Source organism: Gordionus sp. m RMFG-2023, chromosome 4 (assembly GCF_954871325.1).
Source record: "Gordionus sp. m RMFG-2023 chromosome 4, tfGorSpeb1-WG-v2, whole genome shotgun sequence".
In the NCBI taxonomy this organism is placed as follows: Eukaryota; Metazoa; Nematomorpha; class Gordioida; order Chordodea; family Parachordodidae; genus Gordionus; species Gordionus sp. m RMFG-2023.
In genome coordinates this window covers 32,331,040-32,474,232 of record NC_088778.1, presented here as the reverse complement: position 1 = coordinate 32,474,232, position 143,193 = coordinate 32,331,040, and the positions used below count along the sequence as shown (strand labels likewise).

The window sequence follows — 143,193 nt, the reverse complement described above, 5'->3', positions numbered from 1 at the left end:
CTTTTGCAAAAAAATTGCTTCTATTGGATAGTAAATCTTAAAAACAAATGTTAAATATTTATGAATATTAGTTTGCTCATAATTTTTATGATTATAATAAGTGCTATAAAAGTTATATTAATAATTTAAAGTTCCTTTTTTTAAGTTACTGTCCGAAAAATGTAACTTCCTTACCTTACTCGTTACTTTCTAAAAAAATGAAACGCGGTTTATCTCCTTTTTCAAAAAAATTGCTTCTATCGTTATTTATTTAAAATGCCATTGCGATATTATATTATTTCGTTATCAAAAATGTATATAAAAAATTTATGATTAATTATAATCAATTTTTTGGGCCATTTTTATTGTTTTACAAAAAATTTGGTCAGATAAACGGGGAATGTTTAACATTTAACACATCTGTTTTTCTTTGTGGTAATGATACGTTCAAACTGATGACGAGTTATATTTATTCAAATTTATTTTTTATTGTGGTAAATTAATTAATAAAATTAATTTTCCTAGAGGATAAAACGTTTAAAATCCCTAAACACTACTCATTAGAATTGCTAATCAAGCTTCAATTTTGCTGCAAAAGTCAATTCCTTTATCAATTAAATTTTATCTTTTTTTTTAATTTTTCATTATTTTCTATTGAAAATTTAGGTGTTTGTCAAGAGGTGATTATGTCATTTACTAACATTTAATTTAGAGACAGCAAATAATTATAGACAATTCTGTAGCAAATATGATATACATAGAATAAGATTTTTTGCGAAGATAAAAACCAGTGAAATAATTTATTACAATACGATGTGACACCCTTGGACTGTTCGCAAGAAGAATAATATATTCTTTGCATAAGACTTAAAAAAAAATATTTAATTATTCATGTAATTTATTTTATCTAGAGAAAGCTGTCGTTATTTTTGTTTAGCCGTAAGAAAACCAATTCCAATTTGTTATTTGTAATATCTCTATATGTTTTTGATGATAATTTCACCGTATCAACTGGATAAAGTCCAGATAACAGGAAAGGTGAATTGGTATCATCTTTAAAATAGGAGGAATGAGAACGAAATATAAAAATGTTGTTTACCTATTTTTGAGCTTTCATAATAGAAGTTTTAGTTCGAAAACAATTGTAATTCCCGTACAACTTGAATGCAATCCGTGAGTCCCTAACTGAATATTTCTGAGTTCGGACAGGCTTAAAATTATTCTTTTAAATATTAGGTCACCATTATTTATATAACTTCTTCTCACTTCTACACATCGATCTATCATGTTTTCATAACTCCCGCTGAACAGAATCACATATAAAAAAACAATATCCTAATATATACGATTTTAATTTGAGTGATGTGAAGTATAGATGGTATGAAGTCGTAATTATTTTAAAAAGGAACTATTGAATATCCCCTAGAATTTTGAGGTAGCATCAAGTAGAGACTGCAGTATTCAATCTATTGTTAAAGGTTATATCACTAAATATTATTAACATGTTTGTTACAGCGATATGTAAAGATAATTTTGCCTTCTATTTAAAAATATATATCGGGAAATTCTCTATAAGTAAAGGAATGCTAATTTTTGGTGACATGAACCGAAGTTTAATGGAAATGGGAAAATTTTTTTTTTTTAAACTAAGGCTTAAAAAAACTTGAGCAATTACACTCTTAAAGAATTTGGCATAGTTGAATTCCTCAAAATGCTTCATATTTTAACAAACTTCCCAACCAAAATAAACCCAAATTTGTAATATATTATATATAGTAGAACATAAATTTGGGTAATTGACAGATATGAACGTTTTTCAATTACATTTTCGAGAAGATATTACATTACCACTAATTGTCTTCTTTTTAAATCAGGTGATTGGAGTTGTATTTAAAACGGTAATAAATATTTAGATGATCATATGAAATATTGGTTTTTGGATATAGTACATATGAAAGAATTTATATATATTTTCCTAGATTAATATTAATTTGATTAATGAGAATCATTTAGAATACTACACAAATTGGAAGAAAACAGGAAACATTTTAAATATGTTTTTTTAGCTCTAGGTGATTGGTAAATCTAATTGTAAGAATTCATGAGAATAATTTCAATAAAAAGAGAAAATCCTTATATCATTTAAAAAAAAATAAATTCGTATCAAATTTAACCGCTAGTTACTTCCGTTGCCAATATTTTGAGGCCTGATCGGCTTACTTTACCTGAGATCTTGGGAATCACATGTATCGGAATTTTACCTTGTATCGCAATTTTTGCCCCATCCAATAATAATTACGATTCACTAGGTAACTCCGAGAAAAGAAAGTTACAAAAATTATTCACACCTATCTATTTACAATATAATCTTGGCATCAACAATCTGTTCACCCGGAAGAGAGGCGAATTTCCTTATCAAAGCCAATCAGTAAAAAGAGCCCCTAAATCAACAATTTCGGGGACATTTTAATCAAACAAAATAATTAGCCTATATTTTTGAACTATTTAAAGGATTCCTGAGTCAACAGCTTGGTGAAGGATGACTATTATTAGTTTTTTTTTATAATCATTATTATTTTTATATAAATGAATGTAATATACGTTTAATCGCATCGTTAAAATTATCTTATGCTAAATCAAATTAAGATTTTCATGAAAGGTTATAGCCTAAGAAATCTTGAAATTTGGTTAGATGTCCAAACCTTGGTGCCATCTATGGGGAAAAATCTTTAGGGTTACGTCATACTTTTCTGGAATAAAATTATTGAGTTTGCCGTTTTTAAAATAATCGGTTCAAAACGTCGAGCCATTTAACAACACTAGGAAACACGAAATAGGAAGACATTTTTAGTGGATACCCTCTTATTGTTCTTATCCGGGGTTAGCAAGGTTTTGTGTGCTTTCCTTACTATAAGAAGAAATTGAGCATTACTGAACCAACTCGTAAAAAAATGAATAAACTATGCTTCTTTCTTTCTATTTTCAAAAAAAAAATATTCTCCTAATGTAAAAATATTTGTATTTGAATTTTTTAATTAAATTATTTTTAAAAATAAAAATAGTATTAAAAATTAAAAGTCAATATTTTAACGTCGAAGAGTATCATTAGCGGAAAGAAAAAAATAAAATATATATTATATATATGTATATAGTATATAAGGGATTTTAAAAATAAACTAATTTGAACAATCTCATTCATGTCAATAAATTTAATTTGCTTCCTTTGTAAATTCAGTAATTTTAGTATGATTTTCTAAAAATAAAATATTTAAAAAACACTTTACTATTAAAAAAGTAAGGGCAATATTTGCTATAAGCAAATAATTTTCCAGGCTTCTTTTCTTCTCTCTTGGAAAAAAAAAAATTAATTTTTTTAAATTATATTATTATATTTTTTGTCTTATTCTTTTTTAAAAAAATGAAGATGATTCTTGTTTTAATGATTTGTTGTATAACTCTGGTTGAATCCATTTTTTTCAATTTAACTCCAAGTCCTATAGGTAATTAATAAATAAATATATATATTAATCATTTTAACCTAAAACGATGAGTTTTTGTCCCGTCTGTCGACATTTGCGCTGCCTGCAATAAGCAAGTTGATTCATTTTCTAGGCATGGTTTCTCTTTGCCTTAAAATCCAGTGGCCGTTTTTTTTGCGGCATGACAATCTATATAGGTCGATATCGGCAAATCTTTGATTTAGGCCTGATTCCCCAATAGTTAAGAGCCTTTAGGTCTCATAAATGAGGATGGTTAGTTACTTCCGTTGCCAATATTTTGAGGCCTGATCGGCTTACTTTAACTACCTGAGATCTTGGGAATCACATGTATCGGAATTTTACCTTGTATCAAATTTTTGCCCCATCCAATAATAATTACGATTCATTAGGTATCTCCGAGAAAAGAAAGTTACAAAAATTATTCACACCTATCCATTTACAATATATTCATCACAATCTTGTCATCAACAAACTGTTCTACGTTTGCCAATCACTTCCAAAAATCTTAACCTTATTTCCTATGTAGTTCGTAGGCCTTCTCCCGAAAATTTTTACGTTCCTTACCAGGATCGAACTTGGTATCTTCTGTTTCCAAGCATACATCATAACCCACTAGGCCACCGGCGAAAGTTCTTCGAATATCCAAATTGTCAAAATAGTTTTTTATCTTCTTTATCGTAGAAAATTGTGGCACAGGAACACACATTCTTAAGAATGAGAAGAAGACAGTGATTGCTAATGAAAGCCCGATTTTTAAAAAAACGGCGGGATAAAAGATTTTAACACAAATAAATATTATTGAATTTAACAATAAGATTCCCATACCTTTTCTGTCATCTGAGTCTCCAGACTAATCTTAATCAAATAAATTATTAGAAATCACGACAACTTTTTTTAGGCTTTTTAACAATACTATCTCAGTTTATCTCAAAATCTAAGGAATTATCTAATAACCTCATCAGATTTAATAGTAAATCACGTGTTTATCAATTATGTTAAATTGTAGAAGAGGAAAGCATAAAAATATTCTTCTAGAATTAAAAATACCTAGGGAAAATATTTTTTATTTCTAAGTTTCGAAATATATATAAATTTTTTTAAAAAAAGTTCAATGGAAGAAAGATCCTTTTCAGGATTCCGAAGATATTAGTAACGAAGAGTATCCTATGCTAGATTCGATTGGTGTGCAGTCTTTAGTGAGAGGTGCCAATGCGATAGCTGATGAGTGGCCTTGGATCGTTATATATATTTGTATCATAAAGATAATCTACTAAAAAAATTTTAGCAAATTCCCATTCATAAATTTTGTTCGCAAATAATATAATATAATATTTATATTTATATATATATTTTTTTAATAAAAAGGCTTATATACAGGTTGAAAGTTGTACTAAAACCGTTAAATGTGGAGGAACAATCATCAAGTCTAGATATATTCTCACTAGCGCCCATTGCGTTAAAGACAGGTATATAGTCAATGAAATTAATTAATACCTAGACCGACGATGCGATTCATAATAATGCAATTGGAAGCGTCGCTGAATGCAAATCAGCTGACCCTCCCCCCATTTTGATAAACCCATATAGTAATTATTCTCATGTTTTAAAAAAATTAGTATTAAATTGATAACGTGCTTCCTTATTATCTCGATGATCAGGCAATTCATTAATAAAGTTAGCAATTGGACTCTCCTTTAAAATTTTTTAATAATGATATGGGTAATCAAAATGGCGTCACCAGCTGTTTTTCGTTGATGTAATGTCCGGAGTGAACCGTAACGAACCGTTAAACCATTAAAAACCGTTATAAATATCAGAACCGTAACCGTAATCGAAGCGATATAATTGTTTTTTGAAGGAGTAAAAAGAACTTTTATAAAAAAAAGGTTAAACCGGTTCAGTTTTTATATTTTAGGAATCAAAAAAATTTGAATATCCAGAATTAGTTTCTGTAGATAGGGACTTTTCGGAGCTGAAATTTGTGTTATCGTCACAATAAAACAAATACGAATTCATTTATATTAGAAAATATCAGAGTTGTTAAAGGATCTTGATACAAGTATCTAGATCCTGTATCTAGATATAAAAATGTGATATCTGTATCTGTATCTAGATAGATTTTTGATTAAAATATCGATATCTAGATATTATTTTAGACGACGTATCTGTATCTAGATCCATTTAAAAAGTATCTTTTAACAACTCTGTAAAATATATTACTTGTATAATATATTTATAATAAAAATAAATTAGACTATGGTGTTTCTTCGATTAAAAAAAAAATTTCTAACCGTAATGAACCATCATGAACCTTTATAATTAGCTGAACCGACCCGAACCTTTGTAAATTTTTTCTTAAGAACCGTAACCGAACTGAACCGTAACCGAACTGAACCGTAACCGAGCTGAACCGTAACCGAACTGAACCGTAACCGAACTGAACCGTAACCGAACTGAACCGTAACCGAACAGAACCGTTATGAATAACGGTTCGGGTCCCTGCTTTTAATGAATGTATCGTCAATCTAGGTATTATTATGTGTCATTGTATACAGTATAATAATATTCATTTTACCTCGTGTACAAATCTAATCTACTTTTGGTTTTTTATATAATGTGCTTGTGTAAAGATGGATCTTTAAGGGGTGGCCTAAATTAAGATTTTATTCTAAGAACAAAAAAACAAACAAAATATCACGTGGTATTCCGGTGACATATAATAATACCTAGATTGAAGATGCATTCGTAATCATGCACTTGAAAGCGTCGTTGAAGAATGCAAATCAGCTGGACCCGCCATTTTGGTAACCCATATGTTAAAAATTACTATATTTTCTAAAAAAAAAATTTTTAAATTATAACAATAAATATATATTATCCTAATTTTCTGATTCCAGATTGATGCTATTCGAAAATTACGTTATTTTTTTAAAAAGAACGGGTAACCAAAATGGCGTTTCCAGCTGTTTTTAACTGTTGTACACTTTTTAACGAATGGCATCGTCAGTTTAGGTATTATAATTTGTCATTTGGAATATTCTCATCCCGAAACATGATGAGTTTTAATAATTTTTGATCATTAAATTTTTTTTATTTATAAAATAAAACACATATTTAATTCGTATCTGTATCTGGATACTATTTCAGAGTTAGTTATCTGTATCTGTTTTAGATTACTTTTTTAAAAATAGATTTTGATATACATTTTATTTAACGACTTCCTGTACGAACCAGGCCCGGCCCGAACTAATATTTTTTAAGAAAATTCGGGCCGGATCGGGTTGGGCCTTAGAAAATTTTTAAAAAATATATCTAAATTTATCAATTTTATGTCTAAATTTTTTTTTATGTAAAATAAAAAAAATGCGATTTTATTTATAGAAAAGTAGACGCCAAATAACATGTATCGTTTAATTTTGAGTTATTATAAAATTCGGGCCGGACCGGTTTAAAAAATTAGGCCCGATGCAGATCACTAATGCAAAATTCATTTTATTTAATATGGGCAGGCATATAATTTAAATTAAATATATATTTAAAAAAAAAATATATATAAAATATTAAGTAAGACTAATATACTAAAGTAATATATATATATATATATCAGAGTTGTTAAAGGATCTAGATACAAGTATCTAGATCCTGTATCTAGATATAAAAATGTGGTATCTGTGTCTGTATCTAAATAGATTTTTGATTAAAATATCGGTATCTAGATATTATTTTAGACGATGTATCTGTAGCTAGATCCATTTAAAAAGTATCTTTTAACAACCCTGATATATATATGTCGTATGGGGTTTCGGAATCTCTCAATTTTAAATCATTTACTATTGGCGATTTTTGGATTTTAAACATCTGATTTTGAAGGAATTGTATTCTAGCATGTGTAGAGTATTTACCCCTATAAATTTCAGCCAATTTCAGCGATAGACATTTTTCGTATTTTTTAATTTATACGAAAAATGCATATAAAAATTACTATAAATTAGAAGTAGTCCTAAAGTTCGTGGCATAATTGTTTGAAATTTACAGTTTGGGCACTCTAACCATGCTAGAATGCATTTCCGGTTAAATCGAACTATAAAATTTTTTAAATCGCTCTCGGTAAAGGATTTAAAATCAAGAGATTCCGAATCCCCACGGATTCCGAATCCCGATACGACATATGTATCTCTCTCTCTCTTCTCTTCTCTTCTCTTCTCTTCTCTTCTCTTCTCTTCTCTTCTCTTCTCTTCTCTTCTCTTCTCTTCTCTTCTCTCTCTCTTCTCTTCTCTTCTCTAAAACTGATATACAATATTTAAAACTTATCTATAAAATATTAATATTTAATATAAAATAAAAATATAAAAATATTCATAAAATATTAATATTTAATATAAAATAAAAATATAAAAATATTAATCATTTTTATTTAATCTTCTTTCCATTACCATATTCATTGCTTAACTATTCCTTGAATAAAACGTCATGTAGAAGGAATTTCAAATACAGGTTTTTAAAGATAGAAATAATTTCTTCCTATATACATACATTTGAGGTTATGAAAAAAAAAGACATTTAAGACACAAAGATGGCTGCTGCAATTTCAATACGAAAATATTTTGATATGTGTGAAGGAGTTAATTTTATTTTTATTTATATTCTGGCGCGTTTATCAAAAATCGAGTTTTACGCGCCATTTAACTCCTAACTATTATATCCATCATTCTGATATATATTTTTTTTTAATTCTAATTTATAAATTTTTATTTCGATATGCCATCCTAAAGATCATTTCTAGCATCCTTGTGCAGTGAATTTGGATTTAAAAAAAAACAAATCCATCATCCATTTCCTGTTATGACAAATTTCATAACGGATAATTTGTAATGCCTTAACAAAATAATTAAATATCGGACTAAATCGCCCACCGAATTAGGATGCTACGTAGAAAGTTGACCAATTAAGAGATTGTTGGAAACTCTAAGCTAGCTTTCCATGATAGTTTTAGACCTAGAGGTGCCTGTATAAATAATATACATCCACGCGGTCATACATCATGGTATTGCGAAGTTAAATCCCGAAGAAGAAACAAGGAGGTGTTAATGAAAAATCGTACAACGCGTACCACTGATGTCTATAAAAATATGAATTTGAAAACCACCAATGAGAGCCGTCCAATTTAAATTAAATTTTTTTGTTTTGTTTTACCGTGTTGCATCACATTTTATTTGGGCAAAAATTTTGGTCCTATACTGTTTCCCCTAAATTAAAACAGGTTTTATACCGTAACTTAAAATTAAGTTACACCCAAACAAACGGTAATAATTTTCTTTCAAATAATAGCCAACCTATCAACGTTAAAGTCGTCACTGGTATTAACGACATCGGAGAATCAGACCGTGGGCATCATTCAACTGTCATAAAAATTATTCGGCACACGGGTTACAAAGCTAGTATGGGTGAAAAATCCGATGACGACCTCGCCCTGCTGAAACTCACCGATAAGCTACCTATGAGTGATGGAAGGATTCGAGCATTGCCTACGGCTACTTTCTCTTTTCGAATCGACCAAACCATCGGGCAGACTTGCAAAGTGGCCTGATGGGGTCTGACATCTTGTAATGAAGTGATTAAATTAATTTTTCGAATCCATTTTTTGTTTGTTGTCTCTACGAATTTAAAATGTCCACCGAAAAACTTAAATAAGTGAAATCTTTTAGCTTTTATAGACAGGTCAGTGTTTTAAACAGCTGTTATAAAAGGACCATTAATGTTGATTAGTGAAAAGATAGGCTGAGCTTATTTTTTTTCTTATAAAAGGTAAATATTGGTGCCGATCCGATACCGATACAAATATCGGTCCGATACCGATACAAATATCGGTGCGGCCTTAACATTTAGGATTCATAAAACAATATTTTAAAAAAAGTGTCTTGAATCTTTGTGGAATAAAGACCTTCCTGGAGAAATCCTAACGTGACTATTCAGAATCTCTCAATTTTTTAAATCCTCTAGGAAAAAAACGATTTCTTAAATAAACGCGAAGGGGGAAGGGGGCGGGGATAGGGGTAGAAAAAATTTGCCTCTTATATCTTTGATTGGGTATAAGCTCCCATAGGGGGGTGGGGTAGATACTAAAATATATTTGGGTGTTAGGGTCAAGGGATAAAATCTTGGACATGTTATCTCATAATTTTACACCAAAAATCCCTATATAAATTAAAAGAGTATAAGTTGAAATGACATCAGCAACTGCATTGTTTAAATTTAAAAAAAAATTATTGCAGCTGATCTCAACCATTCATTCTTCATCAAGCTTTACCATTCCACCTTTAGAAAAAAGTGGATTGCTCTATGTTTCTCAAAATTCTCTGTTATATTGGTGTAGCTCAGTGTTTCGTGGTTTTCAACTAATTATTAATATTTCTTTCCCCATTTATTTACTGTATTAAAAAAAAAAAATTTTTTTTATAAAATATTTACTCATCAATTGTTCTAACATACCCTGTTCCCATTTTTTCAAATGCACCCAACAATTTCTTTGGTGGCTCTCAGCTCAACATTTGGGAGTTCATATCAATATAACACCTCCTTTTCTAGCTCAGATAGAATAGTAGATTTGATTTTATTAAGAAAAATTCATAACCCATCGTGTAACTCTGACTTTCTAATTTGATCTGCGATTAACTATTAAGCCAGTTTTTTTAAGGGCTCTGACATGGTTATTACTTGACCTTTTGGGACAGAGTGTTGATAATCCCTTTGCCTGTTAATATTCGAATAAATAATTACCATAAAGATTAATACATTTCGTAATTATTCCGTCGATTGACTGTTTATATTTGATATTATTCATGTATTTAATTTATTTTGTGTCCAGTTGTCAATGAAAACTCCAGAACCAACATATTACAAGAATTGGAATTGAAGTACATGTCATCCCAAGATTGTAATAAGCACTCCTACGCCAAATCAAAAGGAATAAAATTAAGTCCCAATCAATTCTGCTCCATGCAAACGAGTCCGATAAAAGGAACCAATAGAGTTTAAAATTAAATGATCGTTACTAAATTACCATTTTTGTAATCTTTTGTTTTTCACCCTTTCCCCGTGGATACAATTGTAAATTTAATTATTTTTTTTAAAAAAAAACGAACAATCATTTTTTTAAAGGGGGATTCAGGAGGTCCGTATATGTGCAAAAAAGATAATGAGTGGAGATTGGTGGGTGTAATCAAAATGGGCGACACTGGGGTGAGCTATTTTATGGACGTGAGAAGATACGAAAAATGGATACGGAAAAATACCTAAGATGTATATCAATTATACATTATTTTCCTTCTAAATTTTTTTTAATTGGTTAATTTTATCAAATAATTTTATATTATATTTATTTATTTTTTCTCACAATTATTTTGGTTCGTGAAAAGAAAATCAGTTTTTTGGGGCATGCGCTCCAAATTCATTTATTTTAAATGCGCACAAAAAAAATACCAATCAGCTGATTGCACCATTTTGATTTTATGTTTTGAAAGTGAAGACAATTCAAAAGTTTTGCATTTATAAATGGTCACTACACTTAATTCTACTGATTAAAATTTTTGTTATAAATACCTCTTTCCCCCTTATTATATTTCATTTTGTTTCTTTCTTTCTTTCTTTCTTTCTTTCTTTCTTTCTTTCTTTCTTTCTTTCTTTCTTTCTTTCTTTCTTTCTTCTTCTTTCTTTCTTTCTTTCTTTCTTTCTTTCTTTCTTTTCTTTCTTTCTTTCTTTCTTTCTTTCTTTCTTTCTTTCTTTCTTTCTTTCTTTCTTTCTTTCTTTCTTTCTTTCTTTCTTTCTTTCTTTCTTTCTTTCTTTCTTTCTTTCTTTCTTTCTTTCTTTCTTTCTTTCTTTCTTTCTTTCTTTCTTTCTTTCTTTCTTTCTTTCTTTCTTTCTTTCTTTCTTTCTTTCTTTCTTTCTTTCTTTCTTTCTTTCTTTCTTTCTTTCTTTCTTTCTTTCTTTCTTTCTTTCTTTCTTTCTTTCTTTCTTTCTCTTTCTTTCTTTCTTTCTTTCTTTAGCCTTATTTTGTTATATTTACAACTTTGAATCATTTTTTGGAGCGAGTTTTTATAAAAATTTAAATTTTTACCGGGAAATGTATTCTACCATGTTTGAAATTCCTATCATGTGACTTGTAGACAATCTTGCTGTAAACCTTTAATCATTATTTTTGAGCGCGTTTTTACCGGAAATATATTTTAACATGTTTGGAATTCCTATCATGTGACTCGTAAGACAATCTTGCAGTAAACCTTTTGTGTCATTAATAATTTTATATCAAAAAAATGTATATGGTGAAAATTTAATAAATAAATTATATTTAAAGTTATAAAAGTTCTTGAGAAAAATTGTCTGAAATTCGTTAGAGTTAGCTTATTCCAAACATGACTGCATTTCCGGCTAAATCAGGGCTCAAAAAATAATGACTTAAAGTTGAAAAAAATGACACGCCAGAAAAAAAAACACATCGACGCTAAAAATATGTTAACATAAAATATTTTGGGGGGGTAGATACTTTTTTTTCAACCGATATACACCTCACATTATTTTAGCCATTTTCTTATGTAAAAAACTTGTTTATACTTTATTACTTTTTGGATATTTGGATATGAATTTATTGTGATCAAAAAAAATTATTATTTGCTTTTAGTTTAAAAATGAATATGAATATATCTTAACCGTCGCGTGGCAAGTTATCACTTGTAAATTTCGTCTCGGAAGGCTTAGATTTTTTTTTTATAATAATTTTATTTTTAAAAATAATATAAACTTTGTATACATTTAGATTTTGACTATACAAAGTTTATAAAAAAAAATATTTTGAATTTTAGATACTTTTTAAAAAAAAATAACAAGATACAAGTGTAATCTAGAGATTTATTCTAAGTATCTATTCCCTGTATCCTGATACAATTTTCTAAAAATTTACCACCATCCCCCCTTCCCCTGAAGCTATGTTTATATAATTATTGAGATAAAAATAACCCAATTGCAAAATAGCCCACCCATACTTTAAAATTTTTGATTAAATATCAAAGAAATACATAATTATTCAAGGTCCAATGGGGTTTTAGTGGAGATATATGAAATGATTTGTTTTGCTACAAAAAGTCATAATATTAAATATAAGAATTATTTGTAATTTCACAAAAAGATAATTTATCACGCCAGTTTGTTAATGGACAATATAACCTAAAATAATTTGTATTTTTAATATTAGAACTTATTTAAAAGATCTGGCTGAGATGAGTGGTAAATCAAGATTTTAATCCCATATATTGTAAAATGTATTTATCCGAAAAAAATAAATAAAAACATATGATACAAATCTGTCAAAAAAAACAATTAACCATTTCATTACAAATATTAAATAGAAATAATTAATAAAATGGCGCCTTCACAAATTTTTTTATACATTATTCAGATAAACAACGTTGTCATCACCTATTAATTTGAAAGCGTTCAACCAATATCTCCTTCACCTTCCTTGGGAGTGTAATATAAGGAATTGAAAAATATTTAAAATGGAAATTAAAAATACGACTCATCCCACCAAAAATCATTTACTGACAGCTTCAATCAATTCTCGCCTAATTTTATTCTAACCATAGAGGCTTAATGACATATAATAATAATACAACAGACTGACGATCCAATCATAATGATGCATGTGAAAGCGTCTTTGAACGCGAATCAGCTGGACCCGCCATTTTGTTAACCCATATAGTTGATACTTACTTAATCATCTTGATCGCGCGATTCTTTAATAAAGTTTGCGTTAGACGTAGGAATAAAATGGCCTCTCGATTAAAATTTTTTTAAATAATGATGATACGGGTAACCACGGTGTCACCAGCTGTTTTACATCTGATGTATGCTTTTAATAAATGTATCGTCAGTCTAGGTATTATTATATGTCATAGGAGCTTAGCATACTCATATATACTATAAAGTTTTAAGATACGTCCAAAAAAAAACCTCCCTTATTTCGTTACTATCTAAAAAAGGGAATGCGACGATCTTTCTTTTTAAAAAAAAGTTACTTATTTTCTTTACCTATTAAAAATGTAATTATCCGAAATGTATATTAGAAATTTATGATTTAATTTTAATCCATTTTTTGGGGCAATTTTTTATCGTTTTACAAAATTTTGGTCAGATAAGCAGAATGTTTAACATTTAATACAGCTGTTTTTTTTTGTGGTGATGATAACGTTCCAACTGATGCCTAGTTCAAATTTATCTTAATCGTGGTAATTTAACGAATAAAATTTATCCTCGATGGCAAAACGTTTAAAATCCCTAAGCAACAAAGTTACTCAATTTTGCTGTAAAGGCCACTCCTTTCAAATTAAATTTTATTTTATTTTTCATTTTTCATTTTATCAAGAGGTGAAGTATGTCTATCGCTAACATTTAAGTTAGAGACTGCAAATAATTGTATACAGTGACAAGCATTCTCTAGTAGCAAATATGATATAGAATAAGATTTTACGCCCTAAATCAAAAACCATATTATAATTAAACAAATTTATTACAATACGATGCGACACCCATGAACTTGAAGCATAAAATATTCTGACTCAAAAAATATTTCATTATAATTAAGGACTTAGTTATTTTTGTGCAGCTATAAGATAAAACCAAATTCATTTTTGTATATTTAATAAATATTTTACAATAGGTTGTTGATGATAAATTCACCGTATTAGCTGGATAAAGTCCAGATAAGAGGAATTGATATAATTTTTAAAGTAGGATTTAAGATATTTGGCACGTCTAAACAAAGTGTTAGTCACACCTCGTAAATATATAAAATGGGTGGCTCTATTTTCACATAATCCGTGCAAATGATTTCTAAATTTATTTAAAATTTTTTTTTTTTTAAAATGCTCCCTTTGAATGAGAATTTGTTTCTATAAAGAATGGTAAAAATTCTAATAGGTGTTTGAATTGAATGAGAACGAAATATAAAAATGTTTTTCAGTTCGAAAACAATGGCAATCCTGTATAACTTGAATGCAATCCACGAGGCCCTAACTGATCAATCCTGAGTTCGGACAGGCTGAAAATTATTCTTTTAAATATTAGGTCACCGTAATTTATATAGCTTCGGGTGCTTTTCATTTCTACACACATTGATCTAGCATGTGTTCAGAACTCCCGCTGAACAGTTTTATATAAAAAAAACAATGTCCTAACCTATACGATTTTTAATTTGGGTGAGCTGCATAATAGATAGTGGGGACTCGTAGTTATTTTTAAGAAGGAACTATTGAATACCACCAAGAAATTCGAGGCAGCATCAAATAGATTCTGTAGTATTCAATCTATTGTTAAAGTTATATCACTAAAACATGTTTGTTCCAGCGATACGTAAAGATAATTTTGCCACTTTATTTAAAAAATATATATATACCTATATCGGAAAATTCTCTAAAAAAGTGAAGGACCACTAATTTCTGGTAACATGAACCCTTCATAATAAAATGGAGATAGGAAAATATTATTTTTTTAAAACTAAGGCTTAAAGAAATCTTGAGTAATTTACTCTTAAAGGATTTGGCAAAGTCTATAATTCCTAACAAAATGCTTATATTTTAAAAAAACTATTCCATCAAAAAAAAATCAAATTTGTAATTTATTATATGCAGTAGAACATAAAATTAGGATTTAATTTTACATCTTATTTTCGTAGAGGAATATAATCTGATTAACGAGAATCATCTGGAATATACAAAAAATTGGAAGAAAACAGCAATATCTTAAACATGTTTTTTTTTAGCTCTGGGTGATTGGAAAATCTAATTGCTTGAATTCCTTGATAAAAATAATTTCAATTAAAAGAGGCAATCCTTACGTCCAAAATATTCCATTTTTTTTTAAAAAAATTCAAATTTAACCGCGAGATACTTCCGTTGACAATTATTTTAAACTGCCTGTGATATTGGGGGATCACATGTATTGGAATTTTAGGTTGTAACTTACGATTCTGTAGATATCGCCTAGAAAAAAAAGTTAACAAAAAATTTTTCACACCAATCTCCCCCCCCCCCAAAAAAATAAACAATATATTCACCCCAATCTTAGTAGCAAAAAAAAAACTGTTGATTCAGAAGATGGGAAATCCCTCATGAGAGGCCTACCTAAATTGAACAATTTCGAGGACCATCTTGATCACACAAAAAAAATAAAATATTTAACCTTATAATTTTGAACTATATTTAAAGGATTCCTTGGCCATCAACTTTGGTGAAGGATGACTTTTAATTTTTTATACAAATAAATATTGTCAGTAAACGGCAAGTTTTGAACCGATTTGAAAATGACGGTTAAATCAACATTTCTTCCAGAATAATCATTTACGCGAGCCTGAAGATTGTGTTTGCCAGGAGGAATGAAGGGTTTGAACAACTATTAGCGAAAACTCTCGAGACTTGGAGCTATATTTTTCTGGCTAAAATATTGAGTTGGCTCAAAAACGAGTCGCAACAACACTACAAATAGATATCGCATCGTAAAATTAGCTTAGAAAATCGAATTAAGATTTGATATAAAGGTTCAAAAAGGTTTTAAAAACAAAGATTGGGAAGGGATTATTCCTATTCCGGTAAACAAAGGTTTTGTCGGGCTTCCTTGCGAAGAGGAAACGGGTATTACGAAACCGAGTTGTAAAAATGAATGAATTATGCTTCTTCTTTTTTTTTTTCTAAAAATATTCTATATAAGATAATTGTACTTGCTTTTAATATCATTCATTCATTCATTGCCACGCCAGATATTGCGCGAAGTGTAATTTTATCACCCGCCAAGAGTTGTATCGTGCACCATGTATATTCACTAATATATAGGTTCTGATGTTTAGGGATTGAATGGTTAATAGATTTAGCTCAATCAAATAGCCACAGAGGGAACTATTCCCGAGGACTGGTGAAGAAGTACAATTATCCCAGTATACGAGGGAAAAGGTGATCCTTTAGATTACGAGTCTTACAGAGCTATTAAATTCTTGGAACATGCAATGAAAGTATTTGAGATGGTGTTGGAGAAGCGGATAATGGAACAAATTAAAATTGATAAAATGCAGGTTGGTGTTACATCGGGGAAAGACAGGACAGATGCAATTTTTGTGGTGAGATAAATAAAGGAGAAGTATCTTGCGATGGAAAAGAAGCTGTATTATGCGTTTGTTGATTTGGAGAAAGCATTTGACAGGGTGCCGCGCGAGGTTACTAGATGGGTCGTGATAAAATCAGGTGTAGAGGAATGGTTGGTTATCGCAGTGATGGCAATGTATGTGGGGGCACAAACACCAGTACGGACGTATTATGGTGATAGTGAAAGCTTTGAGGTGAAGGTAGGACTTCATCAAGGATCTTTGCTGAGTCCATTATTATTTATATTAGTAATGGATGTGGTGGCTAAAGAAATGCGTGAAGGACTTCCCTGGGAGCTATTATATGCAGATGACCTTGTATTAATGGCAAACAGTGAGGAAGAATTGAAAGTTAAAAAAGTAAATGGAAGATGACTTTGGAAGCAAAGGGCCTGAAAATGAATGCCAAAGACAAACGTGATGAGTGTTGGGGAAAATCTAAATGGAGGAATCAGGTAAGTGGCCTTATGGTGCATGTGGGAAAGGAGTTGCTGGAAATTCAATCCATTGCACCAAATGCCAGAAATGGGTACATAGTAGATGTAGCGGGAAAAAAGGAAGTTTGATATTAGCAAGAATGACCTTTATTTGTAGAACATGCATGAAAGGGATATATAATGATGATAACGTAGAAATGGTGGTCTGGATATTGGCAATGAGTTAACCCTAGTGGATAAGTTTTATTTGGGTGATATGCTAAACGCAGATGGTGGTGTAGATTCTGCCGTTATTGCAAGGGTCAGACAAGCTTGAAAGAAGTTCAGACAGAGAGATGTAGTCTATTCTTACAAATAAAAAAGTCTGTCTGTAGTTAAAGGGGAAAGTTTACGTATGCTGTGTGAGGATTTGTTTAGTTTATGGTGGCGAAATATGGGCAATTAAAGCTACTCACGAAGCCTATTTAGAAAGAATAGAGATGAGGATGATTAGATGGATGTGTGGAGTATCTCTGAGAGAGAGAAAAACTAGCAAGGAATTGCGAGCAAGATTGGGTATATAAATGATTGGAGTGGTAATGCGACGAAATAGGCTAAGATGGTTTGGGCATGTGGAACATATGAGAAAAGTAAAGAGATGCACCTTGATGGAAGTAGGAAGATCAAGACCTAGGGGAAGGCCCAAGTTGACGTGGACAAATGTGATAGCGGCGGATATGAGAATCGTAAATCTTACAAATATTGATGCTCAGGACCATCAAAAATGGAAAAGAAAAATCAGATGGAAAACTGGCCTACCCGAATAAACCTGGTATCGTCATATAACGGAGAAGTAGATATAGATCCTATGCATGATGTATACCCATTTTATTATAGTGGACGGTATACTACTATGTGGTAGCTAGCATAGTGAAGAAGAGAGGTTTAAGAAAGAGGTGATCTATTACTTCCGTTACCGGCAAGGATAGTGTTTAAATTGTAAAACAATATTAATTATAATGCACTTGACGCTTAAGGTTAGATTATTTAAGAGAATAAAATGAGTCTTATGTTAGGTAAATATATCCTTGGAGAAGATAACGCTATGTCTATATAGCGTATCCTATTCCAGATTATTTAAAAATATCATATAAAAATTTAAAGTCAATATTTTAATTATCGAGCACATTTAGGGGATCTTAAAAATAAACTAATTTTAATATCATTCTTGTCAATAAATCAATTTACTCCCTTGTAAATTCCGTTTGATCATCTAATTTTAGCCTGATTTTCTGAAAATAAAATATTTTAAAAAAGACCCTTTACCGTAAATAATTAGGGGAAATATTTACTTAAAATATTGACCTGTTTTAAATAAATTCACATTTTTTTTAACTCCTTGCTAAAAAAAAATTATTTTTTTTGTCCGTATCCCGTATTCTTTAAAAATGAAGATGATTCTTGTTTTAATAATTTGCTGTATAATCCTGGTTGAATCTAGTTTCAATTTCACTCCAAGTTCTATAAGTAACTATATATATATATATATATTAGAATCATTTTAACTTGTATATATTAAATTTAAATCCGTAAAAATTTATTTTTTTTAAAAAAAAAATGTTACTTCTTATTACTTCCGGTTTATAAAATTAGAGCTTTGTAAAAAAAAAAATTAGCAAAGAGAGACATGCTTAAGATGAGAAGAAGACAGTGTTGCCAATGTTGTTAAAAAGCCCCATTTGGGGTCTCCAGCCATAGCATTATTTTGGCCACTAATCTTACTCCAATAATTATTAGAAAGTGGCGACTTTTTTTGAGCTTTTTAACAATATTTTGTCGGTTTGCTTCCAAAATCTAACATATCCTCAGATTTATTAGAAAATCATGTTTAATGCCCCTAAGATTTTTTGCCCGCAGGTGGAACAGATGTTTGAACATCTATCAACGAAATCTCTAGGCTATAATATTGAGTTAGCCATTCTTAAAAATCGGTTCAAATCGGGCCGTTTAACAACGCTAGTTTAAATCAGGGTTGTGCATTTGACCGGTCAAATATGTTTCGGTCAATTGACCGACATTTGACCGGTCAAATATGTTTCGGTTCAAATATGGTCAAATACGGTCAAATGTGGTCAAATTCAAATATATGTTTTTTTTCAAGTTATTTATTAATTTTATTTTTAAAATAATAGTAAAATTAAATCTATAATTAATTTTTTTAAATTCATTGTCATTCAATAACTAACGTGTAGCTATCTGTAGTAGAGTCTTGTTCTGATTCATATTCAATATCATCATATTCTTTAATATTTTTTAATCAATTTTCCTGATGTCTTAGATCTTCAATCGATTTCCATTTTCATAAGAATATTAACCCTATTCGACCTATTTCTTTCTAAAGATAGAAGTAGAACTAGGAATTGTTAGTCTATTAATGGGCAGGGTGGACAAAGTTTAATCTAATAACTAGAGGTCGAAATTGATTGTTTCTGGAAATTACTACTCTTGAATTATATCACATACTTGTGAGTTCTCCCCTTAATATTGTGGACACAAAAAATAAGCAAACATTGTGATCACATGTATTTACATCTTTTTTCCCTTTTTTAATCATATTTTTAATTTATTTTTCCTTTAAATTTTTTAGAGTATTTGACAGGTCAAATACTCGTCCGGTCAATTGACCGGTCAATTGACTGGTCAATTGACTGAATTTGACTGGTCAATTGACCGACTTGCTAACCCTGGTATAAATATGAGAAGAGGGCAAGAAATAAAAAAATTTTTCTAGCTATAAAAAAAACCTAGGAAAATATTATTTTTCTAAATTTCGAAATATTTATATTTTTTTTTAAAAAAAAAACAAGTTGAAAGGAAAAGAGAACGTATGCAAGATTCCGAATATATTAGTAATGGACAGTATCCTATGCTGGATGACATAGTGTGCTCCCTTTAGTGAGAGGTGACGATGCGATAGCTAATGAGTGGCCTTGGATGGTTATATATATTTGTATTATAAAGATTTTCTATAAAAAAAATTAGCAAATTCTCATTCATTAATATTTTGTTCACAAACTAGGAATTTTTGTTATATAAGAAAGAAAAGAAAAGAAAAGAAAAAAAAGAAAGAAAGAAATTAAAGGAAGGAAAGAAAGAAAGAAATAAAGAAAGAAAGAAAGAAAGAAAGAAAGAAAGAAAGAAAGAAAGAAAGAAAGAAAGAAAGAAAGAAAGAAAGAAAGAAAGAAAGAAAGAAAGAAAGAAAGAAAGAAAGAAAGAAAGAAAGAAAGAAAGAAAGAAAGAAAGAAAGAAAGAAAGAAAGAAAGAAAGAAAGAAAGAAAGAAAGAAAGAAAGAAAGAAAGAAAGAAAGAAAGAAAGAAGGATTAAATATTTAACGATTAATTGTGACAGTGAAGTTTAATTTTATTTTTTGCAGCAGATTGAATCAGTGACTTAATTCATTCTTATGTATATTAATATCAAAATAAAATATTAGGTATATTACTTTTATATAAAGTGTAAAGTAAATATAATATAGTAAGTTATAATTATAATATAATAATAATAATATTTACATATTTTTTTTAAAAAATAAAAATAAAAGGCGTATATAGAGGTCATAAGTTGTACTGAAACCGTTAAATGTGGAGGAACAATCATAAAGTCGAAATATATTCTCACTAGCGCCCATTGTGTTAAAAACAGGTATTTAGAGTATAATAGTAATATTTATTATAACCTTATGTACAAATATAATTTACTTTTAGTTTTTTTAGAATAATGTGTTAAAGATGGAATCTTATTAGGGTGGCCTAAATTATGATTATATTCTAAAAATAAGAAAAAAATACAAATATCACGGGTTATCTAATGACATACGATATTACGTAGACCTGGCGATGCATTCTAAATAACGCATTTCAAAGCGTCGTTGAATGCAAATCAGCTGGAGCCGCCATTTTGGTAATCCATATAGCAATTATTCTCATGTTAAAAACTACTTTATATTTTCTAATTTTTTTTTTTAAAATTTAAAACAATAAATATATCATGTCCTAATTTTGTGATGCAGATTGACGTTATTTAAAAAATGTGCTATTTTAAAAAGAATGGATAACCAAAATGGCGTCCCCAGCTGTTTTTCATTGATGTACGCTTTTAACGAATGCATCGTCCAGTCTAGGTGTTATCATATGTCATTGGGGTTATAGTATATTCTCATTCCCAAAGGATAATAAGTTTTAATATTATGATCATTAATTTTTTTTATTTATAAATTAAAACATATATTTAAAAAGAATTCGTTTCTGTATCTGGATACTATTATAGAGTTACCTGTAACTGTTTTAGATACACTTTAAAATGCATTTTGATATACTTTTATTTAACGCTTTTTTATATATAATAAAAGTAAAAATATTTGAAATGCAAAATATTTTATTTAAATATTATGGGAATATAATTTAAATAAATACATATTAAAAATAAATTAAGACTAATATAAAAATAATATTTATATATATAAAAAAATTTTAAAATTTATATCTTTAAAATCTTTTGATTTCCATATTTCTAATCCCTTTCATGTTAACTATTCCTTGACTAAACTTCTAGGAAGGTATTTTAAATACAGGGTTTAAAGGATACAAATAATTTCTTCCGATACGTATACATTTGAGATTATGAAATAAAGGACATTTTGACACAAAGATGGCTGTTACATTTTCAATATGAAAATATTTTAGGAGTTAATTTTATTTTTATATTCTGGCGCGTTTATCAAGAATAGCACTTTACGAGTCATTTTATAAATAATTGTAATTAAAAAATATTTTTTTTGAAATTTTTCTAATAAATATATATTTTTTATTTAACTATTATATCTATCATACTGATATATATATTTTCTTTTAATTCTAATTTATAATTTTATGATGATATGCCATCTTAAAAGATCATTCCTTGAATTCCTATGCAGTGAATTTGGATTAAAAAACAAATCCTTCATTCCGATTATAACGATTTCATAAGGGAATTGTTTATTAATATTCTTTCATTCGATACTAATTTGTAACGACTAACAAAATAAAATAATATCGGACCATAACGCCCAGGCGGTTTTTAATCCCTCCATTCGCTATTTAGAAAGATGGGTAACAATTAAAAGATTATTGGAAACTCTAAGATTGGGTTCCATGATAATTATGATCTTAGAGACGCATCAGAATAAATCATAGTATTTCCAAGTTAAATCCCAGAAGAACAAGAATTATGCATATTGTACTATAACATAAATCAATAAAAAAAATTTTTAAATAAATACCGTTTTGCTTTACATTAATTTTATGAGGGAACATATAGGGTTGGGGCAAAAAAAAAACTGTACTTAAATTTTTTTTATATATAATTGTAAGTTTTTTAACTTCAAACGGTTAATAATTTTTTATATTAGCGAACCGATCAACATTAAAGTTGTAACTGGAATTAACGATATCAGCGCATTAAACCGTGGGCATATTTCAACTGTCAAAAAAATTATTCGGCACAAGGGTTACAAAGCTAGTATGGGTGAAAAATCCGATAACGACCTCGCGCTGCTGAAACTCACCAACGAGCTGCCTATAAGTGTCGGTAAGATTCAAGAGTTGCCTATGGCTTCTGGCTCTTTTAGAATCGACGAAACGATTGGGGAGACTTGTAAAGTGGCCGGCTGGGGTCTCACATCTTGTAATGATTATGAAAATACATAATATATTTTGTATACAATAAAATTACTCTTCAGAACCTTTTTCTTTTCTCTGAATTTAACTAATCCACCAAAAAACTAGTAATAATCTAAGTCTTTTAAGCTTTTATAAACAGATCAGTGCTTTATAAACAGCTGCTATAAAGGACAATCAAGTTTTTAATCAGTTAATGAAATTGTATATAATATTTATATGCCTATCGGGTTGATTGTGGCAAACAAAAAAAAATGATGGTGGTTTTTGGTCAGTGGCGTAGCTACGGGGGTGGTTTTCGGGTTCGGACCCCTCCCAGAGCAAATTTTTTTTTTAGATTATACGTTCAAAAGACTTAAAAGTGACTTTGTATCAAATAAATACCATTAATATTTATATTTTTCTGGTTTTGATGTTTGTGAAAGGATATTATATTACTATTGAATTTATTCTGGGCAGTATTATTATAAAGTCATTGAGAATAATCTACTAAATTATAATAACATTATTCATGCATTTAAAAATATTTATATATATTGTCGAAGATGTGGTTATGATTTTTAAGATAAACCCGGCCGAAGGCCCGTTAAAGGGGGTCCTGGGGGCGAAGCCCCCAGGATTATATATGTAGGGACCCCCTCTAAGGAAAATTCCTAACTACGCCACTGTTTTTTGGTTATGAATATTATGAACACTTGTGTAAATGCTTTCAAGATTTGTCTATGGTTATTGTGTCATTAATGAAAATTTGTACAAATCCAAAATTTTTAGTTTAAAAGTTTGAATGTCAATCTAAACTTAGATAAAATGTCATTAAAAAAAAAAAAAGGCTCACTGCTGATGAACTCAATAGTTTTAAAATTAAAATTATTTTTTTTTCTGTTACATAAAACCTTAAATCCAAAGTAAGAAAAATTAGCATATTGATACCAATTTTTCTATCAACTTTTAACGAGTAAATTAATGTATAATGGCCTGGCTCGAGTATATTTCAAATTAAAATATCGGGCTGGGCTTATGGCCGGGCCTGCAGGTCTTTGATATATATATATATATCAATATCCAGAGTTGTTAAATGATAATGTATCTAGATACAAGATACCATCATCGTCTGGAAAAGTATCTAGATAGAGATACAATTTTTATCCTATTTGTATAAAGGGTTCAACGGCCCCTCCCGTGTATTCGGGCTGGGCTTATGGCCGGGCCTGCAGGTCTTTGATATATATATATATACCAATATCCAGAGTTGTTAAATGATAATGAATCTAGATACAAGATACCATCATCGTCTGGAAAAGTATCTAGATAGAGATACAATTTTTATCCTATTTGTATAAAGGGTTCAACGGCCCCTCCCGTGTATTCGGGCTGAGCTTATGGCCGGGCCTGCAGGTCTTTGATATATATATATATATACCAATATCCAGAGTTGTTAAATAATAATGAATCTAGATACAAGATACAAGATACCATAACATCGTCTGGAAAAGTATCTAGATAGAGATACAATTTTTATCCTATTTGTATAAAGGGTTCAACGGCCCCTCCCGTGTATTCGGGCTGGCCTTATGGCCGGGCCTGCATGTCTTTGATATATATATATATACCAATATCCAGAGTTGTTAAATGATAATAAATCTAGATACAAGATACCATAACATCGTCTGGAAAAGTATCTAGATATAGATACAATTTTTTATCCTATTTATATAAAGGGTTTACCGTTGTTCTCGAAAAGAAAATTCTTATTATGAGTGCACCAAATACGTGAGCAACATTTTTTATATTTTGGTCTCACACATTTCGAACACCATAAAAAAAAAAGAATTAAAAATGTCGATACCTCCTATTTTTTATCGTTCTTTCGAGAAAATTCTCGTATCTTGTTGAGTCTTTCTGGAATAAAGACTTCCAGGAAATGCTAGCGTGATCATTCGGAATCCCTCAATTTTAAAATCCTCTAGGGAAAACGATTTTCTAAATAAACGCGGAATGGGGGGGCGGGGGTGGTATAAGAAATTTGCTTCTTATATTGATTGAGTAGGCTCCCATGGGGGTAGATACTAAAATATGGATAAAATCTTAGACATGATATCCCATATTTTTTTCTCTTGAATGTAGACGCTGTAACCTTCCCCAACATAAATTCTGCTCACAATTCGCCAATAAATTTTGCGTATTTTTTTTTTATATTTGCACTAAAAATCGAATACATAAATTAAAAGAATATAGTTGAAATGAGATTAGCAAATTGTATTTGTTTTTAAATTTAAAAAGAATGTTGTAGCTAATTTCAACCATTCATTCCACATCGAGCTTGTATCATTCCATCTTTATAAAAAAGTGGATAGCTCTATGTTTCTCAAAATTCTGTAGTATATTGTGGAGCTCAGTGTTTCGTGGTTTTTACTAATATTAATATTTCTTTCCCCATTTTACCTCGAAATATTAGAAAAATTTTACTTTTTATAAAAATAATTGCTCATCAATTGTTCTTTCTAACATACCCTGTTTCCATTTTTAAAAATGCATTAGCGATTTCCTTAGTGCTCTCAGCTCAACTTTTTGGGAGTTCATATCAATATTAATACCTTTCTAGCTAAAAAAAATTCATAACCAGTCCTGTATTCTGACTTTTCTAATTAAAATAACCAAAGCTGTCTCTAGCCAGACATAGGAAGCAGCGTATACATGGTAGAAAATTTGATGGAGGTGATCCCCACCCCCTAAAAAATTTACCCCCTACCCTCCTAAGAAATATTCCTTGGCCTTCGGCCGATATATTTGCCACACCACGATGCTATAGTGATATTGATAAAAAGAATCTAATAATAAGCTACCATTTATAATCTCATAAAAATTTTTTTATTTAGATCGTTTCAAAGCCTATTTAGGCTAAAAAAAAACAAATAAATCTCTAATTCTTGCCAATAATCAATAAGCAATTGAAATAGCTGTTTAGACGACTCCATTCGGATAGATCTTAAAAAATCTTATTTTTAATAATAATATTATTTAGAGTATTTTGCTAAAATTTTGAATGATTTATTATATTCTCACTGAATTTTATTGTTAAAATTAATCATATTATGTTTAACTCGATACTTAGAAAATTTTTAAAAAAAATAACCCCCAAAAATAAATGCCTACCCCCTCAAAAAAATATCTACCCCAAAAAATCTATACCCCTGCCCTCCTAAAATGCCAATATAGTTTGGAGGCATTTGTCTCCTACCCATTATGCCCCCAATCCAGGAAGCCTGGTCACCAATTTACGGCCTTCATCCCTGTTTCTGATATTCATGATGCCTCTATCAACAGTACTAACTCCGAATTCACTGATCGAGAGATTTATGTATAGTTCAAGTGATTGACATTTTTTTTTAAATGACATGGTTAACACTAGACTAAATCTCTTAGGATAGAGGCTCAGCTCAGATCATTTTCCCAATTATTTCGTTTATAACTGTTTTATTTGATATATAAATCGTGTCCAGTTGTCAGTGAAAACACCAGACCTGACATATTACAAGAATTGAAATTGAAGTACATGTCATCCGACGATTGTAATAAGAACTATTACGCCATATCGAGGGGAATAACATTAACTCCCAATCAATTCTGCTCCATGCAAACGAGTCCGTTGATAAAAGGAACCAACAGAGTTTAAAATAAAAATTATAAATAAATCTTTACTTAATTAAACTTTTCTTTTTTTCTTTTCTTTCTTTCTTTCTTTCTTTCTTTCTTTCTTTCTTTCTTTCTTTCTTTCTTTCTTTACCATTTTTATATTCATATTTTTTTTCACCCTTTCCCCTGTGGATATTATTATTTCGTTTACTTATAAACCGAGTAATGTAATTTAATTATTAAAAAAACGAACAATTATTTTAAAGGGTGACTCAGGTGGTCCTTATATGTGCCGAAAAGATAATAAGTGGAAATTAGTGGGTGTAATCAAAATGGGCGATACCGGGGTAAGCTATTTTATGGACGTGCGAAAATACATGAATTGGATATGGAGAATAACTCTCTAAGAAAATATCAATTTTACATTATTTTCCTCTTACATTTCTCTTTCTTAAAAATTATTAAAATATGTTAATTGGTCAATTTTGTCAAATAATTTATAAATAATTTTATTTGTTTTGGATCGCGAAAAGAAAATCAGTTGATTGAGCTATTTTTGATTTCCCAATAATTGCCAATAAATTTATCCTAAAAATTTTATGAAAATTTTTTATGTTTTGATTAAAAAAAAATATTCAAAAGATTTTCATTTTTATACAGGGCGCTACACTTAATTATATTGATTAAAATTTTTAATATCAATATCTCTTTCCCCTAATTATCAATTAATTTTGTTATTGTATGTGTTCGCGTCAATGTTATTCTGGGCAATCCGTTATTTTCAAAACTTTAATTCATTATTTTTGAGCGCGTTTTTACCGGAAATATATTCTACCATGTTTGGAATATCTATACTATGACTAGTAGCTTGCTATAAATCTTTTGAGTCACTTATAATTTTATATTAAAAAAATATATGGAAAAATTTTAATGATAATTTATATTTTTTAAGTTATAAGTTCATGTGAAAAATTGTCCGAAATTCATAGGGTCAGCTATTCCAAACATGACGGCATACATTTCTGGTAAAATCAGAGCTCAAAAAATAATGACTTAAAGTTGAACTCGACGCTAACATAAAATATAAACATTTTTGGGTGTAGGTGTTTATTTATTTTTAACCGATACATGATTGGTAGTAATATAATATATCTTACCTCACATTATTTTATTGATTTACTAAATGTATTAGAATTATAACATTTTAAGCTTATTTATACTTTTTAATTTTCGGATTATATATTTTTGCCCTTACGTATACTTTGGATATAAATTGATTATTATCAAAAAATTATTATTTACTTTTAGTTAAATAAATATATCTTAACCAAGTATTTTGTATAGATACTACTTTTAAAAAAAATGATAAGATACAAGTATAATCATCTTATATCTTATTGAATTTTTTTTCCGAAGTATCTAGTATCCAGATACAATTTTCTGAGAATATGCCTACTGAAGCGACGTTTATATATATTTATTAAGAATAACCCAATCGCTAATTAATTTATCATCCATTCTTAAAAATTAATTAATAATAATAAAAAAATGATTGAAACTTATTTAATTATCACGAATAACATATTGTTGCTTAAAAGCCCACCGTACTTCAAAATTTTTGATTAAATAGAAATACATAATTATTCAAAGTCCAATGGGATTTTAATGTGTAAGCCAGAAAACTAGGCTCTGTTTTGCTACGAAAGGGCATAATGCTAAATTTATTAATTTTTCTATAATTCATAAAACGATAATTTATCACGCCTGTTTGTTAATAGACGTATATAACCTAAAATAATTTGTATTTTTAGTTGTTGGAACTAATTTAAAGTATCTGGCTGAAGATAGCATGGATGAGTGGTTAAATCAAGGTTTTTATCCCATATATTGTAAAATGTATTTGTCCGAAAAAAAATAAATATAAATTATGTATCTGTCAAAAAAAACAACAATTGACCATTTATTACATACAAATGTTAAATAGAAATAATTAATATATGTGCGCCTTCACAATAAATTTTATACATTATTTGGATAAACAACGATGTCATCACCTATTATTTTGAAAGCGTTCAACCAATTCTCCTTATCCTTCCTTGGAATATAATATAAATAAAGGAATTAAAAATAGTTAAATGGAAGTTAAAAATATTTAAAATGGAATTTACAAACAATTTAAGTAGATATATAAAAAATTTTTATGCATTTTCTTTACCTGTTTAAACATTCTATGATGAGTTGATAAAATTTATTTTCGTAATTTTTGAGCATAATTATTACGAAGATATTGATGGTGGGATCCATTTTGAGATTACCATTGTGACATATGTCTTTTATATTGATGTAATGCTTTTCACAATAATCGTGAACTTCGATATGATCACTTTAAAAAATTTGTTTTTATCAAATTGATATTTTTCAAACATAATAATTACCTCTTACGTTTGGTAATTAACATTAAATCGTTGAACAAAATGACGTGAAGTCGAATTTTCTTGACATTTTTGTTATTTAGATTGCGAACGTCACTTAACATATGTTCCGGGAACGAGAGGCACGTCAAGTCTCCCTGTTTTATGACGTATCTATTTTTGGAAACTACCTGAATTTCCTTTAGATGTATAAATATATTAAATTTACATAATATTTTAATTATTATACTTGAAAAAAAGAAGAAAAAAATTTAAAAACTAAATATGAAAACTTTTATTTTGAACGTTAAATTTTGGGACAAGTTTATCATGGTTTCTATGCGCTCCATATGTTTGGCACCGGATTTACATCTCGATAAAATCTTTTGATAGGATAAGAAATAAAAAAAATATAGAAAACAAACGAAAGACTGGAAATGATTAGATTTTTATATATACTTTTTTAACAGTTTCTTTTGAATATCTACCTACCTATTCACTTATAATGTACATACATAAGTGATTAGTGTTGTTAAACGGTTCACTTTGAGCCAATTTTTAAAAACGGTTAACTCAATACTATAGCCAAGAAAGATATTGTCTGAACCCGCCAGATTTCGATAATATATGTCTAGGATCTTTGTTCCTTCTATAAGCAAAATTCTTCAGGACTTGCGTAATATTTTTCTTGGGTGAAGATATTGAGTCAGCCATTTTTCGGCACAAAACGAGTCTTTTAACAACACTAAATTTAAGCATGAATTTTTGTACCTCTTTAACATTTAAAAAGTAAATTTATTCCCATAAAATATATATATTTTAGCGTCAATATGTTTTTCCAGCAATCTGTTATATTTTTTCGACTTTAAACCATTTTTTTGAGCGTGTTTTTTTAAAATTTCCATCATGTTTAGGAAGGCCTAACCCTATGAATTTAGTACAATGTTTCAATGAAATTTAAATTTTAAAACTTAATTTAATTTATATTAGATTTTAATAATGTATATTTTAATTTAAATTATAAATGATTCAAAGGTTACCGCAAAATTGTTTCATAGAGTTAGGTATTCCATACGTGGATGGAATATACATTTCCGGTATAAAACAGTTTTTTTTTAAATTTTTTAAAACGCGATTTTGAAAATAACGTATTGCTGCGTAAAAAACTCATTGACGCTAACCAGGTATCTAGATTCTTATCTAGATATAAAAATGTTGTATTTGTATATATATATATAGATTTTTGATTAAAATATCGATACCTAAATATTATTTTAGACGATGTATCTGTATCTAGATCCATTTAAAAAGTATCTTTTAACAACTCTGATATATATGTATATATATTATAAAAGACCAAAGGTGAAGATCAAATTGTTTCAAATGAATAAGGTTAAGATAACAACTCAATTAAAGGGATGTTCATTCTGAAAGAGGTTTTTTCAATTCGATGAAGTATATTCAAAATTAAAGGAGTATCTCTTTCTGAAGTAAATTGTAAAATTAAAAATTAAGGTTTAATTATTGAGTAAGAGAGAGGTGGGCAGAATTTATTAACGGGTGTCTTTTTAAATAAAAATCGAATCATTTTCGTCAATAATCCTATCAAATCTGACAGATCACGTGATTATAAATAGCTAGATTGAAATTTTTAATAAATCAGCTGTTGTTAACAGCCAATTTTCCTCGAGTCGGACCATAATCAAGTATTCTAGTTACGGTAAAATTATACATTCGCGTTTCAAAAAAAAACGCCCTCTCAATAATTTAAAGTTCCGAATAAAAACGCTTTCTTAAAACTCTCGATTACGGGCGGAAAAATTTAACGTACATTATAAATAAAACGTAACGCGATTTGAGCGGATAGATGTTCCTCGGTGTCGGGTTCCCTCATATCCGCAATCGATTTAATCAACGTAGGTAAATGCGATATTTTTTGAATAGGTAATGTTAGAAAAGTATACATCGAGACACCCTGACAAATGGCATCGTTTTCCAATTCCTTGAGGATCTTGGTGAATCGGGAATTATTTTTCCTAGATATTTAATGCAATTTTAAATCCAAAAAAATTTGTTAGCGAATTAAATATTGAGGGCCAAATATTTTAGTTTCGTAAATGATAATAATAATATAATATTAAATACTAGTTTGCAGAGTTGTTAAAGGATCTAGTATCTAGAAGATATAAAAATGTGGTATCTGTATCTGTATCTAGATAGATTTTTGATTAAAATATCGGTATCTAGATATTATTTTAGACGATGTATCTGTATCTAGATCCATTTAAAAAGTATCTTTTAACAACTCTGCTAGTTTGGCATCTACCAACGAGAGTTATGAAGATATCATTTTATTCAAAGTTCATGGGTATAAAATATTTTTTACTAACTTTAGAAAATTGAGAACTTTATATTGGTGAGTTTGGTTTGAGCAATATTTAATGTAAGCTTCGAAGCCAGATTCGCCATTTTGGCAGTGCTGGATGATTAAATCGCAGATATCGTCAACTATCGGTCCTTGTTGTAACCATCGTTCGGTCAATGCGCGGACGAAACTGAAAGATTAAAATTAATATAAAACTTTTAATAATTGTTTCTCATCCCCGAATTAATGGTGATCGCGAATCGCGACACGTAGTTAATTGACGTTAACGGTGTTATTCGGGGTCAACGATGCTGACGCTAAACCAAAAACTCTTTTGAATCCTCCAAAAAAAATGTTTTATTTATTTTATATATATTATCAAATTGTTCCGAAATTTTAGAAGAAGTATTCTACTTGTATTTGGCAAAATGAGATATTTAAATATTTTAAAAAAAAACACTCAATGAATTTATTTCACTATCGCTATTTGACAACTTTCCCGCGTTTTCCTTCGCATTTTATCGATAACGCCAAAAATGTCTTCCGGTTTGTCAAGACTGCAACAGAAATTTTTTTTTCACCTTAAAAGAGGGGAGGGGAGGGGGGGGGTGGAAGGGAACAATTCGACGTTATTAAGAAGAAGGAAAGAAATTAAATATCTTGATCATATTTTTCTCATATTTCTAATAATACTAAGTTCGACATTTGTTAAAATGGAATTCGTGATTAAGCCGGCCAAACATATAAATCAGGTGATTATTAATAAATGGCCGTAAATTATTTTATACCTAACAAGGAAAATATATTTATTTTTTTCATCGGCACTCGTTTTGAGTTGAGGTTAAGATTTTTTTTGAGCTAGAAACATGTGGTTAGACTAAGCTCTGAATTTCCTGCATTTTGAGCCCAAAATACTGACTCTAGTTTATGCATCACAGACCTGATATTTGTAATTATGTAATAAAATTCAATCTTATAACCACCTGGATTTTATATCTTATATATTTCATATTATAAATTAACAAGTGAGGGAATAGGGAATGAATAATAATTATTATGACTTTTCACTGGATCCTCTGATAGCTTTGATGTTGGAAAAAAGGTAATGTTTATCTTGAATACTCAATGCTGGATGTTCTCCATTTGTATCAAAATCAAGGCAATTACAAAAATGTTCCACTAAGATATTCAATTTTTTCAAATACGACTTCTCCGACACCAATAGTTCGTAGAATACCTATGTTGTTATAATATAATTTATTAACGTGATCATTGGAACAATCATTATTTACTTCTTGTAATCTTATTTTTTGGTGAGGCATTTTAGGCAATAAATGCCTATCATAAACCTAAATATAAAAAAAATAAAGACGTAACGTATGATTAGATTATACAGATAGATATATGCTTCAAAAAATAAATAATTTATCATTTGATATAATAATTACCTGATGTAATTTGGGCCAGTAGATATTATTACTATGATCATATTTATCTTCCAATAATCTCCCGTCAATCATATTAGATCTGCAGATGTCACTTTTATGTTTTTTAGTTATTTGTTGATTTTTATTTATAGTTGACATATGGATAGAAGAAAGATATGCGGGATGTATATATGGCGCCCTTCCTGTTCCGTAAATAGGGTAATCTATATCATTCGCGTTAATTATTCTATTAGGATCATCGCCAGTCAGTGATACATCGAATACGGATAGACGCCTGTTATCCTTGTTACTTTGTCTGAGAGTTAGAAACTTTTTGATGCCTTTCTTGTTCATTTTATTCTGGGCAACCTTAAGGGATTCTTGGTAGACTCGACGGGCCTTTATACTGGAGGCTAGTTCCGACAGTTTATCCTGGATAGACATTTGGTCAATCTCCTTATTTTTATGATAATTGGAGGCGAGCGCGTAATACTTTATTTCGTCGTCTTTGTCGACATTGTCTCCCGAAACGTCCCAATATGGAGATAGGGAGTAACCTTTATCGCCCCTGATAATTTCGTTGAGTACCGAACCGAACGATGTATTTAGTATATTATTTGTAGGAGTCGATAATTTAGAAAACCCGATATTGATGTCGTGAACACTCAAACTTCGGTTCTTGCTAGAAAGCGATTGGCTCACTTGGGAATTACGAAGTGACAAACTTTCGTACTAAATACAAAAAAAAAATTAAATAAAGGTATACATATATTTTATTTTTAAACTTCTGAGATAGTGGAAGAAAACGCATTTCTAGCATCCATCCCATTCATGTAGGAGTCCAATTGTGATACATTTTTATAATTCGCGTTCTCTTGTTTATCCTTCGTATATCTTCGAACCTTTGTTCTAACCCTTGGCGCTACTTCGTACTGTGATTCTTTAGAATTTTCTGCCGAGGTGCTAAAAGAAGCGTTATCATGCGGCAGACCAGAATTATTTCCAGAGGAGTTCTTCTTGTCCTTGAGCAGGGTACAAATTTCTGTCATCGTATTTCCTGGATTGCAACTATTCGCGTTTCTATTTGCGTGGTATCTTTTATGTTCGCAGATTCTCCCATTATTTTGCAAGGAGTTCGAATTGGAAGAAGAATTTGTGTCCGACAATTCGGATATGGCGGAATCCTTTTCCACATCTTTTTGGCGAGAATCGGGTGAAGAGGAACTCGTAGATTTGTCATTTAAGATGAAGGGATTAGCGGAATATCGATCTTTCTCGCCTAACATCGAGACTCGGTTAAATTGATTCTCAGGTTCTCTATAATCATCATTACGCATATCATTCCTGTTGACTAGAATTCCCACGTTATCGTGATTGGGAGGATCTGTAGGAAGGATCACACTGTTAGGACGCTCATAATTTTTTTGGCGCTTTTCGACGGAATCGTTGAGACTATTTGGCTCATAATATTGTTGCATTTTTTGGGCCCGTCTAGTGCAGTCCTTCTCCTTCGCTACCGTAAAATCGTCTTCCTTTTTAAACCTATCGCTTTTATCGCCGCTTTCGAAGTTGGAACCATCGTTTCTAAAAATTATATTTACAAAAAAAAGAGAATTAGCAGCATCAAGACCAGTAGTTATTATTTTTTTTTAAAAAAATTAAATTAACGCACTCCATTTTGCGATCAAAATAATGGTCCGAATTGAATTGCAAAATGGCAAATATTTAAATTAGATGATACGTGTAATAATACGGAAATTCATCTATATGAACTAGAGGTAGGCGTGGGCCCTAACTTTTTATTCGCGGCCCGCTCACCCACGGTGGCGATAAAAAAAATTTTTACGCCATTTCGCGTATACTACTTAATTTAACCCGACCCGCCTCTCGCGTAGGACAATTTTTTGAATTACGCCAGTCACGCCCGAAAATTCGAGGTGTTTTTGAAATTTTGCTTTTAATTTTTATTTTTAAAAAAAACGAAGAATTGTCCGCGTTGTATTTATTTCGATTACGTACGCCTTTCCTCTAATAGGCGACTGGCTATAGAAAATAACCTGTCGCTAGAAGCAGAACTTGCCGGGGCTGATTGATGGAAAGCCTCGGTCGGCAAGAGCGTCAATCCGATGGTTGTGGGTTCGAATCCCAGCAATGATCATGTTTTTTTTTCTCAATCAACTTGGTGATTCCGTCCTTGGGGGGATGATATATAGGAGGCCGGCCTTTACCACGTGATTTCGTTATAATATATGTTAAATAATAAGGGTCTTGTTTTAATAAATTTTGGTCGGTATTTAGCAAATTTGGTTAGTATATAGAAAATTGCTATACGCTGACTTGGTAGTGATTATCATTAACCTGAATCTTTTAAGTTCGTCTGCATACCTGTAATCGATAGCTGTTGATGCTTCATCAAAATCATCTAGAAATTCTCAAAAAATTTTATTTAGAATTCCCGGAATTTTATGTGCGCAGTGCAAAAATAAGGAAAGTTATAAATGATAGTTGGCATTGACCTTATGGATACCATCTAATTTTTATATCATTTCGCATTTTTGAGGTTGTTATATATATATATATATATATATATATCTTTTTCGTCTATTAAAATTTTGAGACTCTCGAAATTCGGATGTAGTGTAGTGGCTGCATAATAAATCTTTCCTTTAAAGAAATATTGTACTGTATATTTAGGTTTTTTTTTATTATTATTGCATCGCCTTCAGAAAGGTTGACAATATTAAATTAATTTTGGTTTTCCATAGATAGATCTTCATTTATCGTGGAACTAGAATCTGCGCTCAGATTAACCCGAGCATTCCTAGAATAATATTTAAATTAAATTTATTTAATGCCAAATTTTTCCAATTGGCTAAATAGAGAGTTAGTTGTGAGATTTATTATTTTTCATTCAATCGAAATTTTTATGAGACGAATGAAACTGCGGAAGTTATTTATTTGTTTTCAAAAAATTAATAACATTACTTTAAAAATAAACTAAATTAAATTAGAAAATATATATTATATATTTATAATTATTGGCCAAAAATTTATGTTCACGCCCAATCACGTGCGGCAAAAATTTATGTTCACGCCCAATCACGTGCGGCAAAAATTTTGGAAAGGCTCGTTACGCCCAATCAGGCCTAATAATTTTAAATTTATTCGTACTCACGCCGTGATCCGTCGTGACCCATTGCATCACGCGTAATTTTCACGGCGCCCACCTCTAATAATGAACCATGTGTTTTCAAATAATAAATTTTTGAAATCAAAATTTGATAGAGTAATAACAAAAATAAAGAGAATGTATTCATACGTTGTCGGATTGGCCAATGGCGAAGATTGATAATAAGACACGTGATCTTTTAAAAAATTATTAATATATATTATCTTAAAAAAAAAACATTTAATATCAGCTTGATTCCATTAACTTAAGTTAAATTTTATGAATCCAAAAAAAAAAAACTTTAATTTTATCTTATATTCTTAATTTTGAGGGCGTATATTTTTTAATGTATATGGCAGCGCGGACTCTAAGGGGAAATGAGTCGCAGTATACCCTTGAAAGGTTTCTAGAATCTCCTATCGAAGCAATAAATTCTGATTATTTACGTGATTCCCTAGAAAAAATTTCTAAATCAAACCTATCCCATTAAAGATAAATTTTCGACTATATACAACTTCTTAATGAAATTTATGGCATAATTTTCTAGATTTTTTTGAAATAGTGAGATCTCTCTTTTCAAATTTAAAAGGTTAAGCGGCGCCATTATTGGCTATTGTCGGGTTGGCATTTAAGGGACAGTATAAAAAAAATAGTTCGATCTTTGAATTTGTAAAGACTAATATATAAATATAAGCTGTTATAACTATGATTTCAGGGTGACAAAATTGATTATTAAGAGTTTTATTAAATTTTAGTCTTTAGTTTCATCCGTGTGTATCAAGTCCGCCTGATTAGCTGGTGAACATCTGCGATTTAATCAACAAACGCTTCCAAAATGGCGAATCTGGCTTCGAGGCCTACATTAAATATTGCTCAAACCAAACTCACCCAATATAAAGCTCTAAATTTTTGTAAAGTTAGTTGCCCATAAACACTCGTTGGTAAGATGCCTAAAAACTGGTTTTCTAATATTTATTAATATTACCAATTATGTAATATGAAGGAAAACAAATTTAAAATGGCGTTGTCTGTCACCTGTTTTGGCGACATTTTCGTAGTTGTCGATGGGAACCGTCATGGAGAGCAGGATCATTTAGACGTTGATAATTTTCGATTATATAATCGCGGAACTGTTCATAATTTTCGTAATACGGGGGAGACATAAACAGCTGATATTTGGGTTGACCGGTCATCGTGTATTCGTCATTTTTGGTGGTACTATCGATAAAATTAAAACTACCACGCACTGGAGATATGATGCTAGGAGTTTCCGGTTTGGCGAGATTCTTAAGATGGAGAGATTTCAATTGGGTCGAATCGGGCAGCGCCGGCTTAGCGTCATCATCTAAACAATTAGCGCTTTGGGCTCGGCTCAACTTACTATACCCGTTTATTTTACTTCGGGCTATCATATCGAGATTCAGGGAATTCGGCGTGAAAAAATGGGTGTTGATATCGCATATTGAATTCGACACGTTATCGCGAACAACTTTATTCGGGTTTTTTCGGTAACGATGGGCGAAGGTGCAATGAGTCACGTGGTTATATTCTTTATTGTGACCAATCATATTATTGTTTATATTAGAAATCGATGAGTGATGCCGCAGAGGCTTGAAATTGAACTTGTCTTCGAAATTATCGAAGGAATGGTGATTGGTTTGAAGGGTTAAATTATCCATCTTTTTAGCGGATTTCTTAGCTATGAAAGCCTCGAAAAATGATTTGGATTTAATCTTGGTGTCACGGGTGTTGTTATGTGCTACATTATTTTTCGAATCGTTTAAACATATGTAATCGGAATATATGGAAGACTGCGCCATTCGCGTGTCGTAGATGCCTTCATGTGGAATGATGGATGGGGTGTTTAATAAATTTCTAGCGTTGTCGGTTGAATCAGGAATTTTGAAGGACTCCATTTTAGTTCCTGGAGTCATCATCGAGCCAGAATTTTTTATGTCGCTTTCTTGGGAGGGTGTCTTAGCATTAGAAGAAAAATTTGTTACCTTGTTCTCGAACAAGGCTATCAATTCTTGGTTCAGGTATTTTCTTTTGGAACCTAAGTCATTTTGTGTTTCACATTTTTACGAATAAGGCATTAATTGACAATATTTGACTATAATTGACAATAAACAATATTTGACAATTGACATAATTATATTTTTAAAGAAAAATTCCCTGCGAAAAAAAATTTTGAAAAATAATTACTTTTGATATTGATAGATTCCGGGTTTTCGTGCATATCGCCATTATTCATCCTTCCTGGATTTTTGGATCTCAAAGTCAGGGACGAGAAGAAATTGCTCAAATTGCTTTTATCGCTCTTGAGTCTAACGGAGTAGTTAGAAGGGTTTTGAGAATGGGCAAATGTTGCCCTGCCCGGGCTTTCAGATTTCGTCGTATTTTTACCGCCGTTCTTTGTTTGGAGAGAATCATCGTTCTCGCGTTCGAGCTCTAAACCATTGATCACCCTATCAGAATGATCATCCACCTTCCCACCGATTGTATCGATATTTGTAACTCGAGCTTCAAATTTCGCGGTATTTCTTACGCGTTTCTTATTCGGTCGTTGATTTTGGTTGAAGGGGGCCTCATCGTGGCCTTCGTTCCTATCTTCTTCCTCCTCCCAATCGGTTTGCCAGCTGGCATCCGTATCAGAATTATGATTAGATGACTTTAAAAAAAATATATATACACATATATATATATTAGGGAAAAGATTTTATTTTGAAAATCAAAAAAAAATGTGTTTACATTAATTATTAACTATGAAAATTGAATAAGGTGTCCTATATATCATCATAGGACTTTTAGGTTTTATAAATTATGTAGTAATAAAAAAAAAATAATACTTATGAAGCTCAAATGTAAACCTAAATAATAAATCCCTCTCTTTGTGTAATTAAAATTTTATATAATAAAAAATTATTTTTAGACAATGATTATAATATGTTCCATAAATCTATTATAATATTTATAATATTCAAGCATATTAGTTACATTTTAAAAGACATCTCTATAAGCTAAAAAAAAATTGAAAAAAAAACTTCTATATATTTTTAACATTACGTTGAAGTTAGATTGAAAACTAGATTTTAAATAAATGCTTATATCAAATATATATAATAAAAAAATTCCAATTTGTGGAAGAACCCTAAATATTTAGATTATTGTTTTAATGAGTTGACCTGGAACTACCACGTTTTATATAATATATAAATTTTTGATAAATAAGACTCAATATTAGTTCGAATATATTAAAATTGTTTATTTTAGTTATAATTTAATCTCTTTTTTTTAAAAAAGCATTTATTCAAATACATAATCTTTCTTTCTTTCTTACTTTAATCAAAAGCTATTTTAATTACTATTTTATTTGATACCCACATGTCAAATTTTAATTTTTTAATCCCCGAAAAGAAAGAAAGAAAGAAAGAAAGAAAGAAAGCTTTCTAAGAACATTTAAAATTTTTCCTGGTTCATAGTTAAATAAAACTTAGTATAAATAAATGTATACCTTTTCGTTAAGTTGAATATCGTTAGAATATAATGAGTCTTTGGACGCATTATTTTTGTCGACGTTTTTACGGTCGATAAAATTTCCGTTATCCTCTATGCCGAAATTTACTTTAATCTCGTGAGTGCTCATACTTTTACGGTTGGGAACGTGATGGCGTAGAGGAAATATTAGAGTCTGCCCTGCAACATTCCTGTTGTGATATAAAGGATTATTTATATACAAATGATTTTTTTTCTCTAATGACACTTTGTTTTTCTAGACAGTTCGATCCCGTGATTTACTTGATAACGGGCGACATTTGCTCACATTATTGAATTTATTTCATTTTAAAATATTCGTTTCCCTAGAATTGGCGCTGAAGACTCTCGAAATGAGTCTTAACATAAGCGCCATTTTTTTTTAAAATGAGGGTTAGAAGAATTTGTAGAGGAGTCAGGGAATCATATTTAAGGTTTTGATTCCCTTATATCTTCGACATTCAATTTAAACGTTATCATTAAATAAATAATTGATAATGAATAATAAATTTCCCATAGTTCGCCCCAAAAAAAAATATCGCTATTCACGGATGCCTAAGTAAGAAAATATAGATTAAAGATGAATATGGATATTATTTAATATTTATAAATACCCAAATGAGTGTTGTTAAACAGCTGTAACTCAGTATTTTATCCAGAATAATATTAGGGCAAGCTTGAAGATTTCGCTCGTAGAAAGAATAAAAGTTTAGACATATATTATCAAAATCTTCTTTAGGCTTGAGCAATATTTTTCTGGCTAAAATACTGAGTTAGCCGTTGAAAAATCGGCTCAAAACGAGCCGTTTAACAGCACTACCAAAATGAATTATTTTAAATGACTTAAATATTTTTCGATGTTAACCATTTTATATATATATATATATATATTTTTTTTTGGATAATATGGATATATAGTATATACTCCCAACGGCACCCTTCTATATTTTAGTGCGCGGAATTTGAACGTTTCAACACAGCGTTTCATAAAACGCGAATATAAAAAACGTAAACGCAGCTATGTTTAAATTTGAACCTTTAATTTATATATATTTTTTTTAAAAAAAATATAAAATGGTCTAAATTTAAAACAAAATAAAAAAAATGCTGTCCAATTTTAAACGAATGTATGCATTTAAGATGCATTATTTGTAGTTTTGCTAAACGGCTAACTCGATATTTTAGCCAGAAAAATATTGTCTAAGCCTCAAGATTTGTCTAGACATTTGTTTCTTCTATGAGCAAAATCTTCAGGCTTGGGTAATAATTTTCTGGAGAAGTATTCAAACAGCCGTTTTTAAAAAATCGCCTCAAACGAGCCGTTTAACAACACTAATTATTAGCGTTTTGAAACGCTGCGTTGAAAGGTTCTGTGGCGAACTATAAGGAAAGAGACAGTTTTTATTTCTAACTACACAAAATTTAGGAGAAGCTTTCGAAGAAACAATATGGCTGCCCCCTACTCTAAGATAGCTTAATTTTGGTTGCGATAAAAAAATAGAATTTTAAAATATGGTAGAATATCGCGATAGCGAATGTCGCCACGAATTAAGTTTCATCTAATGATATATAATAATACGACTGACGTTGCATTAGTAATAATGCATTTGAAGCGTCGTTGAATGCAAATCAGCTGGACCCGTCATTGTAATCCATATGGTAATCTCAGGTTACAAAACTATCATTAAATTCACTTGCTTCCTTGTTATCTCGATGATCAGACAATTCTTTAATAATAAAGTTTGCGTTCAGACATAGGAATTCTCTCGGTTAAGATTTTCAAATAATGATTTGGGCAAACAAAATGGCGTCACCAGCTGTTTTTCATTGATGTGCATTTTTAATGAATGCATCGTCAGTCAAGGTATTATTATTATGTCATTGGTTTTATAACGATAAAATGGCGGTATTCAGGTCTAATATGCATTGTATATTATTTTTTTATGTCAGATCATTTGTCACCAACCACAACAATTTAATAACGAATGAGGTCAAGGACCTTTTCACCATTCATTCATTTATAATGAATATATGTATAATAATGTTATTTCTACTTATTTTATTTTAAAATGCTTATAAAAAAAACAACCGGTATAAATTATAAAAAACCAAAAAAACTTTTGTTTTAATTGTCAATTATTATTTATCGATATTTGAAATCATGCATAATATGTTTCGTAATACAATCAATTTTATGCGCACAAAACGAACAAAAGAACTTTCCTTATAATAAAGAAAATTCAAAAAAAATTATTATTTTTTTCCACGTAATTTTCACTTAATGAGAGGGAACGCTCTGATACTTTTTCTCTCCTCTTTTCCATTCCATCAACAAAAACCTTTTTTTTTCCTTTCAATGACTGTTATATTCTTTGGATAATTATTATATTATATTAACTAACACAATTAATTTATTATTATAATTATAATGCTTTGCAAATTGTATTTTTTTGAAAGTTGGTAAGTTGTTAATTTGATTTTTTTTTAATATTATATATTTTTAATTTTAAATTTTCTTTTTATTTAAAAAGCCGAATTGAAATTGCAAGGAATAATATCTCTATCTTCCTCTAGTTAAAAAAAAAATAAAATTATAGCGTGAATTTGTTCGAACTTTTCCGTCACCTTTTCAAAGGCGTGTAAAATAAAAAGATTTATAGTTGCTAAAGGGATTCCTTTAACCTCCCCTCCCCCTTTTTTATTGGTTAGAAACGAAAACATTTATAAGTATAATGTAGTTTATCATTCAGCGCATGCCCGTGAATACTTATTATTATAATTGAAAAAAAAAATAAATAAAAATTATAAATAACTGATTAATTATCACGGAGGAAAATTGGTATTTGTTGGTTTTAAATCGGCAAAAGGTATAAAAGAAATTAACCGAAACGAATACTCCTTTATGTCAATTGACATGTGACAATCGTAAATTAAGTTATATATTATAATATTTCTGTTTTTTTTTAACTTATGATTATCTTACATATTGATGGATTTATTGATGCCGTCTCCTATGTATTCAATAAAACTTTTGATTCGGGTAGTGTCCTTGGGTAAGAGGGCCGAAAATCGTTTTCCGAATTTATTGTCCCATATGGAATTACTCATAGTTGTAGTACTGTCAGATTTTTGTTGCTCGTCTTGTTGGTTAGGAGAAGCATTCTTGATTCTCAGGATGTTATCTAGAATAAATAGAGTAATTGAATATTTCGCCATCACATGTTCCTGATAGTGTTGTTAAACGGCTCTTTTTTGAGCCCATTTTTAAAAACGTCTGACTCAATATTTCATCCAGAAAAATATTACGCAAACCTGAAGATTTTGCTCATAGAAAGAAACAAAGGTTTATAGTGCGCACAAATTGAGCGTTTACGTTTAGCTGTAATTTTTAAATAAAAGAAAACGTAACGCGTCCTTCGTTTAAATTTGAGGTTATCTTTTTATTCATATCCGTCTATTCAAAATTTTAAATAAGTTCTAAAAAAAGGATTTGTCTTTGAAAATTATATTATCGTCTGCGTTCTTATTTCTTTAATTTCTAAATATTCCTTTTTTTGAGGGTAATAAGTAAGTTATTTATATTACATTTTATATAATATTACAAAACAAAGATTAGAAAAAGTATTGAAAAAGCAAACTTGTTTGCGTTTTTTTTTGATAACGCCAAACGGTAATTTTACCAATTTACACGAGACCATTTGAAAGGCATTATTGGCACTCGCAACGCAGCGTTTGAAAGGCTCAATTTGTTCACACTATTAGACACGAGGTGCCATTGGTACGGCCGGTCGCGGTTTTTTCTTTCAAAAATTTTTTCCGGCCGGCCCGGGTTTTTGAAAAAAAATTTTAAGGCCCTGACCGGATATCTTTTTTAAAAAATATTTTCAGGCTCGGTCCGGGTAAATTTAAAAAAAATTAAAATACGGCCCGGCCCGGTATCATTTTCGGTTACCAGTTTTTCGTGAAGATAAAAAAAAAAATTTCTAAAGATCCTATCTTGTTTCATCAAATTTTTTTCGATAAGGATTAGTGTTTTTTTAACGGACTCGACATTTTAAAAAACCGTTAACCCGATATCTTATACCAAAAAAAAATATTACGACGCGATCTTGGAGATTTTGCTGAGAGGGGGGGGGGGGGCTGAATGATTTGTACAACTATTATGGAAATATGGGAATTGGCTATAAATAGAGACCTTTAACAACACTGATAAGAAATGAGACTCGTGCTGAAAGTTAGCGATAACAAAATAAACAATTTTTTTGTGGAAGAAGATGGGATGACAATAGAAACTAGGAAATGTAATACCACAGTTCTGCCTACTATTTTTTTTTAAGATATTTTTTTTTTAGCAGAGTATAGCTGGAAAATCCATTAGCGTCTTCTACATGTCATTTAACCATATTAGAACCGAAGTTACCATATAATCGATAAAATACATGTGGCGTTTCCAATCCTCCAATTTTTGAATGTTCCATCTTAATAAGAAGGCAATATATGATTATATCCTAATCTATTATATCATTAGTAAAGTCAACGTAGTAAAAAAGGGAGATTATCAGGCTGAGCCTATTTAAACATGTATATATAATATATATTTTATGATGAAAATAAAAATTGATGTTTTTGCTAAAATTCTTTAATAATTATGTGAAAAAGTGGCCATAAATATTATAAATTAAAGTATTTAGCGTTAACCGTAAGAAGCAATAAAAATATAATAAACCTGACAATATTTCGATAAGGATAATATTATTTATTTAATATACATCCGTTTTTTTTAGAGGAAGGTTAATAAAAATATTATTTGAAAGATATTTTTTTTAAAAAAAGGTTAAAATTTCAAATTTCGAAGAAAAAAAAATTGTGAAATTTTATTCCAAATACACTAATTTTTGATAAATTTCTCAAACCTTGATAGCCAGGGCAAAAGAACCGTTAAAATCACAACAGTTATAGCGGTAATGGGAGGACGGGGCATGCTGGCCACGCCAATGTTATCAGGGGGATAAAATACAAATTAAATGTTTAACCTTCACTTCACCTTATTTATTGAATGGATTTCTTTTCTTTCTTTCGAAAATATTCTGTTGTTTTTCTTTTTATAAAGTAAAATGGACGTCGGCGTAGCCCGCCGACACTAAAAAATTTTCTAGAAAAAGCTTACGATTCAAGCAAATTTATTTCATTTTCCTACAAAAAAAAAATTACTAATGGCCGAGCCGGACATTTTGTATAATTTATTGATACGAATTATGTATCTGCTCAGAGTAGCAATGATATATAATAATATTTAGACTTAAGCGTCGTTTGAATGCAAATCAGCTGGATCCGCCATTTTAGTAACTGATATAGTACTTATTCTCGTGTTTATAAACTACTATATAATTTGAAATTTTTTTTAAAATTAAAACAACAAATATATTATTATCCTTAAGATCCAGATTGATGTTATTTGAAAATATGTTATTATTTCAAAAAAGAATGGGCAACCAAAATGGCGTCCCCAGCTGTTTTCCATAGGTGTACACTTTTAATGCATGCATCGTCAATCATGTCATTCCAAAAGTGGAAATAAAAATGGTTTGATCGCATAAATACGATTTTGGTGACATACTTGACAGACATAACATAATGTTTAAACAAACTTTCGTTATTTTTGGAAAATCTAAAATCCCGCTTTTCGCGGGGTTTCAAATACACACAATATGATCTATTTAAATAATATTAATTAAATATTAGTTCCACACTATATAAGAGACCAGCTGGCCCCGGACCAAAATTCCGTAAATTTGAAGAAAAGATAGAAAACATTATTAATTAACTAAATATAATTTAAATGTAAGGGAAACCCGGGGCACCTTGAGTACAGGGTCCCATTATAAAGACTAAAAAAATTTAAGCCTAATATAAATAATTACGTATTACATGATTGGCCGGAAAAAAGATTTAAATTTTAGGGAAATTTTAAAATCCTCTCTCTTAATCCGACAATTTTCCCAGTATCTTATATGAATTAATTTGTTTATTCTGAATGATCTTTATAGAGATTTATGGGCCAGGTGGTTGGTCATGGGATATTTGGCCCAACTAATTATTGCATTTTTTTTAATTTTTATTAAAATCAAATAAATTATCGATGTTGTTTATCATTTCCAATATAATATGCCTATAAATATCATAACATTATCAAAAAAAAATAAAAAATAAAAATTAATTTTATATTTAGACCTCTATTTTATGGGTAGACCAATTATCACATATAGGTAGTTTTTGAGCCGATTTTTTTAAAACGGCTAACTCAATACTTCATCCATAAAAATATTTAAGGCAAGCCTTTTCTTTCTTTTTTTCTTTCAAGAGAAGAGAGAGAAGAGAAGAGAAGAGAAGAGAAGAGGAAGAGAAGAGAAGAGAAGAGAAGAGAAGAGAAGAGAAGAGAAGAGAAGAGAAGAGAAGAGAAGAGAAGAGAAGAGAAGAGAAGAGAAGAGAAGAGAAGAGAAAGAGAAGAGAAGAGAAGAGAAGAGAAGAGAAGAGAAGAGAAGAGAAGAGAAGAGAAGAGAAAGAAAGAAAGAAAGAAAGAAAGAAAGAAAGAAAGAAAGAAAGAAAGAAAGAAAGAAAGAAAGAAAGAAAGAAAGAAAGAAAGAAAGAAAGAAAGAAAGAAAGAAAGAAAGAAAGAAAGAAAGAAAGAAAGAAAGAAAGAAAGAAAGAAAGAAAGAAAGAAAGAAAGAAAGAAAGAAAGAAAGAAAGAAAGAAAGAAAGAAAGAAAGAAAGTAAGAAAGAAAGAAAGAAAGAAAGAAAGAAAGAAAAGAAGGAACAAAGGTCTAGACATATATCATCGAAATCTCGAGGCTTAGGCAATGATTTTTCTGGCTTAAATATCGAGTTAGCCGCCGTTTAACAACACTATTTGAAGCCCTATGCTCTGTTAAAACAAAATCACCTTTAATTGAACATGAGCTAATGGTAGTGAGCATCGAATTTAAATGGTTAAAATTACTTTAATCATTAGTGCAATATAATTATTTATTTATTTTTTTAACTTTCACGTAAAATCTCTTGAGATTCAATACAGTAAATTGGACTTCTAATAAAGTTGATTAACGACAAAGAATTAATTAATTTTAAAATTTAATTTTTTTTTAAGAAACCATAAATGCTGCCAATTTTATATTTTTGAAAGGAATTAAAATACTAAAAATTTCTGGGGTAAATTTGAGCCTTATAAATACGATTATAAAAGGTACACAAAAATATGGGATAATAAATATTAGGAAAAAGGATAGAGGGTGTATATTTTATTACCTAAAACTAATTATTCAATTCGATTCAATTTTATTTGACTCATACCTTACGAATAGTAATAACGGTTATTCGAATTAGAATACCAATAAGGAAAAAATGTTATCTGTCGAAATAATGATCTATTCGATTATTCGAAATTGTTTGTATAATTACAAATTATTCGTAAATGCTTAAAAATGTTTATAAATTATTTGAAATTATTCTTATGGAGGGGGAGACCAGGGGTGGTAGAGACACTTGACGTTCAAACCTGAATAAATTCAATAATATTAGAATTATGACTGAATAAATTCCTTGTATAGGCTATATGAAATATTTTTTATATATATTCTATGAAAAACTATACCTTTTTTAGAAAATTTAATCTGAAAATAACATTCTAATTTGTTATGGATTTTTACTTTAAAACTTTACACTTGAAAAATTTACTAATTTTATTTTAGATCTTTTATTCATGGATTATTATGCATATTACAAAAAGTTTTAATAAGAAACTAAAAACTACACAGTAAAAACAAGATCTTTAAACCAATAATAGTATCGATAAAGATTTTATACGATTTCAGAATTAATAAAAAAAATATTGATTATTAAAAATAAACCTTTATTGGTAATCGGAGATCCAATCATTTCCTGAAACTTTTGAGGAGAAGATGTGAAATCACCCCACGAATCGAGTGAAGTAATCAGGTATTTTTCTCGGCCTTCACTGTCGCATTCGTAATCGGTATATCCTGCATTTTGATCTGGATTTGTCTCCTCAACATTAACTACCCGCCGATGGGGGTTGGAATTTTTTTCTGGGAAATGGGGAAATACTACCATTTCGTTCTTGCAGTCACCGGATTTGAAATGAGCCGGGCTGGTTTTATTCATCGCGCTTGCAGCACTGCGCAACTCGCGAGCCCGTATGGGGGAGATGGCGTGAGAGTCCTTACATAAAACTATGAAATCGTCATCGTGGTTGTTTCCGTTGTCCTTGTCATCGGGTTTGCCGTAGTTGAACACGCTTTGGCCTAGCGTTTTTTTCACGAATTGAGATAGGTTAGAATAATTTTGGCTAATTCTTCTAGACTTCAGCTCTGGTATTGGGCAATCTTTAGTGGAAACGTTATAACTATTTGTTATATCTCTTAATGTTAAGCTTCCCAAGGTATTATCACTTTCTGGAGGGTCTTTATTATTTCGAGTTTTACCGTTTTCAGCTCTAGAATTATTTTCTGGCATATGGCTGGGAGCGTGAGAGAGATGTTTGGAAGGCGGCCAATTTTCGTAAATGGGAATTTTTTTTAGCGTATCAAGGGTTGAATCATCTGGTCTTTCCAAAGTTTCAATAATATTTTCGGTGGATTGCATCGTCTATTTTTTAGAAATCTAGTTATAAATTTTGAGAAAAACAACGTGATATCTCGCTTTGAATTCGAGAGCTAAATTTTTGTGTTTATTTGCATATCATCTGATGAAAAAGGAAGAAAAGGGAGGGATTGGAAAGAGGAGAAGTTTGTTCCCCTTTTCTATGCCTCGTTTAAGTCCAATGGTTTATTATCAAAATTTAATGTAATTAATGTGATAATTTTAAATATTAGATTAAAATTAAATATAAAAATTATTATTTATACAAAATTTTACGATTTTTAAAATGCAAAATAATAAAAAAAATAAATATTATGTATAAAAAATCTTTTTCATGACAATATTTATATTTACTTCAAATTAATATTATATTATTTTTAAAAAAAATTAAAAATTTTTTTATATTTTATAAAAAAAAAATGCATTTTAAAGTTCTCATTTGTCATTCGAGTGCTATACGACATTTTTTTTACCTGAAAAATATTTTATTTATTATATTTTTAATTATTTTTTAAAAATTATAAAAAAGAACTTTTAATTTATTTTTCCCTTCCCTTTTCTTAGTGCTAATTTGCTGATAAATTATTATTTTTTTTATGTGTGTTCATGAAAATTTACGTAGGAAAATAAATGATATCATTAGTTTATTTATAATAATATAAATATAAAAAAATAGAAACAAAAACGTCAAAAAAAAACAGAGTTCCAACTAAGTGTTGGTTAAACGGCGCGTTTTGAGCCGATTTTTAATAACGATTAACTCAATATTTTATCCAGAAAAATATTACGTATGTCTGAAGATTCTGTTCATAGAAGGAACAAAGTTCTAAGACATATATTATCGAAATCTCGAGACTTAGGCAATATTTTTCTGGCGAAAATATTGAGTCAGCCGTTTTTAAAACGAGCCGTTATACTAGTTCCAACAAGTATGGTGGAGTCGAAATCGTAGAGACAAATTATGATTATACTAAAAAAATTAGGAAATCATAATCGTCGGTATAGAATTGGAGTGCACAAGCTCGACATTTTCAAAATTATTGAAGTTAGAAAGTGGATAAGAACTTTATTATTTATTCCAAATATATATATATATATATAAATAAAAATTAGATTTAAAAAATATATTTAATTTTTGCCAAAGTTATCTAAGCTATGTCAAAAATTGAACTTATAAGCTTTTCCTATATTTTAATTTTATAACTTTCATGTTTGATTTTTTCTCATTTTAAAAACATTTGCGCAAGTGGAACACTCCAATTCCAGGCCGACATAGATGTTAAATAACTTATAAAATATAACGAGAACTATATTGGTCAACTCATCAAGCAATAAAGAAAGAAACTTTAAAGATGGTAAAAATTTTGATCAATGGATTATCCCGTTAACCGCCTCTTAAAAATATTATATTAGCATGAAAAACCCGTGGGGTTACATCGCAAGCGTTTTTCTTATTTGCGATGAAAAGTATTATTTTATGATATTAAGAACCAATCGTATCATTGGATTGATAGTCTTCATCATTAGACAAATAAAACTAAATAGGGGTTGGGCTTAGGGGTCTACAAATAACAAAATTTTTAGATCCGTTCAGGTGACCGGCCATCTTTTTAATTTTTTTTGTCGGTCCGGTACTAAACTAGCCTGGTACCGGGGTGGGCTTTACAGACCTCTACTATGAGCGCTATTTAGGGTTAAGTAAAAGTCGCGCTTTTTAATAATCTACCGACGATCCTGGGGTAAGATGGCGAGCGTTTCGGAGTAAAAGTAAAAGTATCAAATTTAACTCAAAAAAATTTTATCTTTACAAGACACGCATAAAATAGATAACTGTTAGCATAAATAAGTCCTTTTAGAATAATTAGTATATTTATATCTAATTTTTGGGATATTTACTGAGTGATAATATTAACTTTCAGGTAGTGTTGTTAAACGGCTCGTTTTGTGCCGGTTTTTAAGAACGGCTAACTCAATACTTTATCCATAAAAATATTATGCAAGCCTTAAAATTTTGCTCTTTGAATGATAAAAAGGTTTGAACATCTATTAAAGTAAGCCCAAGGCTTGGACAATAATTTTTCTGCTTAAAATATTGAGTTAGCCGTTTTTAAAAATCGGTTAATACAAGCCGTTTAACAACACCACTTTCAGCCCCCCCCCCAAAAAAAAAATATATTTTTACCCCTTCTCTAAAAAAATTTGTTTTATTTTAGCCTAGTAAAACCATTCCCCTACCCTGCTTCCGCTTCTAATTCCTCCTACTCCTATTTCTCATTCACTCATATTATAATCAATGACAATATTACATCGTAACCCTCCCCCCACCCCTAATGGAGGCTGTTATCATGATTAGATATTGAGTCAGCTCGAGACTTATCAGCTGTTCGATGATTTATTTTTTTCCTACATATATTAAATTAAATTTGATTAACCTCAATAATTGTCTGAAATTGGCCAATGTGGTTACTCCACAAATGCTGGAAAAAAATTTTCTCGAATCCCATTGGTTCAAATTCAAATTTAAAAAATCTATCTCGATGAATTATTTGCAATCGAGGAATTCCGAATCCCATATCCCTGCACGATACATATACATAATTTCGTTTTTCTATAATTATTTTAACTTTAAAAAAAAAAAACGTTTATAATTAAAACATTTGGTCTCTAAATTTTTAGTATAGGATATTATAGCATGAACCAATTGAGCCTTCGCGTTTTTTCTTTATTCAAAGCGCAAACAATGCGTTTCAAATGGTATCGTTTCAAAATATATGACGTTTAGTCGATTTGCTTAAAAAGACCCGTATACATACATATAACGAAATCACGTGGCCGAGTCTGATCTACCATATATCAACCCCCCCCCCTTCCATCCCTCCTCCTCCTCAAGGAATTAAAAACAACATAGTTGACTTTAGAAAGAAAAAAAATGATGCCTGCTTGATTCGTAACATGTACCATCTTGGACTTGGCACAGTACTAAAAAAAAAATTTTTTTTTAGAAGGATTAAAATTACAACGACATCTAATATTTTATTGAAACGGATAAATAATTCAATAACGTTCAAAGCTTATACATCATTTGCACTTACAAATATTTATGAAGACGCGAACGTGTTTTAACGCTCAATTAAGTCGCACTATTATTTGATCACGTCAAATCATATTTCAAAATTTTTTTTAAATAATTCCTTGGATGATTCATTTTTTGTCATTTAAAATATGACACGTGATCAAAAGGGGGAAACCAAATTTTAACTTTAAAGGTAATGACTAAATAGGAATCATATTCAGAACAACCAGGTGATCGTAGCCATTTTATCTCTAATTTTTTTTTTTTAGCATTGGTCGTAGATAAAAAAAAAGAAGTCATAACAAAAATAAAGATCAATTTATATACAAAATTTAGGAAAAATCTACTAATTTGTTTCAATATTTAGGCCACATCCCAATAGATTAAATTAAATATTATAATGGTCACAATTAATTTTTCTTTTAAAAAAAAATAATAAAATAATATACTCATTAAATAACAATTTTTTTTTTATTATATAACATAATAAATAATATATCCTATATTAAAATAAAATGTGATAAATTTTGAATAAAAATAAGAAATTTTTATAATACACACTCGCATTAAAAGGACATTTGTAAAAAAAAAATTATAAATTTAAATATGTTTTTCTCTATATAAAAAAATAAAATAAAAAAAACTAGAAATTTTTGTGAAAAATTTTTGTGCCTCTAAACGGTTTTTGCTTTTAAAGGTCGTAATACGCTTGTATTACTTTTTAATAATTAATAATAAATTAAATAATATTAAAAAAAATTTAAAAATCAAATATTGATGAAGTATTTTTTTATTAACTTGATGTGTTATTAAATTATATTAAATGAACTTGGAAAGGATATTACACCTATAATGTTATATATTGTCGTATTGGGATTATGAAATTCTTTGGGGTTCTTGGATCTCTGAATTATAAAATCATTTTACTAAAGGGCCATTTATAAATTTTGAAGATCTGAATCTTACGGGAATAGTATTTCGGCATGTATATAGAGTATACTCAAACTGTAAATTTCAACCAATTTTGCAATGAACTTTTAGAAACTACTCCTAATTTATATTAATTTTTTATATGAATTTTACATAAAAATTAAAAATAATACCAAAATGTCTCTGGGTGAATTTGACTGAAAATTTATAGGGTAAATACTCTTACATATGCTAGAATACATTTTCGGTTAAATAATATTTTAAAAAAAAATTTTTTTAAAGTGCACTCTGGTTAAAGGATTTAAAATCAAGAGATTCCGAATCCTCGCGGATTCCATATCCGGGTAAAATTGGATTTTTAATCCCAGAGAAACTAAATGAATATATATACTTGTAACTTCAAAAAAAAATGTAATCAACATTTTTTTTTTGTATTAAAAGGAAAGAGTTTATTAGGTTATAATTTCATAATTTAAAATTTTTTAAACAATAAATATTTTTTTTTTCATAACATCAAGATGTTAAAATGTATATTTTTTTGTTAACAAAAAAAAACTAAATTTATCAATTGAAAATAATTGTTATGTCTTTAAATAAATCTAAAATTCAATAATAATAATACTAATCAGTTGTCCTAATCCAGAAAGGTAGAAGAGGAATTAAAGATTTAGGTTTAGTGTCGGTGTTTTTCACTCATTTTTTTTCATATACAAATCATAAAAGTGTCGTTAAACGACTCTCTATTTTTCCTCTCAGAAAATTGATGCCAAATTCTCAAGATTTTGTGCTAACAGATGTTCAAAATTTTTGTGCCATCTGTGAGCAAAATCTTCAGGTAGCACGTAATATTTTTTTGGGGATAAAATATTGAGTTGCTCAAATCGAGCCGTTAAAAACAAATACTAGTAAATCATAGTTTGGGACAGATTAAATCATGTTTATTAATCGCACAATAAAATACTCAAATAAGTGGAATAAACGCATTAACAAAAATTTTAAAAAAGTTTGAAGCTTAAATATCGTAATATTCCCTAAAATATAGTTATTTTTTAGTTGGGCTTAAAACTGGGTTTTTTTTGTTAAATTTTTCTTTGGATTTAGTCATCGTGCAATCAAAGTTGAAGGTACGGAGAATTGATCTAAAAGAGGGATCGTGAAGAATATAAAGAAATGTATATTGCTCTCAATGATTTATAAATGCAACAAGAAATGCCAAGATTTACTCCTGTAGACTCAAAGAATCCAATAGGGGATATTATTTTCATTGAAGACTTCCATCACATCGACTTACATACTTTATAAAGGGAAAAGGATGATGGGCACAAGTCTCGTCAAAATTGTAGAACCTGAAAAGTGTTCAAAAAAATACAAATCTTACTTCTTGAGATTTCTAAAATACTTTGTAAACAGCTTTGGGAAGTTTGCTACAAAATAAAAAAAATTTAGAAATTTATTTTTAATTTTTTATAAACAATCTAAATTGCATATTTAAGATTTATAAAAAAAAGAATTGCTTGAGCCGAGTTTGATTGACATTAAGTCAGCATATTAATGAAATCTCAAAAATAGACTAGACAGAAATTTAAAAAAAATATATATATTAAACGCCTTTATATAAAAGTTAAAATAAAATCACTAATTGCTTTGTCCTATTTCTGGGAGTTTATTTTCATAGACGATTTCCATTACATTGACTTAAATACTTTATGAGAAGGAAGGGTGATGGGCACAAGTCTCGTCAAAATTCTAGGACCCTGAAAAGTGTTTGAAAATACGTATCTTAATTTTTGAGATTTCTAACATTTTTACCAAACAGTCTTAGGAATTTCGTAAAACAAAAATAAAAATTTAGATATTTATTTTTCTAAACAATCTAGATTACATATTTAACTGAGTGAAGTTTGATTGACATGTATTAATGAAATCTCAAAAATTGACTAGACTAAAATTAAAGAATATTTATATATTAAACGTTTTTGTATAAAAGTTAAAATAAAATAAAATAAAATCACTAATTGCTTTGTCCTATTTCTAAAAATATTTTAATTATCATTTTTTAATAAAAGAAAGGGAAAACATTTTTTTCTTTCTTTCTTTCTTTGAATATTTTTTTTAAAACCCCAAATTTTATTTCTAAAATTAAAAATAAACCTCAGCTATAGCCTTCACCTATTTATTAAATTTTAAGGTTCAGACTAGTTCTGCCCAATCCGACTTCCCACCAACCTTTCGATTGTACTCATGTGAGCAGCCCATATGGTGTTAAACGTTGAACAGTCTTTGAACAATGCGTTAGAGCTTGAACAACCATAAAAGTCACTGTAACCCCCCAACACCAGTTTACTCCAATCCTAAATCCCCCTCTTTATCATCATTAAAAATCATAATAACTTTGTCCATATTGATGGGTGTCATCGATGGACTGTCTTCATGTAACTTTTTATTGCTAGGCAACTACCCAAGTATATCTTCGTTGACCACATTGAATTTAATCTTTATAACTGATAGCTCAATATTTTATTTGGGTACTTACCCAGAGGCATCTACTGACCACATCGAGTCAATAATCTGAATAGAGGGTGTAACTATGATTGCTAATCCATAGTCCCAATTCATCTTCATATTTTTAATTTGTCATTTATGGTGATTATGCCTGCTTGCCACCATAATCCCTAATTAACCCGGTTTTTATTAATATCAATTTTCATATAAATTCTTTATTCCCTACAATATCCAAAAATTTAATATTTATTTTCCAATAATTTTCCTATGACCAATAACCCTAATTGCCATAAAAATTTTATCTTCCAGTAACCTCAATTTCTTTAAACCTTCAATACTCCGGTTTGATCTGTAGGACCCCAGACATGCTAGAATGGTTATTATTAATAAGTCTTTCCTGGAATCTTTGGTCGCTTCATTAAATATATCTTGGGTATATTTTAAATTTCATTTGTTATATTTGAATAGTTTTTGCGATACAAGCTTGTGACTGATTAGGGTCTGCGAGACCCCACCAAAGTATATTCATAATTTAAATTTTTTTATTTATTTTACTTATTAATATATATCATTACATTATAAGGTTTATCAAAACGAAATTTTATTATTGTATTTTTAATGAAATATAGGTAAAGAACAAATTGGGAATAGTATCCACTCAAGAAGAAAGTGTAGATGTGTCCTATAAATATGGATAAGAAAACTATGCGATTTAATAGAGAAAATTGAATTAAGTGAAAATCTTAATCATTTATATAAATATACTCACCATTAATGCGATTTTTTTCGAATTTGTAAAAAGAAAAAAAAATTATTTTCAGAGGATAAAATGCTTTATGTGATATAAATGCTTTTATTTTCAAAATTATAATATTTCAATGTCCTATTTATTTTTTATGTTTAAATGCATTGGGGTAAATTTTGTTTTATATAACGTATAGAATGATCAAAATTATGAATTATTATGATAAATAAATTATTTTTTAATTTAATTTTAGTAAGCTTTTTTTCGAAAATCTTGGGACAAGTTATAATTATAAGTCATCGTCATCATATTTAATCTAACCCTAATAAATTAAAATAATTTAATATTTTACAAAGTTTAATGTTAGTTCTATCTTATTTCCAAATAATAACTTAAATTAATGAATATAAATATTGATATACTTGAAATGGGGGACTATTAGATCCTGTGTTTAGCAAAAATTTTTGCATAAATTTTGAGCAAAAAATCTTTGAAGATCAAAAAAAATTGAAGATCTATTCGTAAAAAAATCTTAACATCATTTGATCTTAAACAAATTTGAGGATTTTTAAATTTTGAACAAATGTTAACCCCTTATTAGATCTCAACAGAGCACTAACGTCATTTTTTCACTGGACTATTGAAGAGTTAAATAAAAGTTGATAACATAACCATTTCTTCCGAGGTGACATTTTTAACTAATTTCCACAAATCATCATTTATAAGTTCCCTCAATTTCATAATTGTTTCAATAAATTAAATATCATAAATTTTCAATAAATACCAATATCATTATTAAATTATAAACAAAATATATCCAATTTCCAAATATTCATAACATAAAATTCATAACAAATTAAATAAACCTTAGGAAATTATTTTCATATTTTAATAACTATTAAATATCAATAATCATAATTTAAAATTTATCATATTTTTCAAATTAATATTCATTTGCTAATTTTTCATTAAGAGATATCAATCTCCTAAAATTAATTTCCAGATGTACTAAATTAATATTATTCCAAATATATGCAAGTTTAATAATTATGTTGTGAATGTACTTCATTTTTTTGAAATTTAATTAAAATTAGTTAAGATTACATCAGAGTTACCCTTCATTTGTTTTCATTAAATCATCAAAAAATTCATTATTGATTTATACCTAAATTCATCAATAGCAATGTTCAATCATCTTCCCATTAAAATATCATTATCCATTTACCAAATGAAACATATACTATTTGGTTAATTTATTTATTTATTATCATCAAATATAAATTTAGTATTTTTGTAACATCATTTTAATCGATAATAAAACACACAAATATGCAATAAGAATCATTGATAATCAATTCATTTCCATTTATTGAACTGAAATGGATATATTATTGTTGTAGTTTCCATATATTTTATTTAATAGGCTATTTATTTTAACAGATGTATTAATTTTAAAATAGTAGATTGATTAAAAAGAAATTTTTAAGATCGATTTATTATTTTGTAAACCTTTTATATTTGAATATATTTTAAAAAGAATAAAAAAAATAATAGTTAATTACTTAAACAATATTCCTCTGACAACGCTCCTAAATTTAGATTTTAGATTAAAATTTCCTTGTTAAAAAGAATTTAAGAAATTAGGTCAATGTTTAATCATTAGCATAAAAACACTCATTCATTATTATAAAAATGGAACTTTGAAAAAAAAAACACGCATTATGGCCATTGAAATTGAATCAGCAGAGTAATTTAATAACCTTTATATTATAACATGTTTTATAACTTGTCTATAATAGTGTCATAAGATTGTTGCAGCAATATTTAAAGGAAAATAATTTATTAAGATCTTTAGCTACTTTACAGGAAGAAACAGGCATATCTTTAAATACAGTTGATAGTATTGAGAGCTTTGTTTCCGATATTAATAATGGTCATTGGGACACCGTTTTAATTAATATTAAACCTTTAAAGTTACCCGATAAAAAATTAATTGATCTATATGAGCAGGTAAATTATTTAAATTCATTGAATATAAACATTTCTTATGATTATTATTGTATTTTAAATATAATAATATTTTTAGTAAATGTTGATTATCCACTTGTTTTCTGGTTGATATCTTGCATTATATGCTAAACTTTTAGAAGATTTTTGCTTACAAATCATAGCTCTGCAATAAATGGCCCATTAAATATTTTTACACAAATTGCTCAGCCTAGCCCATTTTTTTGTTTTTCTGGCCTATTAAAATTTTATGAACCCATTAAATTTTTTTGGAAATATTTTTAATGTGTCTAATCAATGGCTATCTATTTATGTAACACGTTTTAATAAATCATTTATGTTTTAATATCTTTATTTGTAATTGGATCTTATAGATAAAAATAACTTATTTTTATGAATTTACTATCTTATTTAGAGATTTAGTATTATAGTTTGTCTTCTTTTAAAACCCAGAAATAATCATATTGCAATTTATTTTCCACAATATTAATTCCAAAAATTTGAGGTCTATATCTTAATTTTTTAAAAAATCGGAGATTTATTTTACAGGGCACAATTTTTAAGTATGAATTGTCAAAGTTGGCCATAATTTTTATGTATTAAATGTAAGCTGGCTCATTAAAATTTTTTTTGCCTAGCCAAGCCCAACCTATTAAAAAAAATATTTTAAGGTTAGACTATAGGGATTTATGTTGATTAAGTGTTACAAATTTCTAAAAGTCCATAGACTTTATGAGGGTGGCAATGATTGTTTTGTATTTCTGGCTTTTAGAGCACCATTTACTTACAACTCTATATGCTAAGTGCTGTCCATTATGTTGAAGATACTTCTCCCTAGTATTTTTTGTGTAGTTAATTGCCAGCCAATAGCAGAATTGGAACTTCCATGGGATAGTAGACTCCCTTGATATAAATCTTCTTCACCAAGAAGCACCAAAATGAGCCCCGGTCCCACTTCTACCTACTTCAAACTTCCAAAATATTTTTGAGAAAATCTCACAAATGAAAAGTAATCCAGAAAAGGGATTGAGCCCCCAACATAATTACTGTGTCTGGTATATTATATGGTTACCTTTATTTTTTTCACAAGATTGGGCGTTGAAATTTTTCCCATGAGGAACCTTTTATAATTGGTCATAATATAATATTGTTTGTTATGTAGAGATTTTGTAATAATGATATAATGCTATATTAGAATAAAATAAAGATGGATACCGATAGCCAGAGTATGCTGGTTGGAAGTGTCTATGGCAGGGCTTCAAACCGGAACTAACCGTTATAATTTTTTGAACCGTAACCGAACCGAAAGAGCAAACCGAACTGTTATTTTTGACCCGGTTTTATAACGGTTTTTAAAACATAATTAATATCTTAAAATGATTAATATTTAAAATTTTAATTTTCCTTGGGGACTATTTAAATTAGCGATTTTAAATTAAAATTTTTTTTTCAATTAAACCGGCATGATCTTCATAGTAATCAATACAAAGCTTATTTGTTTTTACTTTATTTACTCAATTTAATAGGATATTAGGCAAATTACTAGTTAATTAGGTAAGAAATAATCTTAGATTAAATTAAATATAGGAAATATAAAAATATAGATTAAAAAAGATTTTTCTTAAAAAAAATCAAATTTATAAACACAGGAATGAACCGAAAAGAACCGTTATAAATTCTAAACCGAACCGCTATAATTAACGGTTCGAAGCCCTGGTCCACGGGGTTTAGGCCTTGCCCCTAAATACTTAGTCTGGCGAAAAATGAAAGGTAACTGTATTCATTACAACACATAAATATTATATAGTAATTATGTTCGGACTCAATCCATTTTTTGGGTTGCTTTTCATGTGCGAGGTTTTCCTTGTCTTTCCACAAAAATACGTTGTTTTTTTTAAAGTTTTTTAATTACTACTAAAATTCTTATATAAACTATAATCTTATAATCTACCACACCATTTTTCTTAAATTGTGTTTATTTAATAAAAAAAAAATCTGACAAAAAACTGTTTTTTATGTTTGAAAAACAGTTTTTTAAAAAAAATAAATTTATCCATATCAAACAAAAAAAAGGAATTAGATATTTTATGATGTATTTATGTTTTCTCTTTAGATCGTATTAGAATTGATAGAGCTGAGAGAGTTGGGCGCGGCCCGTTCTCTTTTGAGGCAAACTGACCCCATGATTATGCTGAAGCAGCAGTATCCCGATCGGTACATCCACTTGGAAAATATATTGGCCCGGTCTTACTTTGATCCGAGAGAGGTATAGAAATACTTTACTTAAACTAGATAACCAATTTTTTGGTAGATTTGTTAAATATCATAATTGAGGAGAAAGTGGAAGAAACGGGGAAGGTGAGAAGAGTGCCTAAATTTTGATGGTTAGTGCAGGAATAGGCAGTAATTTCTAGGAGTTTGAATCTATTTTGAAAAAATTGGCGATTGGATATTTTATGTGTCGATACTTGGAAATAGATACTCCTGGTGGAGTAAAAGGGATAACCGTAATTTACTTGGAAAAAAAAGAATTTCTTGGAATCACGAGAATTTTTTTATATTATTATAATTGGGGCAGTGCCGATCCACATATTTTTCACCGATCCGATTGGTTCTAAACCTATACGATATTTGTATCGATTATTTATCAACCCCTCCCTCCCCCTTGAATTAAATGTAATTATAAAAATTTGAAAGCGTCATTGAATTCAAATCAGCTGGACCCCTCCATTTTGGTACATATATTAATTACTAGTTGATAACCTGCCAAGAATGATCGGGAATAAAAAAAAATCTTGAACTATGAAATATTTTTTTAAAATACATTTTTTTAAATATAAAATAAATGACAAATTTTAGTGATTATTTATTCATTTTATTAAATTTAGCGTAAATTATACGAAATTGTAATCAAAAATGTAGGTTAGATATTGATAAATTGGTATTTATATGTCATTTCAAGAATTCGAATATTGTTGTTGAGATAAAATTTTTATACCGGCATATTTTGGGGTGGTAATATGAGATAAATGTTTATTTTTCAATTGGCTAAATATAATTAAATATATTTGTTAAATCTAAATTGTAATATGTACTTAGGATTAGTGAGGGAGATACTATTTGCAGAGCTCCCATATTGTGGTTGAGATAAAAAAAAATACTGCCATATTTTGGGGTGGTAAATAATTTAAATTTATTTGTTAAATCTAAATTGTAATATAAAAATAATTTTATAAAAATTAATAAATTTTACCTTGATTGAATATAAATACTTACACTAAAATTAATATGAGATAAATGTTTACATTTCAATTGACAAAATATAATTTAATTTGCTATTTTAAATTTAATAATATTCATTCTTACCATAATTTGAGGTGAGGTTAGTATTCTCTTTAATATAACACAATAAGATCTTAATTATATAAATTAATTGAAAAATAAATGTTTAATAGCAGAATAATAACATACAGAAGAAATATTATATTACAAAATTTTAATATAGAAGGTGGCTGAGTGGAACAACGTTTGCCTTTAAAACGTTAAATCATAGGTTCGAATCCCGTGATGTACAAAAAATTTTCTTTAAATTTAACGTTAGAGATATATAGTCTCCATCGATTTATTTAATATTAAGATGATAGGAAAGTTGATAGAAAAATAAAAGTTAACATTAAGTTGATAGGAAAAATAAAAATTAACATTAAGATTATACGAAAACGTTCATTTCTTGATTACGGTGATTATATACATAGATTCTCATGTTAAAAACTACTATTAAATAGAAATCTCGATGATTAGGCAATTCTTTAATAAAGTTTGCGTTCAGACATAGGAATAAATTGGCTTCTCGTTTAAAATTTTGAATAATGATATGGGTAGACTAAAATGGCGTTCCCAGCTGTTTTTCATTAATGCACACTTTTAATGAATGCATCGTCAGTCTAAGTATTATTATATGTGTCATTGATATATAGATATATAAGGTAAATTCCATATCAAATCAATAAAAAAAAGCGATCCCGATCCGCCCAGAATTTTTTTTTTAAATTTTACCCTCCACCGTTTATCCGCTAAGATCCGGGAGTTTATAGCGGGGGCAAAATGGTACATATTTTGGCAAAATGCACTTCATTTATTTTCAAAATATCTTGAGAAATAATTAATGTTGGAGCAATAAATTGAATTATAATTATAAAGCTTAATTAATAGTTCCTTAATATGACATATATATATATTATCAAGAATGGCTGATATTGTCAGCTGACTTTCGGGGCTTATCTTCTTTTCTTTTTTTAAAATAATTTGAGTTATTTTTTTCTAATATTTTTCCTTCATTTGTTAATTAACTCTTCATACGAAGTTTTGATTGGATCGTTTTAAATTGTTTACCAATATTTGGTCGTATTTAATGGATTTTTTTTTCAATATTCCTCCCCGCCAAATTAGGCCTCGGCGGTTAAACGCGGTTAGCAAAACTATCTTTATCATTCTTAAAAAAAATTTCTATAACTCGGATGCCATGATTCCTTCGATATTTTTTTGGGGAAAACGCCAAATGTCGGTACCGATCTGATAATTAATATCGGCAGTAAAAAATGTGGGCTCGGGTCGGGTTCGGTCAAAAAAGTTTTTTTAAATTCGGGCTCGGGCTGCGAAAAAATTACCTTGCGCCTCTAATCGGCACAGCCCTAAATTCGATTTATTTCACAATGGCTTTTTGATTAAGTAATCCGTAGTTAATAGTTTATGTTATTAAAAACAAAAATAATAAACAGGCATATTTGGAAGGTTCTAGTAAGGAGAAGAGGAGAACCTTAATCGCCAAAGCTCTGAGTGGAGAGATAACGGTTGTGCCCCCTTCCAGACTCTTAGCGTTGCTGGGACAGTCCCTGAAATGGCAGCAGTCTCAGGGACTTCTACCTCATGGTTAGCATTATTCATTATATTAATTATCATTAAATAATGACCCTTTTTCTGTATTAGTCCTTCAAATTTATCTTTCTCAATACTTTTTTTTTCTAGGAACTTCGATAGATCTCTTCAGGGGTAAATCTAACACCTCTCACTTGGCCCGCAACAAATCCTCTAAAAAGGCTAAACAACAAAAATCCTCGAAAAACTTGCAAGATGGTGCCTCCGACGAAGAGCAAGATAGACGTGCCCGCGGGAAAGCTGACGATTACAATGGGGATGGCACTGACCCCGATGAGAGTGAAGGTGACGAAGACGATAATGACGACGTGGATGGCAAAGGAGTGGAGAAGTACACAATAATTAACAATATATAAAAGAAATGTGATTCATTATGTTGGCAAGAACCTTGACCTAAAGCGTTGAGTAGCATTTATTTTTTGAACAGAGATTTGCCGATAAGGTTTTTAAGCTAGGGATGGAAAAGAAGTTTTTTTTTCGGGAGCTAAAAAACAACAATCTAAAAGAAATAAAAAGTTGTTTTGTTTTTTTTTTGTAAAAAAAATTTAATATGAAAAATATGAAATATTTTGTCACAATTAGTTTTTTTTTGGTGGGAGGGGGGGGGGTAGGAAATAGAGAAATATAAAATTATACTAAGTACACACCACTCCCCACCCCACACTACAGCCACTTATTTTGTTTGTTTATATTATTTTTTTTATAGATTTTTAAAAAAAATTATTTCGAGAAGGTTCTCATTTTATGTAAGTGTGGTCGAATGACTGGATTTAGCCGATTATGATAAACTGGAAATTTTTGCGCCAAAAAGTCAAGCTCGGAGATTATCTCCAAGACTTGCGTAGTATTTTTTTGGCTAAAATTTTGGGTTAATTATAAATCGAGCCGTGTAACATCATTACTCTTGATTACTCTCTAGGATATTGAATTAGAATCAAATTTACAAAACCAATAATGAACCACTTCTTCATTCCTATCCCGGGAAGATCATTATCAATCCCACCTTAATATCATTTATTTTTTCGTATTTTCTAATCTTTCTATAATCTCGCAGTTTAATTAAAAAAAAATTCTTTACTATTTTAAAATTTTTGAAAAAAGGGAAGAAAAATATCCCAACGTGTGTTACCGGAAAATAAAATTCGGTTCGAAATCGAAAGTGCTCTCCTGCAAATTTTCTCCCGACGCCAGGTATCTAGTCACCGGCAGTCAGGATTGGATCATCGAAGTGTGGGACCCAATCAGCGGAAAACTCAAGAAGGAATTGAGATACCAATCAGAGGTTAGTTTGGGGGGGGGGATTTTTTTTAAAACTGGAACAAAATCTGTGAAATAAGTAAAGTTAAATCCTGAAATTCCCGTTTCCCAACCTTGTAGGATTTTCCATTCTAAGCGTATCTTTTTTCCATTTACTAATATTAGGGCGTATCTCTCACCCTTTAGGGTTAGGTCTTAGTTCTTCTATCTCTTTTTAAAAATTTAAAATATTGCTACTCCAATGATAGTCCAAATAAAATTATATGAAAACTAACATATCAAATATAAAATAAAATAAAAACCTTATTCTATTAAAACCGAGGTGGGACTACAATTTTCCAAAAAACATGAATAATTATATTTTAAAATAGTAATATGTAGATTTTGTTTTAAAAAATAATATTCTTTAGGTTCTGATGTAAGGGCTCTAATCTTGTCGCCTATATTTTTTAAAAATTTTAAAGTTCCACTTGACATATGTCCAAGTGAAGAGATAACGATTGGTATAAAAATATAATTTGTTAATGTTGAATATTTAATTGTTTCTGCCATGTCAACCGGATTAGAATTTAAATATTTTGGAAAAGAAGATTCGTATGTTGAAGTCCCAAATTAAGGATTTCCCTAAAGACCAAGGCACGAAAGTTAAGCCAGCCATCATCTAATGATAAAAAGAACAAATAAATATTCAAAATTAACAAATTATACTCTTTAAATATTTAGGACAATTTTATGATGATGGAAGAGGCCGTGTTAGCCCTAGGATTCAGCAAAGATTCCGAACTTCTGGCTTCCGGTTCCGCCGACGGAGAAATCAAAGTTTTTAAAAATTAAAAAAAATATATATATTGTAGAAAAAAAAATCGATTTAAGGATTTTTAATTGGTTACTTTATTTTGAAGCGAAATGTTCGATAATGTAATTTATTAGAGATTTGGTCTGAAAAAGTTGGTTTGGGAAATATTGTTCGAGGAATGGGTTGTGCGAATTATATTAGACCCGTTTTTCGTACGCTTCCCTTAGAATTACTGAAACTAGAGTGACCAGAGAGTGCTCCCCTAAGTGTTTCCTTTGCATAATGTTAGCTACCTTGACCTTTTTTTTTTCTAGCCTAGTATTCGATAAATTTTTTGATTTAAATGAATAAAATAAAGGTTTGGAAGATTGTTAACGGAACGTGTTTCAAAAGCTTCGAAAGGGCTCACAGTAAGGGCATCACGTGCCTAAATTTTTCGCGCGATCACACCCAGATACTATCGGCTTCTAATGATCACCATATCAAGTTATTTTGGAGATTTGTTATTGACTCTTTTTTGTTGTTGTTCACACTTTCAAAAGTATTACTTTTTTCTTTATGCTCATATAAAATATTTGTAAGGATGTATGGCCTGAAATCAGGCAAGTGCCTTAAAGTGTTTCGCGGTCACACCTCTTACGTAAATAGCGCCATTTTCTCTGCCGATGGACATTACGTTATAAGCGCGTCGTCGGATGGTAGCGTCAAAATTTGGAGTTCCAAATCGGCCGGTAATTAAAAAGAATGATTAACTCGTCTTTTTTTTTAATGAATAGATTGGAAGATTTTTCTCGTGGATGTAACCTTTACACAATTTTTGATTTAACTTAATTAACGGTTTTTTTTATAAAAAACATCCTTTTCTTTCATTCATTCATTCTTTCTTATCAATATATCTCTATTGGTTATTCTCATATCCTTTGAATTATAATTATTATTATAACGGCGATATTTGAAAAATTCGTAACGATATGGTCTATATTATCCGTTATTCAGCCGTGATTATTTATCGAGACCTGCAGGCCCGTCTCGGTTACACGTACCGCGCCGTATTTTAATTTTTTTAAATACCCGGGCCAGGCCGGGCCGTATATTTTAAATCGCGCCATTATTAGCTAATTAAAATTAAAAATAAATATATATTTTTTAAAAAAAATGCATGCAATTGGTTCTTCTGCAGGTCCCTGATTGTTATTTCTATCAAAAATTTGATATCTGGCAACATAATCAATATTCTTTGTGAAAAATACTTTAGTTGTATAAGTAAGGTCTGGGATACCATTTCTGTCTATGATTTATGTAGAAATTTCGTGTGGTAGTTCTTCCATAATTGTTATATTCTTGTTGTGGTTGGCTATCATCATATTAAACTTTTTAATTGTCCTTTGCTCCATCTATCTACCTTGTATTGGTTGCTAACTTATACTACAATAAAGTTATTGTAGAAAAGTTAAATGAAAGTATATTTCCAAGATTATCTTTCATCTAAGAGTTACCATGATTAAAATCAAATTGTTTTAAAATCAATTTTTAAAAAAAATAATATTATGCCTCACATTTTACTATATTTTACATGTAATTTTATTTATTATTAAAAATTAAAGGACATATAAAGCAATCCAATGAGTTTGCCTTTCATTTAATTTAAATAATTAATTGAATATATATATAATTAATTTAATTAAAATAATCATGCATCATTAATATTATTGTTATATACACGTAATGTATTAAATTAGGCATAAATGGGCAGATATTAGATGTATCATGATTAAAAGAGTAATAATCAATTTAATATCATTAATTCCGCATGAAAACAAATATATGTAACTGTTATTAAAATAACGTTGCCAGAATAGATTTTTTTCTCCAGCACGTATTTTTTTTTTCTAAAAATAAATTAAGAATTTTACCAGCCCTATTTACCTAGAGGAATTATAAAATATATATTTAGATTTCATTTTACAATAATTATCTTATTATATTTACATAAAGTTTAAATTTATTCTTTTTTTCTTTCTTTCTTTCTTTCTTTCTTTCTTTCTTTCTTTCTTTCTTTCTTTCTTTCTTTCTTTCTTTCTTTCTTTCTTTCTTTCTTTCTTTCTTTCTTTCTTTCTTTCTTTCTTTCTTTCTTTCTTTCTTTCTTTCTTTCTTTCTTTCTTTCTTTCTTTCTTTCTTTCTTTCTTTCTTTCTTTCTTTCTTTCTTTCTTTCCTTCCTTCCTTCCTTCAAATTTATTCTTTTTTTGAGATTTTAAAAATAAATTTCAATCTATCTAAAATTTAGGTGGATTGGCACGTTTTTAAATTTTAGAGAGACATGTATCTGAAAAAAACTTCCCAATATACCAAAAAGGAAGGGGAGGGGTGATTTAAAAAAACGTTATATTTAACCAATGACATATAATAATACCAAGACTGACGATGCGTTCATTAAAAGTGTTCATCAATGAAAACAGCTGGGGATGCCATTTTGATTACCAATATCATTATTTAAAAATTCTTAATGAGAGGCCAATTTATTCCTACATCTGACTCTAACTTTATTAAAGAATTGCCCGATCAACGAGATAATAAAGGAAGCACAAGTTATCAATTTAATAGTAGTTTTTAACACGGGAAAAATTACTATATGGGTTACCAAAATGGCGAGTCCAGCTGATTTGCATTCAACGACGCTCTCCAGATGCATTATTATGAATGCACCGCCAGTCTAATTGAATACGGTCAAACTTATCGAGGATCTAAATTGACTCGAATAATGATATTCATTGTTTTACTCTAATTATTTGGACTCGAAGTTTATAGCAACCGCATCCTTTAAGGGGCGGAGAGGTCGATTCGACTAAAAATTAACAATAAACCATTTACAAGGGATAAAACTATAAAATATATAATGCAGATTGCGTAAACACCTTCAAAACTTTCGGAACGGTTAACGAAGTTACGGTGAATTCCGTTCATTTGTTTCCCAAAAATCTCGAACATTTTATCGTTTCCAATAGATCCAATACATTGACTATTCTCAACATGCAAGGCCAGGTAATGAATTTAAAATACGATATTATATATGTCGTATGGGGATTCGGAATCTCTCAATTATAAATCATTTACTAAGGGGCGATTTTTGGATTTTTAAAATTCTGATATTACAGTAATTGTATTTCAGCATGTATTAGATTACCCAAACTGTAAATTTCAAACAATTTTGCCATGAACTTTAGAACTCCTTCTAATTTATATTAATTTTTATAAGGATTTTTCGTATAAAATTGAAAAATACTAAAATGTTTATGGCTGAAATTTACGAGGGGTAAATACTATACACGAGCTAGAATACAATTCCTGGATTTTTAAATCCAAAAATCGTCCTGTGTGAATGATTTAAAATTGAGAGATTCCGAATCCCCATACGACATATATAATATTGTGATTGATTAATAGTTTTAATTTATTGAAAAATGTTGCTTCAAAAAAATGAATTATTTCAGATAGTTAAAACGTACACTAGCGGTAAGCGTAGTGAAGACGGAGGCGATTTCGCGTGTTGCTGCATTTCCCCCAAAGGTACTTGGATCTATTGCGTGGCTGAGGATAATATTCTCTACTCCTTCTCAACCAACACGGGAAAATTGGAAAGAACGCTTAACGTACCTTTAATTTAAAAATTTTTTTTGGATATTTTTAAGCATATTTTATAAATGAAATTTTCTAATAATTTCTTGATCCTCACCTTAAACACTGACTTTCTTTCTCAACGTAAGTAATGTTAAATTTTTCCCTTTATACAACTGCAGGAAAATCTACGTTTTTTATTATTATTATAATCTGATTAAAAAATAATAATGAAATTTTATGAAACTCATCTTATGTCTCTAACGGACTAAAATGCTTAGTATAAATGGTCAAAAATATTTTTTAATTTTTCCAACGCAAATCTAGAATTTATAGGGTAGGGTATAGCGATGGTGGCATCAGTAAAAATATAGATCTGGTTCCACTCCAATAAATCCCTTCATATAATTCTCTTTTTGGCCTGATTTAAATATCAAAATTTTAATACAAATTTTTTTAAAAGAAAGAGGGAAATATTTCATATTCATATCATGTTTTGTAATAAATAAGAATTAAATAGATAAAAAAATCATTTAAATTATCAAAAGTTATCAGGCCTGCATCTAAAAAAATACCATTGGTCACTGGTACTATGGCAATAGTCATGATAATTTAAATGAATAATTATCTATTTTATTCCATTTATTCAATGACATATAATAATACCTAGACTGACGATTCATTCATTAAAAGTGTACATCAATTCAAATCAGCTAGAGACGCCATCTTGGTTACTGTAATAAATATTAAAATTTTAAACGAGAGCCTAATTTTATATTATATCTGATGCAAACTTTATTAAAGAATTGCCTGATCATCGAGATAATAAGAAATTAAGTTATCAATTTAATATTAGTTTTTAACATGAAAATAATTATTATAAAGGTTACCAAAATGACGGGTCCAGCTGATTTGCTTTTAACGACGCTTAAAAATGCATTTTAATGAATGAATCGTCAGTCTAGGTATTATTATATGTCATTGCATTTATTACAAAATATGAGATAAAAATGAAATACTTTCCTGTCTTATTTTTTAAATTCATATTATAATTTTGATATTCCAATTAGATGAAAAAGGGTATTAAATGAAAAATATACAACATTAAAATCCGGACTTACAAGCCAGGCCTATATCTTATTAATGTTACCGCTGGCCCCCTGTGGGACTTTGATTTATGAAGAAAATATTTTTATAATCATCCGAAATTGTAAATCAGTTTATTATTATTATTATTTTTTTTATACAAAACGTGATTTTTGATTTCTATTTTTTTAATGGAATTTGAATCTTTCTAACAACTTCTAATTCAATACAAATAAATGAAAACTGTTTGTTCAGATACCTGCAAGCCCGGCCTTATTTCAATCGCTATTAATTAGCTATTAAAATCAAAAATAAATTATATTTTAAAACATCCGGATTATGGTGAATTGAATTTATGGGGATTCATAATCTCACGATTTTAAATCATTTACCGAGAAAGATGTTTTTTTTAAATTCGAAAACTTTGATTTGACCTTAAAAGTATTTCGCGCGCATTGTGAAACCGGAAATGTATATCAGGTGATTATTTTTTTTTAAGAAATAGGAGATGTGTTTATGACAATTTTGCCTATCAACTTTTGAACTCCTCTAGCTTATTATTTGAATTACAAAAAAAGTAAATATGCAAAATTTAAAAAGTTTTATGATGTAATTTGTAAAATTGATGCCTGTCTGATCATATCAAATTTTTCTAACTTTAAAAAATCGTTCTCAATAAATTATTTAATGTGATAAGATATTTTGAATACGACACATAATGGTAAGTTAAGCTAGTAGTTTTTTAATAATATTAAAAGCAGTTTAGAGAGGGGAGGGGTGTGTATAAATTTATCTAGTTTTGAACGCCTTACACCCTTTTATTGTATCCTTTTTTTTCGCAGGTTCACGAGAAAGACATTATTGGTATGGCCCATCACCCTTATCAAAATATCATAGCTACCTTTAGCGACGACGGAATCCTAAAATTATGGAAACCCTAAATTCCTATTGTTGCGCGTGTTATATTTTATTATTAGAGATTTTTAAATTTTATTTAGCAGTTTTTGTCTTTGTAAAATTATGTATCTTGATACAATTATAAATATTATATTTTTATACGATAATACATACCTATTCCTTTCTATATAATGTATCATCTTCTTTAAATAAATAAATGAATATTTTAAAAAAAAAAATAATTTCTGCTTATTTATTTTTGTATCCGTTAACTCAATGTATTTGCAACTGTTAACTCAATGTATTTGCAAGCTAGGGGTAAATTTTCAAAAAATAAAAAGTATTCTTATATTAATTACAAATACGCTTCAGAAAATAAGTATCTGAATAATACGTTTTAAAAAATAATGTAGCTTAAATATTAATACTTAAATACCTACAAAAATTTTTTTTTAAAAAAAATTATTTAAATAGAAATATTTAGATGAAGATATTTTGTAAAACGATTTTTTTCCTATCGTCCCACGTTTTTCGAAATTATGTTTATGCGTTTTGACGTCTTGCCAAAAGGTGAATAATTATAATGACTTTCTTGGTGAAGATTCTTAAACATTTTTAAAAACAAGCATTACAATACAAACCTCTCAATGTGTATGATTAATCTTAGATTATTTACCAGATCAAAGACTACATTAATTACACGGAATATACATGTCCTAACAAACCAAGCAATGGAGGATTATTTATTATTATCATCATCTAATATTATATACCTCTTGAGTTTCCATTTGTTATTTTAATTTATCTTATTTACAAAATATTATTTGTTTTAAAAATAATTTGCAGGTATTTACATTTAATAATATCGCACAAGATTTAGTCCATAAAAAAGTTCTCGTCATAACAATTTTCAGCTCAGGTAGAATACAATATGATACAAATACGTATTTTCAATTAGTATTTTTACAAATATATCATTAAGATGATGTAGTTTAAGCAATTATCTCCAATTCCAAGTAAAATGCATGATATATATTATTTTCATTTTATCAGTTATTCTACAATCCCCATTCCTCTTTATATTGCTGAATACTGGTTCCTCATGACACATTAATTTAAAAATATTATAGAGTTGTTAAAGATAATTGAACAATACTGGATTCGCTATTAATTATAGAAAATTGTCTGAACAGACCATTTTTAAAAAAAATAAGGATCGTGATACTATTAATTATCGATTCTTCTTAAAATATTATTTTTGTATCTCTTAATTGATCATATTTATATCGCTGAGTTATAATGCATTTTTTTTACATGGTATAATTGTTTAAAAATGTCGTGCTAATAAGTCAATCTATGTAGCAATTATCGATCAAGAAATTTAAGACATATTGTTTCAGTGAGCTTCAATTTAAAATGCTTATAAAAGCATAATCAAAAAATTATTCTAAAAATGAGATAGATAAAATTATGGAGATTTATAAGAAGTATTAAGCTAGGCCTTTTGCATTGAGGTTTTAAATAAATGAGCGAATAAAAAGATCTGGGATCGAATACTACTTTATAGAGGATCATTATAAAGCTATAGGCCAATCGAAAATGGGGATTATTAAAGAGCTCGTCTTTTTAGACGATGTTCAATGAGGAATGTTTAAGAATTTCAAATATTAGCAGGAGATCATCAAGGCGTACAAGTGCGAATACTCAATTAACTCGTGATGGTGTAAGATTTTACCATGCGAAGAGCTATATTATGTAGGCCCATGACTCCTATTGGATCATTTATGAACGGAAAAAAATGAAATGCGCATGCCCATACTTTACGTGTTTGAACAATATTTCGTAACACAAAGCACATTCTGATCTTCCTTTTTTTTAAAACTCTCCACAAAAATTATTTTCAAAAAATCATAATCTTCTGTTAATTTTTTTTTTCTTTCAATTTATCATTTCGAATAAGTTTTCAAAATAAAAAACTCAATTGATTTATATTGGATAAAAATTATTTTTTTGTAAAATTTGTTAGATATTTTTTAAAAAAAGAAAATATATTACATTACAAATTGCCAGTGGTATTATTAAATTTTATTTTCTTTGTTTATAATTTTAATGGATTTATTTCCATATATATAAAAAAGAAATTTAGTTGAAGTTTAAATTTTCAGTAAAATTCTAAGATCTAATTTATTTTTGAAAATAAATAAAATTGATATTATTTTTATTAAATTTTTCGCTCAAAAAAACACTTTCAAAAAATTTCGTCTGTTTGAATAAACTTAATATTAACATTCAAATTATAAAGCATTGAAAATGCTGTCAACCAAAATTCTAAGTTTACTCATTGCCATATGTTCGTACGAATGTGCCACCTACAATATAATTACTATCAAACCAAAAACTGAACGTAAATAAACATATATATATATTTTTTTTTTAAAAACATAAAACATTATAAGAATCGTGAAATGAAATAAAATATCATTTAATTTCAAGCTCCGAAAATTGACATCAATCCGTATAAGAACCTTGTCAGTGCAAGAAATGCACCAATCGACGTTGTTGCCCTGATTGAATTGGCCTACCGTACCCCCGTACAATTTGAGTGCGCTCTGTCAATCACCTTCGTAACTCAAAATCATTTTTATAATTCAATCAAAAAATTATTTTTCCTAAATAGGGGTCACTCTTTCAACTCGTCAAGAATAACCCTCTAGGTCCTGATGGAGCTAACGTAGGAATCGTGACTTACAACAAATTTGCCAACGTTCATTTACCGCTGGGGTCAGCAACCGCCTTTTCCGGTGTGCTAGTCTACCCTACACCCGTTTTCAACGGGGGATCATCAAGTTATTTTATATTTTTTATCGCCATTTTTTATCGCCATTTTTTTTTAAAAATGAAAAGAATATTTGAATGTTGACACTGCCTTGTCGCTCGCTTATTCGATGTTGAATTCTAGCAGACCTAATGCCATTAAACAAATATGGGTATATATATCCGAGACGTCAACCGGACGTCCGGAGATAACGGCCAAATTCATGAAATCTTATGGTATGTTTTCTATTTTTTTCCTGTTTTTTTTTGTTTAGCCCTATAATAAAAGAAAAATGTATGTATTCTCATCATATATATATACTGAACTGTCAAGAACCCTGGTACAAAATTGCAATTTTTCTAAAATACATTTCTTAAATTTATATGATATTTTCAAATTCTAGGTGTTAAAATAGATGTCTTCGGTTTAGGCCCCAAGGTGAGTTCTGAACAATTAAACGCTATCGCGTCGTCTTCCATGAATGTCTTCACATTTCCCGATTACTGTTCCGCATCGAATTCTCTCATCGATTTCGTGAATAAGAAATTTTTGTGATTGAGCATGGATTTTTACTTTTCAAAAAAATATTTTATACTATTTTGCCAGAGTAAAATAAGTTGTTGTTCTCTGTAAAAAATAATATCATTCTCATTATTTATAATAAATTCAAATACCATAGCAAAATTTATATTATTATTTGATTCTTTTCCTCTATGTTCCAATAAATTTTCTTCTGAAAATAAAACGTTATAATTTATACTAGAAAATCTATATATATATATATATATATATATATCTTACGTTTTTCTTTTCAAAATAATGCATCACAGATTTAACCGAGAAAAACTTGACAAGGTCTGTTTAGTTATTGGTCCTGAAAAGGGCCTTTGGGTAATTGAGGAAGAAGAAGGGAGATTGAAGAATATTACGGAGGAGTCGTGTATTAAAGTCTCTTATGTGTATCCTCTCATTTTCTCTTCTTTTCCCCGTAGGAGATCGCCTCCTTTTGCTGCGCTTATGGCCGTCTGAATGTGGTTGTTCCCCGTGAAACACGTTCGTTCTCCTGAAAGGGGGCTGGAATAATTTTAATGTCCTCCGTTATAGCTGGCTTTGGCAGTTTGTCAATTCCAATGGATTGCGAGAGCTAGAGCTCTAACCCGTTCCGTAATATTTGCGTCGCTTAACCATGTCGGCTTTCTCGTGCATCCGTTTTACGATTTTGCTTGTCTGTCCTTCTCGTTGGTGAGGTACCTAGGTTCCCTTAGGTCATCATTAGGCCTTTCCATAAGTTAATAAGCTTTTGTATTTTTTCCGCGAGCGTTAAAGGAGCTTGTATAAACCCTGGGTGAGGTGGAGATAACTGAAATCGGGTGTGTGAAATCGATACCATACTGATATGGTCATTCAGAATACTATTCTCGTTATCGAAGCTTGAATATATCTGTTAACTTATCTGTAGCCCTGGGACTGATAAACCATGCGATATACACTGAACGTAGAGGACTTATCCGTCTTTCGTTGTCTAATCGACTCGTAGGGCTCTAATCGCTGTCATCACCGATCAGGTTGGCCCGTTTGGTTTTTCATATTTATCCCGCTAGAGGGGTCCTCCCTCGAGATATAAGGAGTAAGCAAATTGTCGAGGGGAGCCATTGGTTGGTTTCCTTCAACATGGTTGACTCTACTCCGATGATTGGCGTCTTTTTTAGTAAAATCTTACTTCTTAATAAATAAAATATAATATGATAAAAAGTATGATTATTTTTAAATTAAATCTTATTTATGCTAGCGAATAAATTTTTCGCCTCCTTTTACATAATATTAGCTATAAAACTCCAAATATTTATTATCAAGTTCATCTCATTTCAGGGTTCTTCTCTTGTTCTTCAACCTTTTAATTCTTTCCTCCAGATATATCAACTCTCTTTGTCTTCCTTAATATTTATTCCTCCGAGTTATAAAGTGATAAACAAACTTTCAACTAAATAAGGTGGTTTGAAACTTCTCTCTTTTGGCATCTGTTTTCCTTTCATCCCTCAAATGCCAGGAGATCTTTATTGAGCTTGTAAAAGGATGCCTGCTTATGGAGTAGAAATATTATTTTTTTTTATCTCTTTCACAAAATTTGTTAACTCTCTTCTGGCTAATTTTAAGAAATTAGTAAGTAAAAATCCTATATTTGAAAACTTGGGATTTAAATGACTAGAAGGTATTCCATGTTTGTCTGTTTCTTTGATGAAAAGAGGGGGTTAACAATAGAGCAAAATGGGGTGTAAAATAGGTAGATTCTAAAATTAGATATGATCTTAGTTTGTTCGCTCGCATTCTAAAGAGCGGCTTAGTCCTCATAGACTCAGTTAAAATACTATCTTCAGCTGTAAAAATGGCAGGGAAATGACAACATCTCCGGGCAACTAATATCGGTTTTAAAAGTTTATCTGGTATAGGGTGATCACGTTTTCCGAGATACGAAAGCTACCTAAAGAGGTTACGCAAAATAAACGTTACAAAATTCTTATACGTACAATGAAAAAAAAAAGATTGGCGTGGTACAATTCAAAGCACCCAGTGGGCTTCCTTATCCACTTACCACCAACAGAAACCAGGTGGAACTACAACTCGTGAAAAATAAACATATGACGACAACAACCTGACACTATATGGGAGAAACCGATTAGATAGTGACTATAAAGGGTTGCAACATGGAATATTTTCTTGCATAATAGTGGAAGCATTAAACAAAAGGAAGCGTGCACAAGAGACAAGATGATAAAAAGGTAAAGAATGATTGGCGATAGGGTTTCAAAATCAAGTTCTACGGGCAGGAATGTGCATTGGTATCCTTGTTACGGAGAAATTAGTCAACAAAATATTGGATGTGAAAAAGATTGAAAAATAGGATATTAATACATTTTGTTGGTAATAGAATATTTTAATAAGGATCTGATCGTATGCATCTCACGTCGGCAGAAATTTCGAAGAGAAAGATAATATTTTGGAATAGATTGTTAAGATATGACCATCAGGCGTGTCTATGCGGGGAATGAAAATTAAATTATCTCCGTTTTTCTAATAAAAAAAAGATATTTTTTTAAAGCAAAAGAAATTACCGGAGTTGAATAAGCGAAACAAATTTTTTTTTCAATTTAATTAAAAAATAAGCTTTTTATTATCTTAAAATTTTAAATTAATATTTTATCATGAAATTTCACTTACAAATTTAAGTATTTCAAAATAAAATCCTTTGATTTTTATATATATTTATTTGATTCAAAAAAAATTTTTTTTATTTTAAGTTAAATGAATTTTAAATCGAAATTCTAACTAAATAATTACTATCGGCAGTAAAATGTGTAATTAAATTTGAGACAGTTAAACAATGCTAAATTTTATTTTAAATGGCAAAATCAACTTTTAAATATAATTACATAATATATAATACTCGATAATTGAATATATAGTATAAGAAAATTTATAATATTTGCGCAAATTTAACATTAAATTTAAAGTTACTATTTTATAATTTAACATTAAATTTAAAGTTACTATTTTATAATTTAACCATAAATTTAAAGTTACAATTATATAATTTAACATTAAATTTAAAGTTACTATTTTATCATTTAACATTAAATTTAAAGTTACTATTTTATAATTTAACATTAAATTTAAAGTTACTATTTTATCATTTAACATTAAATTTAAAGTTACTATTTTATAATTTAACCATAAATTTAAAGTTACTATTTTATAATTTAACCATAAATTTAAAGTTAATATTTTATAATTTAACTTTAAATTTAAAGTTTTTATTTTATAATTTAACATTAAATTTAAAGTTACTATTTTATAATTTAACCATAAATTTAAAGTTACTATTTTATAATTTAACCATAAATTTAAGAGTTACTATTTTATAATTTAACATTAAATTTAAAGTTACTATTTTATAATTTAACCATAAATTTAAAGTTAATATTTTATAATTTAACTTTAAATTTAAAGTTTTTATTTTATAATTTAACATTAAATTTAAAGTTACTATTTTATAATTTAACCATAAATTTAAAGTTACTATTTTATAATTTAACCATAAATTTAAGAGTTACTATTTTATAATTTAACATTAAATTTATAGTTACTATTTTATAATTTAACTTAAATTTAAAGTTTTTATTTTATAATTTAACATTAAATTTAAAGTTACTATTTTATAATTTAACCATAAATTTAAAGTTACTATTTTATAATTTAACCATAAATTTAAGAGTTACTATTTTATAATTTAACTTTAAATTTAAAGTTTTTATTTTATAATTTAACATTAAATTTAAAGTTACTATTTTATAATTTAACTTTAAATTTAAAGTTTTTATTTTATAATTTAACTTTAAATTTAAAGTTTTTATTTTATAATTTAACATTAAATTTAAAGTTACTATTTTATAATTTAACCATAAATTTAAAGTTACTATTTTATAATTTAACCATAAATTTAAGAGTTACTATTTTATAATTTAACATTAAATTTAAAGTTACTATTTTATAATTTAACCATAAATTTAAAGTTACTATTTTATAATTTAACCATAAATTTAAGAGTTACTATTTTATAATTTAACCATAAATTTAAAGTTACTATTTTATAATTTAACCATAAATTTAAAGTTAATATTTTATAATTTAACTTTAAATTTAAAGTTTTTATTTTATAATTTAACATTAAATTTAAAGTTACTATTTTATAATTTAACCATAAATTTAAAGTTACTATTTTATAATTTAACCATAAATTTAAGAGTTACTATTTTATAATTTAACATTAAATTTAAAGTTTCTATTTTATAATTTAACTTAAATTTAAAGTTACTATTTTATAATTTAACATTAAATTTAAAGTTACTATTTTATAATTTAACATTAAATTTAAAGTTACTATTTTATAATTTAAAAGAGGAAATGGAATATTTAAGAGACAAAAAAGTCATAATCCAGAATTCCTTGTCTAGGGAGAAGTGAAACTTTTGAAAAATTTTTTTTTTTAAAATCATATATTTCGCGTTATCTTTTTAGGTCGCTTTAAAAAAAAACGTTACCATTTTCTTTTGTCAAATTTATTTATTTTAGGATATTTTTTTATATTTGTTTTATTACAAAAATGTATGGATTGTAAATGACAAATTCTATTCATAATTTTTTTTTAGGAGACTGAATAGGGGGGGGGGGGGGTGATTGAAGGAATGTTGGGGAGAAATTTTACTCTCCCTCACTGGGTAACACCAATTTCCAGAAGTGAGATATATTTTTTAAAACTACGTCGCGTTACTAATAAATTCGGCATATTTTTTTTACCGATTAGTAAGTAAGTAATTACTATAATAAAATTTACTATGAGTTTTGGTTAATAATTCTACTTAATTTTATAACAATAAAAATCTGAAAAGAAAGAAAGAAAGAAAGTCGTTTTTGAGCAGCTATTTTTTTAAATACGCTTTAATAGTAGTGGGGAAAAGATACGCGTTTAAGAATAATGTTTTTCTATGACATAATTTTTTAATTATTTTGAGTATAACTATCAAAATATAATTATCAAATTTATTCTGTTCTGGAATTTAAATGTTTTACCTAAATTGCATAGCCAAAATTAAATGATATTTAAATGGGAAATTTTTATTTTTTATTTGTAACTACCTAGTTGTCTAATAGTATTTATTTCGTATTAGCCCCTTCTTTAACATGGAAGAAGAACTGAAAAATTGCAAATTTATCGCTCTAGTATTTAATTTCGATACTTAACAAAACTCTTTTTGGGTTTGGTTTGTTATTGGTGCACAAATCATATTAATGAAAGAGGGGTGACGTAATATATACCTCAAACTTCTCCAACGAGGAGTGATAACCCCCATAAGATATACCCCTATGTTATTTTGGTGCACCTTCCTCCTTGTTTACAGGGGGTTACTGTGTTGACTTATACAGGAGGGATGCTCATTATATTTTTTGTACTCATGCGTTTTGTTCTCCAACCCCAATAACTAAGGTAGGAGTATATTTTATGGGGGATCACTCCTTAGCTGTAGTAGTTTTAGGTGTATGTAAATGACTAGAAATATAGAATGCAGCTCGTTGGACCTACGCCTATATTTAAGAGACAACACAATTTTACTCATTAACCAATATCTCGCTTAGACCATCTATGCCAAATTCTTTTTATTTGAAACATATATCCGAACGGTTTTTCCCTTAACGAGATTCGCTAATTTATTATTCTTAGAAATAAATTTAACATTTATTTTATCGATCTCATAAAATAAATAATAAAAGGTCTAGAAAGGGACCGGGTATTTTTGCTCGTTTTTTATAAACATGTTAATTTTTTGGAAGAAAGAAAGAAAGAAAGAAAGAAAGAAAGAAAGAAAGAAAGAAAGAAAGAAAGGGTTTAAAGTCCAATCTTTCGCGAATACATAACAAGGAATAGCGTTTCCTGTAAACACTATTGGCTTTATTTAGGATTACGTTAAAAAGTTATTTCTTTTTATTATATATACCAACGATCTTGGATAAGATGGCAACCCCTCTTGGGTACCCTTTTTTGTCAATTAATAGTTTAAACTCATCCAAGGCCCCCCTCCCCCCATCTTCCATAAAAATAAATTATGGAAATATTATGATCAAATATTGTTTAGCAAAATACTTCCTATCCCCCTATCACAGTTCCTTATTCCCATTCCCTTCCTATTGTATCTCAAAGACTTTCTTATCCACCCCCCCTCTCCGGTATTGTGAACTGCCCATTATCATTTTTGGACAGTGTCAGGCATAAACTAATCATCTGTTTCCGTGATTAACATCCGTGCTCTGGTTGTTATTAGGAATAACGTTATCCACAATCAATTCGACCTTGGATCAATTATTACATAATAATCGGGTAAGAATATAAAGGTTTAGTGGATATTGTGGGATCATCGTCCTGGGAAATTCTTGTTTAATAGATTTTTTAACCCCTTATTGCATAGCCTTAGGGGGTAATTAGATCAAATGCCAATAACAAATTTTTTAGACAAAAGGAAGCCCTCAATTAAATTTGTATTTATAGGCTAGACATTCGAGAACTATAACCTATAAATACAATATAAAGTTTTGAAGAAACATTTTAGCCCAAAAATCGATATAAATCTATGAACAGCTGATGGGTCGATAGCTGACACCATCTAATACGATAGTAGTGAATCCAAAATTTTTCTGTAGGGTTGGAGAATGGAGGGTGGTCTGACGCATAATAATATTATATGATAGGATTGAAGGATGGTTTTGCCTAGGCGAATTTTGACAATTTTGATTTATTTTTTCGCTTAAAATTATTTTTTTTCTAAATGGTTCCGGGGTCAAATAGAAATAATTAAATTATCTTAGGGCCCATATATATCCAAGTATTTTTATAAGTATTCTGCTATAGGAAATTTGAGTATGAAGACCGACGTTAATAATATATGTAGTTTTACACGAAAAATAACACTTTTTTGAAACGCCATTACGTTTTTATTTAGAACAAAAAACAAACAAAAAAAGATACAAATTATATAAAATATTATGTAAAAAATAGGTTTTAAACACAAACGAAAAATTTCTCATTGACGAAATTAACGAGAGAAGCTTTGGAGGAGCAATATTCTTGAGAAAATATAATATGCTTGGGAGAAGATGCGATAGCATTTATTTGATCGTAACTCACTCTCGGACCTACAGCGAAGACTTCTATCTCAATACCTAGGAATTTTATAGAAAAAGAAAAACAAATGTTGCAAGAATGAAATTTGAATTTTTAAGTTCATTGTATACATACCATTATATTTTATTGATTTCGCAGTTGCCTCCGGATATCCTATGGATGTCTCTGATATATAAACCCATATTTGCCTAATAGAGTATGGCCTGCTAGAATTTTTTAACATTGAATATGCGAGTGACAGGGCCTTGTCGACATTCAAATCCTCTAATAATGATAATAGTAAAGTTATTACCATTTAATTCTTATATCTGATAATTCTGCTTTAAAATATTATGTATATTACTTGTTTTATCATTGAAAATAGCCTTGGGGTTAACAAATATATTCGTAAGAGATGTCGATGCATCCAGTGCTATTTGAACGTTAGCATTTTTGTTATATGTCACGATTCCTACTCTAGCTCCATCAGGACCTAGAGGGTTTTTTTCGATAAGTTGATACAGGGAACCCTATTAAAGAAAATATTACTTTTTCATCAATTTAAAATAAATGTATCGGTTACGAAAGAGATTTGTATCGCGCATTCAAAATCAGCTGGTGAACGGTATTCCAATTCCACCAGAGCCACTACATCGATTGGTTGGGTTCTAGCACTAACGAGATCTTTGTACAGATTAATGTCAATCTCAGGGACTTTGTGATATCAAAAAATGAAAAATAAACAAAATATATTTAAAGAAAGTTTTACATTTTGGTTTTACGGTGGTATATACTGGTTTGGTGTAATAGTTATAATCTCTTGAATCATAGATTGAATACAGACATATCACAATGAGAACACTGAGAATTCTAGACATATTTATTTTGCTGAAATTGATGTTAAATTTAGTCTTTCAAACTAAAAAGAAAAAGAGTTAACAATGACAGGAGTTTAAACTAGCAAATTTTTTATTTAATATAAAATAAACTTTAACTTTAAATAATAATTATAAAAAATTTGTTTTTATATTCAAAAGTTTTTTTTATCTTCCTTTTTATATCTTAAAATAAGATCTATCCTATTTTACGTGTAATTTTTTTTTTTTTAAAATATGATTTTATACTTATATAAATAAATTTAAATCTAAATTTAACAAAACAGATATATAAATAACTATAGGCTGTTTAATGTATTTAAAAAGTAAAACCATGCTTAAATTGTTATAATTTTTTTTAATTCGCAAATCATTTAAAAAATTTGTTGTTAATTTAACTCGATAATTTAAAATTACATGAATTTGGCAATTGGATCTAGCAAATAAAATAGTTTTCTTTAAATTATTAAATTGCTTATTTATTTAAGAAAAAAAATAGTATTCTTTGTCCGATACACTGGCAGATCGAGGATTTTTATAAAGAGAGAAAGGAACAACCATAAAGTTTTACCAGATTTTTTTTTAAAACTTTTGGCACGATTGCATTCTTTTAATTATATAATTTTGGTTTTTAATTTTTATTTTTTCTCACTTTTAATCATCATTTTTTTTAAAAAAAAATTTATTAATTTTATGCTCATTTTTTTAAAAAAATAATTCAATAGATTTCACAAACTACGTTTTCGTAAAATTAGGTTTAATTGCATTTAAATTTCCACCCATAGAGGTTGGATGTCAGGAAGGGAATCCATTGTAAAAACCTTTATACAAAATTTCCTAATGAATAAATCAGGGGGAAAACTGGCCAACCTAGGTAAAAAAGATGAAGTATACTTTCCATGAGGATTGGTAATAAAAAACACACACAAAAAAAACAATATTTAGAAGGTTATATTTCATATGATGCAACAAAATATAAAAAAACACCCTTTATAATGGAAATATTTGGAAATGATCCTATCTTTTTCTTGCAATAATTATTATTGTCCTAACATTATATTCTTTATAAAAAAACATGTTTTTTTTAAATATCTTTAGTTAATCAATTTATAAAAATTATTTTTAAAATAAATACGCCACCTTGCGGAACAAATATTATAGATTTAACATTTCTTTCTTTTCCCATTAAAAAGCTGGGTAAAATGCAATTTCATGATGTGTTCCCAAAAAGGAATCATGATTATATCCAAAAATTTTTATTTATTTGACGAATATATAAAATTTATTTGGCTACTTTGGGTAAAATGCCGAATTTGATTGCTAAGATTTTTTAAAAACTTAAACTTTAATGGAGCTAAATGGCGGAAGTTAGTATTGGAATAAGAAATTTGTTAAGATTTTTGGTATCACGTCAATTCGGCGCGGAAAATTTGGCGCACGACAATTCGGCGCAGAAAACTCGGCGCTGCGTCAATTCGGCGCTTCGTCAATTCAGCGCGGCGACAACTCGGCGCAACGTCAATTCAGCGCGACGACAACTCGGCGCAACGTCAATTCGGCGCGGCGACAACTCGGCGCAACGTCAATTCTGCGCATCGTCAATTCTGCGCCTCGTCAATTCAGCGCGGCGACAACTCGGCGCGTATCTAATACAGTTGCAATTTATTATAAATTTATTAGCATAAAAAAAAGGATGATTAAATAGAAATGATTTTGAATGTTGGTCATATTAATTATTTCTTCGTATTTTTTTTTACAAAAATCTCAATTTTATTTACTAAATGTGTAATTTCAATAAAATAATTAACAACCGATATTTATACCGATTTCCTTGCTGGACCAATTTACCACATTATAAGGTAGGGGAGACTGGGGTTAGTCGGACCGATTTTTATAAAATTGGCTATAGCTCCTGGTTTTTTAGATAATATAAAAAAATATATGATTAGATACCTCATAATTGACGTGTATGGTTTAGCAAGCCCTGCTAACTTAAATTTCTGGATATAATAAATACTCATAAAACTTTCCCAAATTATAAAAACTTCATCAATATTTTATTTCTTAAATTCTTGATAATTATTTCTTTCCGAAGATTTTTTTTTGGCGATTTTTTTTCCTATTTTGTTAATTTTCTAAAAATAATTTAATATTTTATATGGATCAAAAATTAGGGGATTATTTTCCCGGGAATTTTTTTCCATGGGATTTTTTTTACGGGGATTAATCTTCCGGTGATTTTTTTTCCGTCCTAGATTCAAAATTATGTTAAATCTTAATTCCCCTTTTTCCCTCCTCTTTTTAGACAACAAAAATATATAAATATATATTTTATTTTCGGATTCAAAATTATGTTAAATCTTAATTCCCCTTGTTCCCGCCTATTTTTAGAAACAAAAATAAATTAATATATATTTTATTTTCGGATTTATTCCTTTTTATCAAATTTTATGTAATATATATAATCAAATTTTATCAATAGACCCTAAATATTTAATTCAACTTAAATATAGTTTCAAATTAATTTTTAATCTTTCCATTCTCCTTGTATCATTATTTACTCTTCTTCTTTCCATGATTTAATCTCCTCTAATTTTCCAATATATCAATCTTCCTATAATTTTACTAATGATATTTTCCTATAATTATTAATATCTCCATCCTATATTATATATAAACTATATATTTATAAAACTAGTTTTTCATTAAAAGATATATTCATCCAAATTAATTGTTAAATTTATTTCATACTAATTTATACATACCATAATTTGACCTATTATGCCTTCATATTTCTCTCTTTCCTCTTACCTCTTCCATCAATCATTACTTCTTCTATTGTTGTGCCGCACATCCCAGCGTCTCAACCTGTTGAACCTGTTAGTGCTTGATTCACTTTTTTTATTCGAATTCGAGTTCGTTATTTCAATGATTATGATAACCGGCACCATTAACAGATATTATCAATATATAATAATCATATTAAAATTATAATACACCTTTTATTAACTCCTCAAATATATATTCAAATATAATATTCAAAATATATCTCGTGTGATTATAATAATAAAAAAAATTGTTAGAATGAAAAAAATATTATTCAAAATATATCGAATCATCATCATATCATTTTAAATCGCATGATAAATATATATATCAAGCACGTTTGTCATAGACCTGCCCAAAGTGAGCGAACGTGAATTACATGGAGGCCCACCCTCTATATAATTATGCCGACTTTTTTTTTAAGGATATCAACAAACCGTATAACTCAGTAGTTTTATCATAAAAGAGTGATATTACGCCCTATCAGGTTTTAGTATTATTTAGTTATGAGTAATATAAGAGAGAAGACAAGAAGAAAAGAGAAGAAAAAGAAGGCTATTTCTTTCAAATACAAAATAGTTATTATTTAATTATTTAGAGTTTCCGTTTAGCTATAAAAATTTTTTTTTTAAATCCACTAGTAATTTTAAATATTTAGAAATTTTCCTATTATGAGAAATTTCTAGTTCAATTTTATTTAAGTTTAATTATTTATAATTAATATTTAAATGACCTTAATATACCTTATTACTTTATAACTGACTAAAATTTGGTCACATTACACCTTGTAATTGTCTAATGTCGTCAAAGAAAATGCCTAAAAAACAATACATCGAGTATCAGATATGGTAGATCTTGATAGCACTGATCCAGTACCCTGATACCCATTTTTAAATTGGTGATAACAATAATGTTAAGCAAATGAAAACAATAAAATTAAATGTTTATAGGTCCTTTATAAAAATATGGTGGTCAAAATAAATGTCAATTCCGTTAAAGATCCGACTTTTCAATATTCTGGTACTCGCTTCTTTACATTATGGTATCGAAACATGGAACGATACAAAATTGTATAATAAAAAGATGCAAACATTCATTAACAAATGTCTTAGAAATATTACTAGAACCTTCATCCCTCAAAATACAACAAACTATGTTATATGGGCCAGATTCGACACACACCCACTATATAGAATGATAAAATACAGGAAAATCTACCTAGTAGTACATATTTTCAACCTAATATATCAAGCACTCGTTAAAATTCTCAGGAGGAGTCAGCCCTCAAATCATTCCTTACTTATAAAAAATAATTGATTCGGCAGAAAAACCAGATTATTAGCTGAAATAGGCATATCCTGGATTTAAGCGAGCTTAACAGATAGAAAAACTTTTACAACCATTTTAAGGCTAATCTATGATCATCTGACTGCTGAGTTTTGAGAGATAATTATATATTTATTTTTTAAGAAAAGATCTCCAATACTCTATTGATTGTTAGTTTTCTAATAAATGATATTTATTTTTCTAAATGAATATAGACTGCTGACAGGAAATTTTTAAGAAAAGATATTCTGATACTCTATTCACAGTTATAAATATTATCTAGTTCTAAATTAAGTATATCTTACCGATATAATATTGTAGTTTATGATAATGTCATTTTAATTTTCATCCGTAATACAAAATTAAAATTTATCATGACTAGGGTAGGGACTTTAAGGTCCCAAATAAAGTAGATAAAGGGAATTTGATTATTAGTTTAGAAATAAACTATGAGAAGCAAATAAAATTTTATAAATAATTTTTTCCGATTACAAAGTGAAATTTAAATATAACGTAGAATAACCTATATATAACGTGTCTTTTACTGATCACATAATATTTTACTAAATATTTATAAAATACTTACAATACCTAAACCGAAAATCAAATAATTAAATAATAGCTATTATATATTTAAAAGAAAGAGTTTCTTTTTTTTCCTTTCTTACCATTTTTTCTCCTTCACACTCATAACTATGACTCACTCAATATTTAATGAACCTCTGGCCCCAAAGTGTTTCATTTTTTTCGTATAAACTAATTTGTGACCACCTATATAAATTTTTTTAAGTGTTTAGACTTATAATTTTAGAAGAAAAAAAAGTGTATCATTATAAACATTCAATTTATTTCATATTTTTTTGCCAACCACTAGCAATCCTCTAAATATGCACCCTGCTTAAATAAAAATCAATCAAAATCCTCATTTAAACATTATTTTTTACAATCATCTACATTTATATTTTATCGTAGGGAAAGTCGATACATGGATTAGAGATCCGAATTATGATCAGAACGAATACGTGGGAAATCACGGTAAAAGTTATAATTTCAATTAATTAATAAAATTTTTTATAGGATTTGAAAAATTTTGTGCCAGTAAATCTCCGAATTCGCGTTATCCACGTTGTACTGATTGCCCTTCTAATTCAAAGAAATAGTCAAAAGAATGCTATGATTATATAAACCCTATCACCCCCCCCCCCTCACACCCTAACCTTTTTCTGAATCGATTTTCGAAATTTGCTTATTTGCTTTATTATTATAACATGCCTTGCCTCGTTATCCATATTAATTTATGGGCTACGTAATCTTTCTATCGTATCAAAATTACATAATTTATTAACAAATAATATCATAAAATAACTTGTACATTTTTTCATTTTAAATGTAATTCGCTTTTTAAGATACATTATTTTATACTAAAATTCATAATTATGCAATGAATTTTTATTAGTTAAAATTATTAAAATCTGAATGAAAAAAAGTGTGAATAAGGACCAAGGATACCTCATTCTAGCCTTCTATTTTTAATGTTTAATTTTTTTCGCAGAAATTTTTTCTCACAAACAGAAAAATAAAACATTATTGGAGTGGTTGGGGGGGGGGGGAGGGTGCCTAGATATTTTTATTAAAATATATAAATTTTAAACTAAAATAATAGGGGTATAAGAAATGGAATCCGAGATAACACTTCTCCGGAATAAAAATAAGGGGTAAAATATAGCACAGGATTTTCATATATTCACTGCCAGTGTGGCAGATATATATACAAAATATGTACTTAATCGACATTTTTTATTGATTTGATATGGATATCACCATTTATATACCAGCGGAGAATAAAGTTGTACCCAACCTATAATTGTTGTCACCAAAATTTAGCATAAATCTGGACTTTTTTTTAGTCTCGTAGAATTGTAATCGTGACTCATTTAATTTAAAACCTCCTGCCTAAGAGTCCATTTATAAATAAGCACATTAATTGTATATATATCTGCCACACTGGCATTGAACATATGAAAATCCTGTGATATATTTTTACTCCTTCTTTTTAATCCGGAAAAGCTAAATCTTGGATTCAATTTTTTATACCCCTAATAATTTAGTTTAAAATTAATTTATTTTAATAAAAATTTCCAGCCACATTTTCCCCCCACCCTAATAATGTTTTATTTTTCCGTTTGCGAGAAAAAATTGCCGCGAAAAAAATTAAAAATTAAAAATAGCTGTCTAGAATGAGGTATCCTTGGTCCTTATTCACACTTTTTTTCATTCAGATTTTAATAATTTTAATTAATAATAATTCAATGCATAATTATGAATTTCAAATATAAAAATATATATTAAAAAGCGAATTACATTTAAAATGAAAAAATGTTAAAGTTATTTTATGATATAATTTGTAATAAATTATATGAAATTTGATACGATAGAAAGATTACATAGCCCATAAATTAGATAACGAGGCAAGGCATGTTATAATAATAAAGCAAATAAGCAAATTTTGAAAATCAATTCAGAAAAAGGTTCGGGTATGAGGGGGGGGGGTGATAGGGTTTATATAATCATGGTATTCTTTTGATTATTTCTTTGAATTTGGAGGGCATTCATCACAACGTGTATATCGTGAATTTGGACATTTACTGGCACAAAATTTTTCAAATCCAATAAATTTTTTTATTAATTAATTTAATTATAACTTTTACCATGATTTCCAATGTATTCGTTCTGATAATTCGGATCTCTAACCCATTGATCGGCTTTCCCTGCGATAAAATTATAAATCTAAAAACCTAAACATATAGGTGGTCACAAATTTTATACGAAAAAAAATGAAACTCTTTTGGGCTAGAGGTCCATAAAATATCAGCACATACAAACTAAGACTTCTCTATTGCTTTAAACACATTAAAAAATTTAGATAGGTAGTCACAAATTAATTCATAAGCAAAAAATTTAGTCTTTTTCTTTAGAGTGCAAGCCGGTGGGCCCTACATTCTTACATTGAATATTGATCGAATCAAAATTTTCCTCCTACCATTGGGGCCCGGTAATACCATAAAATATCAAGACATACAAACAAAGACGTCTCAGGGCTTAACTAAGAAAAAAAATGAAATTTTATCTCCCAAAACTGCCTACCCAATAAGATAAGGGTATAGCGCAGAAAAAAGGGTACAATTTTGACAAAATGCACCTCATTTTCATATATTTCGAGAAATAATTATGTTAGAAAAATATTTTAAATTTTATTTTGTAGCTTATAAAAATTTCTTTAAAATGACATAAAAATAAATGTGATTGACATTTGATTAATATCGAAAACCTGATGTGTAAAACCGGAAATGGCCATAGAAAAAAAGGTATTTTTTCAATTTTTTTTTCTGTATATAGATATCACATTGCTTTATATTTGTACAAAATCCTAGACTGGGATAAACATGGTTTTAGGAGTTATGACTCTTTATATTGCTATAATTGCAAATTTAACATAAATATCATCATATTTAAGTTTAATGAATAGATATGAAATAATGTTTAATTAAAAATTATGTCTAAATAATAGGCCTTTACTTTTTTTTATATCTTTAATAAAATTTAAGAGATAGCTAGGATAAGGTGCTTTGTTTAACACTTTAGTTAAATTTTGTCTCAAAATTAATTGAAATTCTAAACATATTTATAACTTTAATTGCCTCAAATTGCATAATTACATATAATATCATCAGCAATTTATATTTAAAATATTTCATATATTAAATCATCCAAAGAATTTGAATAAATTATGAATTGGGGAATAAAAGCATTTTGTGTTCCAGAAATTCTCTTTGCCCTCAAAATCATGCTTGTAAGATGATTTTCTGTGTTAATATATTCATTATTAATCACGAAATATGAAATTTACCCCATGGATATTATTTCTTGCATAGTTAAATAAATCCATTGTTGTTAATATGTGATGTTCATATGGGCGTTGAAAGCTTGCTCGAGTTGCTAACCGTTTAGTAAGCCCCTTAAACTGTGGCAGGAATAACATGTGCGGTTTAAAAAAATGTCACTCAGCTTTTATCCCAAAATCATTTCCATGAGTAGAGAATAATGAAGTCTTTTTTATTTTTATATTATGTTATTGCCCCATCAGAAAAATAAAAATTTTTATCAACTCTATAAAATCTTTCTTTCAAGAATAGGATAAATTTTGTTTGAAATAAATATAATGCACAAGCATTGTGCTTTAAGCAATCTGATGTAACCACTAAATTTACATTTTATTATTTTGTCCTCATTGAATTTTATATAATCTATTGAATTCGCATCAAATAATATATTAAATCTTTCTTTCATTTTTGAAGATACGGGGTAAATTTATTGTTGAATTTTAACTCTGAAATTAATAAATACCTTTCCCTAACCAATTGCAATCTCATACCAATTGTATTAGACACAACCGGTTTTTTTGACAATCATGCCCTAACCTTCCTCAAGGTGACCCACTGGAAGGCTTCTATCTTCGACAGCGTGTATATATTGATATATGCAGATCTAACTGTATTGCCATCCACGGCTTCCTTTTTTGACCTCCACCCTCCCAACACAATTTATTATACTAATTTTATTTAATACAGTTTTTACATAGATTTTATTTTACAAATAGTTTACATGATATTTTTAAATTTTGGTAGATTATTTTATGCAAAATAAAATATTTAAAATTATATAAAGTATTTTCGAGACAAAATTTAATTAAAGTGTTAAATAAACACATTATACCAGCCACCTCTCAAAAATTTTGTTAAAGATAAAAAAAAAAAAAGGACCTATCATTTAAACTTTTTAAATAAACATTATTTCATAACTATTCATTAAATTTAAATATGATGATATTTATGTTAAATTTGATCAATTCTAGCCATATAAAGAGTTATAACTCCTAAACTGATGTTCGTTCCAGTCTAGGATTTTGTACAAATATAAAGCAGTGTGATATCTATTTCCAGGAAAAAAATTTTGAAAAAAATACCTTCTTTTTTATGGCTATTTTTGGTTTTTTACATCCGGTTTTCGACATAATCAGATTCTATTATATTTTATGTCATATTATTATTACATAATAAAATTTAAATTATTTCTCTAAGTTATTTCTCCAAGTTATTTCTCGAGATATTTGAAAATAAATGAGGTGCATTTTGTCAAAAATTTACATATTTTTATCCTTTAAACGTTCATATCTTAGGGGTAAACAGTTTTTCTTAGTTATATATACTAGGGGAGACCGGGGTAAAACGATAGGCATTTTGCATATTTACCATAAAAATTTTAAACAAGAGTCAAACACAACAAATTATAGATCAATGTGTAGCCCCATCCCTCTTCTACAAGATAAAAAAAAGTGTAGCCCTCTATCTATAATATTGTAGGAGCTATGATTTGTTATGTAAAACTACTCATTTTCGCCATTTTACCCTGGGTCCAGGGTAAAATGGATAAGCACTAGGGTAAAGTGGTTAAAATAATATTTGACACATATTTATTGTTTTATTTAACAAATATTACAAATTTAAGATTTATTTATGATTTTTATTTAAAAACTAATCGATACAATAAGGACATGTAAAATAATTATCATAATTAGCACATTTAGAATGTGCCCATTCAAGGCACATTGTACATTTTAGCCATTCATCGCCCTCGCGACTATTTTTATAGTTTTTATTACAAATAACACATAAACAATTATTTTTTGATATCTTTTTTTTCTCTGAATTAATAATTTTTTTTTATAAGGTGTAGATGTTAATATTTTTGAATTCTTTTTTTTAGATATTTTATCCGATGAAATATTGAATAATTTTGGAATAGGTATTATAGATGAAGGATTGAATACTATATTATAATTTTTTGAGCTTGATGGTAACATATGATAGGGTTCATCAATATCATCTGGAACATTTTCGTTCAATAATATAGATAAATCACTATCATTATTTTGAGTCACTGTAAGATTTTGAGTCACTGTAATATTTTCATCATTATTTTCAAATTCAATATTTGAGCTAGCATTTGAATTATTACAGCAGATATAATCTTGTTCTGTAAATATATTTGGGTTTAAAGGAAATATGCCACATGCTAAGAACCCATTTAATATATTATTTGGTGTCACTGCCCTTGGTATTTCATTTTTTAACACTCCTGGAATATCATAAATCTGAAATTGTTGCCCCACATGATTTCTCATCCATGTGTCAATAGCTCCATTATAAAACTTTTTCAATGGCCCATAAACTGCTTTGTCTAATGGTTGGAGTTTATGCGAGCAATGTGGTGGAAGTGTTAGAATAACAATCCCATTGGAGCGACAATAGTTTATAACGGAAATTGAACAATGAGAGCTATGGTTATCTAAGATTAATAAGACATTTTTCTCATTGGATGCACTGGAATATTTTTTAAAGTGTTCCAAAAAAGATAAAAATTCCTCCTCTTGCATGCAACCCGATGTGTTTCCCACACCCTTAGATTTAATAGGCCCCATCACGAATAAAGTGATCTTTGTATCGTTTTCTTGGAAAAATAAAAAATGGTGGAATGCTATGGCCTATAGCATTGATGGCTAAACATATTGTAACTAACGTTCCTCTTTCTCCTGACGTTATAGAGCCGACTTGTTTGGCACCCTTCTGTGCTATAATTTTTGCAGGAGTTTGAACGGTGGTGAAACCACTTTCATCTGCATTCCATATATTATGTGGTTCAAAGTTATAAGAATTATATAGCTTAATTAAATTTTCAAAAAATTTATTGACATTTGTGGGATTGATGCCATATGCTCTTGCTAGACTAGTAGCTTCAGGGGTACGAATCGAAAGTTGGGAATGTCGTTTTCTAAACCCCATAAACCAGTTCTCTCCAGCCATACCATTAGTTGTCCAGCTTTCTGGGAAAGATTTGCCATATTCTTTAGCAAGCTGATATGCAAATCCTCTTATCTTGTTTATTTATAAAATAAAACTATTTCATTTTAATAATTAACAATACCAGTTCCATAGAGTTAAAATGATATATAATTAATTAAATAAATTGAATTAATTTCATAATTTTAATAATGCTCAATTGGTAACTTTAATATTAAATATCAATATTTATTTGATTATAATAAATGAATGAATGAAAAATTTAATGTGAATAATTTATATTTTAACCGTTTTACCCATAACAGCTTTACCCCTAGGTGACATATATTATATATATCGTTATTGCGTGACTTCTAATATAGCTAAAGATCAGATAAATTTTATTTTATAGTTAATACATTAAGGAACATGTGTGCCAAATTTTGAATCCTGAGGATATGTAAATTTTACTAAAAGCAAAATATACTAGAGATTGATTTTTATATTTTTTGGGTAAAAAACAGTTTTTTGACAAAATATATAAAACCAGGTAAGTTTTTTAAAAGATGAACATAGGTAAGAAATTAGATATAAAAATACATCTTCACACCAAATTTAAGGTCTTTATACTCAATGGTTAAAAAGTTATTCGCGTTAACATTGTTACCCCGTCAATCGCTTTACCCCGGTCTCCCCTACTGGTATGCTAAATTTACGAAAAATTGAAAGGGGTGGATTGAAATCTTGGTTGATTGGATATGGAATTCACAAAATATATGAATGGATGAAAAGCAAAGAAAACTAGGATGTATATATAAGTAAAGAGGGTTGGACAAATTTTTAAAGAAATGTGTTATAATATAAACACACATATACACCTTAAAAAAATGGATTTAAGAAAATAGTTTTCAAAAAAATACGGAATATTTTTAGCAATTAATTTTTATCATAACATTAGATATAAGATTACTCTATCTTTTGCCAGATGAGAGTATCTTAAATATAATACTTTTTATAAAACTATCATAATCTACTATATTATAATGGTTAAAACATAAATAATTGATAAAATATTTTAAATTATCATATTTATAAATGGGGTGGATTACATAATAAACATTTAATACATTTTAGCCCAGTCATAGCAGACAAGCCAGGCAGACTAGTGATTTTTATGGAATAATATAATAAATAGTATTTTAAAATTTATTAAATCAATAAATAATTTTCAAATAATTTATCACTAAATCTTATCCGTAATTATTTGTACTAAAACTTAATAAACTTTCGACTGGATCTGATGAAGGTAATTGTCAGTCTAATTGCAAAATTAATGCCCGCAATGAATATGAGAATAGTTTATTTATCTTTATGTAATTATTTAGAACAGCCTGTTACACTTAATCCTTAGTTATCACTCACAAAGTCTATTGGAAGGATTACAATGGAGTGATGAGAAGGTATCCAATGCTATGAATTGCAAAAGCATGTATTTTTATAAACCACGTATTTCTATTTGATACTTATTAAAACATGATTAATCTTCTACTTTAAAGTTATATTTTAAATCAATTGTGATTTTAGTTTTTAAATTTAATTAATTGCTTTAAGTAATAAATTAAATTTAAGCAATCGTAATATGATATTAAAGATCAGAAGATACATTTTGTTATAGGTAAAATGATAATGGCTTCCCTTATGTCCTTTATTGAAATAATTATTTCTTAAAGTAACATTAGACGGTTGTATTTGGAAGAATTTAAACAGTTTCCTACATCTATTTTTCTCCTTATAATAATTTCTATCTCCTGCTAAATCAAACTATTCACTTTATTGGAAGTGGGTCAGTTCCACTCATAAATTAGTTTTCCTTGGCACAAGGTTTGTCGGTATCCTGAGAAAAAACCGGCATATAGTCCTTCTTATGATTCATGTTCGCTCATTTTGGGCAGGTCTATGACCAACGTGCAAGATAAGATAAGATATTGTAAACATAAGCATCAAATCAAGGTTTGTGAGCAGTCCTATAGTATAAAAATTTAGTAGATTCACTCATTTTGATTATAATGGAGGGTTTATTTTATAATTTATTAAAAATTTATAATTGATTCATTCATATATTTTGAAACATGATCGATCCTAATGTCTTCCGGTGGAAAATTTGAAGTGATAGAACAGTAAATATTATTTTATTTTAATCATATTTATTTACAGATTCTATGAACATTATATCTCAATATTGATAATAATTATAACTTACACTAAAGAAATTAAGCTTAAAATCAGCCATCACCCACCTTTAAAGTAATTAAATTATACTGTAGTTCTCGGGTATAGGCTTTTTCTTTGTCCCACTCCTTTTAAATTAAAGCCTATAGAGGTTTAAGCAACATTTTTCGAAACGTTGTGCCTACAAGTACGTGCGGCTTGCCCACAAACGTGTGGAGGGCTCCTCATATTTTTACTTTTATACACAAATTAAATTGTTCCAATTAGATGGAAATGAGGAAAACCTAGCGTAGCTCTGTTGAATCTTCAACGCTAGAGGGCAAAAGCGCTATATATCACGTATCACGTAAAAATTTAGTAATGTAGATGAATTACCAAGAGCGAATTAAGAATATTACAAGACACCTAAAAGAATTATTCTACACTAGTAAAGAACACATTCTATAGTAAACGTTGTAAAAAAAATAAAATTTCATATATACTATAACTATATGAACTTAAGTTTACAGTACAAACATTGCTTAATATTTTTTGACTAAACGGTTTACCTTTTTTAAAAATCAAGCCATTTAAAACATTAAGAGATTATAAACAGCTAATAAATATATATGGAAATAAAAGTGATTAAATATTTTAAATTATATTTTATGATGAGATTAATTACATATTCAATATATTAATCTCAGCCTCTTTGTAGCATTAGACAGGTAAAATGTTTAAATAATTTCTATGATCTTAGATAATTCTCCATCTAATAATATATTCTGAATGTATTTTTAATCATCAGACTCAATTTATATGTTTTAAAGTATAGATGTTAAAATAATTCCAAAAAATGCCTCATTATATTCCATGAAAAGAATTTCCAAATATTTTGTTCATAACATTTAGGACATTTAAATAAAGGTAGACATGCCAATACTGAAAACTTGATTTTGAAGTTTAGTCCGTCTTACCTACAAATAGGATAGGCACAAATTCTTTATAAAAATTAACTATTCTGCTGTAATTTGTTTAGTACGATTGATAACTGGCTTATAACTTTACAGTACTTTTCAGTATAAGTAATATGTATTAATTTTAAAGTTGGACCATAAATATTTTTCAAATAACAATTTTAAATCTGATTTATATTTAAGAAATGAAATAATACTGTATAGTTTATTCCACCCTCCATAGAATGTAAGACTGATTATGAGTTACCTCCCTTCACTTTTCTGTAGATTTGGGCCTTCCTTATGCATTCCACACTGTTGTACATTTTCCAATCTAAAAAATAATATTTATCTTTATATAAATAGCATTTAACTTTTTATCATTCTAACAAATTCAAGTTTAATATGCAAAATTCCTTTACTTATTTTCTATAGATGTTGTTATTCATCTATCTTGGTGTAGATTGTTTTCAAGTTGATTTTCATACTGTAAATTTCACCAAAATTTTTAAAATATGATGATAGGAAAGAGAAAATAATAAAATTAATAAAAAATCCACTAAAAAATATTGGCAGGGGAGAAGTGGCATAAATAGCCAAGTTTTATAGCCACACCCTTTAACTTTAGATCAATTGGACCAATTTCTTTCAAGTCAAAATGTGATATGTATCTTAAGTTCATTCATTGTATAAGCAATCCAACAAAAAAATATTTTTATTACCTCTTCTATAAAAATTATGTTTACATTTTTTTGTTTAATGAAAGATTAGTTATTTAAATTAGATAATATTATCCTTATTTAGCATTATTCAAAAAAAACCCAGAGCAAGTTTTTTTTAACATAAATAAATTTAATGATAATTGATAGGTGATCTAGCCATGTATTGACTGGCCAATATTCATACATTCATGAAATGAAAAGCACCAGCATATGTAAAGAACATATCTGATTTCCTCATTATATTTTGAGTATTTTCATATTCAAAGGTCCACAGCAGTAGTGCCTAAAATTACAGTGTTTGGGTACTCTATACAAGCTAAATTACATTATTGGTTGTATTAGATTTTAAAAATTTATTAATGGCTCTCAGTGAAAGATTTTAAATTGATGATTCAAGACATATATATTAATCATGGGAAGAAATTAATAATATAAGACCTTAAGTCCATTAAGATCAATATTTTATGGTCTAAGAGTTCCCGCCGCCTGACGGTAAATTTTTTTTGATTAAGGCCAGGTCCGTGGTCTAATCGTGACTCAAATATTTAAAAAGCTTACAGTGAAAAAATTTGAAATCCCATATTTATTTTATTCTCTATTTTGATGCTATTCTTTAAATTTAATGTAAACAAAAATCCTATACACCATATAGCTGTGCTATCGTTTAACTATCAACGCGCTTATTAACGTGGTATTGATATTTAAAAATTTTAAATTATGTGGGGAGAGATAAGAAGATTTTTTTTTATTTCCATGAGACGTAGAATGGCAATTTAATAGTTCTCCCAGAATTACTTCTTTAAAATCACCTTAAACAATGTTAGGAGGGTAAAAAATTATCATTTACAACATTAAATAATATAAGCGTTTTAAAAACAGCGTTAAAAAGTCAAACTAGGAGTTCTCATAGGTTCCAATTATAAAACATTCGTTTATAAAATTTTTTAATAATTACTGCAAATAAGAATATTATTATTATTGAAAAGAATGATAAACATAGGATGGAAAATCCTATGAGGTTGGGAAATAGGGATTTCAGGATTTCTATCTGCAATATTTGTCGAGGGGGACTAACATTTTTTAAAATATTTATAGGCGATATTGTACTAATTTAAATAGAACTGAATAAAGTTTTTTTTTAAAATTAATTGAAATAAATATATTTAAGTTCTCAAATTATATCTATATATAGGCTATCAAATAATTAATTTAATCAAGACAATCGAAATGTTATAAAAATATATTATCTAGTGAATACTTTGCGATATTTTTCAAAATTATTATAGGTTCAAAAAACTTAATAAAATTCTTTAATATTAATACATCTTTTCACCAAAATTTTATAAAGATTAATTTATGCCTCAACCCTTATAATATAAAATATTATCCTTTAACTTTTGACATTGCCTTGAAGGATAATAATATTTTAGGTTTTAAGAGTTTAAAATGAACTTTTATGCAAATATAGCTAATAAATGGTAAATAAGAACTTTTACAATTTATGGATATTTGATAAAGATTTTAAAATATTAGGTTCCATGACATATGTTTGGGAATAATTAATATAAAAAATTTAATGTTAAAGAAGAAAATTCTATGAAATCCTATGGAAAGGTGAATTGTAAAGATTATATTACCTAGATTAAAGACAATAATAGCATATAGATAGAATATTGGAATGGCAAAGAGATAATTTTTTAGGAATAAGAATTTCAATTTTAAATTAATAACAGCATAACAAAAAAGTGTGTTAAATTGGAATTAAAGAGTGAATACTCCCGAAAAATAGAAAATGGTGAGCTGAAAGGTAAAAAAATAGGAAATAAATTTAATGGAAAAAAAATCTCAATGTCGAAATTAATAACAGCATATGAGATTTAAAAAAAGGAAACATTCTGGGAAATGTTAAAGAAAGCAAGGATATTATAAGTAGAACATCGTTGGAAAGAGTCAATTCGAAGTTTTACAAAAATATTAGAGGTAATAGGGAACCCAATTATATATTAAGAAAAAAGAATCGGAGGGAAAAAAAATAGATTTAATAAATGAGATTGATTTGGTAAGTCAAATTTAATAAAATATATCGTAAAAACTAATTGTCCCGAAGAAGGATTAAAGGCGGAGGAATAGACTGTGAAACTTCGGAATATTAGACAGGATAAATCATTGAATAATATAATTGTATAAAAATCTAAAGAAGGATAGGTAGACATGGAAACCTACCCTGAAAGATATCTAAGAAAAAGGTTGACCAAAAATTTAGGAATAAAGGTTAAGGAACTAGATAATTTTAAATTGGAAATATTTTAAATTGAGGTTGATATAAAAAGATCCATATCGAGAAATATTTGAAAAAGGAGTTGTTTAAAATACTATAATGTAGATATTAACTTACATGAAGGCAGTGTAAGCCAAAGTTTTGCGATTATCTGAAATCAATTTTTAAGAACAGAAGCTCTTGGGCTGGTACAAACAAAATTACGGATGCTGCAAAAAAATGAAAACTAAATTTTTTTCTTCTGAACTATTTACAGCAATGTTTTCATACACCATTCAAAATGATCTTGAATTAGATAAAATTATGAAATGAAAATCCAAAATGCAGAATATACATAACCCAAATTCAAATTGGAGTCTAATGCTAATCTATGGCAGATATAATGCGGAAATATATCTCAGAAGAATATAACAAAGATGAGATGCCATTTTTTTTGTCTTAAGGCTGATGAGACAAAAGATGCATCAGGTTAAACATGAGCATAATTTAGGGGAGACCGGTGATATAATAACCCCTGGGTTATAGCGAGATATAGCTTTATTTTCTATAGTATTAAACTTTAAAGGGATAATTTTTTTACAAACCTATATAATTATATAATGCATATGCGCTATAATTTTTATTTCTATCGGGGGGCTTGAAGAATTTTTATAATGCATTATATGTTCGTACCTGCAAAAGTAACTTTTTAAACCTTTACTATTTTTCAAAAATAAAGATTAATATACATTTTTACCACCCAAAAATTATATTATATTAAAAAAAATCTTATTTTATAGAAAAAATATTAAAATAAAACATTAAATCGACCCAATTTATCTCAGGCCTAAAATTTACAATCTTAAAAAGTAAACCACTTTCCATATCTCCTATAGGAGAGATATAGATGTCATTTGAAGTGTACAAACGTATAGCGAAATCTGAGGAATTAGAGGAATCTTGAACAATGATATCAAAAAACTCTAATAGTAACCATCAGTATCAGCATCCATCTAACAATTCATAACAATAAATAATAGTTAATCGTGGGACGGTATTAACATCATATCAAACATTTTAAATATCAATAATAAGCCTAATGTTGTTAAAGAGCCCGATTTAGTTCGATTTTTAAAAACCCGATCAGGATTTATGCCAAAATAATATTATATCAGCCTGAAGATTTGGCAAATAGAGATGATCCAAACCTTTCTGCCATAAGCAACATTTCCAGGTTTACATAATTTTGGCTAATATATTAATCTGGTCATTTTTAAAAATAGACCAATGAGAAAGAAGAATTATTTGTTTTGGCTGTTAAGAAATGGAGGTGAATATGTAGTGGGGAGGAAATTAAAATTACGAATCATAAACCTCTGGTTAATTTGTTTGGAACAGATCCGATTAAACTTTACAATATGTCTCCAAGTTTACAGAAATTGGCTTTTTGTTTAGCCGGATTTGATTTTGATATTAATTATAGGAGGGGAAAAGATTAAATCATTCCTGATGGTTTATCAAGGTTAATTAAGATGTAATTTGTTTTTTTAATGTTGTTAATTATGAGAATAATGTAATAATAATTAATAATTTAGAGTTGATAAGAAGAGAAACTTTGATAGATTCAGAATTAATCAATTAAGAAATTTGCTTTGAATGAAGAAGGAGGAGACTATTCGCAGATTAAAGTACATAAGGCTTTGGGAAAGTTGTTGAGTATTAAGAATGATTGTATTTTTAAAAGAGAACAGATTGTTGTTCCTCAAAGTCTAAGAAAAGATTTTCTTAAAGTGCTACATGAGGGTCATATTGAGTTGTTTAGGATGTTAGATACAATGGAAAGATATTTTTGGTAGCCTGGTGTGAATAAAGATATTAAAGAAATGGTTTTTAGGTGCAATATGTGTATGGTTAATCCGCCTAAATTACCGAAAGTTAAACAAAATTATTGGGTACAACCGAACAAGCTACGGTATCGAGTATATGTTGATTTTTTTGGTTCGATTAAAGATTTTTACGGATTAGTAATATTGATGGGTACTCTCGCTGGCTGGAGATTATTAAGGTTAAGAACATTAATTCGTTTACCGCTATTATGGTTTTAAATAATATATATTCCAGATTTGGTGATCCAGTAGAGTTGGTTTCCGACAATGGGACTGCTTTTAGGTCTTTTGATTTTAAAAATTTTTTTATAAAAAAAGGTATAACACATATTTGTACTCCTTCATACCATCTTTCTTCAAAGGGTATGGCTAAAAAAGCGGTAGGCTCAGCAAAAAATATGATTTATAAATTAGGTGGCTGGGATGATAAGTTATTAGAAGATGTTTTATTAAATTATCATAATAATACACATTCGCTAACTAAATTATCCACTGCTTTTATATTATTCGGAAGGGATTTGAGATGGAAGTGGAGTTTTTTAAAAGACAATGACTGTGATTGTAGACCTAAATTGAAAAGAATAAATTTTAGAGAGTTAACTTTAGGCAATTCTGTGTTTGTAAAAGTGGGCAACAATCAAGAGTAACGTGTAGGGATTGTCAGTGGGAGAATTAGTAATGTCATATGGGAGATTCAGATAGATAATAAAATAGTTATTGTCCACATAGATCAAATTAGAGGTTTTTAATTGGATTTTCATTTGTTCACTATATTTTCAGTTAGATTTTTTTTTGTATTTTACATATCAACAATACATTTTTTTTTGTTTGTTCAAATATGTATTAAGTATTGTATATTTTTATTTATTTTAAATATTTATATAGTGTCTTCCTAGTTCCCTATTGTGTTAACATAATGATATACTATTTTCTATATATTATATACAATGCAATATACATTTTTCCCCAATATATACTTAATCAATTTAATGATATAATTTTCCCAAATTTACATATTCCTCTATTTTATAAAAATTATTGTATACCACTACTTTTTGTAATCATGATTATATACAAAATTAAAATAAACAAGATATTTTTAACATGATATATTATTTCGGTTTGTAGTATTAAATTAAAATATATTGTTAATAATTGCATTAAAATGGAAAAATATTTTCCTTGGCCATAAATGCTAAGGTTTCTCTATAATTTTTTTAACAGTTCCCTACCTTATTTTTACTTACTCAAGATTGATAAAGCATTATGTTTGTACTTTTTATAGTATTATCCTTACTTAAGATATCTCTCGTTTGCCAAGCGAGTTTTCTTTACTTTCCCCAGTTTATATATATATAATTTTTTTCAAGATTAATTCCCATTACATTTTTTCCACGATACTAATTTTTTTTTTTATATAATATATATTTTTTTGGAGATGGTGTATGTTACATGTTTGTAACATGTATTTTTTTTTACATTAACATACTTTTTCATCGTAGAAGGTTTAAGGCGATAGTTTTTTAGTAAAGATATATTATATTGTAATAATATATTATATGTGGTGATTTGGATAACGTGATTTGAAACAATTGATTTACGTTGTATATATAAAGAGATCATTATTATAAATGTTCATCGGTTATCTTTTGTAAATAAAGAATCGTTTTAAAATATTTAAATTAAATTCTTCATATTGAGATAAATCCCGACACTACTATTCTAACGCATAAATCAAGCTAACATCCCCGCTTGGCAACAGAACGTACCAAAACAAAAGATATATACCCCAAAATCAACAATTCATGGATAAGAAATATTTGTCAAGGCACATATTAATTTTAAAATCTTGATAATGTTTTTTTTTTACAAATATTATCTAGAGATTAAGTTGCACGTGCTACCCATTCCCGCTGGCTATTTAGGGAGGGAAGAGGAATAGCTTATTATTACCATCTCGCAAATCATCCTGAATCTTAAATAATCCTTTTGAATTAGATAACCAAATATGAAAATTTAGTTATTGAATAGACTATAATGAATAATAATTCGCCCTAACCTCTCATTCATAATTAGCGCGAATTCATGGCGAATATTATAAAAAATACGCATATTTTTTTGTATTCTCCGCCACGAATTTACGTTAACTGTAAATGAGGTGTTATCTAGCATTTACAGATAGCGTCCATTGGCGGAGAAGTTTGCAATATATGTTGTTTCTTTGTATATACTTTGCCGCAAATTCGACTTAACTGCGAATGCATGGTATACCAATTCGCAATGGAGTATTCAAAATTGTATTTTTGTATACTTAGTTGGGAATTCGAGCTAACTGTACATGCAGAGTATTACACATAATAAATTGTAATGAACTACAATATCAATTATAATAAAATAGATATGGACCACTGTTTTTTTTAAGCCGCTATGTCACATAAATAAAAAAACTTTATATACAGAATATGAAGTATATAGTGAATATCAATTTATTCCTTAATTTTTATAAACAAACACCTATTTAATAATATTATATTTAAATTAAGAAATTTTTTCCTTATACTTATTTCTAACATGTTACGACTGTTAAATGAATGTTTAATATAAAATAGAATTTACTGATATATATTTTTAGAAATAAATTTAACATTATTCTTTTTAATTGTTAAGATTGCGACGAGAAATAAAAAAAACCATAGGACAAAATGAATTTTACTGTTGAACTAATTAAAATTAAAATTAAAATTCTATTCTATTTTATTTTAAATAAAATAAAAATTTTTATAATAAATAAAAATTTTGACGTTAATATAATTTTTTTTATATAATCAATTCCCCATAATTGCTTAATTATCCAAAGCTTTGCATCTCTTTGAAATGGTAGTTATCTTTTATGAAATAAACCCCAAACCCTGTCGGATATAGCTTCGATCTAAATCACGTGGGTATCTAAATATTTATTTTTAATTAAAATTATGAAAGATATTATTAACAATTGAATATAAAGGTATATAAATTATCAATTATGCTAACCATGTCTACGAACTGGGCCCCAGGGCGTAGAGCTTGTCTAACATTATCTGATCATTTATTTTTATCGAAATGGTATAAAATAAAATAGTAAAAAAAACATATAACAACAATTCAACATAAACAGCAGCATTGGCCTCTTTTTCTTTTTTTCAATAAGTTCTCCTATTTTTAGGCAATTCAAAAAATATTTCTCTCATATATCCAGTGATAAAATGTCATAGGTGTTTTAGATAATGTGAAACTTATAGTTGATTACATTCCGTATCATAAGGCAATTTGATAATAAAAATTTTAATAATTTGTAAATTAAATTTATATAGTTATAAGGGATAATAAAATTAATGAATTTCCCAGTAGAGAAACAATTTTCGAATACATTATAAAATTTTATCGTTTTTATTCATTAAAAAGCGTTGTATTCTCATAATGTAAATTGTTACTATCTTGTTATCGTAATATTTATTGAATGGTTTAAAGGAAACAGATAAAAGTTCCAAATCAAATTTCAGTGATTGTTAAATCTAAAAATAAAATTGAAACTTTTAATATTTTGCATAAATTATAAAAAAACAATTACAATTAATTAATTCAACAACAATTCTTACGACTTTATTAAAAGGGATTTCCGAAAGTTAAACCAAAACTAATAAATTTTTTACGTTTGCGTTTTATATATATTTTTTAATATTCAAAAATTAAAAGTAAATCAAAGTTTATGATATAATAATATATTCAAACATAAGTAAATATTAAATTATAATAGTCGAAAACTCCATTAACACAATATTCAAACATAAAATTATTATTTAACTACATAAATCCTATTCAAATGTTAAATCTACAGAGTAATTATTTAAATATAAAAAAATGAAATAAAAACAAGCAAATATAACATAACCCCCTTTAAAAATTAACTTTCTACAGCGTTTTTAGTATGCTCCCCATTTTTCCGCACTGATAATGCTGCGTTATTATCTGACGTTACCACTGCTGGGACAATATCTTAATTTGTGCATTCCTCCACAAGACAAATATTCTATTTTCTTTACCCAAAATTGTTCAGTATTTCTTCCATTCGGGCCGCTTCTATCCATCTTCTTGACTCCAAGGACCCATCTACTATCCGGATTTCAACCTTTAGAATCTTATTTCCTATTCTAAAATAGGATGTCATCTATAAAAGAATTACTATATATATATTTATATTTCTCAATATTATAGTGAAGTTTTATGATCCTTTTATAATCCATATTATATCAAAATTCTAATTCTCGTAGTTATGTTTATCATCATTTTATTTCCTTATAAATTATGATTCTCATAATTATGTCTACCATCAATTTCATTCCATCAGAAATTATGATTCTAATAATTATGTCTACCATCAATTTCATTCCATCAGAAATTATGATTCTAATAATTGTGTCTATCATCAATTTATTCCTTTATAAATTATGATTATCATAATTATTTCTATCATCACATTCCATCAGAATTATTATTCTCATAATTGTGCCTATCATTAATTTATTCCTTCTTATTATAGCTAATATCCATCTATTACCCTATGCTTCTAGGTCTTACTTGTTTAATGTGCCTTGTCCAGGTTCCCTTTTGTCCTTCAATCGCTACCTCTACTCCATTTCTTCCTAATATTTTACTACACTCTTCCCTTGTGACTTTCCATTAGCTGTCTTAGAGTTTTTGTAAGCTAATAACAATAACCACCATTTTCCTTCTCCATATTTTTCTTTCTTTAACCAGCTTTTAACAATAACTACCTTTCGGCTTGCCCAATACTTCTCGGGTAATGTGGTGGCGACAATAAATGTTTAATATTCCACCTATCACAAATATTGTCAAAAACCATACCTTTAAACGCTGGGCCTCCATCCGATACAAAAGTTTCCATTGATCCATTTACCTACAAATTATTTTCGTCAGTTACCTTTGTCGTTAAACCTGAAACCTGTTGACAATCTATCCATTTCGAACCCACATCTACCATGATAAGATATTTTCTTTTTTCATATTCTAAAAAATCTACATGTATTCTTTTACCTGGAATGTTCGTTTCTGGCTATTTATCTTCTTTATTTTTTGCTGGATTAGCCCACATGTTACAACTATCACAGCTCTTAGCCTCTTCTTCTATTTCGCTATTCATTTTGGGCCCCAAATATATTCTCGTGAATTATTTATCATTCTCTCTATACCTTAGTGTCCTTGTACTGCTGCTAAAACTTCCTTTCTTAATACATACGTTATCTACTAGTTCTAAAGTTATCGATTTCTCTCTATTATCTACTTTCAAAGATCTTATAATAATATTATTTACTTCCTCTTCTGCGAAAAATCTTTCTAAACTATTAATTCTGGATTCTCTTTCTTCCTTATCTGTTTCTTTTATGAACAATCTTGATAAACAATTTAGTTTACCTTCTCTGTATCTTATTTCAAATCGAAATTACCTACCTATAACATCCATCTTTGTAGTCTGGGTGACATCATTAATTCTTTATTTTCTTTCTTAAATAAATAAACTAACGGTTTATGATCCGTATATAATACAAACTTTCTTCCAATCAGATTATATTTGCATTTATATAACCCGAACTTAACGGCAAGAGCCTCCTTCTCAATAGTTGAATAATTTTTTTCAGTGCTACTAAACCGTCTCGATAAAAATAAAATAGGTTTGTCAACATTATCTGTCATTTGTAATAAAGCTCCTCCTATACCTTCAATAGATGCATCTAGTGCTATTATAATATCTATATTCTCATTAAAACAATTCAAAATCGGTTTCTCTACCATCTTTATTTTCAATTTATCGAAACTTTCCTTCTGTGTTTCTCCCCATTTAAACCTTTTATTTTTCTTTAATACAACGGTGTAGCAATTTCTCTAAAATTTTGTATAAACCGATGATAATAATTTGTAGCTCCTAAAAACGCCTGTACTTCAGTTTTATTATTTGGTGCTCTCATATTCATTATCTTAATTTGCAATTGGAGTAATTTCATTTCCCTTTATAATATGTCCTAAATACTTTATCTCTTACTCCAAAAACACTCTTCTCTATATTATCTCTTAAACCATTTTCTAATACTAAATTTAACAGTTTAACTAATCTAGTATTGTGTTCTTCTTCTGTTCTACCAGATATCAAATCATCATCCAAAAAATACATTATTCCCTTTAATCCTTGAAATAACGCGCCATAGTTCTTTGAAATATCGGAGCCGATATTTTCAAACTAAGGTAAACGACAAAAAGCAAATAATCATCTATGTGTTGTTATTGTAAAAATTCTACTTGTGTTCTCATTAACCTTAATCTGTAAATATGCGTTAGAGAAATCTATCTTCGAGAAAAAAATAGCTCCTTTTAGATTTGCCAAAAGTTTTTCTATTCTCAGTAAAGGATATCATACTGCAATAACCCAAGGATTTAGAGAAATTCTATAATCTATGCAAGTTATTATCTGGTTTTTTACGGGGACTAACGGTGTCGCCCAATCGCTATGCACTATTGGTCGTATTATACCTACTTTTAACTATTTATTTAATTCCTTATCAATCTCTTCTATCTAAGAAAACGGTAATCTTCTTACTCCAAAAAATTTAGCCTAATAATTTTCTAATAACTTTATATCTATTTCAACATCTTTTAGAGTACCTAACTCTAAACATCTTTGTATCTAATCAATATATCTTTTATTATTTCCTTGCTGAACTTGTCCTCAACAACATTAGATTCTATTTTATTCTTAATATCTTGTTCCTTAGTTTTAACTGGTGTTACATCTTATGATTTTATATCTCACCCATTAATGGTCAAGATTTTTCTAGTGGATAAAAATGCTCAATTTTTTCAAATTATATTGGTTAATGCTCAAATATGATATTCTAAAAAAATCAATCAGCCAAAAAAAATAATCCTAAATAGAAAATCTAGCCTGGTGCATATCTGAACCGTTAACCATTAAGAGGTTAAAAAATATAAAAATTATATATAATACTATAAGATCAAAAAACAACAAAAATCTTTATTCTTTTTTTGTAATTTATAATAAAAACAAGAATGAAAATTCTTGAAACATTTAATATGAAGTGCGATTTGACATGTTTGACACATATATCTTGAGTGCGTATGGATCAGTTGGGTTTTTACTCTGTAATGCGAACTGGCTGGCGTGCCCTGTACTTAAATTTTTTTCAATTTTTATTGGTGTTCAAAGGAGGTAGTTAGTAATCTCGTCTAAATGTAAGAAAACTCTTCTTGTATTCTTGATTCACGAATTTCCAAATTTTTTACGAATTTACCAAAGCTACACCGATAAATTTGGTGAATATTGGCCACCACCATTTTTTTCTCTTATTTTTATTCTATATGTAGATATGAGATTATCACACAGATCAACTACACCCATGTGTTTGTTATAAACTGTTATCATATTTGGCTGAGGAATTTTTATTTTAGAAGATATTTTCTTGGAATACCTTGAAACATTAGAAACTAAAGAGATAGTGTGGCATGTCGATACAACGGTTACCACCAAATTATCATTCCAACGCGCTACAAACATTTCGTTTAATTTTTGGAACCTATAAACCTAATATCCTCTTTCTTTTTTTGTTACAATCTTAATAGATTCAACTGGGCAATGCTCTATTCTATTGTCCCTCACAGTTCCAGTTGTAAAATATCCAATTTGTTTTAAGTATGACAAAATTTTAAATAAGGTAAAGAAATTATCAAAATATATTTTATGATAATTTGGATTTTGTAATGCTTTTAAAAATTTTATGATTACATTTTACCTAATCTATATTCATATTTATTTTCGCTCTTTCCTTGATATATATCAAAGAATACGTAACCGTCGGAAGAAGTCAATATCCAAGATTTGTATCCGAATCTAATTGGTTTTCCTTTTATGAACATTTTGCAAGAATGTCTTCCTCGATATGGTATCATCTGTTCATCTATTGATAAATGATATTTGAAAATTCCGAATTGTTGAAAATATATTAATGTAAGGCCTAACTTTATAAAATCTATCATGTTTATCTATTTTAGTATTGTCTGCCAAATGGATATTATATTTCAAATTTCGAAATTGTAATTGGGTCATTGTATCCCGGATTATTGGAATGGAAATATCGCTATCATTAGACCAGTACATTCTTTCTTGTGGGAGAGAATGATATCCAGTAAATAATAGAATTTCAATAAATCACTTAATATCTTGGATGGTTATGCATATGTTAGGTCTATTCATTTGTTTAGCATAAATATTTCTTTGTTCAACAATTAGGGAATATAAGTCTTCGTCGAAAATTAAAGAAAATATACCTGATGGACTTTTACCATGTAAATCATTTTCAAGTTTTATTACATCTTCCTTTTCTCCATTAAAAGGGCTTGAAGAATATATTGCATCCGTTTTTCTCCATTTTAAATTGTGAGAAATTCGAGAATAGCTTCTTGTAGAATATGGTTCTGGAAGGTCGTCATCAACTGAATTATGAATCTCCAATTCTCCAGCTGTATCTGAAGGCAAAACTCCGACATTTGTTAAGTCATTTTCATCGAAATCTTCTTCATCACTAACTGCAGAGGGGTTTGGCGGAATTATAACCATATCTCTTTCTTCAATGGGTTCCTCTTCAAAAGTTGAGCAAGCGCTTGTTCAATTGTTAGAAATCGTTTCATTAAAAAAATTTATTAAAAATTAAATATCTAGACAAATTGTTTTCGTAGAATCTTGATTTTTTTATTAGTCGTCTATTATTTTGATAATTTTGATTGAATTGACAAAACAGGTGCATAATATTTTATATAAATAAAATAAAATCTTCAGCAAGGAAGAGGCTAAAAATAATTTTAAACTTTTGAATATTTATGAACCTAATAATTTCATATAATTTGATCGGGATAAAAAATTATAGTAGGAACAATATATTATTCGATTTAATCTCAGGGGGCTAAAAATTTTTTTTAATTATTTTCAAAAGGTTTTTTTTTGGGTATAAAATTTTTTTTAAAAAATTCTTAGGATGCTCGAGCCACCCCCCTACTCTTAGTGACGGTAGTGGTTTTAAGTATAATATAAAAAATTATAATTCATTATGTTAAATTTCATTTGTTTGAATTTTTTTAAATAATTTATACTGCTAGATGGTTAACGGTGCATATATGCACCAGTCAACTTTATGTTACCTATTAAAATTTTAATTATTTAAAAATTCAAAAATGATTGATAAATATTGATCTATAAAGAATATATACACACTAGTTTTCATCGAAATAATTTTATAATATGCTTGTGAGATCACTTAGAAAATTTTGCATTTTAGACCTCATAAATTCGCAAAGTTTGAGGGTTTCTTAAGGACATAAAAAATTTTTCATATTTTTCTTTTCCAGTTTTGAAGTACAATGTCTGAACTATATAAAAATATTTTTTTTTATTTTTTAAAATAAAAACTACTATGTTAAAATAAGGTATATAGGAGGTGGTGCATATATGCACCGTTAACCAGTAACGGGATAACTTATTCTCTTCTATATCATTTCTATATCTGATCAAAAATTTGAAGTTCGATTTTTAAGTTCATCGAGAACAATTCAGGTAACTCAGTATTATTTTTATTGCTTTGTTTTTTTCGTGGACAGTTTCAAATAAGGACCACCAATTATAATCAGGACCTACATTCTTAATGTCATTCCAACCTAAAATAGGCTCTATTTTTAGTGTAGTAATCCATAACATTATTTTCTTATTTATATCCAACCAGGGTTTCGAACCGTTTAGTATAACGGTTCGGTTCGTTCCGGTTTTTAGTTTAAAATTTTATAAAGGTTTTGTTCCATTTCGGTTTTTAAAAAAAATAATCATATCGGTTCGGTTCGGTTTACGGTTTGTTCCGGTTTTTATAAGATTTTAAAAAAAAATTAATCATTAACCATGTATATATTAATTTTAGAGAAAAATCTTTTTATAATTTCTTATTTAATTTAACCATGAATGATAATCTAATAGATATTTTTATTAAACTTAGTAAATATAAATTAGACAAATCAATTCTTTTTATTTCATAAATAAGATAAACACAAACATGCGCAAATACAATGAGGAATAAAATAACACATAAATATAATGAAATTTATATTATTTATTTTTAAAAAGAGAATTGGAACGGATAACTAAAATATTTCCTAATATTTCAGGATTTAATTTAGTTCTTTGCGCAGAGAGTATAAACTTAAGGCTAGAAAATGCTCTTTCTACGGATACCTGCGTAGCTGGAACTGCTAGCACAACCATAGCTAACTTATAAAGTTCTGGCATACTATTCTTTACATTTTCCCAATAATTCAAAAGATTTGCATCTTTTTCTAATCTCTCTATATTATCAAATGACCGAATTATATACTCTATTTCTACACATTTATTATAATTTTCTATGCCCTGAGAACTATTCTTATTAAGGCTTTCATGCGACATTAATAAATCTTCAAAATCATCATCTAAGTTATCTTTCGAATGTGAACACGTAGGAATAGTATCTAGATTTTCAATATTCTGATTATTTAAATTTTGGATTAAGTTCCAAGTTTTATAAAGATGTTTTTTGGCGATATCTTTTTCTTCAAATGATCAAAATACATTATATCTTGGGTCGAGATATATAGCTGAGCAAAAAACTTCATTTTTCAAATTAATCTCTCGTGCTTTGATTGTACAAACTAAAAGTTTGGCAAATGAAGTGTCTATTTTGCTAGTTTGCATGATACATTTGATCCATGCTGCATAAAAATCGCCCATGGTCATTTGTTCACTTTGTATATATTTTGTCAAAATATAAGATGGATATAAAGCTTTTAATATATCACTAATTATTTTCCATTCATTCTCTGACAAACTTTTTTCACGATCATTACTTTGGGCCGATATTTCTTGGCAAAAGTTTTTTAACTCTAATAATCTTTCCAACATTAAATAGATTGAATTCCATCTTGTGCAACAATCTATTAGTGGCTTTTTTAAATTTAATTTGGACAAAATAGACATTGTAGTCTGATTTCTTATTTTTTTGCAAATGTTTCTTGCTTTATTAATAATAACAATTTCATTTGAATTTTTTATGCAATCATTAATTGCTAATTGAAATGTGTGGGAGGCACATCTAATGCCCATTAACATGGATCTCGTATGAGGTACAAGATTAATACTTTCAATATTAAAAAAAGGTTCTTCATTTTCATTAACAATTATATCATCATTGTTATTTAAATTATCATTATCTAAAAAATCATTAAATATATCATCTTCATCATCTTCTTCATCATGATGTATTAACAGCTTGATTAATTTAATTATGTTAGCTGCATTGTCTGTGGTTATCGTATAAATTTGATCAATTCTTATTTCATGTTCGTTTAGAACATCTTAAATAATTTTTTTAGATATTCTGATGTATGTCTTTCTTTTATCTCTTTCATGCATAACGTTCTTAATTTTATTTCTCCATTATCTATAAATTGAATATTGATCCCCAGTATGGACCTATCATATCGAGTTGCAATATCTAATTTTAACGATATAAGTTTTTGGTATATTTCTTTTTTTAAATTTTGCGAAAAATCAAATGCCATTTTTTTAATATTATTGCGTATATTTTCAGAATTGATGGTTAAATTACCACCCAATCCTACAATTATCGGATCTATAATATTTCTAAATGCTTTGTCATCAATTGATTTTATTGGTCTCCCATGAACTGTGATTAACTCAGTGCAGAAGCGGAAAATTTAGGTTAATAATGTTTAAATTTAATTATATTTTAAAACCGTTTTGAACCGGTTTAAACCGGTTTAAAATATTTATAACAGTTCGGTTCGCTCTTTTTATAGTTTCTTTATAACGGTTCGGTTACGGTTACGGTTCAGAAAATTATAACGGTTCATTCCGGTTTGGCGGTTCGGTTCGGTTCGGTTCGAAACCCTGTATCTAACAATCAATTTTATCACATAAAAACCTAGAATTTAACCATGCTACCATCTAATTGTCTAACTTTTATTCTCTTTGCAATGAATCTTTTTTTTGATAAACATTTATTAAATTCTTTTACACTCATTAAACTAATCTGGGCTGCTGTATCCAATAAAAAGCATACTTCAATTTCACCTATTTTTATCTTAATCCTAAGGCATTTACTTTTTCTTATTTTTTAACTCAATTTTACGTACGTCTTCTATTTCAATTTAAAAAAAAAATTTATCATCAAAATTATATTTATTCATATATTTTAAATCATTTATTCCTAATAACCTATAACATTATTCTCATCTTTATATAGTCATTTATTACACTCTTCTTGAGCATGTCCACTTTGACCACATTTTAAACATATTAAATTATTGCCAAATAAACACAATTGGTAACTATGTGGCCCTTACGTCCACATCTCGCGCAATTGAGATTCGGTTAATTCACATTGCCTCGAAATGTGTCCATATTTTCCACAACTGTAACACTTAACTGACCTAACATTATCTAACTGACTATTCTCTAATTTTATAAAAGATGTGTTTCTTCCTACTATTAATCCTAAAGTAAAAGCTTTTTACACGCTTTTTATAATAGAAACTAATAAATTTCTGAGATAATTTTTTAGGATTAGAAGATTAAAAGTGAATGTTTTATTAAATTAGAAGAAATTAAAATAAAATTAGTACCTGATTTACTATAAAATATTTAATCATAATTTCCAAGGTGGGGGTTTCAACTCCACAAGTCCTTTCTATCTCTAGGCCACTTTATGTAAATGCACTTATTAAGTCAAGAATAGATTTTTATATTCATTTTCTTTAGTCATTGTGTAATTTTTTTTTGAAATTTTGCCATGAACTTTTGAATGATTATTTATATTCGTTTTTGATAGAATTTTTTTATAAATTATAAATGCCTCAAAAATTAATGGCAAATTTTCTAAAATATATAGGGTAAGTTAATTATGTTTTAATATTGATATTATTATTTTTTAATCTAAAAAATTGACGGAAAAAAAATATATTAGACGTTACATATATATATTAATATTATATTATATAGAATTGATTTAGATAATAAAATTTAATTTTTTATCGAAGATTGAAAAAAAATATTATCAAAATATCAGACATTTTTTATTATTTGAAATATCATCATAAAATAAATAATATAAATTTCGTGGTCAAAAATCTCCCCAATATGCTGAATATCCATTAAGCCTTGATCCGTTGATAGGTCTATTTACCAATATTATTAAAAAATTGAGTGCGCCTTTGAAATAGATAATTACTTCTAACATGATCCAAATCTAATTATTTATGTATTAATCAAATTATTTATACACTTATAAAATATGAATAATCGTTTAAGTAAGAAAAAAGAAATTGACACTTGTAACACTCCTGGATTATGAGCTTCTAACTCAAATTACAGATAAACTCTGTTAAAAAATGAATGTTAATTTCAAATCTTACGAGTTTAATGACGTGAGATGTAATTATTATATATTTATAAAGAAATAAAGAAAGTATATATATTTTTTTCTCTATTACTTTAAACGCGGGATGTATGGCAATGGCATTTAAAAAAAATATATATAAATATTCTCATGAATTTTGTATAATAATGATCGTAAAATATAATCAATCTAATTTATGGAAAATACAAATATATAATCAATATTTATTTTTTTACTAGATTTAGTTGTTTCTCGATGATAGTTGGATTGAACTTCTAAATCTTCTACGAAAATAATATATTATATGAATTTTCTGTTTATAATATTGAAAAAAAATTGTAGATAAAGATATCGCACTTTTTTGTCTTCATTGATTATATTAAATTTAATTACTTTTATGTGTTGTAACTTGTAAACTATAAATACAAATCGTGCAAAATTAACTCTTTTTTTGTAATAGTCAACTCCTGTACCCTGTCTTAAATTTATTTGATTAATACAATTTAGAGATATTTTTTTTGACTAAGTTAATTAAAATTTAGTAAAAATAGTTTTTCCATGATTTCTTTACTAATTACAAAATACTTTTCTTCATCAAAATGAAGGAGGTATACTAATTCTATATCTAAATAAATGTAATAATATTTTCTACATTTGTGTCTTGCCCAATATTTTTTCAAATATTAAAGCTGGCAATGAACGTAGGCCTGACTAGGTAATTTTTATCCTAATTAATACTAGAGAGTTACATCAAAAATAGATGAGGGCTTATGAAATGTAAGAGCAAATATAGGTAGATTATTGGGGGGTATCTTAGAGATGTGAGATTATAAACACTTATTATAAATTAATTAAATTTATATAGACATAACCTTCAGGTATTCGGCCTTGTGTTATCGATGAAAAAACCAAAGTTAAAACAAGGAATATCTGTTTTTTTTGAATTAATAAGTGTTTTAATTAATTACTAGACAATATATAAATTGGATACTCACCATAAGGAACATAGAATTAATTTGTAACATTTAATAAAATCGATATCGAAAAAAGTGTGCTTATATTTTGAAGTAATATATTTTTATATTTAAAATTAATAATTATTACGTTTCAATGTCCTCTACCTTTACTATATAATATTAAAAATAATAATTTAATAAATTTTACTATTTATATTTTTATAAAATTTACTTTTTTAATATGAGAGAAATCACCTTGAGAAATAATTTACAAGAAATAAAAAAAATTTTTTTTTGATATTTTAGTCTTGACCTCTAAAATGGATATTAAAAAAAAATAATGATGATTGAGATATAAATATTACTAGAATTATAAAAATATAAATCACTTAAAACCTTGGTTTTATCTCGGAAACGCTCTTTAAATTCTTTATAGTATGTCATGTCTAATGACATGTGGGGGTGACCTGTCATATTGTTTCAACCGGACCAATTTTAATTCCGGAAATGGACCTCACCTCCTTAAAAATGTGGTGAGGCCCCAAAATGATAAAATCATCCTAATTTAGGCCGACTTCGAATATTATTTTTTTGTTATCGTTAAATTTTTCATTATTTCTAACATTTAGGATGGAGCTTTGGGTTCATCTTTTATCCCCAGTCTAAACAAATTTTGAACTTAAGGCTTTCGTTTAACGTTTTAAAGTCTGTAAAATAGGTATTTTGGTTTAGAAAATGTTACAAAGATCCTTTTACAAGTAAATCTAAATAGCTACTTTATTTTTAAGTTGTTTAGTTGATGCTATATAGGCGACAAAACAATCTTCTATTCAAAAAAATATGACAAATCACGACCCTGGCCAAATTCCTTTTCTTAAAAAATAAAGATTAAAAGTCACAGTATATGTAAGAACTCTCTGTCATTTTGATCATGACTACTGTTGTATCTGTCGATTTGTAATTGACATTTATGGATGTTTTTCAGTATATTTTCTTTAATAAAAAGATGGACTTTTATTTGTCTTTGTTGATTATTTTTTTAAACATTTTATTATAAAAGTAATAAAGATTTGTTAGGATATCGATATGGTTATTGAAATAAAGGTCATTTTTGCTAGCATCAAACTTCCTTTTTTCCCGTTATATCTTTTATAAATCAATCTGTGGCATCTGGTGCATTGAATCAAATTTCTGGCAACTCTCTTCGCATATACAACACCAGGTTAGTTGCCGGATTCTTCCATCTTCAGATTACCAACTAATCATCACCTTTGTCTATGTGGCATTCAATTTTATATCTTTTGCTTCCACAGCCATCTTCCATCTACTAATTTTATTTCATAATTCTTCCTCACTGCTTCTGCATATAATAGTTCCCAGGGAAGTCCTTCACGCATTTCTCTAGCCACCACATCCATTACTAAGATAAATAATAATGAGTATAAAATCTATAACCTTGAAAAGAGCCACTGTCCATAATTCCTATGTCATTTTATTAGTACAGACAAATAGCGAAATATGAGGAATTAGAGAAATCATTGGCCATGATATCAAAAAATTCCCAAAAATTATCACACTCAGCAAACATACAATCCACAAATAGTTAAACAAACCTATCAGTACCTACATCCCTCAATACATAACAATAAATAATAGTAGTCTGGAGATGACATTAAAATCATATCAAACCACTTTAAGTATCAATAATATACCTAACTTTGTTAAACAGCCCGATCCAGATTTTAGCCAAATATTATATAAGCGTCAAGATTTGGCAAGTAGAGGGTCTAACATCTACCATCTATAAGCAAAATTTTGAGTCTTATTTTGGTTATAATCCTAATTAAACTATTTTTAAAAATCGACCCAAATCGGGTTTTTTACAATAAATATTCCCATAAATATCGAACGCGCACTCTACCATATCCATATTGAATAAAGATTTATATAAGAAATATATCGAAACCTATTTAAAACTGTTGAATACCATTCAAACCTTGCACGGACTATTACACCTACATTATAGGCGTATAGAGCTATACTAATAGCCGATAGCAATAAACCTATCATAGAAAGAGGGTTAATAAAGATATTTCCAAACGCATGAACTTTAATATTTAAACAACTAAATCAACACCTGATAATAAATGACCATCATTTTCAAAAAAGGATAATATAAATTGTTTCAATTACCAGTATTATAAATAAATTTGTTTTGAAGATAATCACTCACAACTCTACAAAAGAGATTGATTGATCCCCGAAATTCAAGATGATAGAATTTTACAAACTAATAAAATAGTAAACAACAAAGCACCATGAGTTATCATTAATAGATGGATACGGTTGAACAAAATATAAAAACCTATTGATGTTTACATACACTAATGGTTATTTGTTCAAAACATTGTGCGAAAATAATGGGTGATATATACATTAAAATAACAATACATAGAGGATGAATATTTGTTATGGTTAATTTATAATTCATGAAGTTTTTTTTTAATTGTTGGGTTAAATAAATCTTAAAATATTTTGTTAGACATAATTCTTACAAGATTTATAAAGGTTAGAGTACTCTCAAAACTACTTTACTATATAATGGTCTTCAGGAGACTTTATCTGTATCTAAAGCTTAAGCAACTTCATACAACAAATACAATCTATGAAATAGAAGGTTTTCCACGCTAATCGAAAGAGATTTCACAGCATCAACTTATGATTCCATATATATTCTATAGTTCTTTTTTACTATTCTCTACTGTTTAATTTATTAGTAAATTGCGCAGAGATAAATGGTTAACATATATACTAAATGGTAAACGATTGTTAAGTAAAATATTACAAAGCGCGTTTTGACACTTAAAAAATTGAATAGGTGAAATGTCAATATTATAAGAATTATATAGCAGATTCGGAAAGTGTGCCATTTCTCAGTTCTTTTATAATAATTTATATTAATTTTTTGAGAATTTTTCTTTTAGCTTTTTACACGACCCTTATTAAATAGAATGATTGAGTTTAATAACGATGATTCTTATATTTTATCATCTAGTAATTTGTTTATCTATTTTTTAGAATAATCCATGTTATTTATATATATATTTATATATCCCTTCCTATTACTTAGAGTATTTTATAAGATTAATAAGTTTTTTTTAAATTAATCGTCACAGTAGATGTAAAGAACACTCTGTCATTTCTATCATGACTAAAACTGGTGTCAGGTCAGGCTTTAGGTCAACTATTTCAAAATAATCATAAAAAATTGTAATAAATTAGGCTGAGATAAAAGGGTTAACCTATATATACTAAATGGTGAGAGATTGTTTGGTATACTAATTGTATTTTTACAGTTGGATATAAAGAATGCCTATTCCATATGAATTATAGTAGCTTTACAGAGTATTTTGTTTCTCAAGGTTTTTTTTTTGATAATTTATATTAATTTTTTGAGAATATTTGTTTTTAACTTTTGACACGCTTTGTTAAATAGAAAATCAAAAAATTTATGACAGTTGATTTTATCGAAGTAGAAAATTAAGAAAGCGTTTTGTCAATTTTATAGAAATTAAAGCAAAACATTTTCTATATTTACTATAAAATTATTATGAAATCGCGAAATTTTCTCTAATCAGTTTTTACATGGTGGGGGTTTCAATTTCAAAAGCCCTTCCTATTTCCAAGCCACTTTATGCTACTATACTTATTAGAGTCACGATATAGAATTTTATTTAATAATATATAAATACCATCATTCATTTTCTTCAGTAATTGCGTGATTTTTTTTGTAATTTCGCCATGAACCTTTGAATATACTGTAATTTATAATCTTTTTTTTTGATAAATTTTTTATATAACACGAACTAATGGGCAAAATTTTCCGTAATTTATATGGTAGGTTAAACTAAATCTAAAAAATACGCGTTTACAATTTATTTAGATTTTTAAAAAAAAACACAAAAAAAAACATTAGACGTTATATATATGTCGTATTGGGATATGGAATCATGTGGGATTCGGAATCCCAACGTGGGAATTTAAAATCTTGAATCCCCACGTTTTATTCGGGATTTTTTTTTAAAATATTTATTCCGAATCCCAATGAAAAAAAAAATAAAATAATATAATTACTTTTTCTTCTCTTTTATTGCGGCTGGCACCATATAATTTAAAGGCCAAAATTAGGGATTTAAAAAGGGAATTTAAAAAAAAGTAAATAGTATAAAATTAAGGCATATAATGAATGAAAAGGGATGAAGTTAAGACTTTTTTGTTTTAAAAAATATTAAAAAATATATTTATAAAAAATCCGAATTATTGCAACAATTATTCAATGCAATATGGCATTTCATTGAACATTTAAGCAGGGACCCGAACATTTATAACGGTTCAGTTTGGTTAGGGTTCAGTATATAAAAAATGAGTTAGCCGTTTTTAAAAATCAAATATGAATAAGGAAAAATACTATATCTCTTTAGGTTGAGCCAAATAAGGTCAGACTCATTTAGAGATTGTTAAAACTAAATTATTTATAACAACGAACAAATTTTAAGTTGAGATTATCAAAATGTTTTTTGAAAAAAAAGGCTAAGGACCAATATATATTTTTATTAATTTATATATTTTTACATATTTTTGTATAGTTTTAATATTTTAGTGTTTTATTATTTTTTTTTTAAATTATAACAATATCAATATTATCAAAATAAAATTTAAAAAAATACAACAAATAACAATGGCAATATTTTGAAGTTTTGGAAGCAGGAAAATTTATTTACTTTTTTGAGAAAATTAGAGAGTAAAATTTTGTCAGCCCTGGCAAATTCGGCTTCTAGTGAAAGGTTATTTTCTGTAGCCAATCGCCTATTAGAGGAAAGACGTACACAATTAAAAAAATAGACATTCTTCTTTTTCTAAGTAAAAATTTGGATTTATAATATGTATTTATTTTTTGTTATTATGGATTATGGAATTAAAGAAATAAATAGAATAAATTCAAAAAAGTGTAAAAAATTATAGCGTTAAAGTTTTGAAAAATTTTAAAAAAAACGTGAATTTTCGGACGTGAAACAAAATATTGCCTTTCGTAAGCGGGCAGGTAGGGTCGAAATTTTTTTAGTGATAAGCGTGAATAGGTGTGAATATTTTCATTGCCACATTTATTACATTTAATTTATATTAAACATATTTTTGAGTATTTTATGATTTAAAGCATAAAAGTAATACATATTAAATAACTCTAAATTATAAAATTTTCTGGTGACAGCCAGGGGGCAAAAAAATATAATTTAATTGTTTTTTTTTTAAAAAAAAAAAGATTCCAAATCCCCTTAAATATTTTTTTTTTAAAAAATATATTTTTGTTATAAATATCTGAACCATAACTGTAACCGAACCGATATAATAATTTTTTGAAGGAGTAAAAAGAACCTTTATAAAAAACGGCTAAACCGGTTCCGTTTTTATATTTTAGAAATGGAAATAATTTAAATATCCAGAATTATATAAACGTGCTCTTATAGTACTGGCGGTTCCCGCAACACAAGTTTCTGTAGAAAGGGCTTTTTATGTTATCGTCACAACGAACAAATTGGAATCTATTTATACTTGAAAATATATTACTTATAATTTCAAATAATATATTTAAAAATGAGTTATTTTGAATCTTATATATTTTTTTTTATATATAATTCATAGATGCTTATAATAAAAATAAATTAGAAGATGGTGTTGCTTCAATAAAAAAAAATTCTAACCGTAATAAATCTTTATAAACATTTATAATTAGCTGAACCAAACGGAACCTTTGTATACTGAACAGTAACCAAACTGAACCGTTATATTCGGGTGCCTGCTTTCAACGAAATGTCATATTGGATTGAATAATTGTTGCAATAATTCGGATTTTTTATAAATATATTTTTTAAAACAAAAAAGTCTTAACCTCATCCCTTTTCATTCATTATATTTCTTAATTTTATAATATTTACTTCTTTTTTTTTATAATTCTCTTATTAAATCCCTTATTTTGGCATTTTAATTATATGGTGTGCAAAAAAAAAAGAAGAAAAAGTAATATATTTTAATATTTTTTAAAACAAAAATGTCTTAACCTCATCCCTTTTCATTTATTATATGCCTTAATTTTATACTATTTACTTTTTAAAAAATTTTTTTTTTAAATCCCTTATTGTGGCCTTTAATTATATAGTTCCAGCCGCCAAAAAAGAGAAAAAAAATTTTTTTACATGGGGATTCGGAATATTTTTTAAAAAACATTTTGAAAAAAAGATTCCGAATAAAACATGGCGATTCAAGATCCAAATCCCACACCATATCCCAATACGACATATATATATTAATATAATATTATAAAGAATTTACTTATCCTTAACTGATTAGGGTAATTAAATTTAAAATATAATTTCTTTATTTGTTTAGCGAAGTTATAAAAAAAAATGCATATTTTTATTTTTTAAAATATCATCATAATATAAATAATAAAATATGGGGATAAAGAAAATCTACCCATTATGCTGAAATGATTATCATAAAGCCTCGATTCGTTGAGAAGTCTATTTACCAATATTATTTAAATTTTGAGGAATTGTAGACCTTCGAAATACATAACTACTTCTAACATGATCCAAATCTTTTATAAAATTTATTTTTTAATCACATTAACACTTAGAATATATATACAATCGTTTAAGTAAGTAAAAAGAAATTATCACACTTGTAACACTCCTGGAATATGAGCTTCGAACTTAAATTACAGTTAACAGTTGACCATAGATAAATTTTGTAAAAAAAAATGATTGGTAAATCAAAGTCATGCACAGTGATTGCAAATAAAATTATTAAATAAAATGAATAATTTAAAAAGATAAGAAAGAAATAAGATTTTAAAGAATGTTATTAATAACGATTGAGGAAAACCCGGGCACGTTGCATATATACATGAATATCTTAAAAAGATATGGAAAATATTTAGTATTTCTTAATTTTAACAGAGGAGAATGTGTTTTTTAAAATACTAAGTCTCAGAAAATAATTTAGGACTTTACCTTTTAGATTAAAATTAAAGCTTTTTTAAAAATCTTATAAACCCTATTATTTTAATCTGGCAATTTTTCAGGATAATAAAACACGAATTAATATCATTCTGAATGATATTTAATAAAGTTTGTGAACTGTGTGAGGGTTTGTCATGAGATAGTTCGTTAATTTTAAAGATAAAATATTTTAAATAATATTTAATTCATAGCCTATACTTTTAGGATTCAGAAGATGATTTATTTATTTAAGATTAATCCAATATTATTTTATTTAGATCTGAAAAGTGCCGCTGATTTCATTTATTACTCCATATTTCTCGCGTCTAATATATATTAGAAATTATCAGGAATATAAAATATTCATATTCGTATAAAATTCTTTTTGTATTTTATTTGAATTGTGAATATTTGTTAGAGGAACTAGAACGACCTAGAACTTTTTAAAATTATTTATTTAGATACTGTTTTGAGGGTCAAGAGATTTAATATATAAATTTGAAATAGGGATTAAAATTAAGTAAAAGATTCATTTAGATTAATTTATATTAGATATACCTTTAGTTATACTGCATTGTATCGAGACGGAAATGAATGCAAATGCAATTAATATCTGGATTGCCATAATAAATAATTTGTAACTTAAATTTATTTTAAAAAAATAAATAAAACATACACATAGGAATAGAGAATTAATTTGTTACATTTTATAAAGCATTAATAAATTAAAACCAGTATTCTTTTATACAACAGTTATCAAATGTATCGAAATATTTTTCTAACTAAAATTCTAAAATATATTCCTTTTAAGTATCCAATGTCCTTGATTTTCACTAAATTAGAATAATTTTTATCTTTTTTTGTTTTGAATAATAGTATTAAGCCAATATTATTCCAATAAATATAGTATATTTTTGGATAAACATATTTGTATCGCATAGGGAAAATATTTTTAAAAAAATTGATAAATTATATAAACTTTTAGCCAATAAAATTATAAATTATATTATCAAAATAATTTTTTACTAAATTGTCTAGCTTTTAAGCCAATAAACTCTTCTCACTATTAATAATAATAGTATACCCTATCCAAACAAAAAAATTTAGCGATGCCCTTGACATTATATTTATTCGATATTAAAAATATATTTTGTATAATATAATTTATTTATTATTTTTTACCTATAATTTTAAGCATATTATACCTTTAATGTAATAATATAACATAAATATATTTTCAAACTCGAAATATATTATTTTATTATTGAGGGGCGCACTAATTAGTAGTTTGAATTTCAGAAACTGAGTTATGTATTCATCATGGGATAATGATATATTGGGATACTCGAAACCAATGAGTAGTTCTTATACGAAAAATGACCGAATTTTCAGTTTGAGGAGGATTCTAATAATTCCTCATATGTCAACAATAGGGAAATCAAGTCAAATAAATATAAACAGATGGACGATATAATGAATAATGATCTATTTACGTTATTTATAAATAAAATACCAACGGAATGGACAGAGGATGATTTGAGAAAGGTATTTTCTGAAGTTGGAAATGTTATAAAAATTCGTATTAAGCCTGCAAAACAGCCTGATTGTCAACCATTAGGGTTTATATCATATAAGACTGAACAAGAGTGTTATGCAGCCATCGATCTATTGAATAATAAAATTTGTGAATCTTGTAAGCCATATTTAAGATTAAGAGTTTAAATTTCAAAATCAAAAAATGAAGCTACTTTAAGAGAAACTATTTCATTTCCAACAGAAACATAAGCTTAAATGAGACAAATTCTATTGACAAATTAAATTTGAATCCTGGTAAAAAATAGCTTTGCAGAAACATGTGATACTAAGGTTTTTTTATATGGAAATATAAAAAATCCAAATGAAATACTACATGAATATCAAATTTTCTAGTGAAAATAAACTTAATAATATAAAAAATAATGAAATGATTGATTACAATAGCAATAGTCTAAATCCACAAAACATGATCATGTAACCATTCAATGGGTATCAAAATTTAGCAAGAAATATTCCTCAAGAATATCCACCCCCATCGCTGAACATCAACAATTGTTTTTTTTGCGTGAAGCCTGCTTTATTTACTGCCCTGCTGCAACAAAGCATTTTATTGCAGCCAATCTTGCAATTATTCTGACTGGAGTCGGCACAAACGATTTTGTCCAAACTTCTTACCATAATTATTTTGCAATGTATTTCACAATGGGATCTTTCCCAACGCCACAGTTTTCCAATTACAATCGTTCATGCATAGAGGATGTTCAGACACAAGTCAATCGAGATAGATTGGCAAATTATTTTTCTGATGGCATGGGAAATAAAGAGCTACGCGTCATGGTTCCTAATAATGTAACTCAATCTTCTCAAAATGCTGCCAGATTTCCGCCCACAAGGGAACCTTCTTATACTGATAATATTATGGAGGTCCCAGTGAAAAATAGAAATGTTTCTTCTAAATTTGTTTATAAAAAGGGGGGGGGGAGGCTGACTGTCCTCAATACAATAACGATGATGCTAAACCATATTTTAGAAATAGGAATACCAGCTCGAATTTCCAGGAAACTAAAAGGTTTGTACCCGAAAAAAACGACATTAAGAGTTTAACCAATGAATGGGGCAATGGTTTTGAGCAAAAAGATTTTAAATCTAATTAAAAGCGTTAGAAGGATTTCCCGCTTGCCCAGGTGTCGGTAGATCCCAAGCAGGAAATCGAAGCCGGTTTGAAGCCAGGAATGATTTTGGCAGTGGCACGTCACTCACGTTTTAACAATAATAACGACGAAAGAAGGAGATAATCAAGATAATAGAAACGACAATAATTTTTCTGGCAGCAGTGGATTCAGGGGAAGAGGAAGGGGCAGAGGCGGCTATAATTGGAGAGGTGTAAACTCTCTCAAAGGAGACTATAATAGAAATCAATTGTCTAAATGATGATGTGGGTTTTGGGGATAGTAGCAATAACAATGATGGGTTGATATGGATGGTGGTGATGGATAGGCAACTTGTTTCAAGTCTCAACTACATAAAGAAACACCTTGTTATAATTCTGCTGATGCTAATCCTTGGGGAAGTGGTTCTTGGGAGGGGGGGTTATAAAGGCTCAGCCATCTCAAGAAACAGCTAGCTCTAATCTTGATGATGTTAACCCATGGGGAAGTGGTGTTTGGGGAGAAAGTAAAAAGGCTCAAGAAACCCCTAGTTCTAATGTTGATAATGCTAAACCACTGGGAAGTGGTTGTTGGGGAGAAAGTATAAAGAATATTGATTCTGACTGGGACACAGATGCAATAAATAAGGATTCTAAAGAGAAATCGGCAGTTAGTAATCCATAGTAAAAGCTGAAATATTATCAATCAGCGCTGGATTATTAGGATACATTACAGATACAATTTCGACCTCTTGGACACAAGAAGAATTGAATAGCCATTACACCGATTACAATGTTAGGAAGAAACAAACTGTTGCTGAAGATTTAGAGGAAAATGACGATTAAAATGAACAGAGTAAAGAACAATCAAGATACCTACTCTGATGACTGAATTAGAAATCACCTTCAACTCCGATTCTTTGCACTTGCCTCCTACATTAGATGATGAAATTATTGTAAAGGATCTAATACTATGGTATGCCAGTAATACATCGCCACTTGAAAATGAATCTCCAACATCATTGGTTCATATAATTGAAGAAACATTTGCCCAAAGTAATGTACATGTACAGTTGAGTGATAAATTTACCAGAGCAACCGTTATAAACAATGCTGATAAAATTAAACCCATTGATACCTCAAATGAAAGATTTGATGATAATATTAAAACAGGTGGATGATACACAAGCTCAAAATTATCATGAATGTAAATCCAGTACAGGATCGGATTGAAATTTATGAATTTTTGAAACCATCGATTCACAAATATTTTTTATTGCAGTAATAAATGAATACACTACTTTATAAGCAAATCATCTATATTAATATATTTTTTTTAAGCCATATAATCAACACATATTTTATTGATTTTGATAATTGAAATATTTAACTGACATTTTTGTGGAAGAATTAATGCCATTTTTAAAACATCCGTGCACACTTTCACTCTACGTCTGGCATATAGACGACGGTCATTAGTGCCTTCTAACATAGGTCTTTACTTGATATTGGAAAGGAAAGAGAAACAATCAATTTATAATGTTATAGATTACTATTAAATAATTTTGTAGGCCGTGGTTTTCTCTGGCTAATCATTAACAAAACCGAAATTATTATTACCCTACTATGTATCCTGCAATGGTCATATGATTAACATTAGTACTTTTTTTAAATAAATTTATAATCTAAAATTTTATGAGTTTCTTCCTTTTGCAAAAAAAGGGTCAGATATAGAAAATACTCTAAATTAACTAATTATATTAAGTTTTGTATTTATAGGTTGCAAAATCAGAGCAATTACATGATAAACCCTAAGATTTTTTTATCTTTTCTAAAATAAAAAATACAAATATTTGGAAATTCGTAATGCTATTTCTGTTTTTAGAGAATGACCTTTATAATATATTTTTTTAAATAAACCTAATATAGCAATAAAAGTGTTGTTTAGATAAAAAAAAAAAATTACAAGATGGATTAGATTTGTGTTTTTTAAAATTTCGATAGTTATTGTAAACTTTGGACACAACAAATACAAAATAATATCAAGGTTATATTTTATCTATAAGGAAATTTTTACTAAAATTTATTTTTTAGTCTTCATTACAAATAATTAGTCAATGTCTTAAAATACCTTATTTTTTTTGTAAATAAATAAATTTTTTTAAATAATGTAAAAATAAAATACTCTAATCTATATAAAATAAAGTAAATTTTCTTCCCTATATTTACTTATTTTACTTTTCATAAAAATCATTAAAATATAAAAAAATGTTAGCTTCTTATTTAATAATATTCTTATTGGCAACATTACCTTATCTTTCTAGTGGTAATTATTACTTTATATTTACAAATTCTATTTAGAAAAGGAATGTATTTTGGTATTTCCTAACACTGTCTACTTTCCCTTTCACGGTATTGCGAAAAAAATTTACAGCCGGTAAAAAAATTGTTTTCTAAATCATGCCCTCTCAAGAAATCATATTTTTCTAAACCCCTTCACGCCCAATATAATTATGTTTGGGACTAATAAAATCATTCAAAATCATGTGTGGGTCAAAAATTATTCTGAAAAAGATTAATGAGATAGGATATTTGATTTAGATTTTAAAACAATGTGAACTTTTGGTAAATGTGCAAATAATTCCCCCAAAACATCCAAATATTTATATTGAATCTTTGTTTTTTTATACTTTTCTTGGACAAACTTATTAGTATATTATCCATAAGCATGATAAGCTGTAGGAAATCTGAACGCTATATTTATTCTACATTATTTACTATAATAAAACATGTCATTATCAACCCATATTGGAAAGATTCCTTATATTACCATATATATATTTTTAAATTTAGATAATCCTGAATAACATTTTACTTTCCCGTATGAATTACACCATTTTTCTATCCTGGCTTAATACCGTTATAACCGTAGAGTCGGATAAACTTGTTTTCTATATTTATATTGAAATCTTAAAGTTTTTTATCTTTCTTTTACTCAACCAACACTCCCGTTTTTATCGAAATAAAGCATAAATTAAATGAGGTATTAGTAATCTAACAAACAATAAAAAGGATTAATATAAATGTAAATTTTACTTAAATTATGTTATTACAAGATTGGTTGAAAAACACAATAAAAAAAGACAGAATATACTGTTTTTAACGTATAAAATAATTTGTGACCACCTATATAAATTTGGTAAAGTGTTTAAGCTTCGAGTTTAGAAGAAAAAAAGGTAAATAATATGAATATTCAAAATTTTTTGCCAACCCCTAGCCATCCTGTGACTGTTTATGCAGATCCCTGATGAAAAGAAAAATCAAACAAAATTGTCATTAAACTCTATTTTGTGGAATCATCTAAATTTATATTTTATTATAGGGGAAGCCGATCCTTGGCTAAATTTTCATCATGAGGACGGATACAACAGAAATCCTGGTAAAAGTTATCATTAAATTAACTAATTAATAAAAAAAATTTTCTAGGATTATTTGACTATTTTTGTGCCAATAGATGCCCAAATTCTCAAAATCCACGTTGTGCTGATTGCCCTCCTAATTCAAAGAAATAATTAAGAGAATCCATGATCATATAAACAATATCTACCCCCCCCCCCAACCACTCTCCTATTTCTGATACTATTATCAAAATTTGTCAACTTGTATTTTTATAACATGCCTTTATCAATCAATTTATGGGCTACTTAAGCTTTCTATCTAAATCCAAAATTCTTGGAATTTATTAACAAATAATATTATAATAAATAACTTGCACATTTTTACATTTTTAAATGTTACTCGTTTTTTACGATATTATTTTATGTTAAGATTAATAATTATGCATTGTATTTTATTAATAAAAATTATTAAATTCCGAATGAAATAGTGTGAATAAGGACCAAGAATACCACATTTTATTGGGCTAATCATTTAATAAAATAAGCGTTTTAAAACAGTATTAATAAGACAAACTAGGAGATGTTATATGTTCCATTTATAAAACATTAGTTTATAAATTTTTTTAATAATTATCGTTGGAAATGGAAGAAAGATAGAGTTTTATATAGAGCTGAATAGGTTATTTTTTACAAATTATTAAAATAAATATATTTAAGTTTTCAAATTCAATGTATAGGCTATCAAATAAATATAATTAATAACTAAAAATAGATTTTACTTAATTAATTATAGTTACATTTTAATAATTTAATAGTTGTTTTCAATAACTCAAATCTAAATTTTATAAAAAGAAACGTAAATAAATTATAAAAATATGTTATCTAGTGAAGGCCATATCTAGTTTGCGATATTTTTCAAAATTTTCTTAGGTTAAAAAGCAATAATAAATTTTTTAATATTTAATATATCTTTTTACCAAAATTTGATAAAAGTTAATTTATGCCTCTACAAACCCCCATTATATAATATCTTATCATTTAACTTTTGTCATTGGTTTTGAAGGATAATAATATTTTAGGGTTTTAAAACTTTAAAATTAACTTTTATAAGGCAGATATAGCTAGATAAATGGAAAATAGGGGCAAAACAGCTCCTATTTTTTCATTTTTTAAATATAATATTGATGTTACTAAAATTATCATTTTTTAAGTGCAGTAGAATTTTAGATGTTAGACTGAGAATCTAATCTCTTGAACTGGGCTAGGATTATGGGCCGCCAAGCTATAGATAGGGTAAGGATCATTTAAAAAATGGTTTAATACAATTTGATTTGGAATTTTTTGAATGGTGATTTTTTTTCCCACGAGGTTTTTCATCTATAGGAAAATTTTATTTCGGATTATTTATTTTCGGGAATCAGTTTAACTGAAAATAGTACCTTATTATGATATTTATAAGTATTTTTGAAATGTTTCCTTTTCTAAACTTTAGTTAATTATTCTATTTTTTAATAATAAATTTGAATTATTGATTACTTTTCTTGCAGACAAATATAGAATATATCAGGGATGTGAACCCTTCGAAAAAAAGGATTTAGGTCCCAGGTTCGGGTACAGTAATAAAATTTTAAAGGGTCCAGGTTCAGGGAACAAAAAAAATTGACCCAAAATAAGACTTTTTATTATTCATTTATTATTATACATCAATTATATTATACACATTTATAATTTACAAATTTATAATTTACAAATAAAAAATTTAAAAATAAAATAATTTACATTTTAAATGTTTTATTCAATCGCACAATCATAATATCTCGTAAAATATCAGCCTTGAGATATCCACGTAAATTAGACAACGTATATTTCACAAAGATGAAAACCCACGTTCTGCACTTACCTAAAATAGATAGTTATCTTTATAATATACAAAAATTATGTATTTGCGTGGCCGCATGACGATTCTATACAAGATATATAATTTTGAATATAATTGAAGAATTTTCTTCTCAGAATTTTAAAATATTTTTATCCTTATTTATTCTCTTAACTTCTGATATAACTTTTCTATTAAGGATGTAATAGGTAATTTTTGATCCTTTTTTCTTTATGATAATAATTTGCATTTTTTTCTCTATCTAAAATTAAAATTTTAAGATCATCAATGTTGCTATCAATATCATAAATATTACTACAACCAGTAGCTATTATTGTCGTAGCCTCCAATATATTGTAAATAATGGAGTTTTGCGTATGCCATAAATCCTTAAGATGGGGTTTAGCCATTTGTTTATGCTCAATACTCAAAAACTTGATATCGAGGGTCTAAATTTAGAGAAGCGTACACTATTTTGTAAATATTGTTGATCTCGAATTTTCATGTTTTCTTATTTTTATAATAATTCGTATAAAAAAGGACTAGAAAATCTTTCTAAATCTAATCGGCATCTAATCCATATGTGCCAAAATCAGATAAACCTAATTGTTCTGTTTGTAATCTTAATTGTTATTTTTAAAGGAATTAATACACTAGTAAGGACCTTTATTTGGCACCAATCTCCCTCCAAAATGATATCATATACTCCTAAAATAAAATCTTTACAGAAATCTTTCAAACTTAACAATCGTTATAGCATCATACAAATTGAGGACCAACGTGTTATGCAATCTAATATTGCCATTGACCTTTTCATTGATTTTAATATTCCTACATTTGTGGGAATTCTTAAAAAATTTTCAACATCCCCTGCATTATCAATTATAGTATTATTTTTATAATCGTTTCGCCTATATTTTTCAAATATTATCATAGCGTTTTCATCACAACGCTCCATTTATAAATTTAAACCTATTTATTGGTTTAATTTTAGAAATAACGTTGCGTTATAACGAACCTCTTGAATATAACTCATTTACTATAAACGCTTGTCTTTTTTTTAGAAATAATTTTTTAGTATATCCAATATATTTTTTTAAATATAGAATGTTTCTGTTCAGATAAATATGTATAACTTTTTAAAAGTGAAATAGTTATATTTGAATAAAAATAATAAATAAATATTAAAAAAATGAATGTATAATCTCATCACGTCTCTAATATCCACTAAACTGTCTTTAATTGGTAATATGTATTTCAAAATTAGAAAATTGAAACGCCTCCATTTCAGTTTTATTCCTATGATTTTGGTGTCATGAATTTTTTATTTATTGTTTTATTCATTAAAAAACAAAATTTTTTCTGAATTCCTGATCAAATTTAATAGGGTTTATTATGCACTATCTAGCTTTTCAGGTTCACACACTGCCAGTCAACAGTCTCACTGGAAGTAGGGCATAGGGGTTCAAGTCTCCTAAAAAATTGAGCCTCCCTGAAAATCTTGATATTTTTTAAAAATACTTAAATGAATGGACATTTTAAATTTATTAACTAAAGAAAGGTCATTTTCAAAATTAATAGCAAAAAAAATTTGAGCCCCACTGTAGTTTTTTGGGCTAGTGACGCCACTGCTTGTCAAACGACCAAGCCAAATTAATTGTTCCTTAATTCATCAGTTTCATGGATGCATATTTTTTAAAATCTTTTACTATACACTCTCGCATACCAAAGGAGAAATTTGTCCATCTAAATCCTTATTAAAGATTATTTACTATCTCAACAATCTAGATTCACTCACTTAGAATGTTCCAACAGTGCAACCTATTCAAATGTACCAAGCTTTAAATTATTTCAAAGACAAATCATTAAAAAAATTCACTCTCTAATATGTAGTCAACCTATTACTTAAGCTTCATAAGTTCTCACACCCACACCTCTAGTTCATACACATTCTATTAATACCAGAGCAATATTCACTATAGTAATTACAACATTGGATTTGGTAAAAAATATTTTGTCGGTTTTGGCCAGATCAATATTACCATTATAATAAATTAAATACGATGACTTAATCAGAAATGGTATCGAGGTAGTAATGTTCGAACTTGCTTGAGTTATACAGTTATGTTAGGAAGGGAGCTGAAAAGAAACTGGAGTTTAGCTAGTGATAGCCAGAAAGATATTTTTGGCAATATTACATGGTGGCCTACAATAGCTGACACAAATATTTTAAATGGTTGGACCAGAAATCAGTTACCTGTTATAAGCGCTATGATAATGAATAAATACAGATGATATTCTCATTGAGGGAACATAAAATTTAATGTATAAATTTATGACATTCGTTAATATTATCTACAATTTTGTCATCTAAAGTCTAAACAATTACTGGATTGTGTAATTTGCATAAATTTTAGAATATGACAAAAATATATTGAGTTTTAAATTGAAAAAAAATATATATTTCACATATGTATTAATTTATTTAAAAGTTTATTAGAGTATTTGTAAAGATCTTTTTTCATGGTTAAATAATTTATAAAGTTTTTAAACTTATATTAGTTAATGCTTTTTAATTTAAAAATGATTATAAACAATTGTATGGGATTCGAAAACAAAAATGAAAGGGTTAGATTTAAGGTCTTGCGCCATATCTAGAGATTATTTTTCCACATATATCTAAATATATCATATAAAATTCAACCCAAAATTTAAAATTTTTTATTTTCTTTATATATAATATAAATATACTAGTTAATAACCCGTCAAGATTGACGGGGTTGAAGGGTAATTAATTTGTGTATATGGTACTTATTTAATATATTTTAAAAAAATATTAAAATTTAGCGAAAAAGAAGTAAATTATTACTAAATATGGCTCTGCTATGCTGAGCGGCTAACCCATAATAAACCATTAATTATTAAATAACTCTCGGCTAATTACATAATAAATTATTTATTACTAAATATCTCTCACTATAAAAAGATCGTAAATATTTTAGTGTCATCATGATAGAATATGGCAAAATTTATTAAACGCTTTCAAAAATATTATTTTATATTTATAATAAAAAATTAAAAATTTAAAGACGTTATCTAGCGGATATAAAATTATTTCTTGACATTTACAGATAAACAAATTATGAGTAAATTTAATTTTATAAAGGTATTGAAGCTAAAATATCTACGTGATAATTTTTTAGACCTGTCCAAGCATTTATTTTATTTAAAAAAACTAATTAGTAATATTAGGGAAAGTGAAAGCACACTGAAATATGATTGGAAATGTAATACATAAATAAAGGGGTAGTTTTAGCCGAGCGATATTTAGTGTTAAATGATTTATATTTTAATGTTAATAGCTCTTTTATGTTCTTAAAAGGTATTATCATCGAGATCGAGGAAAAAATTCAATGATTTGATAAATTTTAATTACATTTTTATTTTTATATTATAGTTCCATGTCAATCTATCGCGAAGAACTTCTAAAACCCTTCTATCGCGAAAGTCGTTTATAGCGAATGGATTTTATAGAGAAACTTTTATCACGTATCCACATTAGCTAATACTATTCCGAGAAGACAATACCGAAACAAATAGCACGAATTTTTTATAGCGAAACTCCTATGGCGAAACCTTTACAGAGAATACATTACCGCGAAACTTTTATCGCGTATCAATAATCGAATTTTATAAAGAAGTTATTATCGTGATACCCAAGAAGTAAATATAGTGACATCGCGAAGATATTACAGCGAATTTAATATCGCGATTATTACTAATAATAACTAATTTAGTTTGAAACTTTTATTTTTATAATTATATTAATTGAATAATATTTAAAAAAAAAATATGTGCAAGATTGATTCAATGATGGAGGTTATAATTTTCTTTTAACCTTTATAAATTTATAAAATAATAATGAAACTAGATCTGGTTAATTCAATTTATTATTGGAATATATTTTTTTGTAATCCTATCTTATCCTCTTTTTCGAAGTTCTGATTTTATAAGAATCTTATGAAAGGAACTCATCTTTATCTATAAATTAATCATTGAGTTTATTAGTTAAATCTTATCCTTACTGGCGAAATTGATATCTGGGTTGCTTTAATATTTATTGTGTGATGACATAATATTTATAAATTCATCAATCAGTTTTTGCCAGGGTTGGCAAGTCGGTAAATTGACAGGACATCAGTCATTTATCCTGTAAATTTAACGGAGGAATATTTGACTTGTTCAAATACGATAAAATATTCTAAAAAATCTAATGATAAATATATGCTTGAAAAAGAGGAGAAATGATATAAATATATGTGATCACAATGCCGCTTCTTTATTGAGTACCTAATATTATGAGGAACATTTTACTAATAGTGAATATAATGAAGTATTTGAAATAACACAAAAATTAGGCATACAAAGCGGTGATGATCAAAATATTTTAATGATATCATAAATTTCAGAAGTAAAACAGCATGTTTAATAAAAAATTATTGGGAGAGCAGTAACTTCCATAAGAAGCAATTAGATTCCAACCTCAAGTTGACCACCATGTTTATTATGAGAAGTGGAATTTTACTAAAAATTTCTAATTCGACGACTTCTTCAGAAAGAATAAGGTCGATTTGCGTTAATAGTCTTACTAAAACAGAAAATGATTGAAGATTTCGACAACCGTAAATTAAAAAATATTAAAGAAAAATGATGTTAAATATGAGAAAAAAATATTTATTTGAATTTGACCATATTTGACCGGTCAAATGCACAACACTGGTTTTGGCAGTCACTACCAAAAACAAAGTAGCTTAATAAAAACTATAAAATTACTGTTAAGATAAGTGAAATAAGGGATTTCCCCAATTCAAAATATTTTGAATCTTATTATTTTATGATCTTTATAGATATCTTTTTATCTTTTCTGTTTACTCAGATATAAAATATTAGTTATTATTTTTAAAAAATTTAATAGGAATCTGAATCATATATTAAGACATAACCTTATACACGAAATTTGCCAAACTTTGGCAATCAGTAATTCTGAAATTTTAAGCCAATATTTATGCATCAACATATATTATTTTTGTTGTTGTAATTAGATGAAAACGAAATATGTCTTATTCAAATTAGAAGAAATATTACAATATTATTTAATATTACAGACTTTGTAAATGATTATTAAAGAAAAGATATACAATTGAAATTTTGTGAATTATACCAAGAATTCTTATTTAATTTTTATTTTCGCTTTAACCCTTTGTTTTTTAATTTTATATCTAATAATTATGTTGGATAATGTAATAAATTGATAGTAAAATTATTTTATTCATATGTTTATATATATTCTGATTATTATTTTTCAGTTCTTTCTATTTCAATCTATTCTCACCTCAATCATACTTATTATAATTTTTTTTCACCATAATTACACAGAATTAAAACTATTTAAAGAAATCCCAAAAAACAATCTAAGTAAAAATTTGAATTTATTAGAAATAATAAATCGCTCAGAAATTTTAACTATTTATATTATTTTTAAGTGCATAAGCATGATTTTTTTAGTTTTAAAATTAATCATTACTCTGTATGGGTTTATGTTATAAAGGGTAGGGAGCGGGGGAGGAGTAAACTTAATAATGTTAGGATCTAAAAAAAAATTATGTATATTCTAAGGAATTCTCAGAGGAGTTGAAATGTTGATTGAAAAGGTAAAAAGTTGGATATCGCATTAAAGTTAACTAAAATATATAGTTATTGTATTATTCTAATTCATATCTTATAAACCTGTAGAAAATATTACCTGTGTACCGCAATAATTATCCTTAATAGTAATACAGTGTAATTTAAATTTTTAAAGAAAAACATAATGATAAAAATTAAAAATTTCATTTAATTAATAATTAGTTTTAATGAAGAAAATATCGATATTATATGTATATGCTGTGGTATTAATACCTTTTTATTAAAGTTCATTTTAATAATTTTTTTTATAGATTATATATTTTTTAATATATCCTAATTTTTTTAATACATATTTTTAATTTAATATTAATCGTATTTGTAATTAATTATTATTTTTTTACATTTTTTAAAAAAAAAAATACAAAAATAAAAATATTAAAAGCTTAAAAAAAATAAATTGCCAATATAAAATAAATACATAAAAAAATATAATTTTGATTATTATCGGTGGGTCTATTTATCGCTCGGCTGAAAATTAGGCTCGGCTGAGAAATGTCGCTCGGCTAACCACAGAATAAATCATTTATTACTAAATATCGCTGGGCTGATAAATGTCGCTCCGCTAACCACGCAATAAATCATTTTTTACTAAATATCGCTGAGCTGATAAATGTCGCACGGCTAACCACACAATAAATCATTTATTATTAAATATCGCTCGGCTGAGAAATGTCGCTCGGCTAACCACACAAATTTATTATTAAACATCGCCCGGCTATAAATAATAATTTATTTATATATTATATTTCCGATCATATTCTAAGTGATACTACAATTTCTTAATATTAATTGAGGATTATTAGTTTTTATAAATATAATAAATGTTTGGACAGGTAAAAAAATTATCTATTAGATATTTTAGCTTCGTAATCTTTTTTTTATTTATAAATGTAAAAAAAATAATATTCTATCCGCTTGATGGCGTCTATATTATTTATTTTTAACAAAAATATAAAAATAATTAATGTGTTTAATAAATTTTATTTTGATGAGATAAATTCTAAATACTACACACCCACTTAGTAACGTGACCCAATCCACGTCATGTATGCAACCTTCTTCCACTGTATTAAGTATAAACATTGAGACTGTTCCTCCCTATCAAAAGTGAAATAGTAAGTATTATAAAAATAACTAAAATCATAAGACTTGCGGTCAGGATAAGATATATAGCGAGTACAGGCGGATCCAATGTTATTTCCCGGAGATCCTCCTCCCAAGCTATCCTGATCAACTTCTCGAAAACAAAGAACCCTAAATTTCTTAAAGACTGGAAGAAAATTTTATTAAATTTGGTAGTGTATAAGATATTCGTAAATATTATCTTAAACAGACCAAGGCCGTTAGTGGAAAGTAAATTTTGTTGACTCACTAGTATCTTGCTGAATAAACTATTATACGGATTCTGTTTCAGATATTTATAGCTTCAATACATTTATAAAATAAAATTTACTCATAATTTTTTACATTCATTCCGGAGAAGAAAACGCTGGTTATTGAAAAATTTAAACGATAAACCGACCCTGTTTAAAAAATTTAAAACCCTGAACCGAACCGGAGAAGAGAAGTTTATTTTTACCCGGGTTCCATTGGGTTCATTGTATTGTTTAAAATCATATATTAAGATATTTAAATAATTGTAAATACAAATATCAAAATTTAATTAAAATTTCATAATATTTTCAAAATTCCATAATAAATTTTAAACAATCCCCAAATATTTTTATAGGACCAATATATTTGCACGGAGATTCTGATATTGACCACCTATCATACATTTTTTTTTCTCATTTACATTCTGCATTTTAAAAAATAAAATATATATTAAAAATATCATATTAGGTAGTGACCAAGAAAAGGCTATAGTAAGACCTATTCGGGAAATATTTAAATTTAATACTCCTTTAATATGAACGCGTCATTTAAAAGACAATATAAGAAAATATTTGTCGGAAAAACAAGGTGAAAATGCTGTTATATTTAAAAAAAAATTATACAGGATATTTTTTTCTTTTAATGGGCTTGTGTTTACTAGCAATGACCAAATATATAATGAAAAATTAAATGATTTATATTATTATTATAATAATCAAAATTTAAATATATTTTTGCCATATATAAAAATTAAATTTCAAAAATAAACGGAGCTCCGAAAGTAATCAAAAAAAGTTGGGAAATTGATAATAAAGAAAAAAGAAATAATGAATAGAAGGAAAGAATATTTTTATAAGCTTCTCAACTTTAATCCCCACATACTACTTCTAGATGAATACTCCCCATGTCAAAACCTTATACAACCACTGACAGAAGAAATTACCTCATGCCTCAAGCATATGAAAAACAACAAAGTTAGGGATCCAGATGTTATTTCCAATAGAGAGCCTTAAAGCACTGAGATGATGGAATACATCTCCTCACAAATCTGTACGATAAAATACTGGGAAATGAAGAGATTCCTCAAAAATGGAGGCAGAGCTATAGTTGCTATCTTCAAAAATAAAGGGGATCCACACAATTGTCAAAATTACAGGGGCAGAACTAATATCACACTGTCTTAAACTCTTCAATAAAATAATAGAAAGAAGGTTAAGAGACATAATCAAAATAGGAGAGACTCGGTTTGGCTTTATGCCTGGAAGATCAACAACTGATGCAATCCACGCAATTAGGCAATTGAAAAAATACAAAGAAAAGAACAATAAGCTACAAATTGTTTTACTTGATCTAGAAAAGGCCTTCGATAGAATCCCAATAAAACGTATCTAATGGGCGCTACGCCACAAAAAAGTTACCGTAAAATATATAAGAATAATACAGAATATGTATATGTGCCATACAACAATGGTCAACACTGGTACTTCAACAGGCTTCACGATAGCCGAGAGAGTTCATAAAGGGTCGGCTATCAGCCCACTTCTCTTCATAACATAATAGATGTATTAGCATGTCTATATCATAAACAGTCCCGTAGAATATGATATTTGCAGATGATATTATGATACTTGCCGAATCCAAGGATGAAATGAAAGAAAGATTAGTGAGTTGGATAAATATCCTAGAATAAAAGTAAATAGTGAAAAGAAGGAGTATATGGTGATAGGAGGAGATGACACAGAGAGCAATGATATAAATGAATAGCAGATAACGGCCATTGAAAGGTGCAAATATTTGGTCCACTATACAAAGGCACATTAGAGAAAGAGATAAAGAGTAAAATTAATCAAAGGTGGTTAAAGTGGATATCTTTATCTGGAGTGCTAAGATTCTTACAAATTTATAGTTCCATAGGAAACATGGCCAATCAAAGAATCAGACGAGAGAAGTTTAGAAGATGAGAATGCTGAGGATGATTGCTGGGGTAACAAGAAAGGATAAGGTGCGAAATACAAGAATACTAAGTTTAAAGGTAGTCCATTAAGACTAATAATGGTGAACAGACGAAGGTGGTATGGGCACACAATGATAAGGCCTATGAACTACATAGGAAATAAGGTTGAGAGTTTGGAAGTGATGAGCAAACGTAAAAGAGGAAGGCCAAAACTTCAATGGATAAGGTTAGAGCCAATGTGTAGAAGTATAAATTAGATAAAGAGATACTATTAATAACATAATGTGGAGAGAGATGATGAAGGTGCTTACTACTAGAAGAGATGAAAACTAAAGAGAAAAAAACTAATTCATAGGGTTTCTTGTATAGTTATTTTTTAAATTAATAACATTAGATAACAATAATAAATTATTTTTGATAGATTATCAATATAATTTAAGAATTCACAATAAAATGTCAATTTTACGTATTATTTAAAATAAGACTCTTCCTGTCATGAATAAATTATTAAAAATTGCATGGGATATTAAATGAATTAAATTAATTATTTTAGTAAGAGAATGAGTGTTAAAAACCCTATGTTGGAGATGTGTGGTGATGATAGGAAATAGCGAAGGATTACCAAAATATATATTCTGTTACCTAGCTTTTGTTAATTGTTAATAATTTAAATATTTTATAATTTTTAATGTTAAATTTAACCATAAAAATACGAATAAATCCTATTAAAAATATTATATATTTTTTTTATCATGTAGTTTAATTACTTTTCCTTTTATGTTCGTTTTTAATATAAATGGGCTTACTCTAAGCCAGCCTTGAATAATTTTACTTTCACCTAATATATCTGTTTGTATCTTTCTAGAATTACCACAATGATATATGTAAAACATCAACATTAACTATTCATTAATTAAAGGTCTAAATACATAGTATAGCTGCAGCACAATTTTGTGGCACATTAACGTCATTTAATTGAAGTACAAACCAAAAAATGTTTCTATAGCTGACTCCCATGTATGAATATTTTATAAGCGTTTAATATATGATACGCTATGATTTACAATATATTATTCTTCCTTATATTCATTTTTTTATTTTTCATTTATGCATTTAAATAAAATTCAGCTCAATGTCAGGCGTTAAATTGTGTCTCGTGTTATATCAATTTATCAATATGTAGATTAAATTAAATTTGTAAAAAATTCACGAATTTTTTATTTTAAATCCCCTCTCCAAATTTGGTGTATTCTAATTACTATAAATCATAGCATGAATGTATAAAATGATCAATTTCATTTAAATTTATTAAATCCAATAAAATACGAAACCCAGGAATAACCAATTATAAAATAAAATATTTTAAAAAAATATATGTTATATTAACAAAGATAATCGAAAAACCCCAAAATTAATTCACATTAAATATAAAATAGTGTATCAAATTAAATTTTTCTTCCTTCTAGTTTATATTTATTCCTATATAATATTAATGTAATAAGTATAAATAATTTGGGATGTAGATCTCTTTAAATTTAAGCTTTTTTTTTGAATCAAAATTTAATAAATTGAATCGAGTAGGTAGCGATTATAAAACTAAAATTTTAAAATACAAAATTTGTATTACAAGATAATTATATCTTATATAATAATGAAATGGTCAGAAAAACGAAATTAATGGAAGCCACCAAATATTAGAAAGTGCTAAAAAAAGCTTTAAATGTTCAACAAGAAGAGGTAAAATAATCAAACATTTAGCCAACTCCTGCTCTTTTAAAAGAGAGACTAAATCTCTTTTCAAACCTTTAGGTCAAAGACCATAAATACACAATCTCGGTAGCATTTAAGATAAAGATCAGGGATGAATGTCATTTTATGATAACAAAAATTTATTATTTTTCTTCTTTTTTCAAAATTACAACTATTTCTTAAAATACCCTTTAACATTAATTTTCCTATATACACGAGGCAAATATATATATATATATCTATTCTAATTAAGTCAAAAGGGAGATTTCTGAAGATTCAGGATTTTGATGTTCCTGAAGATTTTGGTCATATATGAGACAGAGGGTTAGATATCTATTTAAAAATTTTTTTAGATTTAGGCAATGTTCTGGCTAAAATATTAAGGCACCTTTATCAATTTAAAATTTTTGATTTGACGAATTTTCAACCCTAGCCAAGAGTAAATCATTGTAATGTATGAACCTTCCTAAATACATGCTTCTTAAGAAAAATGATAAAATTAAAATAGGAAATGTTTTTCCCTAACACATATATATCTCATTTTAAATTTTTCGATATTATGAATATATGATGAATTCCAAGAGAAATCAACCGATGCCCTCAGATTTTTCTAAAATTTTTATTAAAGGTTATATATGCTATAACTAAGAAATAATTAATATTTTAGCTTCCCAACCCAAGCAGAGGTAGAGATATTGTGTAAATGTCAAATTTTATAATATAATAGATGGACCTTTGAAAATGTATAATGCTAAATATTGTAAAATCATTTCTAATGTTAAAATCCAGAAATAGAATACAATATAAAGTAATGTACATGACAATTCTAACTTAATTATATCTGAAGAGGAATAGCATATTGCCCAAAATTCCTCATTTTTTGCGACATTTACATCCCCAAATCTCAACCGGTTTGGGGTTGAAGGCTAGATTTTTTATTATCTTCTTAATTTTTGGAAAAATTGAAGGGCTCGGTTTGAAAATCGTGTTATTTTTTGTTGATTTGTCATACAATTCACCATATATAAATTGTGTTAGATTTACCATAATATTGCAGAGAATAAGGTTTAGCTTTTAAAATAATTAATTTTGGAATCCTGTTAACAGAAAACTTATTTTAAAATATGTACCTATTATAGTGCTTGTAATTTGAACACTCCCCAAGACTAAATACGTATTGAGAAAAAATTATTGGGACATTTAATATTTACCTTGTTCACGAAAAGTTTTATATCCTAAAAGAAAAAAATTAAACAAATATATATTTTATTTTGCCCTGATATTTGATTTATATTTTAAGCAGGGTTGTCAGACTCCATTATCAACTATAGACTCCCAATATTATTCTCAACACGTAAATAATTTTGTATACCGTAAAAATCTACTTGCAATTTAAATATTTTCCTATTTTATAATACATTTTTTTAAATCTTCACGTAACTATTTTAACATTAATTTTTATTGGAAGGTAGTTTTAAAATTATTATATAATATATTTTAGATAATACCATGATAGACTAGCATTTTGAGAATTTAAAAGATAAAAGCCTTTAATTATTTTAATTCAAATGAATTTGATCAATATAATTGCTATCTTGAATAGAGATCTTCAAAGTTTAAATGCCAATTAACACGTATCATATTTTATACAAAAGACAAGACATTGTTGACTTTTAATTTTGTTTAAGAAATATATTTAGAAATAAAAGTGTTATTTTTTTTAAATTTTATCTCACTTATTAAATTTATTAGAGAAGTGATTCCTACATATAATTTTAGAAGTTATATTTCAAAGAATCAAGTCGGACAGAATATGGAATATTGACTACTTTTTTAGTTAAAAGGGTAGGACAAATTTTTAAAATTGCATCAAAAATTATTGTCTAAAAAATTTCGCAAAGCTTTTGGCGAAAAAAAATCGATATGATAGTTTTTTCAGTTATTTTTGCTGTCTTTGCAAAAACTCTCATAAAATTAAATATCCAGATTTTATTTAATTAACTAAATAAATGTTTAAAATATCATAGCGTAAAATAAAAATTTGAGTTGATAATAAGTTTTATTTGTAGTGTTGTTAAACGACTCTATATGAGCCGATTTATAAAAATGACTGACTTAACAGCTAGAAAAATATTGCATAATCGAGAGTAAGCTAACAGATGTCCAAATCCTTTTGCCATCTATGATCATAGTCTTCAGACCTGCGTAATATTTTACTATATAAAGCTTTGAGTCAGCCTTTTCTATTGAGGTGTTTGACAATACTAGTTACAATTAGCTCATCTAAACACTTGAATCACCTCACCTCTCAATAGTTAATTTATAGAATGTAATGTATAGCTGATTAAATTTAAAAAAAAAATTATTTATATATATATGATTTTACCTATGGATATTATTAGGGTACCATTCATACCTTCTGTAGAGAAATAAATATCAATAATATTTTATGTGCTCAATTAAGACACTTCCCAAATGTCAATAATTTAATTTGTTAAGAATGATTTTTAAAACAAAAATGGTATAGAAAAATTGCAATTAGTTAT

General features: G+C 27.9%; 5 protein-coding genes and 1 long non-coding RNA gene across 9 annotated transcripts; 4 read left to right on the top strand and 2 right to left on the bottom strand.

Annotated features, from left to right (window-relative positions):
- Positions 1–16,665: 16,665 nt before the first annotated feature.
- LOC135928844 (uncharacterized) lies at positions 16,666–17,034 on the top strand. The gene has a single exon (XM_065465308.1). It carries the CDS (start codon positions 16,666–16,668, stop codon positions 17,032–17,034), a length of 369 nt encoding a protein of 122 aa, XP_065321380.1.
- Positions 17,035–28,383: 11,349 nt separating this feature from the next.
- Positions 28,384–48,254, bottom strand: LOC135928015 (probable serine/threonine-protein kinase DDB_G0276461). 4 transcript variants are annotated; one of them, XM_065464332.1, is made up of 12 exons: positions 36,833–37,020; positions 35,948–35,993; positions 33,414–34,212; positions 32,650–33,360; positions 32,494–32,550; positions 32,263–32,438; positions 31,227–31,391; positions 30,668–30,872; positions 29,130–29,219; positions 28,861–29,036; positions 28,641–28,808; positions 28,384–28,520 (listed from the first exon to the last, which is right to left on the bottom strand). In XM_065464332.1, the coding sequence occupies exons 1-12, from the start codon at positions 36,888–36,890 to the stop codon at positions 28,445–28,447; spliced, it is 2,727 nt and encodes a 908-aa protein (XP_065320404.1). In that variant the 5' UTR covers positions 36,891–37,020; the 3' UTR covers positions 28,384–28,444. The 4 variants fall into 4 exon arrangements, with proteins under 4 accessions (XP_065320404.1, XP_065320407.1, XP_065320406.1 ...); XM_065464335.1 differs by lacking the exons at positions 35,948–35,993; positions 36,833–37,020 and adding an exon at positions 35,014–35,198; XM_065464334.1 differs by lacking the exons at positions 35,948–35,993; positions 36,833–37,020 and adding an exon at positions 34,987–35,053.
- An 8,703-nt stretch (positions 48,255–56,957) lies between these two features.
- Positions 56,958–69,985, top strand: LOC135928843 (WD40 repeat-containing protein SMU1-like). The gene is made up of 12 exons (XM_065465307.1): positions 56,958–56,983; positions 57,036–57,246; positions 59,357–59,509; positions 62,022–62,172; positions 62,269–62,509; positions 63,280–63,460; positions 64,159–64,254; positions 64,590–64,717; positions 64,814–64,962; positions 67,131–67,270; positions 67,720–67,878; positions 69,772–69,985. The coding sequence occupies exons 1-12, from the start codon at positions 56,958–56,960 to the stop codon at positions 69,868–69,870; spliced, it is 1,734 nt and encodes a 577-aa protein (XP_065321379.1). The 3' UTR covers positions 69,871–69,985.
- A 2,122-nt stretch (positions 69,986–72,107) lies between these two features.
- Positions 72,108–73,196, top strand: LOC135928842 (collagen alpha-1(XXI) chain-like). Its single transcript, XM_065465306.1, has 5 exons — positions 72,108–72,230; positions 72,320–72,450; positions 72,504–72,672; positions 72,731–72,877; positions 73,045–73,196. Exons 1-5 carry the CDS (start codon positions 72,137–72,139, stop codon positions 73,194–73,196), a joined length of 693 nt encoding a protein of 230 aa, XP_065321378.1. The 5' UTR covers positions 72,108–72,136.
- Positions 73,197–79,469: 6,273 nt separating this feature from the next.
- On the bottom strand, positions 79,470–81,260 carry LOC135928841 (uncharacterized). The gene is made up of 6 exons (XM_065465305.1): positions 81,119–81,260; positions 80,933–81,063; positions 80,714–80,879; positions 80,485–80,634; positions 80,254–80,408; positions 79,470–79,541 (listed from the first exon to the last, which is right to left on the bottom strand). The coding sequence occupies exons 1-6, from the start codon at positions 81,225–81,227 to the stop codon at positions 79,470–79,472; spliced, it is 783 nt and encodes a 260-aa protein (XP_065321377.1). The 5' UTR covers positions 81,228–81,260.
- Positions 81,261–126,716: 45,456 nt separating this feature from the next.
- LOC135928383 (uncharacterized) lies at positions 126,717–128,389 on the top strand. Its single transcript, XR_010572304.1, has 3 exons — positions 126,717–126,877; positions 127,934–127,990; positions 128,038–128,389. It is a non-coding gene; the product is annotated as an uncharacterized LOC135928383 (long non-coding RNA).
- Positions 128,390–143,193: the final 14,804 nt, after the last annotated feature.

Excerpts from the sequence above, each read along its gene's own strand:
- LOC135928844 (XM_065465308.1), top strand. The coding sequence starts at position 16,666 with ATGGAAAAGAAGCTGTATTATGCGTTTGTTGATTTGGAGAAAGCATTT.
- LOC135928015 (XM_065464332.1), bottom strand. The coding sequence starts at position 36,890 with ATGATCCTGCTCTCCATGACGGTTCCCATCGACAACTACGAAAATGTC. Across the intron at positions 35,994-36,832 it reads CGAAAATGTCGCCAAAACAG|ATCACGTGTCTTATTATCAA; the intron begins GTGACAGACAAC and ends ATTTTTTAAAAG. Across the intron at positions 31,392-32,262 it reads ATCAGAGGATCCAGTGAAAA|TTTCGTCCGCGCATTGACCG; the intron begins GTCATAATAATT and ends TTAATCTTTCAG.
- LOC135928843 (XM_065465307.1), top strand. The coding sequence starts at position 56,958 with ATGGCCATTGAAATTGAATCAGCAGA. Across the intron at positions 56,984-57,035 it reads ATTGAAATTGAATCAGCAGA|TGTCATAAGATTGTTGCAGC; the intron begins GTAATTTAATAA and ends TGTCTATAATAG. Across the intron at positions 67,879-69,771 it reads AATTGGAAAGAACGCTTAAC|GTTCACGAGAAAGACATTAT; the intron begins GTACCTTTAATT and ends TTTTTTTCGCAG.
- LOC135928842 (XM_065465306.1), top strand. The coding sequence starts at position 72,137 with ATGCTGTCAACCAAAATTCTAAGTTTACTCATTGCCATATGTTCGTAC. Across the intron at positions 72,231-72,319 it reads TATCAAACCAAAAACTGAAC|CTCCGAAAATTGACATCAAT; the intron begins GTAAATAAACAT and ends TTTAATTTCAAG. Across the intron at positions 72,878-73,044 it reads CAAATTCATGAAATCTTATG|GTGTTAAAATAGATGTCTTC; the intron begins GTATGTTTTCTA and ends TTCAAATTCTAG.
- LOC135928841 (XM_065465305.1), bottom strand. The coding sequence starts at position 81,227 with ATGTCTAGAATTCTCAGTGTTCTCATTGTGATATGTCTGTATTCAATC. Across the intron at positions 80,880-80,932 it reads GCGCGATACAAATCTCTTTC|GGTTCCCTGTATCAACTTAT; the intron begins GTAACCGATACA and ends TTTCTTTAATAG. Across the intron at positions 79,542-80,253 it reads ATGAGAAATTTTTCGTTTGT|GTCGAATTGATTGTGGATAA; the intron begins GTTTAAAACCTA and ends AATTGATCCAAG.